Source organism: Pelecanus crispus, chromosome 2, assembly GCF_030463565.1.
Source record: "Pelecanus crispus isolate bPelCri1 chromosome 2, bPelCri1.pri, whole genome shotgun sequence".
Taxonomy (NCBI): Eukaryota; Metazoa; Chordata; class Aves; order Pelecaniformes; family Pelecanidae; genus Pelecanus; species Pelecanus crispus.
In genome coordinates, this window is record NC_134644.1 from 121,832,498 (window position 1) to 121,976,676 (window position 144,179).

Genomic DNA, 144,179 nt, shown 5'->3' on the forward strand with positions numbered 1-144,179 from the left:
AGGTAACAGATTTTTGATAGGTGTTTTATGTTCAATAAACGGTCAAACTTTTTAATAATGTTTTGCAGTTGTCCATGTTTTCTGAGAAAAGGATTAGTCATCCTGATCCAGAAATAGGAAGCTGCGTCTCGGATGGTGGAAAGGTAAAAGGGCGGATGGAGAGTGAAGGCAGCTTTCCGTGCGGACGGCAGCGGGAGGGTTCGGCATCAGCGGAGCTCGGGTGGCTCCTGTTGGGCAAAGCAGCGGGTGCTCGTCTCTCTAACTGCCTGCTGTCTCCCTGCAGTTTCCCAGAGCATGGGTGGGTGTGAAGGAATTCTAAGCCATCGCTTGGGGTGGTGGGGAGCTGTAGAGACCATCAAGAGGTACCTGTTTGCGAGTGATTCGACTTGGACCTCCATCACAACTCTGTTGTTTTCTCCAAGTCGCTGGACTCATCTTCAGTGAAGAAGTGGTGTCCTTGGGGGTGCTGGGGTCAGTCTGCTCTGCTGAAGAACTGGTTCTCTCTGTGCATTGGCAGTCAATAATCGGGGAGGTTTCTATGCTTGTTTTTATTAGTAATTATCAACTTTAGTTGCTGCATGTGTTTGGCTGTGTAGGAACAACCCTGAATTATGATAAACAAGGGAATTTTTTTTTTGTCCCACTTCACTGAGAAATGACAATTGGTTTCCTTTTAAGGCTATGGCTCTCTAGTGATGGGTACAAGCTGTTGCATGGAGCTGGATCTGCTTTCCCTCAAAAAGCAAGAGCCTATGGTGGTGGCGTAGCCACAAAACAAGTGGTAGCTAGCTATTTCTTGCCGAATTTGTGTTGCTCAGTAAAATCTCTAATTGCTGAGTGTTTGGAAAACTACCTATCACAGACCTTTTCTCTGCAGAGTATTGTTTCAGTTATTAAATCATACCTGTGAATTTCCGGAGTGGTTAGCTACCAGCTCAGAGGCGAGTTGCTGCCTGCAGAGCTGTTGATGACAGTGTTGTGCTTGCTCCCCTCCTTTGGATTTAACTGTATTAGGAATTTGATTAGTGGGACATGGCACAGCTGTTGGAAGTAATACAGCCTAAGCCTTGCCTCCAGCTGCAGGTACCATTTGTTAGAAGGTACAAAAGGTGACAATTTCAGCTGGTTACAGGACTTTGAGCATATTGTGAACTGAGGTGCGGGGGGATGAGCGACAGGAGGGGGCGCATTGCTGCTCTCAGAGATGCAGCCTCCTAGGGAGGAGTCGGAGCACTTGCAGCACTGGATTAGCATTTGCAGTTTCTGAGGGAAAGATGGGGGGAAAAAACCAAAAACTCTGTTCTGCAGCTGAAGTAAAATGAATGTGGCCTACCTGCCACCTGGGTGCCCAGAAAGCTGGGGCTGAGGAGGGCCACAGGGGAAGGGGACTGCAGGAAGCTGCGTCCTGTGAGTTACATCCTCGATGCTTCAGGCATGAAGGGCTGTCTCGGTGCTCGTGTTCAAGGCCAGAGATGGGCCCTGAGCTGTGTCCCCCCCACCCCCGATTAGCTTTGATCCCTGTCTCTCTCTGACTCAGCAGCAGCGCAGTGCAGGAGGAATGCAGGGTTTTTTTGGGTTGTTTTTTTTTTTTTTTTTCCCTCCATCATCTGACAAGTGTGACCTCATCAAAATGTGCCAGGCCTGGAATTAGACCCAGCTGGGGAGAGATCCTGGCTGTGAGGATCCCTATCACTGACTCAAGCCGCCAGCCCTAGGGTGTAACTAAAGGCTGTGGTTCAATAGCCCTGGGAAGACTGCCACTGGAAATGGAGGTGGCAGCTTGCAGAGCCATGCAGTAACTGCTGTTTCTCTGTGGGGTTTTCAGTGTTCCAACCGTTAATTAAGTGTATCTTGGCCCAGTGAGACAACATACAGTACAGTTGTCTGATGTGATAAAGGCACAGCTCTCAAAATTAGGAACAAGCACCAGAAAATGGGGCAGAACACCTTCTGGGAAGGAAAAATAGTTACCCTTTTTTCATATCTATCAGGCTGTGACTAGTAATAAAAGATTAATTATTTCATAGGTGTAGGGTCATGCAGCTGTTCAGAGCAGAAGGCTCTTTTTCAACTGCCAACAGCAGCTTTAAAAGAGGAAACATTGATCACAGGACCACACTGGGGGGTGACACAGTGCCACAAAGCAGCAGCCAGGCACAGGCCTGTGCGCTCTCTTCTTAACAAGACCAGAACAGGCCTTTAAAACCAGAGGAGCCTGTACTATTTCTGTGGGGAACAGAGCCAATACTGCGCTGGGGCTTCCTTAATGAGTAGAACTTGCATTTAAGCATCATCCAACCTTTCAAAAATACACCCTTAGGCCTTTGGTGTGCTCCCAGGAAGCTGTGCGGTGAAGGCAGCAGTGCAATAACCCGCAGCATGAGTTCTAAGGCAGAAAAACCACCTGCGATGGTCAGAGCTGAAGCCAGCATCCCCCAGGGAGGGTGAAAGAGGGGGCCTGTCTGAGCAGGCGAGGCACGGTTAAACTCACCACAGGGTCAATGAAGATACAGCTGAAGGAATTTCATTTGTACATGGACTAGTATCAGTACAGCTCTCCCAGAAGGGATGGGGCCACATTAAAAATCAGATCCTCTACACAGAGGCCGAGTTATGTTGATGGCCTAGTGCTTTTGTGGCTGTAGCCAACACTGAAATACTTTTTTACTGCAGCTTCCCACTAGCATACAGCTGCTGCACTCCTGCAGGGAAGGAACAGAATTTACTCTAAGTAAGCAAAGCCCAGTTTTGCGGCCACCATACTAGACTTAGCTACTGATTAAAGAGTAACAGGAGAGGAGAGAAAGCCCTACAGCTTAAAAAAACAAAAAGTGGCTTTATTACATGACTGCTTTGAGACATTCATCAGTGGTGGCCCAAGAAGTGAAAGCAAACACATACTAACTACACTACCGAGACGTGAACTCTTTTTAATGGAGACACATTGTTGATCACAATTTATTTTGAAGTCATGAGATGCCAGCAACGGAACAGACTGAGTCAGCAGGTCAGGCTGGACAAATACTTGATTGTAGCCACGGTTGTTGGCTATGGGCAGCAGCACTGAGTTACGCAACAAGGCAGCGGTTTCTCTTCTACCTTCCTAACAAAACTGCCAGGTAAGGCAAAAGGATGGACAGCTATCAAACTGTGGTATAAACCATGCAAGAGTAACAAATGTGAGAATAGGTGTGTAATAAATACTTGATGACATCGGGGCAGGGAGGGCAGGCTTATTTAAAAAAAATTATCTTCTGCAAGACATTAAAGCTATTTTAAGTATTGTCACCACCACAGTGGGCAGTCCAGTCCAGTAGTGACTAATTGGTACATGGATCGGTTTTGAAACAATACCCCTCTTCACATGAAAAGGTTTGAACAGATTATTTATCCACTTGCTAAAGCTCTGGGGTTAAAGAAGTGATCAGTAATCAACATTTATTTCACACCTAGGCAGAATGACTAAAACTGAAGACTACTGTTCAGCTTCGTCTTCAATTACTTCAATTCTGCGAGGCCCGTAGAGTAGAACATAAGCTATATGCCAGTCTCCACCCCCAGATAACCTCAAAATATCTTCAGGTGTAACAATGCTGACTTTGTCATCATCAAATTTAATCCATTCATCTGCAAGAAAAACAAGATGATTATTTGTAATTTGGGTACATAAAATCTAAGCACACTTGACAGCCCCTTAAATGAAAGAAGCTGCGAAGGGTGGTTAACAGTGCTGTAATTTTTTTTTTTTTTTTTTTTACCTTGTTTCCTTTTAACCCAAGACACATAATGCCCAGAGGAACTTGATCTGCCTTGATGCGTTAGCACTGCCTGCAGGTCGTAATAGCCACAATTGTTAGAACCAATATCTGAAGGAAGAGGGAAAAAAAAGTTACATGAGTCTTAAATGAACAGTTTCACTGTTTTCAACAGCCATACTGCAGCACCGTAGCTGTGTGAAACCCCATTTACAGCACGGTTCTAAGTCATTTTTGAACTACAAGCAGTGGCTTTCAGCCAGGATAGCCCCTCAGGAAATGGGGAATGGTGTCCATTTGCATGACATAAATACGTATCCTGGGTGTAATGCAAATGCAGTAAGCTTAAGGCATTAAAATGATGACCTATGGTCACTAAACCTACTGGACAGGTTTGGCCAATACTTCCTTCAAACAGCAGCTGCTGTCTGCATTCAGGGCGAGCCACGAAACTGCACAGGCTGACGTGCTGGGCACGGGCTGACGTGCTGGGCACGGGCTGTACAGCAACACTGCTGAGAATAGCCAGGTACAGCAGGTCAGCCCGCTCTGCAGTCAAGTTCACTTACGCTATTCAATTCTGCAATGGAAAAAATTGGCTAATTCCAAACGTACCGAGAAGGGTGTTACAGTCCCCAACACACTATAACTGCATTTCTCAGCACTCCGGAATATCCTGTTTTCACTGTGCTCTTGAGCTAGTCAATGCAGTGCATCACACAGAAACCTCAGGAAGCACTGAATGCTAACACTTTGGATAAACAAGACCTCGAAAATAATTTCTGCACAGCGTCCTCAACATGAGAGTAAATGTTTAGGACATTCAAGCTCCAAGGCCCCCCCAAATTAGGCAACACTAGCACTACCACAGCAGTTTGGAAAGACCAATTTAAGTTTTTGTTTTGATTTCAGCTTTCTACCACCCACTGACAAGGAAACGTACAAAACAACTGCACATTACATGCAGATGTCTTTTGATGTGCACGTCTTCTATGTATCATTAACTTGACAAATGGATGACAATTATGTCTCTGACTATCTCAACAGCATTTTGACTCGCCTAATCTTTCCTTTCCTTACATTTCTGTCAGTTTCTGAAGCTTAATTTTCAAAGGCATTAAAAATAACCAGGGTTCTCAAAATATTCCCACCATCAGGTCCACTTAAAAATGAGTAAATGGAAAGTTACTTTAAAATAAATTTACTTCCCTGTACTCACCATCAGGAAAAGAAAATGGCTCATATTTAACTTCTTTCTGTGCACCATCACTTTTACTAGACTGAAGAACAGAATATGCTGAATTAATGGCAAATCGTTTTGAGAAAGCTTAGGCACAATCATATCAAATACCAACTCTCCATTCATTTAAAGATGTTTCTAAGCCTAAATATTTTTGTTCAACTCGAAACAAGTTCCATTACTGTATTTCTAGCTGGACATCCAAAAGCCTCATCTAAACAAGACCACTTCTTAAAGCAAGTATATAAGCATTTTAGCACATATTGCCTAGACTGTTCACCCACCAGATTTACAGGCTTGGAGCACGAAAACAATTCTGCCACTAAAGATTTTATTCCTTGTTAGGGACTTGCTAGCAGCAGAAGTGGCAACAAGAAAATACTGGAGACAGACTTTAAGTGCCAATACATTCTGTTTTAAAATGGCACTCTTTCCTTGCTCATAACTGTGTAAAAAGGGATGCAAGCCTTATTCAAATATTTAAATGAAACTGCCAGGAGTTAGGCCAGGAAAAGACTAGCAAACTTTAAAAAAACTGGCTAAAACACTACAGTTTTAGCTCATTTACTTCCTTTCGTCATTAAAGAAAGGGAAGTCAGTTTTAGAATATATAGACAGGGTAGGAGATTAAACCATTTACCAAGTTTTTAGAGTACAGCCTTTTAGCTCACTAGTATGCATATTCTAGATTTTATCAGTCAGATATGTAGCAGTCCCTTGTCCCTCTTTCCAGTGGTGAGCAGGAAATAGCTGCCTACACTCCACTGAACAAGTGACCTGCCAGCAAGCAATAATGTCTGAAGAGAATAATTTTGCATAATTCACAGAAAACCTTTAGGCGTAACACTGGTAAGCAGGAGCACTACATTTTAATACATTTCTAAATAAAAACATAAGCAATGTGTTTGTCTACAGCATTTAACGTTTCTCTTCAAGCAGTCATACCAAAGCAGATATTGTATTTTCATGAAAATACAAAAAAAAAAAAAAAAAAAAAACCACAACAAAACTAAAGCTCAATACCAAGGAGTTTGAATGCTAAATAAGAAAACAATATATTTAAGGAAGTCAAGTCTTCTCTAGTCCTTATTGGTACCCCAATTTCAGATGTATGACATATTTAATCAAAACATCTATGAAATTGCCAGAAGACTTACATTCTTTGGCTGTTGATTTACTTTTTTGTCTTCTAGATCTTTGAATTTTGATCGATAAGAAACCATTTTTTCCTGAAGGTCTGGTGTACACAGCTCATACACATCCAACATAAGAGGAAATTTAACATCCTAGGAAGTAAAAAGCATAAAGATTATTAGCATAATTTGGTACTCCACATTAAAGTGTTCTGCCATGGGAGGACAGCACTAAGTCCAATTAAATGTGACTCTCATCACATTTATGACAACTTGATCTCCTGAAATGTGGCTGACAGTATTGACATAAAGGGCTACAATACTTTCACAGAAGAAAGTCCGATTCAGTATAAACAATTGATCATAAATTACTACATTCTGTATAAATACTTAGATTCTTTATTATTAGCTGTCATACTTTCATACTACGGAAATACCTATGCAGGCCTAAGGAAAAAAAAATGCACGTAGAATGACTGTACACTTGCAAAACTGTCAACTTGTGTTACCCAAAGAATCTTCTAAAATAGTTAACATGTGCCTTCAATCTTTATTCCCTTGCTTGTCTTGTAAGGAACAGGCATCATTTATCATGATGCTCCCTGGACAGCCTAGGAGGTCTATCAGCCAAGGCCAATAGAAAGCAAAACTGGAACAGCTAGCTGTTTGCAGCTGGTTCTTGCATTTCTCAGTCAGAAAGCCAGACAATTAAAATAACTAATACAGGGAGTGTTTGTTAGCGTAAACATTTCTGATCAACTTTAGAACACTGTCCAGTGACTGAAAGCATGGCCCTCTCCTTAATTAAACACTCTCCTCTGAACCACTGGTGAAAAGAGACCAAAAAACATTTGTGTAATTCACAGAAAATCCACTTGTGTCCCTTACCTCCTTCCCCAGTCTATTTTGGTAGCATAGTTTGCCACACATCATCACAACTGGGAACGAAGCTACTTTGTACTTCAGCAAAGAAAACTGCACTGTTAGTATTTTAAAATGCAATTTAAAAGCAAACAATTCAGTAAACAGGCTTCAAGTATTAGTTGCCTACCTATAATAAAAAGTCATTGAAAAGCATAAAGAGGAATTAAACTTCAATATGCAGAAAACTTCCTCACCTTAAGAACTTTGGCATTCACAGATTCTTTCTCTTTGTAAAAAAATCTAACCATCTGAATGGTCAGGTACGCAGGCAAGCGACTAATTTTAGACTGTAAAAAAAAAATTAGAAAAAGCTATTACTTTAGATATTCACAGATCTTTTATACCTTAAACACTGCTCATCCTAAATTACAGGCTATTCTGGGAACATATTTATACACAAACACATAGGAATACAACAAGGCCTCCTATTTTGAAGCTCTGTATAGTAGCACACAAAGAAATAATTTTCAACTGGTCTTAAATTTCTTGGTAGTGTATATTCAGATGCTTTATAAACACACATCACATGCTGCTGCAGCGATAACTTTGTGTTTGGGGACAGAAAATTGACAACAGTTAAAAGAATCATAGAGAGCGCAATAAAAATACCACTTACAGATTTGATATAGAGTGCATTTCTCTGCAGTGTGGGAGAGAGTTTGGTGATTTCCTCCTGAAGACGCTGTTTAAAAAAAGAAAGGTAATAACACATACGTTCATCATAAAACACGGCTTAAAGAAAAACACAGCATGGATAAACAAGCCATCTACTAAATCTTATTCTGCCAATCTCTTCTGTTGCTATCAGCCATTACAATACACAGAATTTTGAAATTCCTTGGCAGAAAGACCATGCCCATTCATTTGTTCAGCTCCAGGCTCATTCCTGAGCCCTGACAACACTAAGTTTCTCTCTGCAGAAAATTTTATTCCACAAGAGTCGAACTTGCAACTTAAATATCTGGATTTGGTTACGAATGTAAAGGTTGGAACAGAACTAAAAGAAATCTGAAGTTTCTTGTGACAGGAATATTTGCACGTTTCTCAACTCTCAGTCTAAAGCAGAGTCGTATATAAGGAGCCAGCTGGTGATACTCTGCTTCCAGGGACTTTTCCAAATTCAGGGAAAGACTGACCTGGTTGTTAGTGTTGTGACTCTCTTGCTACAGGCAATCCAGCATAACAATTCTAGAAGGCCCTTTCTGGCCTGAAAGTGAGGTTTCTTTTTTCATAATCTTTATAATTTGTGAGCATTAACTATTTTATCTTACTTTCATTCTAAATTCTGTCAAAACAGAAAAAGCAGAAACAAAGATTATCTGAGAACCATGTGACTTGGTCCAGTCCTGTACAAACCAGATCTCTGCTTCTACCCCTGCTCTTATAGAAATACTCTGCAAGAGCAGTTACTACAACAAGGTTTTTCTAGTAGCTCCTCTCCTTGCTCCTTCAGATTCTCCAAAAACCCCTGAAAACTTAGACACATACAGATAAAAAGCACAGACTACTTTAAGAAGTCCTACTTAAATAAACAGTTTAAAGATTATATTGTGTCATGGAAGATGTAACACCCCCTTCAAATCTGCAAAATTAAATGCAGGCTTAATTGTTTGGTTTTTTTTTTTTTTTTCTTTTTCCCTTAGAACACAGCAACCAAAATACCACTCTATTTTAAACCTGACTTTTGGACTTTTTGGGAAACATTTACAGCATGCTTAAATCATGATACTGCTCAGTCTGGACTGTAAGTCAAACAAATAGTTTCAAATTACAAGTAACAAATTGGCTTGCACTTGGTTACCTCCATGGGGAAGACCACGTCAGGGTCAAGAAAACACTCTTGAATTCTGCTTTACATTAACACGCAATTAATTTTCACTTCCATCTTTTCATTGAACACCCCAAAAAAACTTGGAACCTTGTAAAGCTTGGACAGCAGATGTCAATTCCAAGTCACAGATTAAAAACACAGGTCATTTAGAATCTGAATTAAATAAAAGAAAGTTGTAATGGCTTACCAATTTTAGTCCTGTAAACAGATATTTCACTTCTTGATTGATAAAGCAGCTAAGCTGAAGCAGATTCTCCTTTCCTTTAGTTACTTCCTCTTCTTCAGCTTCTGTACATTTCATGCTTCACAAAATTAAGGAAAACCATCATGCACCAAGAGCTGAACTACTGCTCTGGTGAAAAGAACATGCTGAACAGCACGGTAACTTAAGATAATCCTGTGCTTGTGCATCAATAGTACTTTTACTTCTCATAGGATAAAAATGAAGATTTGAAACAGTCCTTCCTTCCAACCAATCTGTTCCTTTGTGTCCAATGACAAGTGGTAGCTGAGGCAGACAGCATACCAAAAAAAAGTAAAATAAGTTTTTAATCACCATTTAAGCCTATGAGGCCTGCTTTGTTCTTTCTTCCCTCCCCACAGGACACAGATGATACCAACTGGCTGCCAATACCAAGTCTTGAAGCCGTCCTGCAACATTATGCTCCGTTATTGTTTAGAATTAATAAAGTTCCATTCCTGCTGCTGGCCGGAATTCCTGTTTCTTTCAGCATGCACAGCCTCCTTGGCCTGCTTTTACCTGTCCTCTTCACTGAAATGAAGTCCATTTCTTCATTATTTTGTACACATTCTTCTAAGCTCTCTGTCCAGCCTCTTTTCGTACTTCTGCCACCAATCCTTTTCTCTCATACACCACTTCCTTCTCACGAGACTTTTCTGACTGCTCTGAATGCATCTATGCTACAAATGCTGCCATAATCACACTTTGAAGGCTTGCAACATGACTTTTCTACCAAGTCTCTTCCTCCTGCCATTAGCCTATGCATCATTCCTGTTAGCTACTCATTCTGCTCCTCCCAATTATTTCAGGGATAACAAAGATCACAGTACAGGGAAAGAGATGCATGACTCTTACCTTAAAAAAAGGCCTTTACTCTTCATTACTACCAAGCTATGAGATACAGTACCTCATCTAAGAGGATGCTTCCTTATTTCAGACAAGCAAAAGGCAGAGTATAATTATTTCTAAAAGTGGTGGCCAGTTTAATGATGCCAGGCTTTTGGGGTGGAGAAGTGGTAAAAAAGTAATACTTGGCATGAGATGTGTGCCCCACATGGTCTTTTTGTTCTTGCTATAAAAAAGCTACTAGAAAGTTGTCAGCTGCTTTAGTTTCTTACTCATCTAACAGCGTGCATCTAATTTATTTCTTAAGAAATCAATCAAGCTATCTTTTGTCCATGTTTAGTATGCCAAGTATATCAGCAACACTCCCTTAACAAGCCAAAAAAAGGCTATTTAGGAAGATAATTACTTTTACTTGGATAAAACATCTCAGCATCCTTGAAGTGGGTAACTGGCAATCTTCTCTGGGAAGGAAACCTGGTATTTAAATTCTGTGGGTTTTTCTGTAAATTTCCATTACCATTCTTCCTCCCCACATCATCCTCCCTCTCAAAGTATATCCAATCTTAATATTTAACTTCTGCATACTCCTGCAATATATCATTCCCTCTCTTTAACACACACCTTTACTTTCTATACTATTCTGAACAATGCTTTTCATCCTCCCTGCACTCAATTGCTAAAGTGTGAAATTATTATCATTCTTTATGTCTTGCCTTAGTCTTTAGGATACGCTGTTTCAAATTCAATGCTGAAGAACTGATCGATTAAACTCTTCTTTTTAGAAGCTGCTGCTGTAGCTCCAGAGTCTGTCTGTAAAACAAATTCTCTCATGTTGCAACTTTAAATAGCACATAAAGACAGTCGTCTTTACAGACAAAATAACCCCATTTATTAAATTCTTTGAAGCTTATTCCTTCACCTTTCTACAGGTACATTTGCTCCTAGTCAGTCAATCTCCTTACACTGTGTAAGTTTCCAAACAAACGCATTTATAGCATGCTGTTAAAGCCACCTCAAAGCGTACCAGCAAGCAAGATTTCAGTCAAAGCGTCACACCTCCCTGCCCCCCAACTTAAATCTGTCTTAAATTTTAGAGTCTATTAATTTTTGTTAAATTAATTAGATTTTATAATCTCAGATCTTTGCCTCTCCAGACTCTCCAGAAAGCAGTTTACAGAGAAAGAAGAGAGTCGGTCTGGTAAAGTCTTGGGAAAAACTTCAAGTAATTTCTTACCAGGTTGACTAAGCTAGTTGTCTGTTTGAAATAGCATTCCTGTAGCCAAGAATGCTGTAGCACACTTTTTTCAGGAAAAAAGTTCTTATATGCTAGATTCACAGGTTATCAGGGCCAGCTGCTGCATACTCACAGTCACCACTGCCCTGGTCCAACACATGCCTTACAAAGCCCAAAGGGAAAAGTATTCCTATAGTACACTCCATAGCACAGCTGACATGACATAGGTAGTGTTATGCTGATCAGACACATCAGAAAGCAATTTCACTTACTGGACTACAGACTCGTGTTCAAGAACTCACGAAACAGATAACCCTTAGCAAAAAAGTATGTGAATCACAAGTACAATATGATAAATCCTAACTCTGGTTAGAGTAAGACTACAATTACCTCCATAACCGTATCACCTTCTATGCCTTCCAGCTTCTGCTGTAGTACCCTCATCATCTGCACCCAGCACTCATTGGCATCCTAGGAAGGGAACAGAACATTAAATCTGACTAGTAGCATTATAATTTAGTAATATTAAACCGATCAATCTTTACACTATAAAACCAAATGTAAGGATTCCTTAAATAAGAATTTCTCCCTATTCCACCATACATTTTCAGAGCTAGCACTTGACATAACATTCAACTTCTCTACACAATACAAAAGCAAACACTTTACTGGGATAAATTATTTTCACAGGAGAAGGAAAGTTTTAAAATATTCTTGTTCTTAACTTCCAACATACTATAGCATTTTCAAACAATAAGCTAATAATCGGTCTTTACCTGTTGAAGGTACTGGCCTTGATCGCCTTTCTCTGCAAACTGTGGGAAGGCCATATGTAAAAACTGCAGGAGAATGATAGGTGGGATACTGGAGGAAGTTTTATCCATGGAATCAAACAAGTCTCTAAGGGCTTGAAGAAAAAGTAAGTGAATGCTTTCAGAAGTGGAAAAACAATTCAAACACGGGAGGAAGTTTAAAAAGAATAGTAAAACAGCAGCAACATTTAAAAACTGATCATTTAACGGTGTCCAACTGGATCTTTCCAAAGCAGGGCCAAATTTTCCAGGTGATATAACAGGTGCACCTAAGATCTCATTTGTGAACATGACTTTGCAAGCACAAAGATGACAATTCTAAGAGTTTGGCACACAGTGCCTTGTCTTTCCTGGTTGCTAACAGGAAAAAAACCAAAACGTTTTTGAGCAGTTAAGATTTCATTTGAAACACATCTGAGGAACAATGTTTTCACAAGAGGACTACACCTAGAGAAACGAGAAGGCATTCACAATCTATCCTCTAGAGCAGTTTAAGTTTCACCAACTACTGGGAAAAAAAACCTTTCATTTTTCCCAACTAAAATATCTAGAAAATACTCATGCTTAATTTAAGACCCAGGAGAACAAGTATGTGTATGCATACATGCAGACAGTTCATAACTATGTGCAATTCAATGAATGTTACTGATTGCATGACAATACACATGGCTTTCTTTTTTGCTCCAGACACACTACAATATATGTCTTATCTACCCAGGTTACAGCATTTTAAATCCACAAATCACTTCAGAGACACCTGTTAATCCTCACAACAACCCTGTGAGGTAGGCAACTGTCTGCATGGTCACTAATTTACAAGTGGAAAGACTAATCAATGATACTCTTGACTAAGTGAATATAGGCAAGATTACACGGAACCAAGGTCAGTTGCTTCCTCTCTTTAAAAAATATCTTCACTGACCTTGATAAGAGGGACAACTGATATGACACAGCAATTAAAAAAAATGCCATAAGTGTCATGCAGGAGTTCTTGACCAGCTCAGCACCAAAGAATTAACTATGAATTACTTAAACTATTAAGATTCCTAAAAAGCAGAGCTGTCACCTTGAAAAGAAAACACGGGACACGAAGTAAAGGCAGTGAAAAGGGGAGGGGCAGGCATGGTTGTACAGAGTAACCATTGAACTTACCACCCCAAAATTCGATCAGCAGGCATACCCACAAACTGGACCTTTCCTTCCTTATATTGTTTTGTTTTTCCTTAAATGGACTGGTAGAAGTCCCAGTGTCCTGGCCCAGCATCTTAGTGGGGCAATGAAATAGAGTAAAAAAAGAAAAAGTGGACAAGTAGTACCCTTGTTCAAGTGTAAGGGGTCTAACTAGAGTTCTAGTTAGAACTTGGAGATAGGGGGCCATCGTGAGCTCCCACATTGTGAGCACCCAGATCACCACAACAAAGAGTAACTTCCCTTTTGAAGGCTCTACTTTCTATTTCAGTTGTGAAATCTGGATCTTTAGGGTAAAGTCTAAGACCACTGGTAAAGCATCAGCTACCACCTTAACAATAATGCTCAGCTAATAGACCATAGGAAAAAATATCAATGAAATACGTATTCTAGGAGCATGGTGTTAGCCTACCATTAAGTGAAACAAAGAACTGTACACCAAAATATTTCTACACAAAATGATCAAATCATGGATGGAGTCTGCTTTAGGAAGTTCCAATTACTTTATGCCTACATGCAAAACAGTTAAGAAATACCAATCATTTCTATCTAAGCCTAGATCACACTTGAATATATTTTTCCTAGCGTGCAGCTAGGTAATATGCAGAGGTATATGCTTTGCAGCCACGGTCAGATATTAATGACAGAGCAAAATGAATCCTCCAGTGCTAGCAGATCTGAAATTCCTAAGGCATACGCGCTAAAGGAAAATTGCAGAGCTCAAACTGCAATTTTCATCTGCAGTTCGCAGGAAATCACGCACTAGCCTGAAACCCTGTGTTCTACTCTAAACACCAACCTGCAGTAATGTATTGAGCAGAGGCCATTTCTCCAGAAGCTCTTAAGGCACCACCATACCTAAAAGAGAAGAAAAATAATCAAGAAGAGCAGTCAGGTTTTTAAACCATAAAGCAGGCAGCAGATAGATATATTTAAATGTATCAAAAGATATCAATCACCTATAACAGAAGTAACTGAAGATAAGATTTACTCACACTCACCTCAAAGTGTCAGTTATTTTGCAAGCACTGCATGGAAGCAAGGAAAACTGGCATCCTTGACACACTAAATAAATGCAGGCTGAGAGGTCTGGATACATCACTGCTGCTTCCCTAATCCGTTTGCCTCAAAGACCCAATCTATTTTTAAAGAAACTGAGAAAAAGTCTGAATAGGAGCTACCCCATTTCTGAAACATTTGCCACAGCTTCTTCAGATACATGGAAAAAACCACCTTCAGGGATAGATGGCAGATAAAATGCACAGAGATGGAGGGCAGGCTTGCTTCCTCCCTCCACAGCAGAAACAAAACAGCAAGAGGTGAGACTTTTTTCTTGGCGAGATATTTCCTACCCTGAAAAAGTATGCGAGTCCACCCGTGTTACTTGAACTTACCACTCCTCTTTGAACAATTTCTTAATTTACCAGCTGCATGAGAAACAGATGGCCTCCTCAAAGCAATAAGCCTTCAAGCAAAAGGAGGGTCTCATGCATTCTTTAATCTCAGACTGAACTTTAAAAATTCTGTCCATTGCTAGATGATGAGCAGGGTACTTCCCCCCCGACATGCTAGAAAACAGGGAGTACCCTTGCAGAGATCAACAGAGCAGCTGGTGAGAAATGAAGCTGTAATTGTAAGCTTTCCTTTCACCTCTCCCCCACTGCCATATACCCTTCCATGTTGTCATCAAGCAGGGAAGGCCAAATAAAGGCTGCCTGTGAATCTGACTTCCCACAGACAATAAGGCCACATCTTGTATTGCAGTCTGCCAGTTTTATAGGGTACATTTTGACATTTGGTATGTTACATTTGTCAAATACTCTGATTCAGTGCAGTAACTCAAGAGTCCTTTACATGGAAATAAACAGACTTTCCCAAAATGACAGCACTGAAAGACAAGAAAAACCTTTAAAACAGAGTTTCTGTATTTCACAAATAGTTTCCAGCACAAAATAATTACGGTTCACCTGCTAACAGAATGAAGAAAAAATTGTACGTACTTAAATAACCAGTGTTTACAGTAATCTAGAATATCCAGTTGTGTACCAAGGTATCAAGAAAGCAGTGCTATTTTAAAGGAATTAACCCTAAGATGGCAATGCTCTACCTAATCCTCACGTATTTTAAATACTGATTATTTTCTCATTGTAATTCATCTGTATTCTTTTTTCCTCTGACCTCCATAATTTTCTAGTTTCTTGTAGATTCCTCACAAAAAAAATGGGCATTTTCACATTTCAGTCCAGAATAACAAATAAAAAAAAGAAAAATTCAGAAAATTTATTCTACAGTCAGAATGAATGAAACGAATTCCATAAGGATACATCTTCTGTTCCCTACACAGCCACATGACAGTAACTTCAGCTTATTCCAGTTTGCCGCCACACTAACACCTATGGTCCTATCTCAGAGCTTCCAAGTACCAAATGTTGGTAACGTCAGAATTGCATAGCTGAAAACACTTTATGCAATAAAACCATTAAAAAAAAAATTCCTCAAAGGAACAGGACTCCCGTACGATTCTTCTGTACAGAACAAGACCATACAAACTAACACAGAAAACAGGGTTAGGAGTTCAACACCTTCTTCAAGCATTTTAAACAAGTCTTGATAGGAACTAATTTTTAGCTAGGCAAAACACATTCTCTCCACTAAAAGCCAGTTCCAACAAATACATAGTCTTACGTTCTTTAAAAAGTACAGACTAACACGGCCATGGGATAAACGTTAATCGATCATCATGCTAATCCTGAATAGATTTAAAGAATAACAGATTGTTATGATAATCCATACCAGTATTAAGATGACCACTGCACAAAACACCTATTTCTTAAGCCAAAGAAAACATTTTAGTCATGGTACTTTTGTACTGAATCCTACCTTTTAAGGGCCTCTTTCACTTCTGGCACTGAGCGGATACACTGAACCGTAGCATTCATGTAGCAAGTGTTGCCAAGGTTTGTCAATCCACATGGTAATTCCATCTACCAAAAAATTTACAAGGGTGCTTGAAGGTCAGAGAGATGTGCAACCATTTTTGTATAAATGCTGTAATTTGACATCAACTTCTAAGAAAAGGAATGACCAGAGATGCGTAAAACCTGGAATATTCCATCAAACTTTATGAGGTTTTCCAGATCCATTTTCTGATTATATTAATCATTTCACCATTCGGTGCTTTTAGAGGACATTCAGGAATGCTTTGGGTTTTTTTTCTGTGCATGTTTGGTTTAATGAACATATTCTTCAAGCAGGCAGTTATTCAGAAAGTCCAATTATAATCTCACTTGAGTTTTGCCCTTAAAATTCTATTTCCAGAAATTTCCACATGAATACATTTGTACAAAACACTGATGTTTTAATTAAAATCAGTTTTCAGTAAAACTCTGAGTGTGATGAAGTTCATAGTTAGAAACAAAAGCATTATTTAAACTCCTCTCCAGAAGTCTGCAACAGATCATTAATTTGATGCTTTCAGACAATTTGTGAATTTCTGAAGTTTTGACAAATGTGAAGGTCAACTAATAATTAAACTAACCAGTTTCAGAAACAACTATAAATCACAATATAATAGCATTTTTTTTTCTTTTAAATCCTGCATATTTGAGTAGTTGTCAGGGAAAAGCACGTATTTTAATGAAACTGAAGTAGTACTGCATACCAATACCACTTAATTATTTTAGAAAGAGAGAATTCATTTAGCTGTGTATTCCATTTTTAATGACTACATGCAGTACAGACAATTGAATTTTGATGTGTAACAAAATTTGAATCAGAGAAATGCCATGTGACCAGCTTTTTCAAAATGTTATCTGACACTGAATTATGTCCTTGTTTGCCTCTCCATTGTCTCAGAGTCTGTGTATAATAGGGTTAGTCTCAAAAATACATAAATATCCTTCACCTGCTGGTGCCCTTGAAAACATTCAATACTGAAGCACAAAACCAGTCCCAAGCTACAGATCCGTTTCATACAGACATGCATAAAAGTATTGCAGTTCTGCATGCAGAGTTGACAACAGTCATGCAACTGTTTTAAGTATGACAGTGAGCTCCTAGTTCAAATGACTGATGAGAAAATTAAGCCTTTCAAATTGTAAAAAAGGAAACAAACAGAAGTGACTTCATTAAAAAAAAAAATTAATTATGCTCTCCCAGACTCTACTCCCATAAAGGAAAACATATAATCTATTCCACTAATGTCAAACTTATTTTCATTTTTCAGAAAGAAGAGTTCACCTAATGCTACTAACAAGGACAAACAAAACCCCAAACACACCCTACCCCAAACAAACCCTAGTCTTCCTTCACAGATATGAAGGAGGCAGGAAGCAATTTTGCACATCTAAGAGCCCTTATTCAGGCAAAGTTCAGGACACCAATACAGCAAGGGCAATACAATTTTGTCTTAAAAAACATCAGCAATGCTGTTTTTAGGAAACTTACTAAGCTGCCTGCTTAAAGAAAAAACAGCACTAGTTATACGACTTTTAAATTAAATTCCAGACTTCTCATCCCTGCTACCAGTTGGGTCATCAACGTAAATTTGCATTTCTTTGAGAAGCTATAAATGCTAAACAGGCATTACAGTTTCAAAATCCACTTTTAAGCAACTGCAAGTATTTAACAACTTGCCATTATTCAAACATTTACAAGAAAACAAAGTTTGAAATATGCTTACAGCTGAAGCCAACTGCTCCTCTGTCATGTCTTCTACAAAGACGGGTCGAGCAATTGGCTCTTCTGGAAGTGCATCTGCAGAACCCATCATTAATAAGGTCATCCCCTTGAAACACAGTAAAAATAGTAATAAATATTTAAGGGCAGTTATTTCTGCTTAAAAAAAAAAATCATTAAGCTCTTGACATATTTCAGCTATTTCCCCCAAAATAAACACAATCTTTCTCTTAGTTTACAGAGCTGATATGGCACTGTTGTTTCTTAAGGGTATACCTCAACTTCCTCATTATATAGAAAGTACTTATTGAGAACAATTCAACAGCATTACCCACGCTAGATGTTTCCACTGAGCCTGGTGAGCTTGCCAGCAGCTGACAACACAAGATGCCAATCAGGACTAAATTTAACATTCATGGAATATCCCAATGTGAAGCGTTCAGAAAAGCCCCCTTCCTGATGGACCACTAGGGATCAAGCATCTTCAACACTTCAGTGTCAATATACCTCTTTCTTAAGTCTTAGAAAACACCTTGGAACCAAGGATAACGAGCAGCTAAATTCCGATCTGAAAGAATGTTTGAGCTTCTCAATCAAAAAAGTCTCAAGTTCTCAAATTCAGAATTCTCTAAACAACAACAAAAACATCCCTCATCTTCAGCCTCGAATCTGGGGAAACACTTCAGACAGATGTGGGTAATAATGAGGACCACAGCTCTGAGTTTGGAATTGGTTTTTTCACCTGAAAAGCAAGCAGGAACGGGAAGTGCCATCCTTTGGTCTGGCAAGTTTTGAGGACATTAAACTAACTGAAAAGTGAAAAATAACCAAAATGACCCCATCAGTTTAGAAATAATGACTAACATACAAAGGGAAAAAAAAAAAAAACCAAACCAAAAAACAATCAAGTTACCATGCTTGCTGACTAGCATAAGGAAAAGGAGTTTTTCAGCATTCAACAGGAGTACATCTACACAGTAAGATCTATCAAAGGGGGAGAAAATGGCTATCTGGGGCCTTGAAAAAACACAGTGCTAAGGAAAAGGATGGACAACAGAATGGAAAGAAACTGCTTTGACAGTGTAAATAAATCCCTAGAACTTGTACATAGCATTATTAAAATTAATAAAGGCAGCTATTAGTGTAACAGTATGCAGAAAAGGAGAAGTCTATTATGTACTGGTTTTTTTGCTGAATGACTTTGCTACAAAAGCTGCAGCTACAGGCTGCTAATAGATACTTGTGAACTAATTACAAGGGTAAGAGTAACACTACCTAATTCAATCTGCTCAGCGAAGAACTGGAGTAAAACCTGTACCAAAGAGATGTTACAAGACACCTACAGAAACGAAATGACCAAAAAAACACAAACAAAAATCTTTGGGATTCCCTGTTACAATATTATATAGGTAAGAAACACAAATACATTCACTTTTTGTTTTCTTGTTGAACTAGTAAAAGGTATGAATAACCATTACTAACAGCTTTGTTTTTAAACAGCAGCTACTTAGTACAGGATAACAAATTTCAGCAGGTTGCTAAAAAAGGAAATAGGCAGAGCTGTAACTTCAGCATTTGTAATGCAACAATTTTCCATGCTGGGGACGTACAAGCACAACGGACTGCAGACAGCACCCAGATTCACAAGCTCTCTCTAAATAACATCACTTATTATTATGGTCACAGATAGACAACACAGAAGGACCACTGGTCTGACCCAGAACATTTCTTGTAAGAAAGAAATCTATATTCCCAAGTACTTCAGGAAGATGGCATAATTTCCCTACTGATGCCAGAAAAGGTTTTTTACAAATCCACGGTGAGAACTTTGTAAGAACACTTAGGTATGACAACTGTAAAATTATTTTTCATCAACAGGAACAGCAAGAACTTTAAATCTTTCTTTAAATGCCAAAATAAAAATCAAACTAGTAAAATTTAGTTTTTCCTCAGAACTTACATTCTTTATTTTTAGGTTCCCCCAGTCATCATCCTGTATTTGAAATGAAGTAAAAGACAAGTTAATTATCTTGCAGCAAAAGACAAGCAAGTATTTTCATTAATATTAATCACATATTTCTAAATACACAACTGAGTTTCATCCAAGAGTCCACAATATTTACTATTTACACATCATCGAGTCTTGTCTGACCAAAATAAAAAGCAGCCAAGTCGTCTTTTCAATAAGGTTCTTCATCTGTTGTTCAACACTGCTTAGATGTAAACAACCACATTAGACCAATAAGTCTCCAGCAAGGAAGTGCCAGAGAAACTTTTCTTAAACAAGCTAAAAGGCAAAAAGTTGTATTCAGATTCTGAACATTAAAAAGGAATAGAAAAAACCCACCAAGCAGAGTAGCATTTGGCATAAAAGAGTAAAGAAGTGTTTTAAAACAGCAGTGTACCTCCCAACCATTTAGCAACAAACTTTTGCCAGTATTTTCTAGTAGTAGCCAATGAATCACACAGAATTATTTCTGGAAAGTGTAGTCAGTTTAATACATACAATGAAAGACCTTCTGGAGGAACACTTGGAAACATGGTCATTGCTCATGATGTTATAATGTAATAAAGTTAGAAACAATATAAAAAAAATCCAGAGACTTCTACCTTCAGAGTTCCTCCTTTAACCATAACCTTCTGCCTAGCTGGCTGAACTCCAGTCAGTGCAAACAACTGGGCTTTGAAGACCATTGGAGGTTCGTCAGTGTTAAGCTCCACGCCATCGAATTTCTCTTTTCCCCATTTCACGTTAACTGCAAACAAAATGTTTTGAAACTAGATTATTTCCTAATATACAAGAATGTAATTACCAAGATTAACCCAGTATTTCAAATTCCAGGCTTTATACCATCTCAAAACATTCAGTTTTTAACTCTAAAACTTGTCAATAGTCAAGCCAAGGGACACCTTTTCTACACGGTGTCTCAGCCATCCGAACATACTATTTCCAACAAGTCTAAAAATATCCTACAAAACAACTGTAAGCTACATATATACTGAGAAACTTTGCAAGCAATAAATGTGTATAACAGCATCAGAAATTCTTTGGGCAAATCTTCACAAAAGCTGCTCGAAAGCAACTCTCCCAATCTCTTGGCGCTCTTCACTGCAAACAAATTTCTGAAGGAAGTTCAGACGTGCAATTCCAGTTCAGTTTTCCATAGCATTTCCATTCTCCTTCAATGGCAATACCATGTTCTTTAAAAGCAAAGCAACTGTTCCACAGCCATAGTTTTGGCTACCAGTATCATTCACGTGGAGCTATGTGAGGAGCTAAGTGTGAGTCAAGACAAGACCCATAAAATAGCACACCTCCCGCTTCCTTTCAATGGAAGGTTAACCTCACAGCGCCATTTACAACACCATTACTGCTCCCCTCCTGAATTTTGACAGTGTTCACAGAAACAATGTACGTGTGTGCAAATACAGACAACAGCCTATCACAGGTTGCAACTCCAGAAGCCCTGACCCCAGTAAAGATGCAGGACTGGAATTAAGAAGCTAAGTGAAATTTGGTCATGCAAAATGTAGCTCTTGATGCTGGAAATGGGATCACCAGCAGAAACATTAGGCAGAACAACACAAAGGCACATTAACTTCACTTTGGTAAAGTTAGTACTAACCAAGAGCAGACAAAAATGCCTGGAATAAACTATGTTTCTAAAGAACGGTTACACATCTTTGATCACTTCCAATCACTATCATAGGTACACAAGGCTACTTTAGCAAGCTGCAGTTTTGCTGAAAATCCGCAAATTATAGCACACAGTAATATCCTATGTGCACAGTCAGTGGCTGAAATACCATACTTTAAGAAAGCTATATCCTTCCTTCTAGCTGTGCTTTGGTTTTAAGTAAATATACTACAGCAACTCAAGGTTTTTTCCAAACACAAAACTCTTAGAAGTTGTGATTTAAAAAAAAACCTTCCAAGAAGGTTCAGATTTCAGATGTGTGCAGTGCTTGTGATGGCTACTAAGGAAGAATAACCAAAACTTAGTCTAAATTAGCCTACAAAGCAACTCAAATGACTGGCTTTTCATTATTTCTAGCAGAAAATACCCCCTGATTTGCCCAACCATCTGATTTTTTTTAAAAACACATTTATTATTTTGCATATTTAAGACCTACCAAGCACAAGTCTTTCCCCATTTTCCAGGAAGACAACCCATTCAGTCACTGAACAAGTCAGCTGCACACAGCCTTTTAAGTTTCGCATTTTTGAACAGTCATGCATCCACTGCTAAATACGCAGAAGAGTTACCAATTATTAATCTGTAGTGTCACCGGTTTTGACAACTCAGCACTCAAAAGGAGGAAACGGAACAGCATGAGCGTCTTTTCTTCAGAGATCACAATTGAAATTTCCACCAAAAATTTCCAAACTAAAGGAGAAAATTGTTAATTTGAAAACAATGGTAAATGAAGAAAAAAGGATGTATTTGCCCCACTGAACAGAATACACAGCTTATACAGATGTGCTAGGGTCAGAAAAAGTCCTGTTACACTGACATCAGGATCCCAGTTTGCCAGCCACAATAAAATAACAGAGAAACAGGGACACAACTGTGTAGTAAGACCTTCTGCAATCTGTTCCTCATGTACTAAAAAAGCCCCAAGAGGCCAGACCTGTGAAACATAAACAAGAGAGTAACTGGTCCTAGAAGCATCACTGGAGGTTTTGCTTTTGCAGTCTTCACTAGAAACTTTCCTTCACAGCAAGGAGGGCAAGAGGGATGCGATGTAATTTAAGAAAATTAACTCCTCTGGTTTTAATTAGGAAACAATGGATTTAAAAGAGCAGAGGCAGATGCACCTAAATGAATTTGGAGGCGCGGATGCAGAATCACGGCTCGCCTGACAGACAGCAGCACTCATCGTAGTACAAACCAAAAATAAACTAAGAAAGGGCAAGGCCGAGGCACGATCGCACGCGATACGCGTACGACACCCGTTCGCACGACCGAGCCTCGCCGAAAGGGCCCTCCCGGCCATCAACGGCGCTCGCCGCTCGCCCCTCGCCCCAGCCGGGCCAGGCCAACACTTCCTCCTCAGGCGGCGAGGCCGCCTCCCGGGCCGGGCCGCTCGTCCCGGGGAGCTGCCGTCGCCGGGCTCGGGGGCAGGACGGCAGGGCCGCCGGAGGAGCCTCCTCCCGTCGCCGCCGCCGCCGCCGCCGCCGCCCCTCGGGAGGCGCCGCCCGCCTCCCCCCGCGCGCCGGCGGGAAGGGCCTGGCTGGGGGCGGCGGGGCCGCCGAGGAGAGTTCGCCGTGAGGCAACGGCACCCGCCGCCGCAGGCGCTGCCCCCGCGCCCCACGCTGCGGAGGGCCGCGGGCCGGGCCGGGCCGGGCGGCGGCGGCGGGGCCGACTCACCTGAGAAGAGCGGCATGGCGGAGGGGGCGGGCGGCGCGCCGTGTCCTGGGAGGGCGCGGTGGCGGCGGGGAGGTGAAAGGGCGGCAGGAAGCGGCGTTGGTGGGGAGCGGCGTTAGCGGGGCGGGAGCGAGCGGGCGGGCGGGCGATGGCGGCAGCGGCGGCTCCGGCGCGTCCCTCCCTCCCTCGGGGTCTCATTCAAACCGGCCCCTCAGGATGACGCTGCAAGCGGGGCCCGCTCTCCGGAAGCGGGGCGGGCTGCGCGCGCAGCGCCGGAAGGGCGGGGCGGGGCGGCGGCAGCCGCGCGCCCGGCGGGCGGTGAGGGGAGGGGGCTCGTGCGTGCGCGGCCGGTAACGGCTGCTCGGTGGAGCAACGGCCGCAGCGGCCGGCTCTGGGGCAGGGCGGGCGGGCAGGCAGGCGCTGCCCTTCGGATCGGAGAAGGGAAACTTGCTGCGGCTGTGGGCTTGTCCGCGGGCACCGGTGGTTTCTCGGGAGGGAGCGGCGCACAGGAAGGCGTGACCGAATAGCGGACTTCTCTCTAACCCGGGGACGTATCACCGACCTGACATTAGGAGCTGGCTAGGCGCCAGGTGTGAACAAACACGCTGTGTGCAAACCGGGCGGGCGGCGGAGCCACCGCCTAAGGTGTCCGGTCTGGAAAGAGCCCGGGCCTCGGGGCGGGCGGGAACCGCTGTGGGTGCGACGGGCAGGGAGTCCCAGCGTAGGGGGCGAGGTGCTGAAGAGCCGAGATGGGTTTGGAGACGTTCTAGGGGTTTGCCCAAAAGCTGTGATTGCAAGAAGATATTGGGGGGGGGGGGGAGGGCAGAACGCAAAAGGCTGTTGTGGATGAAATACGTTTGGGTTATAGGAAAACGTGGACTAAGATACAAAATTGTCAACAGAAGAACTTTATTAAGAGGAGAGGGGATGACTAATCTACCAGCAATTCTTTTAAGACTCGGTGATAGGTAGCAGATAAGGAGTGCTGAGGGATGAGTGTGATGGCAATGGCCAGGAGCCTTCAGGGCAATTTAAAGATACTGAAAACGGTAGATGTGGAGACACGAGTCTCAACTGCTTCTACAAAAGCTGTGGGTATTTGGCTGCGATTAAAGAAACTAAAGCAGTGCTTAAACATATAAAAAGGAAGAGAATGCCAGAAAGAAACATCCCTTCCTCAGACCCCTTCTAGCCACCACCTCTAGAAAACCCGGCACTACTACCTTTACCAGCTCCTCTGGTAGCTGCAGCTGTAAGAGCTTCTGCCACAGCTTCTCCCACCATTTGATTGTCTGCATTTGCACTTCTGGCTCCTCCTTTTGCTATAGAAACGATACCCAAAACCAGAAGGATCTGTCCTTGATAAACATGCTGCTTGCCAAATGTGATTTTTCAGTTCCAAACAGTTGAAGAAGGATATACAAAATGGCTATAAAAATAATCCAGGGGTTGAAAGTAAATTACAAATTTCAGTCTTTTCAGTTCATCATGGAGAAGAACAGAAGTTGATTTTATTGTCCAGTGTCGGCTCCTAGACATGAAAATGAAATTTTGGGGGACAAGGATTACATTTCACAGGGAAGCTCCAATGGGTGGTATGCTGAAACTAAGCTGGATCTTGAATTAAGATGGAGTTTCCAATTACTAAGGCAATTTAAGCATTGTTAAAGTTTACCAGCAAGGGTGGTGAATCTTCTGTTACTTTGACTTGCTTAAAGGAGCTTTCTAGAAAGGCTTTACTCCAGTTCTAGGGTGAGATCCTGCAGACCATCTATTCAAGTGAGCAGATCCCAGCTGTCTGGCTGCGAGTCTAAGCACAGGATATATCCAGTCTAGCTATTTGTTCTTCATACCAACAGTGACCTATATAGAGGCCATTTATTCCTGACTCCTAAATGGAAATTGAATGTTCTACAGTCTGAAGCTGCACTGAATACATTCTCCCTGTTAGAGTAACCCTTAGAGGAAGAGGTCTGGGGCAATCGCAGACCATTGACCATTCATTTCCAGGATTTGGCAAAGGCACTAGAGGTGCTGAGCTGAAAGAGAAGAATCAGGGTTTGTATCGGGGGAGGAAAACTTCCCCGCAAGACCTCCGCAAGGTGAGGAACCGCTACCTCCCTCTTCTGTCCTCTGAGATCGTGTTGGTCTCTTCCTACCGTAACAGCTTTGTGCCTTTTTCTGGATCAATAGATGCTGGTTGCCTTGAATCTTACACAAACTGACATGAGCAATATAGAGACAAAGTGCAACCTGATGTATAAACATGCAGTACAGATTACCTTGACAACATTAAGATTGTAAAAGATCGGTTGAACATTATTAAATGCGTCTTTTTTTTTTTTCTTAGCAAAGATAAGCCCTGAAGGACCCAGGGGCACAGGGACAGCGGAACTGCCTGCCCCGGCTGTGTCTCTGTGGCCTTTTGCAGGGCCAGCCGAGCAGGGTTGCTTCCCATCCTGAGCTGGCCGGATGCAAGCCAGCTTGGATGCGAAAGCTGGGGCCGTGTCATTAGCACGATACTGCTTGCAGGCCAGCAGGTCTGGCAGGGTTCGTTAATGCGGGAAGATGGGTCGGAGCAAGTCCAGATCTGTTTACAAAAGGCTTTTTATTCTATGAGATCTCCCGTGGCTCAGTTCTGAGGAGCACAAGTAGTAAGCATAGCCTCAGACGGTACAGGCAGGTGCTGCGGTACAGCGAAAGGCGCGGGGAAGCAAGGCAAGCCCCTTTGCAAGGCATGCTTTAGGCACCTTTGTGATGCCTACGACAGAACAAAGAAGGTAGTCTTCATTTTATATAATCAGGCTCAGGAATTAAAATACTGCATTTACATTCCTTGTTTCTTTAAAGGGGAGGATGTGTTAACCTCATCCAATGTATTGACAGGTGTGTTCATTAACGTACATTTTATTTTCTGTGAGGAACATAATGTTCTTGGGAACCTTTCTATGTATCTTCAGGCTTTAAACATTTTAATGAGCGTGTATTCACAGCACAGGTAGGATCAAATCACATTATTAACTCCTGTTTTACAGATAATTGCCATGCGTATTAAGCTCAAAGTAATCCTAGTTTTAAGTGCCTTAGGTCTGATTTTCTAGTGTCCTGATACTTTACAGTGCTTTAACGTGTTTAAAGAAAAGTTCTTTTTCACGATAAAGGTAAGCATTCTGGATTCCCGCACTGCCAACCTTGACTGCCTCCAAATGAGCACCCAGAAAACGAGGAACAGAAACAAGATACTTGAACAAAACTCTGGCATGCCCGATCTTCCCACAGTGCGTGGGGCTGAGCGAGGCCCGAGTGGAGGTTGGCGTGGCTGCCCTCTGTGCTAGCAGCTCCTAGGCTGCAGAGCAGCCCGGGGTACGGCACGGCCCGGGCACTCCCAACCCGAAAGCCTCTGCTACATTTGACCCCTCTCTCACAGCAACTATGAACTGAGTGATGCAGTGTCAATAAGGTGTGACTTCTATAGCAGATGATGTAGAAAATGTAATGGCAGGGTAAAGAAAAACATGGCAATCTAGGAGATGTTTAAAGTAACATCCACAGTATTCACCATTTCAGTGTTACCGTGCCATTTCAGCGGTTTTCAAACTTTTTGCATTCTGGGTCACTATGAATGTACATCTGGGAGAAGGAAAAAGAACAAAACTCTATTTGCATTTTTTACATTTGTAACTAGTACATAAATAATTCCCAGCAGAGTTCACCAGCTCCGAGGGAAGCCTGGCACCTGCTGCCCCTCCTCTCACTGCACGATTGCTGACTCGCTTCTGGCTGCAGCCTCAATGGCTGCTGCTAAATCCCACTCATGGGAGAGGCCATATCCTTTTCTTACTACCCAGGCTGTTTTGCTACAGTTAGCTACTCTTATCATTTTCTTTTCCTGTTTCCTTCGGCAGGAATAGGGAGGCTTGAAGAGGGAATGAAAAAGAGCAGATTTTGGCATTCTACTAATGTTAATGAACTTTCAACCTCACACAGTAATAGAAAATGGAAAAAAGGCGAGGCAAATCATCAAAAAATGATCCCATAAGATTCTAGACTTCCCCGTTTCTCATTGTGTAAAACTACAGCTTCACCAATACGAATGAAGCCAGGTTGATTTATGTTAGCTCTTCATAGCTTACACATTCCCCTCTCTCGATGACTCCCTGGCACCGTATTAGATGAGCATAGGCAAAATGTTCCTGTAAGGGGAGTCATTAGTGACAAGGGTAAAAGCTAAGCAAAATAAGGCATCAGGAGCCAGAAAAAGTGGAGCTCTAGTGAACATAGCAGCTCACCGACGATTTTTTTCTGGATGGTAAGGCTGATGCTTGCTAAAAGTTTAATAACATTTTTTTTTTCCCTGAAATATCTGTTTGCACAGTTAAGATCATAGGCATTACTTTTTCTAGCACTAGAAACCTTTGGCTGAATTTGTTATTCAAAGTCTAGCTATTCCTGTAGTAGGCACCTTGCTTACAGTAAACAAATGCCAACATCAGTATACCAGAACACACAAACTCTAATTTGCATGTCTAGACTTTATTATTACAGCATCTTGGTTGCAACTTATCCCAGACATACAAGTCAATGTAATTTTACACCTCATTACATCTGCTGCTTCTTTCCCAAGCAAAATCAACATTTAAAAAGAATTGCAGAGTTTCAGCATCGCTAAAAAGCTATAGAAATGATAGTATGTGCCAATCTGTAGAGCAAACCCATTTTTTCCACACTCCTTCCCTCTTCCCACTAGTCATTATCTATTCGTATCAGTTTTTATGCTATTTTCCAGATTCATAAAACATGGAACTACAAGATACAACTTTTTTTTTTGATTAAGAAATTATTCGAGCAAGAGTTTTTGAGCCTGTAGAGGTAGCCAGTTAAACATAAAGCAAAGCAGAAAAGCAATCCAAAACCTAATCTGTGTCTGGAGAATGACCTGACCATAGGCCTTTTCTATTGCTCTAGATTTCCTATAATTATGTATTTAAGTAAGGTATGTTTAATCATCTTACTATATTATTTCCCCTCTCAGGATGTGATAGATTAAAGCAGATTGTAATTATCCCTTGTATTGCTTTGCACGCTAGCAGTCCATGTGACTGGCGATCTGGAAGATAGTCTTTAGTGTGCTCCATCCATTGCTGACATTTCTGATACAGCAAGCTCAACATAGAGGAACTTCCTGAAATTACCACATCACATACTTCTGTTTATCTGTACTTCCCAGCTCCTTCAAAGGACATACAATCATTCGCATGTAATTTGTCCCTACTACTCCATTGTTCTACAGGCCTCGGCATATTACCCAGGGAGATTTATGGACAGCTAGCTTCATGGGATACACAGGCTGTTCAAAAGAACAAAAAAAAAAAAAACCCCAACCCCAAACAAAAAACAACCCCAAAAGACAAAACACTCCACCAACAAAAACCACCTCACAGTTTTTTGTCTTTTGAACAGGGTTCCCTCCCCCCAAATAAGTGGAATTTCTGAAGCCCCAAACCTTCATCATGAAGGATGAAGCAATCACAAGGCAAGCTCAGGGTGGTGGTTGAATAATAAATACAAATTAGGCTACTACAGCAGGCCATGAGAATAAGAGAATGAAAAAAAGTATTTACTATGGTATTTACTTATTCACGCAAAATAGTAAAAAAATGTTTCAGAGTCCTCTAAGTGTTATGTTGCACATGCACCTTGTACTGGAAGCTGCTGTGATGTCTGAATGCTTAGGAAGATGTGTAAGCTGCAGTCAGGAGAAAACACCATGCCAGTCGTTTTCAAAAGGGTCTTTCCATAAATTACTTTATTTCTCATTAAATGAGCACAGAGTCATTACCATATTAATAACAGATATGTTTATTATTACATATCCATCAGTGCGGCTTTCAATACCACTTGAAACATGCAAATCGTCCTAAGGACGAATCAGTTTTCCAGTGCTTCTTATTTAATACACAACTGCAAAGCCATTATAAATTACTGAGGAGGTATTTGGTTAAGAAATAAAATAAAATAAAACCATACTGCCCATACCATGAATGTATTCCTGCTACAAAGCAAGAGTCTGGCGGCATTTACTGAAATTCCTGAATTACCCAGAGCTTTTGTGTTATATGCTTATATGCTCCCACTCCCCCCCACCCCCCCACCCCCCCCCCCCGCATTGCCTACACATCTCTTGGCTTATGAAACAGAATCAGTCTTTCTTTGTAAGAGGAATTCTCATTCAAAGACTGTACTTAATTTAGAAAATGCATCTACAATACTTCAACCAATTAAAATTCAGTAAAAACCACTTATACGCGATAGTTTTTTAGAGGTTTCCTTTGTTTAGTTTTAGATTTCTACATTTATTTGACATGGCAATAATACAATTATCTCAAATTAAGGCACTAAAAGGACAATGTAAAACCCAGTAAAAGTGTTCTAAGAATAATTTACATTTCAAACAGTGCATATATTTCTTAAATGTTTGTTAACTTAATGTATGTTATCACTTAAAATTGTAAGGCAATACATTATACTGTTAGAGAAATGATGTACCCCAAAATATGCTTCCAAACTTGGTGGTTTCTTTTACTGTTAGTTTCTAATGCCTCTAATAGTAAAATAATTCAGTATGGCTTGGCAAAAATGCATAGATTAAAGGCAATTACTTGTTTTCCCCTCTTTACAGTAAAAACCTGCTGAATCAGTATTTCATAAAGCATAACACAAAATATTTAACACTTTGATCCGTTCCATAGTGGGTGGTTAGCATTAAGGCTGTTAAGAACTCTGCAGTGAAGGCACTGAAGTTCAAGTGATAAGGCTTCATTTTTAAGCTAGTTCTGCAGTCTTCAAGAGCACAACAACTTTGAGTCTTGAAAGCAATTGCAGTCCTTCTCACTGAGAAACCTTCCTCCTCTGCTCCGTTTCATATGCTCATCTTGACATAAATATCCCCTTCACAGGGTAAAGTCCTTTTCTTTCACTGATAGAAGAAAGTTGGCTGCATTTCATCACGATTGACAGGCTTTTTTAAAAAAATCCAAAAAGGCAGCACCTGTTTTTATACACCTAGCTAAGCTTTATTTGCTTTAACTTGCATTACATAGTAATAATTAATCTAATCTACCTTTAGGCAAACCCGCAATTAAACACCCTCAGCGTGCTTTTGTGCCAAAGCAAGGAGGAGACAGTAATAGCAATCTTAACCCTGAAGCCTGTGATAGTTATGTTGAAAGGAACAACAGCCCGTCTGCACTGCTCTGTGTGGTTAAAAAAAGCCCTGTTTCTCAGACCGCATCCCATGAGATTCCATTAAGCACTGCACGTGTGGTTAGCTGGAACAAAGAAGAAAACAGACAATTAATAACAAATATAAAAATTAGCTTCATAACACTATTGCATGTTTGCCAAGAGCTTCAGTGAAGAAAAGCCTTAATTTTACGTTAACAAAATAAGTCTTCAATTGACATTGTACAATACTAAGATCACACCTACACAATCTTCCACAAATTGTTCTTAATTTCAAATAACCTTAAATGAACACAGAAATGAGACAGATGATAATATTACTGCAGCTTTACAAGTAAACGATTAAATCATGGGTGTATTCACAGCAAATGCAAGGTGACTCTCTTTCACTTGCGGGACAAGAAAAGGCTCTCTATAGGGCTAAGAGCACGCACATGCAGTTGCCCGCGCTCATCTGATGCACAGGAGTTTTGTTTGTTCGGTTTTTTTAAACATGCATTAACTTGATCAGGTGCCCATGTCCAAATATATTAAAACAAAACACCCCAGCTGTGCTGATACAATGTGTATAAATTAGCGTACTATAAACTTGGAAGTGTAGTTTCAGATCTAGAAGCAGTATTGCAAATGCTAGCAAGTTCATCATAAAGTTCTGATTCATATTTGCTAGTGATAAGTTATTAAAATGAGGAACAGAACTTAAGATGAACTTACACGTGAAGCTCCTTTTAATGGGTCTGATACACCTCGCCATGAAGTCAATGAAGTGCTGCCTACCAGCTGCAAAGAAAGGTGGATCAGACCCTACATGAAATGTACTAAAATGTCTTAAAGCATGTGTTAAAGGCTGTATCCATTTGACAAAATAGCTAATGCCTGCTTACATGGTAGGACTCCATCACCGAGATCAAGTTCTGCTATACTGTCTGACAAGAGAACAATTTTCAGGTACTTAGTAAGAGCTAAACACATGTAGCCCATAAAAATCATCACTGCTTCTCTAACTCCCATGTCTAGGCAGAGGTCAGGATGAGAACTGCAGGGTGCAGTGTCCTGAGCTGGGAGAAACTGATCTAACAACTCACTGCCTCCTGAAAGGAAAAGGGTCCGCTGTTCCTCCACTTCATCACCTTCCTGACCCCAGGGGAGCACCCTCCTACTTACCTGTCCTCAGATTGGGCAATCACCGCACTTCTCAGCGGGCTGATTCCACTCACTGGCTCAGCAAAATAAGCCTACATTTTTTTGATAGTCAGGAAACTGAACTGTGGACCTTCATGGAAGGGTCCAAAATGGATCATTTCAAGCACTTACCCAGGATGCAATGACAGAAGAGCAAGGAAGGAAGACAGAGAGGGAAAACCCTCCCCTTAAGTAGCAACACGCTGTCAGATTAGCTCAGCTACTGTGCAATCACCAGTTAAGTGTCCAGTATATAAGATCCACTGTAGATTTATTTAATAATTAAATTGAAACATCTGGTACATCAGAAGTGAATTTTCCTAAAATAAATCCAATGCCTCTTCTTTCTAAACATACAGGATGGAATATGCAGTGGTATCAGGGCACAGGTTGGCCATACTACATCACAGCGAGCCCCACTATGTTCCAGTCAACCCAGCGGCAGCTGTGTGATGGGGACAGAGCGCGCCACAAAGCCGCCCGAGCAGCTCCTCAAGCATCAGCGAGGTGCGGGGGTTCCCTGCCTGCCTCCTGCACACATCTCCATGCAGCACAACAGGCCGGCAGCACACACATACCTAGCGCTCTTGCTGGTCAAGTACTGTGCCTCTCTAAATTGCTTATGCTCAATATGCTTCTTCCTCCATACTCAGTGCCTACAATATGCAGCGTTAAAACAGAGTTTGCTGTAAATTAATTGTATGTTCTAAGACGCTATGTCAGCACTAAACATCATTAGGAAGCAAGATTTCTAAGGTCAAACATCAATTATATCATCAAACTTGGTGATGGATTTGGGCTCAGTCTAGACAAGCAATATAAATGTTAACTGTTTGATTCACATCACAGTCTGTTAGAAAGATTCAAAAAGTTAAAGAGATAAGATACCACGCAGGTATTAACTTCTCAGTTGCCAGAAAACTTAAGAGCTTTATTTCTTCCGAAGAACCTGGAAAATCTCGTTGGGTGGAGTAAGGTGTGAACAGAGGCTGTACACTAGGGCAGATGGAGAAAATGCAAGGCTGGGGTATCCTGAACAGCTGATCCAACCTGAAACTTCACTAGTGCAAGATGACCATCTTCACCTTTCCTCCTTCCATTCTTGAGACAGATCTGGTGCTTTCTGGACTCTTCCATGAACCATTGCAACTTCCTAACCCAAGAGAAACCCACGTGCTTTTCTTTTGTGGGGTTAGGGTTGGGGGTTTTTTGTTGTTATGCTTTGGGTTTTTTGGCTTTTCTTTAGTGAAAACCTTCCTGGATTAATGCTCTGCTGGAAAATAGATCAGTTTACTGTGGTAATCTGTGAAGCATGAGCTGACACAAGATAAAGCACAGGAATGTGCAGCTTTCCTCCTTCTGGTACTGGTGAGATACTAGGCTCACTGTATCTCTTAAGATCTTAAAAAAAGAGCTTTAAAGATGGTGTTTCTGTTTTTTAAAAAAAAGTTCCCATTCACTACTTGCATATTTCTATGATTCTCTAACATTCTCACATGACAAATGCCAATAGCATTAATAACAAAAGTTGTCTCAATAACTAATCTCCCCAAACAGACCCATTCCTTTAAGAGCTACTGTAAATTTTCAAATATGTAAATCTGTTTATTCTATAAGAGATCAGCTGCAAACTTGTTCTTGCTAAGGGCAACCCCAAACTAGCATTTCTGATAAGACAGAGTGAAAAAGAATCAATGAATTGATTTAAGAAAATGGATTTGCTCCCATATAAAAGAGTATCGATAAAAGCTTCTGTGCTTTTCCAATTAGCTCTAAAACGCCCGGAAAGAAGTTAATATCTTGAAATGAAAACCCTGAGAAATTGCATGGTTATGCTGGGGGAAAAACCAAAAATCTCTATTGAAAAGCTAACAGCTATGAGACATCTGAATACCAGAGCTGTTTTGCCTATAGTAGGTTTTTGACACCCCCCCCCCCCCTTTTTTTTCCTCTGTGTGCATGCACATGGAAATTCCCCCTTCACAGCCTAGCACAAGGTATATTACAGTAACTGCAGTATAACTCATCTGAACACCCTCCCAAAAATTGGAATCAAACATTGCAACAGAACTTAAAAAAACCTGGTTATTACAGCTACCAGAGGACCTCACAAAAACAAACAGAAAGGAAAGCATACTCAGAATACAATTCAAACAGTCTTTTGGAAAAGAAAGTCTACAACTCTAAATACCTAAATGTGACAAAGAAGTATGCACTATTATGCATTGGCAGGCCAGGCACTGCCATCTCTACAGTACCTTTCCAAATCCAAAGAACTGATAAATTTACCACAATAGCAGCAAAATTCTGTCTGTTCCTTCCTTCAGGATTTGAGCAAAGATTTAGATCAGAAGTTCAATAGTCATAACTATGGAATTATTTCACAATTCCACATTGAATAAGATTTATAAACAGAGATTTCTTTTTTACTTAAAAAGATTCGTAGCGTTTTTAGTTTCTCACCTAGTTTTTCCAGAAGTATTTTTAACAACTTTTCGGAATGACTGATTTGCTGAGGATCTTGTAGACATAGTTCTAGGAGAAGCACGAACAAAAGTAGACGGTGGTGTCTTAGGGATCTTCTTTACTAAATGAGTTACCCACTTCTTCTGTTCATCTTGACAGGAGGCCAATAACAACATATCTCTTGCTAAAGTTACATCGTAACTCACTATAAGTAAACGGAGAAGGACAATTCAGTGAAAACTAGGACTTGTTATCAAAATAAGAATTATGACATACCAGGTGTGCCACTGGAAAGAACAATGGCACCTATACACATACTTGCATTGGAATTGTTTATATACTTTTGGAAGACAACAAGCAGCAGGGGAAATTACAAATACAGTTTCTTTCAATATTTGTTGCTCTGCATTAAGATTCTCAATTCTAACATTAATATTCAAGAAATGAGAAAACTTACACTAATTGCAGTCTTAAGCTGGGAAGTTGCATGGGTGCCTTATGGCTGATTTCCAGAGTACGTACGCCAAATACTCCACAGGGACACTGAGAGGAAACTTTTACTCCGATCCGTGCAGTGGCTGAACAACCACTTTTCAAGCTCTTAGCACAGCTTGGTGATGCGGCCACTGCATTGTCCCTGATGTGGGCCGTGTATAAGAGAGAACGGTCCGGGAACCAAGGAGCTGCCCAGTACTTGGGCACAAACCTCTAGGGACCCTTGTGCTCTCAGGGCCCTCAGCAGAGCCACATCAGTTGCACCACCAAAGGCCTCCCCACAGAGGCTTGCCACAGCTGCCTGCTCATAAGCAGCGTTAACAGCCTATTATTTTAATAACACCTTTCACATCTAAAATCATAAAACTAAAGAGTAGACAACTTTTAAACTAAAGCGCTTTTATTTGTCTTCAGTAGTTTAGCAGCTCTGGCTAAACATGCAGAGAACACAGAATGCAAAAAAAACATGTATACCTTTGCACGGTGCAATTAATTCCTCCTTTTTATCCAAGTGGTCTCTGTGGCACTTCACATGGCATCTTCGACATTCTAGGGCAGCAGGGGGTTTAAAGACATGCCAAAGAGGTTTGGCACAGGCCTCACAGTTGGCTGGAAAGTGGTACAACGTCGGAATAAATTCATGGCCTTTATGATTTAGAAAATTTGTCTTCTCTGCTGGCTGTACTGGTTCTACCTCCAAATCCTTCCTGCATTCCCCCTCATTAGCATAGAGAATCTGAAAAAGAATACTGCTGTGTTATTGTTGAAGCACTATGTATTTTTATATACTTTTCAAAGAAACGGCCAAACTTTTTCAACAGAGTTCCATAGAAATAAGAATACACTTCTTTTTACCTGGAATATTTTAGGAATTTCTTCAGTTTCAGCTCTATATACATCTCCTTGAGTTACAGGCCGGACATGGAACAGCTTACTGGATTAGAAGAAACATGAATCAGAAAATGCTGAAAGGCTATGCATATTTTTAAAACAGTTATCAAAGTGCGTTGACGATCTTATAAATCTTGTTTATGCAAGCAATACGATATACTTCAAGGCTGCAACATGATTTTAGGAATTAATTCATAAACCATATAGATCTTGTCTACCCAAGTAAGACCAAAACATTTCATAGCATGGAAAGAGGTTATCTTACAACGGGTTCAAGGTCCATCATAGCAAATTTACCTGTGAAAAAGGCTTTCAAATTCTTCCTCAGAACACTGGAAAGTCTAAATGATTATTGCTAGAAAAGCTTATTGATAACCATGGATGGAAGTAAACATATGAAGTATAGTACTACTCACTGATTTTTTACTAAATCATGTTACCCATTGATAAACACTCAATGCCAGAACATCACAAAAAGCAGTCTGGGGCACCAGCTGTTGAAAACGCCATTAAAACTGGAACAAACATCATCTTATACTGGGACAAGACTGTAAGTCCATCTATCCCAACATCCTGTTTTCAACAGTTGCCGTAACAGATGTTTATGAAAAGAGAATAAGGAATAGCTCAAAGAGAAAATAACTCTTTTCCTGGTTATGAGCAATTGGCAGCTTAAGCACTTCCTGAGTTTGAGATTCCTTCCAGACCACTGTATTTGTTAGTCACTGATAGATCTATTAATGAATTTTAAAACCTTTTCCCAATTAGTACTTTATAAGGTCCCATAATGTTGATCAGCTGTTCAAACATCACACTCAATCATGTATCAGTGATGGGCTTCAGTGATATTTGACACAATTTTCCTCACGTGTAACAAATGTAAAGGGATCACAACTCATTTATTTTGCCACTCTGAACAGAAACCATCTGGAGAAGTTAGAAATGCTTTGGGCTAGATTAATTAACACTGATCCTTTCTCTGACAGTAACAAAAAGGTACGAAGCAAGGGGATGAGGCCTAAAATCAGACAGCAAGTTCCATATCTATCCCACAACTATCATGCCCTGCTTTAGAAAGCAGCTGTTGAAGCAACTGGAAAAAACAGTCATTACACTGAATCATAAAAAGAGATAGCATAATGTGGAGGTTCCACTGTCTCTGACCCTCCTCTGTCATAATGAGACGAGGCTCTTCATTTCTGTAAATTCAGACCAGTGACTGCAGACAGTGCCACACTATTGCGTATTTAACTTTTTCTCTAACTTTTAGCAATAGTAGGAATGGTAGTATAAAAAGTAGCATCTTCTGTTAACAGCACCCTGAAATACAGATGAACAGACATTTTCCAACTAGTACGGGAAATTAAAAATTATTTATGGAATTTTGATTCCAAGCTTCTAGATTTGTGATCAGTTATCTCGCACACAATACTCTTTTGCCAATTTGTATCCAAAACTAACAGTAACTTTACTTACTCTATATCTAGTACCATGGATGGATTAGACTGGTCCTTGTCCTTTTCATCATTGTAGAACAGTATCTTTTTACTGCTCACCACAACATACTGGAGAAAGAAAGGGTAAAACCAAGTTAAAATTGCATTTTAGAAAGACGCATTTATCCTACTGTACTCCCATAGGCTCACAAAAAGACTGAGTAAATTAAGGTTTTTAAATGAATATCATGAGATATTTAAGTCATCATGCAGGCAGCTATACTACTGACAGCTGCGCAATGCTACAAGCTGCAGTGACTGTGTATTGTCACTGGAGCACCCTAAAATGCTTGTGATGACTCTGGAAGTCTATCTGTACACGAACTCACAAATTTAAGTTGCTACTGGCGTGTAACTATGAAAATTACCACTGAGAAACTCCTGGAGTACAGAATCTATCACTTGCTGATAAAGTTGTAAACAGCTTCTCTAGAACTAGACACCTGCAGGACTCACTGGTACTTCACACCAAACTACTGGTAGGCTAAAAGAGATTCTCACAGCTCCAGCTAACTATTTCCCACACTTTCAGTTTAATGGACTGGTAAAATAAAGAGCCAAAATGAATCAGCAGAAACAGAGGTCTGGTTTACATTCCAAATCTAGGAATACACTGAGACAGTAAAGGAAAGGTTTGCAGAGGAGGAGAAAAGAAATGGACATTCTTTTGCTGCGTGTCACTTTAAAGGTCAAATGACACGTTTTTTTTTTTTTCCAGAGTGGTAAAGATATTAAATAACAGAAACATTTGGTAATGTGTCGATTAGTTTTTTCCCCGAGTGTTTAAAAGTTCTTGGTTGAAATCTGCATATTAATATATTATACCTATCCCATGCCACTGAAAAATTGGAGTACTCCAGAATGCATGGAATTGTAGGGAATAAGCAAGAGCTACTGGGAAGGCACTGTGAGTTTTAGAGCAGGAGTGGACTGCAAGCCCCATTTCCAAGAGAATTCCCAAGCGATGAATATGCCTGCAATGTCCACCCCCCCACCCCAAAAGCCCAAGGATGTTGTCCTCAACCTAAAGTACACAGACACCCTTCTAGTGTTGCTCACAATCACACAGAATTATAAACATTTGTTCATATGACAGGAAAAACAAAGCAAGCTGCTCAGAAAAAAAAGTTTTGTAACCCACAGGCCAGTTAAGATCAAACACCTCTAACCTAAGCACTTTCCAGTGGGATCAAGCCTGTAATATTCACTGCCTGTTGCTCTTCACTGGGAGCTGCCAGACCAATCTCTTTGCTAAAACGGTCCATAAGCATAAGCTCAGTGACAAGTGTGGCAGTTCCCTCCCCTGCAGTTTCAAGTATTTTAGAAACAACGTATTAAAAGGTATGAGGGGCTAAAGAGGATTAAACAGAGGTAGACTAACTGCTCTGTCTATATTGAGCTCCAGATTCAGGTATAATACGACCCAGAAGCAGGGGAAAGGACAGAAAAGCAAGAGAGTGAATACACGAACAGTTCATCTTGAACTCCAGTTACTGGTAGGTAACTGAATGGGTTTCTGCACGATACAGATACTGGCAATTTAAGTAAATGGTGTTTACTTCTCCTACAAGAGGAAGTTGAACCTCCTCATTACACAGGACTTTAAGTCTGACCTCAAAACCCAAATATGAAAGTTACCTTAACAAGCTTAGAGAATAGTGTTTTAAAAATGTGTTGCGCAAGCTGCATGCTACAGTTATACATCTCAATTACTGAAATGCATCTAAAAAAGCCACAAATGGTGTTTTCCCCCCTAAAAGAGCTTTCAGCCCCTCAGTCACAATTCTTTGATAGAAAGCCTGATCAACTTCAATAGGTACTAAGTTGTAATGGTGTGAGCCTCTTGTGATCTTCCCCACTGAAGAAAAAGAGTCTGTGCTTGAATTCCTTTGATCTACTTCAACAGAAAGCTAATGCCTTTTCTGCCTTTGAAGTATGCACCTCTGCCTTTCACAGACAAGAGCAAGGCTTTAAGATGACTACTATAACAAATGCAAATTCTGACTGCAATGGAATTCAGTTATCACACTGTATCACACCAAAAGTCTTGGTGAAAGAATTATTTAACCTCACAAAAGAGAAGTTACGTACAAAAGCCTCAATATCCTGTTGTGAACATACAAAAAAAGTCTTCTGACAGTAGTTCTGTTCTACAATGGCTTTTGAAGGATATCTTTATCACCTCCACTTGGGATGAAATGAAGTTCCGGATAAAAGTACGGCTAACCCATTTTAGTGTTAGCTGGAGGTATAACTCAACTGTTTCTTCTCAAATGAGTTTTCCACATTCACCCCTTTCAAACTTAAGCTAAATGACTCGGAGGGCATGGGGCAAAACCATCAGTTTCATGAGACACCTGAGAACATTCAAACACTATCGGTGTTTGACTCAAATATGGCACCAAGAACGTTCTTGACCGTGCCCTGTAGATTTCCTGCAGTTCTGCTAAGAGGGAGACAAAGTGGAATGCAGAGAGACCAGAAACCAACTGAAAAGCATTTGAGGTATCTGTAGCAAACCCCAGGTTCTGAACTGTGGTAAGCAAGCATTTTCAATATGGCACTTGTTCACATTGCCTCTCATCTGAGGGTCTGGGAGAATACTCTAAGCAGCCATTAGTTAAATGGGCAGAGCTTAACACTCACTCTCTGCAAGCTAGAATAGATAGCAGTTTTAACTTACAGACACATCACCAAGAAGGTCTGATATTTATGTAAGAATAGGCAGGTCTGGAACTCAAAACACTTTGATCGTATAACGAAGGTGATGTTAGCCAACCAAAAAACAGAGTACTTCACAGAAGGAGTTCAGCAGCTAAAGGCCCCATCCAAACACTTTGTTGCTTCTTTGACAGGAATTAAATCCTTCTCCTTTAAATTTTGTAGGAACCGCTTCTAAAACTTGTAGAATGTGAACATAAACAGGAGCATCTCAGAAGGATCTTTCAGCAGCAATCAGGAAGTTATGCTGAAAGTGTCATGAACAACCTGAATAATTTCCAATACTGGTCTTTGGATGTAAGTAAGAAAGATGCAGGGAAACTATTTCATACAAATTGCTTGCAAAATTTACAAGATTCTAGCGACCATGTTCACTTTTGCAATTCCTTATTCTAAAGTATGTTCAAGGAGGGGAACTGGAAAGCCATAAAACATAATCAGAAACTGGTTCTAAGCTTCTAGGCATCCCAATTTAAACAATAGAAGTTTGAAAGAACCAGACCATAACCTCCGCAGGGGCAAAACAATACTGCTTTGTTTAGCGTGGGAATTCCAGCACAGAGGTCCAGTTTCTGAGAGTAAACCAGTTCTTTTCAACAGAGACTGACCATTGTAAAAGTAAGGGAGACGGAAATGTCCTTGGAAATCATGTGTGGCAAGTTACAGTGTGGTGCGCTCTTCCATAGCCTTCAGAACATGTGTGGCATTCCCTACTCTCTGCTGTCAAGTTGCACAAAGAGGTTATTTTTCAGTAACAGCATTATAAAGAAGCTTACTCAAAGGAGAAATGGGATTTTTAATGGTTCCAAGATGCCCATTGTAAAGCATTTCCTCACCCACCTGTCATAAATTTGCTCAATGTTGCTACTACAGATTTCATACTGAACTTGAATTTTCTTATTGGATTTCTCTTCAATAAAGTAATGTATACATACTAAACTACTCTAATTATTTTGCTTGTTTCTTAAATGTGAGCTGTAAAACCAATTCACCGTATGCCTAAAAAACTTTCCAGGGGAGTTGAGGAAGAAAAAAAATCCATTTGTACCTGTTTCTTCCAGCCATGCCGCTTTATATTTCCTTTGTTTGGTATTGAAAGCCAACCTTCAAGTCTTGATTCTGGTTTAAAAAAAAACATATTAAATAATTTTATGTTGATAATAATAAAGCAGAGTAGCACAAAAGGAAACTATTACTAGAAAGGAAGATGTACTACATGCAGTAATAAGCAATTACCTATTCAGCAAAGCAGAATAAAAAGCACAGCTAAATAAAACGAAGATATAAGCATTTACTTCATGCTTCATCACAAGCTAACTAACACTTGATGATACAGTTACTGCAAAATAAAGTGAAGCTGTTTTCCTTGATGCCAACATCTAACACTGTATGTAAATAGTTTGCAAAGAGCCAGGCAGGAAAGACTTTGCTTTGAAAATGCGTTACAGCTTAAACAGAGGATTAAGAGATTTTCAATATAAACATAATTTAACATTCAGAGGGGCTATATGAAAATACTCAACAGGAAGATGCAGCAAGTAAAACAAACCAGATCCACATTTTTCAAGGGAAACAAAAAAAGGAGCGCGCACAAGAGCAAGCAAAGCTACACGGGTGTCCCATTACTCACAGAAGATAAGCATAGGAGATAAATAAATAAGGAATGCAGGAAGACTCAACTAGATATAAAGAATAAGAGACAAGCATTTTACTCAAATTTTCAGTGGACAGTTTTCCAAAGAGTAGTGTAGTAATGTGTTTTCCTACCACGAAACTACTGAAATAATTCAACAATGATACAAAGAAGTGTCACAAGAACATTAGCATTCTGCCTAATGTGAATCATAGATTTAAAAAAACGCCTCCAGCTAACTGATACTGGTTTTCGATAGATTTTTTTTTTAATTACGAAGCCAGGTAATAGCAGTGAGAAGATACCATAATTCCATTAATCTGAAATAACACAATAAAAAGTCTCACAATTTTGTAAATGTGAGAATGAAGTAATCAAAATTTCACTCCATAATCATAAATTTATTTCACAATTGAGAAAGATTTTGTAATTTTTTTTAAATTATTGTAAAAATGTGATTTGTAAAAAAAAGTGTCAGAGTATGGACATACAGCCAATAGCTAAAGTATGAATTCTTTACAAGAAACTTAACTGGCAGCACAGAAAACTTCAAAAACATTAAGTTAAAATTTGCTGAAACATTCTCCATAAATATTTATTTAAGAAGGAACTATTGGTCCCTTTTATCCTTCAGGGATGACTCTGTGAGGTGTAGCCCAGCAAGCTCTGAAAATACATCCAAATATATAAAAGATACTGTCCGTACACTGTTATGTAAAATTACAATGAGACTGACAGCCTAGCCTTCTACAAGGCATTAAAAAAAACCCCTTCCCACGTCAGCCTTACAGCATACAATATTTAGAAGTGGACTACGCTTAAAAATACAGAATCATTTCCTAACATTTCTCCATACAGAGTAACTTCAAAATACTGGGGGACCAGTGAATTACTGAAATTCTAATTGGAAGAAAGGCATGTTAGCAGAACTCATTCCAGTAAGAAACATTCCTGTAAAAAAGAAGGAAATTTGTATTTCCCTGCCTCTCGTATCTGCCTAAGAATTGCAAGGTGTGGGGGTTGCCCCTCCCAGACCCTTCCCCAATTCTTGATACTGAGTAACTTTGGAAAAGGAAACCTATTTCCTTCATGTCTGCAGACATCACAGATAACGCTTACCCTATTTTGAATACTTTGATTAATTCTTACATCAAGAGAAGGTTCTTCCATTTTTAGAAATTCTAGAAATATCCTAAAACTCAAGTCCTCTGTTGCAAAATAAAGTGATTAATTGCTAATAAAGAACATAGAATCATCATAGAATCATAGAATGCTTTGGGTTGGAAGGGACCTTGAGAGATCATCGAGCCCAACCCCCCTGCAGTGAGCAGGGATTGAACCTGTGAACTTGGCGTTATTAGCACCGTGTTCTAACCAACTGAGCTAACCCCGCTGGTCAACATAGTATGGACAACTGCGATTCAAAAGAAAGATAGCATCGATGACTGTGATTCAAAAGAAGTAAGTACGCATCTGTGGAAATTGCAGCATATGAAAATCTGGAAAGATCCAATAATGATAAATTTTAAAAGATGCACCAGGTACTATGCTGCTTATAGGGACAGTGCGAATAGGAGTTTTTCTAAGTTCGCTTCTCTTTCAGCACGTTCTGAGAGAAATTTCAAAGGAAGCAGAAAGTGGATGAGCTATTACAAATGAATCAGTTGACATTCTTTTCTGTCTACTACAAATCTATTTTAGTGAGCAAATTCTATTTGCATGAGAGATGATTTCTGAGCTGTGAATAACATCTTGCAGTTGAAAACAACAGTTTCTGAATGTACTCCTTTTCAACAAACCTGACATTCGTCTGGAACCAAATGTACTCTTGAAAGGGTAGATGAGCACTTTCATTCCAACCTTGCCACAAAGGTTTGTCTCAAGTAATATTTATAGTGCATTTTAATTTCCCTTGACAGAGTTAGCTAGCACAACTGCAAATGCTCATCTGGCCATTTCACAAATATTTGATCCAAAAGAGTAATATTTATGAGTGTTCTGATTAAGTAATTAAGAAAATATGGGCTATCTAGACTATGAAAAAGAATCTTCCATTCCTGTCTTGAAAGACACGCTCAAAACTACTGCCTGACAACTTCCCTGTATTTTGGAAAGAATCCCAGGATTGATACCTCATATTTCTAATCCAGAAAATCCAAGATAGGCCTCAAAAATATCTGACAGCTAGCTGGACCCGAGTAGAATATAAAGAAAGAAGGCTACCCATCTTATAATTATCTCCGAATATATATTAAAATGTAGATTGCATTCTAAACATCTTCGTGGTTAGTATTCATATTGCCAGGATTCGTTGTGATTCAGTATGATAAAAGTGAGTTCTAACATTAAGTCTTCAATAAAATCACACAAGACAACCATGACTGTACTAATTTATGAGACTTTTTGTTGTTTTGGAGTTAAGTAATACAGGCGCCTTCACAAGCAGTAGAGCAGCTCTTTCCAATGTTCAAGAATTCCTACTCCTTAGATTCTTCCATAGTAACCAAAAACCTGGAGATACTACATTGCTAATTCTTTCCAGTTCACCCTTCACATTTGATTCTTTTCCTCCTCAGACTGTCTTACTCTAATTTCATGTGGATCTCACCATGGATTGCTAGCTGGATCTTGCTTTGAGATCTATTCAGGTGACGGCTACTTACAGGTTTTTCAAAAAGTCCTATGTGTCCCCATATTCCAAAAAAACTGTTGGCTTAAATGGTCCACGTTTATTATTCCATCCTATCTTTGTGTAAAGCATGATTTATAATATATGCTGTAAAATGTTATGTGCTGCAGTTAAACCTGTACAGCGGAAAATGCCTGAGAGCCAGGGGTCTCTCTGGAATTCCACCAACATTACTATCACACTGTTTCATACCAACTGTCTTCTCAATTAAACCAGAGACTGCCCATCGCCAAAGTTGAGATCATGGAATCATTCTTTCATACTTGCTTACATTATTTTATGTTTTCATTTTTTCCCTGGTGATGTTTTTACTGTGACAGGAAACTGAATAAATCATACTATAATTACTTATTTAGTAATTCTACCGCTTATTTGCCTTAAATATTTTTAAGGAATGTCTTTGCCTTACAAACAGATGCATCAGCTGGAGAATCCTACTGACCACTCATCAGATCTACCTGATCTTAAGATGGTATTCAAGGTGCTGTGAAGGAATGTCTATGGGCTATAGAAGTGATGGGAACTTAGCATGCAGTTGAAGACAAACAACTTCATACAACTAAATGGTAGCAAATGAACTGCTGTGGTATGCCACCTTCTGTTTTGAAGACTAATTACTTGGTTTGCAGAAAAATAACTATGCGCTGGATAATTTCCTCCTTCTGTGGCATGGGGTATTTCTACTTTGAAGACTGGCTTTTTTTTCCCTTTTTATAATGCTAGTGCACTCCTCTGCCCTGTACTTGGCTTTCTGACAAATGTGTGAAATCTGACTAAACTAACGTCACTTAATCTCTTTTAATTACCTAAATTGCTTCTTATTCAGATCCTGATCAACTCAGAGCATCCCTCAAAAAAAAAAAAAAAAAAAAAAAAGCAGCACATAGGGACACAATTTAAATCTAGAGAAGTCCTAATAATAGTAAGTATTAGAGGTCCTACCTGTATGACACAGTAACACCAGCAGCACAACTGCAGTAAAATTCAGAGGCATGTGTAGAGAAAAGGGCAAAAAAGATGAGAAATGAAAGGCTAGTAAAAAAGAAACAGTTAGAGGGATCATGAGTACAGAAGAGGAAGACCACAAGAACTTCCAGTAATTCTGATGTTCTAATAAACAATGGAAGAGTTACAGCTGACTTGAGAAGATCTTGCACATACCAAAATTTCTGCCCCAAAATTGAAGTGGCAGGGCAGTCATACAGCCAGAAGCCTGACTACACACATTTCCAGAGGTAAAACTAAAAATAATGTACCTTGATGAGGCAGAAAAAGAGCGAGCTTACTCCTACAGTCGTTCCAAGATCTAAGAGACAACAGGGTCATATTGACATACTATTGCCCTTAAGAAGAAAACAGGGAAGGTGCCTATGCCCAGATGGAGGCATTGGGTATTTTCAGTGCAATACACAACAGCCATTATGCTGAAAATGGCCAAGAAGGAAAGTGAGGAAGTACAAAACTACCCTTTTCTGTAGAATAAATCTAGTCCATTTTCTTGTAGAAAAATTTAAGCTCTCAGTTTACAGGAGTTCAGAAACTTTCAATAAAAAATTATGAACTACAGTGTTCTTCATTTAGGAGACACTATCAAACATAAGGCTTGATTCCAAATAGTAATTTGAGGGCAGGGGAAAAAAAACCAAACCAAACCAAAAAACCCCCACCACTTCAGTAAGTAAAACCCCTCCAATTTCTTTTTTACCCCAGTTAAATGGAACACATTAAGAATTAGTATCTAAGAGAAAAACTCCTGAGAAGTACTGACAGTTCAGAAATACCAGAGGGAGTTCCTAGCTAAGAAAAAAAAATGTTCCTTCACCAATCTAATAGCTCTAAGAATTCCCAGTACTGAGTTTCAGTGGAGGTTTGGCCCAGAAGATGTTTTCGAAAGAAGCAAACCAGACATTTACTTTACAAGATGGCAATTGCCTGAGGGTTTTACAGATCAAACTTCAGAGTGCAAAAGGCTTCTTGGACAGAATGGAAGCTGTGAAGAAAAGACTATATCATTATCTGAATGAAAATCTATTCTAGAACAGAATTCATTTAAATATTAACTAAAAAGAATATTAACTAGAAAGGAATAACTACATAAAAACATATACTGAGTCTTGTAACCTACCTGAAATTTTAATCACTATTAAGACCCCTAGAAAACTCTAGAATGTGGCAGTCTGAGCAGCATGAAGTGCATTAACAGGAGAAGAGACACCTAAAATGATTCAATTTACTTTTATCTGATTACTCATCCACTGAGGTCTTAAAAAACCCAAAATAGTATTCCATTTTTGTATGTCTCAATATATTTTTCTAATATAAAAATCAGACTGTAAATCTTTAAGACAAGCATGTAAGACAACCTTCTTAATAAAGAATTTCAAGATGAATTATAAAAATTACTTAACTATACAAAAAAATAAACCTAGCGCCAACATATGGAAATTGTTATGCACAGCTTATTACCACTAAACGTTTTTCCCCTGTATCTAGAGATACAGAAGTGGATCATGTGAAAGTACTAACTGATTACACTTTTCAAACATGTGGGAGGGGGAATCACTAACCAGTGTAACAGTGGGTCTCCAAATATAGTGCCTGGAATTGACACTACATGGAAATGGCTAACTACACTGTATTATCTATTCTTATTTGAATCTGCTAAATCAAAGTACCATACAGCCCATAAATGCGTTATGGAAATTCCTACAATTGTTTTTCACATTGGCAATTATTGCCACTTGTCACAAAGGTGCTACATGACTGTAAGAACAGACAAGATCAAGGCAATTTTGCATTCAAGATATAAAATACAATCGTGAAGTTGTAGAAGTGCTGGCCCTGTACTCTATTCAATGGACACTGCACATTGTATTCACTATATTCAAACAGCAGCAGATGTAAAGATACTCTTTCCACGAAAGTAGGTAAAAATTATGCTAATGCCAAGCCATATAGTGGGAGGAGTGATATGAGAAGAAATTAAGACTTAAGTATAAGCAGCTAAGCTATGAAATAAAAACAAGCAAACAAAAAATGAAGTGTGATAAAGAGACAGAAGATTTTGAAAGGTAGTAACTTGTCTGAAACAATACCTTCCAAAACTATGCGTATGCACAAAATCAAGTAGCTCAAATATGCTTTTCTCTTACCTGAAAGATTTCCATCTGTTTCATCTGGCTGGAGACTAGCAACACTGGTAGAATCCATTCCTTGCTGGAGGTCCAAAATTTTCCTTCGTAGTTGTTCTATGTCACTCTCTTTACTATCTAGCTGCATCTGGAGCTCATTCCTGTACGTAGATTCTTCTGCTAGTTGCTGTATTTATATACACATGCATAGTTACTGTGATACCAAAAATATGGCAGCAAAGTATTCTGAAAACAAAACTCATTACTTTTTTTTTTTTAATACCTCTAGATACTTTTGATAGCTTTAGTATAAATTATTATAGAAGAAGTGTTTGTTCAGCCTTGGAAAAAAGTTAAATATCAAAGATCCAGCAATGCATACAAGTACCAAATAGTCTGATTAATCTATTAAATTACCATTTGTTTTAAAAAGGAGACCACCCACCAGTGAAATAAACCACATAAATAGTATGCTACACCGTATTCAGTTTTTTAATCTTCATAATATATCAGTAACTTCCACAGTTAAGAATTTAGAAAGGGGAAATGAATGAGAACAAACACAGCTGCACACTTGTCAAGTTCTCTGCCTCACTAAAATTCTGTAGCCTATAACATCTGAAACAGAACTTGCTATTTTTTCAAGTATTTTTTCAACTACGAGCTACACGTTTCCTGTGGAGAGAATTCCACAATGTGACAAAAAAATTAAGATTATTTTACCGCTTGCATTTCATTGAGCTCCTTTTGGTATTTCACTACCATCTGATTGAATTTCTCTTTTTCTTGATTAAGCTCTAATTGGAGCTTTCGGTTTTCCTTCTCTTTCTTCCTCAAATCTTGCATGTTAGCTTTCTTTCTGTCTATTTTAAAATCTTTCCGATTCATTATCTCAGCCAGCTTGTTGACAGCCTGTTAAGTTAAAAAAAAAAAAAAAAAGCAAGCATGTTTCATACAAAACTTCTAAGTTCCTCTAGTTATAGGATTCAAACAATAAACTGAAAATATATGATATGCAAAATAATAATTATTAAATTGCATAAAAAGTCATACCTGTGTCTTCAGAGTTCTTTCATTGTTAATGCTCTTCTCATAATGCATTTTAATATTATTGATTTCCTCCTCTTTTTTCATTTTGTACTCTGTTAAAATAATATTCAACTTTGAAATATTTTAGAAGGTAAATATTTCTAAGCTTAATCACTTCTACAGTTGCATTTTTTTTCCCTTCCATTTTCCTGTTGTGTCATTTAATGTGCAAAATAGAGTTTGCAGCGATAAAAGGTTACCAGTTTAATGCTACTGTAATGACAGAAAACTACCAGAAGGATATATCAGAAAGGCACCAAGATGAAATGTTTTTGTTTCCTGGTGATGACCAAGTTTATTGCCCCACTTCTTTTGTGTTTGCACTACCAAAAGTGTTTCTGTAGGACCAAAAATTAAGTCAAGGCCCACACAGAATAAGACTGATATGACTGGACTCACATTCAGTACAGATTCGCAAATCAGGCATAAAGAGAACATGGGGGAAAAAGGATTTCTTTAAACAAGATATTACTCTGTTACATTCCCCCCACCACACCAGTTACTCAATTCCACCGATATCACACTTCCAGTCTGCTGATCTGTTCCCAACGTTTCTAGAAGTATGCATTTCACTGATAAGGATTTCTCCACCAAAACAACAAACAAACAGTTAAAAGAACAATTTTCAAGTACTTAAAAGTAACAAACTCCATAAACTAAAAAATACTGCAAACTGCTTGCTCACCCAACCCCTGCTATTACGGAAATGCAGAAGTAAGGGAAAATATTTTTGTATGCCTTCCTGCCTACATAGCGTCTGCAACAACACTGGCGACATGAGTGATAAGGCCTTTACTCTCATAGCCAACAGATATTAAAGCATGCATTCCAATTTTACAATGCTTGCTCAAATGCAAAACCACGGCAGTAAACTGAATAATAAAGTAACTTCCCATATAGTCAGAATGCATGTAAATAGAATGCCAATCCACTGATATGCTGAGATCACAACTTATATTCTGAATCTAAGTGAGATCTTAAGGAAGTTGAAATACTGATACTGCTTTACTATAAATACTGGAGATAGAAACAAGAACTTTAATAAATACATTGTGTGCAATATGAAATGAGTAAAATACTTCTCCTTAATAACTTTCATGCACACAAGGGCATGGCTGGCAGAAGGGGGTTAGACAACATTTGGATGAGCTGTACTGGACAAGCATTCCTGACTATGCCTGCAGGAACTTGGTGCTAACTTGTTTTAAGAAGTGAGGATGGACTGTGAACAGAAACTCACTTTTTCCTACCTCCTACAGCAGAGGTTTTAATCATTTTCAACAATAAAGGCAGTGTGTGGAAATGGAAGCAATACAGCAGAAAGAGTGGCAATTTACATGGAAAATGTATTTTCAAGATTAAAACAATGACTTATATAATTTTTCATCAAGCGCAAACTAATGGGAGATAAACAATGTCTTTTCCCATTTTCATTTTACCACATATGCTTCGAATTCAATTCTGCTTCTTAACAGGTGAATTAAAACTCCAAACATGACATACCTTCCTCCTGTTTCTTGATTTTTTCACTGATCTCTGAATTTTCCTTTGTTATTAAATCAACATCTTTGGTTAATGTGTTATTAGTTTCTTCCAGCTAAATGAGAACAAACACATTTTAAAATAAAGAACTTGCCATGAATTCTAAAAATATACTACTATGATTTTAAATACCCTTAAATCTGTAACAGCCATTTACTTGGAATTCCTTCCTCAGATTATATACAAAAAGATCTGCTTACCTTTCAAACCTGAATTTTAAAAAAATGGTACTTTTCTTCTAAGCTGTCTTGATTTACCAGAAGGCTCAAAATACACCTGTCCCAGAAAGAATTCTTTTTTTTTTTTTAAATTATCTTTGCAGAACTGACAACACTGTAGTATATAATTAAACACTCAACTTTAGCAAAATTAAGTTGTCAGCTATTGAACGTGGTAACTTTAATTTAATTTGTGGTACTTTGGAAGAAGCAGTGCCCAGAGGCCTGATCCCCTGAATCCAGACAGAAAAGCAGCTGATAGATGATACAACTCCAGTATTCAAGGCTAGAGTAGATTCATGGCATCTGCTGCTAAATAGTTGTCATATATCATGAAAACCAGGTATAAATCAGCATAAAAATAAAAACAAATTTGGTCTAAGTCAAAGCATACATAAGTAAATATGTACATAGGTTTGCAAAAAAAAAAAAAAAAAAAAAGACCACCTCCAAAACCCAACCAAACAACAACAACAAAAACAAACCCACAAAAAAAAAGGGGGCGGGGGGGGGGGAAGGAAAACCATTACACTTTGAATCTGTTAGCTGCCAGAAGACACAGTCAGGATCACTTTGCTAACCACTTAGGAAATACATATTAAAAACCAGACATAATTGCATTCCTGAAAAAAGGTTTTGTTTGAAGCCTATAGAAATGATTGTGTATCAAGCTGTGTGACAAAATTATCAGAATATTTGAAACCAACAAACATACTGACAAGAAGGTATTCCTTCAGTGCCACAGACAGAGTCTTCTAAACTCTTCTTAAGAAATGGCGGCATTCTTGAGATTTCAAGGTTATAAAAGAAAACGTGTAACAAACACTACTTCTGCTATCTTTACACAGAGATGTAATATCTATGGTAGCGCTAACAGAAAGCTTCGAGCAACTGATCCAAGTTCAGTTACGCCTAGAGTTTTACTGAAGTTTTACAGCCCCAGAATTCTTAAGAAAATCTGCATAGCTGATGCTAAATGGGAAAAACAATAATGACAAAATAACTACGGTATATATGGCTTGCTATTTGAAACTCCTCAGTTAAGACATTTACCAACCTGATACTAATACTCAAGAGCTACGCTATAAAGTATCTTCAAAAATTACAGTTTGGGTTTGGGTGGTTTTTTTTTTTTTAAAAAACTAGTTTACCAGTGGGAAGAAACTCAAGACTTCCAAGTTTTGGGGTTTTTTTAAGATTAAGTAATTTTGCAATAAGAGTCTCTAATACACAGCTCCACAAATTCACAAGATTTTAAAAATATATTGGGCAATGTCACGAAGTAATTACAAAAGGCTTAATAACTGAATTATAGACATTTGCTGGATTTCAATCTGGCTTCACCTCAGATTCATCAAGTCTACATTTCTTTGGGAGTTCACATGATGGGATTTAAATGTTTAAGGTTCCAACTGAGTCCAAAACTCAGATACTTAAATAATTATCACTTATGACCATAACAAGACCTTATAAGTTAAAAGAGAAAGATAAATTTCTGTTTCCAGCTGGAGGATATATAGAGGTATTAATTACAGTGGAATAATTTACCCTTCTTATGATGCTGTCCTTATCAGTCATTTCTTGCCTGTGTCTTGATGCTGCTTTTTTGCTTTCCTGACTCAGTTCAAAATACTGTTCTTCAAGGATTGCTCGTGCCAACCGTTCTGACTCAGCTTTGGTTTCAGCTAAATCCAACTGGGTAGTGAGTGTTTCTCTGTAAAAAGGACATTAAGATTTTGTTCTCCTATGTGAAACGTTCCAAATTTTCAGGAAGACTAACAAATCCAACTTACACCACTCAGCTAATTATCATTATCTTAGTTTCTTAAGAAAAACAAGATTTACAAAACCACAGTCTGTACATTTATATCTTTTGATGGTCCACACAAGCTACAGCAACAAGCTTACTGTAATTCAATTAAAATTTCGATCATTCATGAAACACCAACCCTTAGGAAACCAAGTGTCAAATTCTCCCACCTTTGAGGAATAAAAATATGAAATTAAATTGCATGTACAGTGTGGTCCATCAAAAGATACTTAACCCTATCAGTATTAGCTACTTTTTCACACCAGATTACTGCTCATGAAGATGTGTGCTCCAGACTGTTTGAACGGTAAGGAAAATTGCATAAAGTTTCTGAAAACATAAAGCAGTTCTATGCCTATACAACCTTTTGCAGAAAGGCTTGCAAATTCTATTTACAGCTTGAGAGGCAGGGGGCAGTAACTTAGGTGCAGTATCTCATTAATGTATATACAACTTCTAATCAGTTCAGCATACAAAGCAAACTTTCTTGCTCTTGCTTGGAGTACAGGCAGAGCTCCTATATATTTGCCTGCAAAGAAACCTACACAAAGCACGGTGGCCAGTCTAGCACCCATGAATCAGATGTACCCAGCAACATGTAACACAGCCCACAGCATGCTGAGATAGAAGTGGCAGTACATTACTGCAGGATGGGGTCATGACAGATGCCCTTCCTGCACCACAAAACAAGAAGAGATTTATACAATGAAATATGTATTGCTATGGAGTCCACTGATTTGATACATCTGTAGTAGATACGGGCCTCTACTGTAAAAAGGTAACTGTTGAAGTATACTCAGATTTTGTTCCAATTCCCATAGTTGTATACAGGTGAAAAATGTTTATGATGAACACAAGACTGTGGAGAACAGTGAGGGAACAGAATAAAAGGAATCTATAAAAGTAAGTAAGAAAGAAAAAACAACACAAGAGGACTAAAGGAAGTCTCTCCTCCCTTCCCCTCCCTCTCCTCCCTTTTTTCTTTTTAAGTTGGATACTACTCCTGAACAACTTTGCATAGACAGTTATTTTCCTCCTACATAGTATTTATTAACACAACATCTTTTCTTTCTCCCTTTCTTAGCCCACCAAAATGCATCATGAACACTGTAAATAACCTCCTCCCTTTGGATTCTTTTGCAATGCTGATGCTCAAGTAGAACAGGAGACCAACACTTCAGAAGAGAGAAACTCTGCTTCATGCGTAAGGCTACAGTCTCCTTCAGAATGAATATATATTAAATAAATTAATAAATAGGAAAAACAAGCTTAAAAAGCTTCTTTCCTTATTTGCTAACTTAGAAAACAGGACATCACAGTTAATCATTGTTGGATTAACTGGTTTTGCTGTAATCAAAAGTATACTAAACTTAGAATTCAAAGTATTTTCATTATCTTTTTCTCAAATTATTTTATTTGCTATAGAAATATACCAAGTAATTATCAGGATAATATAACCAAATAAAGAAAGTTGTTACACAAGCAAGATGATTACCACAAAGTGTAATGTTTTTTAAAATTTTGCATCTTCCTAAATTCTCAGAAGTCATCATTCTTCTTCCAGACATTACAAATAGAGTCCAAAGCGAATACGAATAACCATATTCGGCTTTGTGAGTCAGCATAGGTAACACCCTATGTATTTGCCATCTTACAAGGTGTTATAGAACACTTTTGAAACCTGTCTTTTTCTGAAGGAATTAAACATTTTAAATCTGATTCAAAATCTTCATGAGTGAGACCATACTATATGGAAAAAACTTATGTCTATTTGAGAAACACAATGGGCATACTTTTCATTTTGCAATTCCTGCATTTTTCTTTGAGTTTCTTTATTCTTTTCATCAATTTCCTCTTTCAGTTCCTTAACCTGAGTTTTGTAAAGTGTCTGTAAAAGAAAGCATAAAAAAAGAATCATTATTCAAATTCCATAGTGAAATTCTTCATTGTTTTGGTACTGGTTGGTTTGAATCTGTCAAACCCCAACATATGCTAGTACTGCTTTAATGGAATTTCCTCCTTCCCGCCTGTCCAAGATGCTCCTTTCCAGTTTCCCTTGTGTAGGGAACTGATGTGACCAGGTTAGTTTTCAATTTTCTAGTCTGGTTTCCTACATTGTTGTACAAACACACCTGCTGACAAAAGGGAAGGAAGGCACTAGGACACAGCTGAGCAGGTCTCTTGGAGACAACACGACAAAACCGCGTCCCCTTGTAGCACTGCTGTCTCAAAAATGTTAGTCAAACAAGCCTAATACTGTCCTGTGCTTCCACCTGTTGTATTCTGTTTGTATCCATGTATCTTTTCTCTTAGACTGTAAGTTTTTTTGCGTACAGACTGACTTAACTGATCCAACAGAGGTCTGATTTACGTGAATGACTTCTGTTCTTAATTACTATATTGTTATTAACACCACCAGTAATTCTGAAAGTTAAAATTTGATCTTCTACAGCAAAGTACTTTTGCTAAATATTCAGACTGAATTATGAATGCCTCATTTAAACTACATGCTAGTGAAAAAAGAGAAAACTGAGAATGAAACAAAATACTCTGGATCTTCTTATTAGCAGTATGTTATGGAGAAATCCACAAAAACCTGTAGCACATAATGAAATTACAATCATATGAAGTTCAGAAAACACATAAATTTTTATTGCCACTCCAAGGAAGAACTGAATTTTAAAAGTACTTCCCAAAGTGAGATGTCCATATCACAAATGTATTTGAAGTGCAGGCATTATAGAGCATCTCATGTTATTGTTTCTTTTCACAGAAATGAAACAGATCTAACTAAATCTACGAAATACACATTTTGGCTACCCAGAGTACCAAATAAGGCTCTTCAGGGACTCAGGTGCAGAGAAGGTATCTTTTTAGAAGGATGAGGAATACACATAGAATGCTACTGGATCTATGGTTCTTAAATATACTTATTGTAGATCAATAGCATAGAATATATTCCACTAAGTATGGAGATTTTGAACTCTACAAAGTTTGCAATTATGTCAGAAATATACCTCAAGATAGGAACTACTCTGATGAATAATTCAGATAAGAGTTACTCAATGTAATATATAAGATTTGACAAATAACTACAAAGCACTGTATTAGACAGACTATCTAATGTTCTCTATTTTTTTGTTCATTGTATTTCAAGCAGGATTTTGTGAATTGCTGATTTATGCCAGGTTGTTATTTACATTTAAAAAATTCTAATATGTCAAACTATTCACTGTTCAATGATTTCACATCAAAACGTACCACTCACAATTCTTTGCAAGTCTTACCGAAAAATACTGCTCAGCTTCAAGCTGATCCTGAAGCTCACGCATTTGACCTTCATTTCCTCTGTACTGTCTTTGACGGAATAAAAAAGGAAAACATGTAAAAAGTTAGCTACTAACAAATGACAGACTATTTCTAACCAGAACAGCATCCTACGAATCTCTCACATTTGCACACATACTGTTTCACAAAGACCAACAGTTTGCTGTATCCTAGAATTCTAATTTAATTACATTCCTTATTCTATGCTGATGATCATTTCAGTATGTAATTTAGAAGACAAGTAGTACTCCAAATGGAGAAATGTTAAGTCAGCTGAAGGAAGATATGACAAAAGTCTAATTAATGAAATATGTCTTCAGTCAGCTTAAGAAATCTTAAGAAAAAGAATCAGGTAGTTAAAGGGGAAAAAAAAGCTATTGACTCCCATGTAGTAAAACTAAAAGTCCCGTATTTAATAATTAGTATCACAGTCAATCCGTAAAGAAGTCACTCAAATAAAAGTGACATATATATATATATGCCTTGACATAGAATGATGAGCCAAGAATTGTTCTGCGTCATAGCTCATAACAAAAATATTCCAACACTGAAGGCTACCTGTAGAAATCATAACATGCAGCTAAAAATATTCTTTTAGTTTAGGAAAAAATGCCTGTGCACCAGAGACTTTTCTTCACTAATAGAAACAGGCCAAACAGTACATGTATAATTAAGCAACTTTTTCCATTTTACTTCAGATTTTCACTTACTTAGCAAGTTGAGCCAACTCGAATTCCAGTAATCTCTTTGCTTCCAATAATGTATTGATTTCCTGTTTCAGCTGCTTCTCAGAACCCTTCAAGTTATCTGCTTCAAAAGCTTGCGCCTTTAATTCACTCTGTGCCACTATTCGCTTATTCGTTTCTTGTTCTAGCTGAAGTGTTAGATTCTTTACCTAAATGAGAAATACTTCATTTAGGAGTGTTTGCTGCATAAACAATTGCATGTGGTTGGAAGTGTTTCATATATGGATCATTTTACGTCAAACGCCATTGCCTAGATGCTACACATTGTACAATACATAAAAAGATTCCTAAGTCTCCACAAACACTTCAGTGCAATAATCTTAGAGAAAGCTGCTGCCCTTACAGAACATACAGATATGACGCGGGATGATGATAAAGCTTCCCCATCCTTAGCTTATTTCAAAGTCCCAAATGTGTTTTATCTTATCTTAAAGGCAACAATGGAAGAAGCCCAAATTGTCTGCTGAAAGGTCCTGCAAACCCCTCTGTGGATTTCAGACCTTAAAAACTTCTCACCCTAGAAAAAACTGCAGCCTACCAGCTATATAAAAATTAATTTACACAAGTTGTGAGCCCTAAGAAAGGCGTTACAACCTTCATTGCCAGTGTCCTGTAAAGAAAAAGTAAGGAGGAAACTATTATTCTTAGTACCTAGTTTTCACACTCAATATTCTAATTGCATTTCCTTGAACAAATGCTTTTCTGGAGAATGCAAACTCAGAAACTGCAAACCATCCAAACCAATCAGACTACAGAGTCAAATTCACAGGCAAGTTTTTCCCTTTAAAAAAAGAAAAAGGAAACACAAAAATTTGCATTATATTGAGGGCTCAAATATGTAAGACATCCAAGAGCTAAGAAACAAGTGGAAATTACCTAACACTATTTAGGCCAACAACTGTCTTCAGTTCTACTGAGAGGTGTATTATACAAGGAGGTCAGTGTAAGCTAATTTAATGCAGCTATAATTTCTTATTTATATAGAAAATTGTTAGTGATTAACATTTTACTTACTTCATCTTCCAGTCTTTCCTTTTGCTCAAGAAGGTGTTCCAGTTTCTGCTGAGATTGCTTCAGGTCGAAGTCCAGCATGGAACACTGTTTTTCAGCTTGAACTATTCGATTTTCTGCCTTTTCTCTTGCTGCCCTTTCTTCCTTTACTTTTTTTTCCATTTCTAAACAAGATTAAGGAAAGAAAAACAAGAAAAATGAATATGCAGCATCTGCAAGAATGCTTTTGTAAACACAGTCTTAAACATCCCAATATTTTTCAGACCCTTTTGTTCAGCTATTTAAGCTCTTCTGCTGTTAGATAGGGACTGATTAATGAGTAAAAACTTCCTGGCATTACTACAAGAAACACTAAAAAAAGAAATATATTTCCAATTTTCATTCAAAGCACTGGAATATTATAATGACAACTGAAAGATAAATAGCAAAAGAAATAAAAAATACAGATTCTTGAAGTAATCATTATGAAATAAAGGCAAAGTTTCATTTCCATGAAATGAAATGGATAGTAGAGGGAAAGAAAAGAAATGCTATCATTCGTGTTAGCTTTCTGAAAAGTTTCAAACTACACATGTAGATACCCATGACCTTCACAAAGAAAACCTGATGGATTCAGTTCAGATATCAAGCCACATCTTTGATTCATGGATATGTATCTATAAAAGAAACTTCATTGCTTCAGACAAGCCTAATACAACACTGATATTTTTAATGCAGTTACACAGGAATGAATGCTCCAAGACATCTGTCTTGATAATGCATTCTTTCAATTCTGTTTAGCATTAGCCAGAATTTCAAGATGCAATAGCATTTTAGAAGCCAAGGAAGGCTTTGAATTGCAGATGCAGGAAGATACTTAAAACATCAAGAAACAATGCAATTTTTACAGTACAAGTACCATGTTAGAGAAAATTATTTAAAACCTGTAGTTTTCATCATGTATGTTTTAAGATTTTGATATTCATTCTTTTTAAACAAGGGATTAAACACTTGTATAAGAGTACTACATTATAAGAAGATGTGTTTTAAGATATCATAATCAAAATACCTTTTATTATGTATTTACCTGAAACTTGCAAGAAACACTTACCACACATTGCAACTGATCTTGCCTCCTCTATTGACTGATGTTTGTCAGTTAACCGAGCTTTAGTCACTTTGTGTTCATTTACTTCCTGTTCTAACCGGTCTTGTAATGATTTGAGTTTGTAGTTCAAATCTATCTCTAAATTATTCTTTTCCTAAAGATAAGGGAAAAAAGTTACCAGATTGCTATAATATTTCTATAATATCCACATTTCCTTTCATCCCCTTTTTAGTGTTAACTTTTTGTTATGAAGAAATTATCAATTTTATTTTCCATGCTTAGTAAAGAATGGTAACAAAAAAAACCTGTATTCAGTGCTCTGGAGAAAACTTCATTAACCTTTTTCAGTAGTCCATAAATTCGTAAGATAACGGAAACTTCTCAGTTTGAATAATTAGTAGTCACATAAATTGGAAACATACAACTAAGCCACCGACAACACCAGAGTACAGAGGAATTTGAATTATTGCTACCTGGATGCAATTCTGTTATTTCATTGTTGGGATTGCCAGACATTAACAGTCACTCATGAAGCAAGCACTGGAGATGAGCTTTGAGAGACAGGGACTTGCCTTTGCATCACCGCTTCACATAACACCGAATGAGAACGGTAACTGCTTGCACCCTCCCTTGTAGGTAGTCATTATCTCTCTGGTTTATTTGGATAGACCACACAGCACAGCAAGTCTTTACCTGACCTCAAAACCTAGAGTTAACTATATGGCCTATCTGGAAAAAGGGTGCAGGATTTCCTTTTACTCTTCTTTACTTGTTTCTCCATCTTGGGGTGGGGATCAGAGATGTTAGGGGAACATGCTGTTACCATTCGAAGGGAAGGGAAGGGGAAGTTAAGAATTTAAACAGTTCAGCTCCAAAGTTGATCAAAAGGTCTGGCACTGATCCAGCCAAATTAAAATCCAGTAAAAGCAGAAATTTAAATTTCAGGTCTTTAAAAAGTTCAATTAACAGATTTTCAGGAGGCAAGTCTCTGCAGTGATAGTTAGGCAGGCAGAACAAAAATTACTTGCTACTGGCAGAAGGGCTGGATCCTTGAATCAGTGATAGTGAATGACAAACATGAATTTTATGCCCAAAGCTACAAGTAAGAACTACCTGAGGACTTGTGAGACTTACCATGCCGATGAGATTGTAAATTAGCACTAGTCAATCATTTTAACACAAGACTAATTTAGAGCAAGAACACAGGACTTAGCAACATCAATAAATACTATTTGAAAATACAGTCAAAAGCTGACACAGAACATTAGCCTCAGCATCATTTTACCACACCTTTTCTGAATGATTAAGCATATCCTGTGCTTGTTTTCTTTCTGCTTCCACTCTTTCGAGATTGTTTTTAACGTTTTTTACTTCTTCTTGTAAAGTTGTAATCCGAACTGCCATAAGAAATGAAATATCATTCAATATTAGTTACTCAACCTAGATCAATAGGCTTTTCAACCTTTATTGATTTCTCGGCCCCTAAAATATTTACATCTTCAAATTTTCCAGATATGCAAAGGCTGTACATTGTAAAGGAAGCTGATCTTCTCAGCCACTCCTTATGCATGCCATTAGTAACAATTCATAAAAAACAATCACATGCAAAATTTGGTACCTGCCTTCCATCAATCCCAATATCTAATATGCAGAATTTCTTCCACTAATCTAAGTTCTGCTGTGCAGAACCTTTTCTGATGTTAACTCCACTAATATATAGATAAGGCACATTACACAGAAAGTCAGTCTCAAATGGATCTACAGGTACTAATACAATACGTATTCGCCGAACTGTGACTCAAGTGCTCTGCCATGGATAGAGGAACTATTCCCTGTCCCCCACAGCATCTACCACAAGACCCTATGTAGCATCAGAAGTAGATGCCTGAATGTAGTAGATGACTAAATACTAAGTAGAATCACAGAATGGTTTGGGTTGGAATAGACCTTCAAAGACCATCTAGTCCAACCCCCTGCCATGGGCAGGGACATCTTTCACTAGACCAGGTTGCTCAAAGCCCCATCCAACCTGACTTTGAACACTTCCAGGGATGGGGCAACCACAACTTCTCTGAGCAACCTGTCCCAGTGTCTCACCACCCTCATCGTAAAAAATTTCTTCTTTATATCTAATATAAATCTACCCTCTTTCAGTTTAAAACTATTGCCCCTTGTCCAGTCACTACAGGTCCTGGCAAAAAGTCTCTCTCCATCTTTCTTATAAGCCCCCTTTAAGTACTGGAAAGCCGCAATAAGGTCTCCCCCAAAGCCTTAGTAGTAGTACTCTGCATGTGTTTCTGTGTATATACATGCACATGCTAAAGTAGTAGTGTGTGTATATATATAAGCTGAGAGTAGTATATATTTCTAGACTGAAGAATTTGCATTAGCTCCTTTAAAATAAATACATTAAAAAATATTTTACTCTATATTACACTTAATACCTTAAATACAGTATACAAAAATATACTTATCCATTCAAATACATCTATCTACAGTACAGTCCACTTCACTTAATTTTGAAGTATAAAGAGACATCCTGGCAATATGTAAGAAACTACAAGGTGGAAGAAGAGAAAGTCTTACTACATCTTATCATTTTCTCATTAATTTTAAATATGCTTTTAAAACCGGCTGTATGAGTATTTGAATTACATAAAGCTATTTGGGTATATACCAGCAAAGCACCTTAACCCTACACCCTTCAGAAAAAGATCCTTTTCCTGCAGGCTGCCGAGTTGGATGTGGTCAAAAAACCATTTTGAACTGCACAGAATAGTCTTCTCATGCCATTTGTATCCCCTGCTTGCAATGAACAAGAGACTGGATCAAACTCCACTCAGTCATTTCAGAGGAACTTTACAATCACTCAACTGAAATTGATTTACTATATTTGAAGCACAGTAAATAGGCAACTTGATTCTTGATAGTTCTTTCTTTGTGCTAGCTATGTTTACCTTAAAAAAAAAAACCAAAACAAAAAAAAAAACCCAAACAAACCAACCAAAACACCACAACCCAAAAGTCCTCAACAAAAGATTGTGCCTCATGGAAAATTATTTTCAATACTGCAGACAGATGGTTTAAAATGACAAGTTAAGATGCAGGATCCATTAGCATAGGCACAGTCATGAACTAATGTATATGAATAGTTTCTAGTATGAAGAATCAGAAGTAATCAGAAGAATCATTACAAATGGTAAAAAGTTCCAAGCATCCTGAAAAAAGGGATTCCATATCTGCACCCCTTACTATGCTTTCCATCTTGCTTATAAAGTAATGTAGAAGCATCATAAAAGAAAAGAAATACAATTTAACAACAAAATAGCTTTCTCCACAAATGAAAGAAGAGAAAGCGTAGGGTATATCAACTTGGCTACTGCACCAAGGCAGTAAGACAGTGTTGTGTCTTCTCTAGCACTGTATCAGTTTTTCGTATTTTTGTCCCACTGCACTCAGACTTTTAGTCAGGGCAGCCCCACAGACTTACAATCAGTGGCTTCCCACTCTTTGATTTTGATACTCTCCTTCCCAAGAGCTGCTCAGACATGATCAGGAAGCAAGATCCAATCTTCAGAAATTGTTCTATTAAGTCACCCTCAGTTGGCAGGTTGGCTTTCCTCCCTTTATTTAACTGTACTTTATTTAATAATGTAGGGTTATCACAACTTTTTTGATGAAGTATAAATACAGAAGAGTTACCCTGTAGTTCTCCAATCATTTCAGATCCATGACTTCTGTCCCTTCGTTCCGACTCCAGAGCTGCTTGCAGTTGGTAATAATCTTTCTCCACCTGCAGTTTTGTGCTTTCTAGAACTCTGCACCTTTCCTGCAGTTCTCTATTCAGTGATTCTACCTGACTCAATGACTTGCTCATTTCTGTGTTACCCTTTCTCAGTCTTGCTGCTGTATCCGATTCTGTCCTCAACAAATCATTTGCTTCTTCTAGCTGTTAAAATAAAAGACAAGATTCTCAAATATAAAAATTAATAGGACCAGTTTTATTATATCTGAATGCTCAATACTGCTTCTCAAATCTAAGAAATAACGAAGACAACGAACAGAAGCAACATACTTGTTTTTGTAATTGTGTTATCTTCTCATTTGTAATTTGTGAATGTTGGCTGAGTTTTTTCAAGTCTTCCATCTGATCTTTTAGTGTGGACACTGAAAAGAAATTACATCATTAATACATCAGATTAAAAAAATCCTTAGTGGTTTGTTCTGGAGTTTGTTTTGTTTTGTTTGTTTGGGGTTTTTTTACACAAACATGCTCAAATAAATTCTTGGCATGTAATAGAACTTTCATTGACTTTTTGCCTTCTAAATACATTTTTAGATCAAATTCTGTGCTTGCAGAACAACACATGCTGTAGAGAACAGAATTTGAAAATAAGAAAAAAATGTGTTCTCATTAAAACTCAAATAAAAATACACTCAAAATTTGTGTTCATTATTTGAAAAGATCCCTTTAAAGTTGCATAGCACTTAAGGTGCTAAGGTAGCAAATTATTCCCCAAAACACATCATATACCTCATCAGCGTCAATGTTTGAACAACATGGCATACCTTCATTTTCCACATTCCGTCTTTTTTCATTCTCTTGTTCAAGTCGTCTTTGGTACTCATTTATCTTATGTTGTAATACCATCTTTTCCTTCTCAGTCTGAGACACTGTTAATTCCAAGTTCTTTCTTTGATTTCCCTAAAATTAGAAGCACTGGTATTTTCTATTTACATTTTAAGGAATGATTCCTAAACCAGTATCTCTGCAACCAATTCATCAAGGAAGCTGATCGTTTCCAATGAATGAGTTTCTGGCTTCCTTGAAAAGGTTTTCAGAAAAGATGGCTTTTTAAACTTCTACATGACAAATCTATGAAATTACTAGAAAAGTTATCGCTAACGTAATTATAGGTAAGTAGCTATTAAGATTAAGAAACAACATAAGGACTCAATAGAAAATAATCTGTACATTAATTTTTAGAGCAACTGATTTTGATAAACTCCAGAGAAATTGCAATGAGCAAGACTAAACAAAACATTTAGCAGAGGAAGCAATTCAGCGTGACTTGCAGAAAGAGAAGGGTTTTGAAAATGTTTACAAATAAAAATGTGCCTCTCAATGCTACGTATTGAAATGTGATGGTTTGGTCTCAAATTTAAACTTTGAACAATTTTTTTTAGTCACAGAAGAAATATCTTAAATCATGAAAGTACTATCCACATATCCACTATCCAACTAAGAAGGCTTCAGTGAGGAAAAAAATTACCTCTTCATCCAGCTCTTTCATTATCTTGTCTAGCATTATGTTTGAAGATCTAAAAATAAAAAAATCATTTAAGTAATATTTGAGAAGGATACATTATACCTAGTGGTTTTCCAGTGAAATAATTTGGGACCATTACTCAAACGAACATTTACATTTTGGCTAATGCTATTTTGTAATAAACATTTGAAATTGAAGAAAACAATCAATCACTGGCAATAATTTGTAAAATAGACTATTAAGTATTTATCAACTTTGCTGCAGATTACATATGCAAAACTTCAGATGCCACATTTTCTCCCTTATTCTGCAAATGTAAAAACAGCGTATGTACACAACAAGCTATCATTAAAATTAGAACACCCTTGGTGAACTGCTAAAACTTCCTCTAGTTGTGAACTTTCCAAATATCTAAAATGGTTCATTAATTCAACAGTAAACAGCTCCCTACTATGGATAAAGATTTGTATATTATTATTTAAAAGTCTCTCCGCTGAAGCAATGTATTAGAACATAATACTACAGAGAGAGTGAGGTAAAGTGCATAGTAAAACCTCAGTTAACTGGCAGTAACACTGACACATCCATTGCATTTTTGTAGCTAGCTATCCCTTTCAAAGAGATGACAAAACGGACCCAGACAATGTTACCTGGCAGGTACAATAAGGAGCAGTTACAGCAACATATTGTATCTACTAACTCTGCAGTAAACAGTATGACATATCAGAAGACACACAGTTGTGCTCTGACAACTTCAGTAGCACTGCAGGAAGACAGTTAGTGAATATCTTTCAAGCAACGTACGTCCTGCTTGTGGAAAGCAATCAGAACGTGTGAACAGTGAAGTTGTGCTTAAATAAGCGGCAGTGTCACACAGTCTAAATTCCCACTGGACCATGTTGACTACCAGTTCCCTCATTAAGTAGCTTGTACAGCTACACACTATGGTCCTAATTCACAAACCTAAATTCTTCCTATACCTAGTGTTGCCTCCTGGCTTTATTTAGGCCTTCAGGACAAGACTTCAAAAGGAGAAGCTAACTGAATGGGAATTTAGTTTGCATGAATCCGAGTAAAAATTTCTGATTATCAGAAAAGAAGAATCCCAACTGTCTGTTCATAAGTGTAGCTGCAAGAAACAGGCAAATTCTCACGTAGCTACTTCAACATGGTAGAAACAAAACTTTAGAAAGCAAATAGTTCTTCTTACCTATCAGTCACAGGAAAAAAAGGAATGTGGTTTTCCAAGTGCCATGTATTTAGAAACCAGACAGTTAATTTTAATCATCCAATATATGTCATATTTTACATTTTTTTAAAAAATCAGCATGATCATTGTGAACCAATAAACCATATGAATTCAGAGATATCAGGTAAACTCAAACATTCATGTGTTCAGAAGGAGTATGTCTTACAGACTCTCATCCTGCTGGGGGACTTCAACCACCCTGACATTTGCTGGAAAAGCAACACGGCAAGCTGTAGGGAATCCAGGAGATTCCTGGAATGCATTGAGGATAACTTCCTAAGCCAGGTAATAGACACCCCTACCCAAGGGGATGCAATACTGGACCTGATGGTCACCAATGCAAGTGAGCTCACTGGCGACATCAAGACTGGAGGCAGCCTGGGCTGCAGTGATCACTCATTGGTGGAGTTCACACTCCTGAGGGACATGGGAAAATTGAGGAGTACAGTCAGGACCCTAAATTTTAGAAAAGCAAACTTCCAGCTCTTCAAGGAGTTAGTCAGAAGGACCCACTGGGAAACGGTCCTCAGGGACAGGGGAACGGAACAGAGCTGGCAGATCTTTAAGGACACCTTCTATAGAGCACAAGAGCTCTTGGTCCTCAGGTGTAAGAAATCAGGCAAGGAAGGGAAGAGACCAGCATGGCTGAGTCGAGACCTGCTGGTCAAACTAAAGATCAAGAGGGAACTGCACAGGCAGTGGAAGCAGGGACAGGTATCCTGGGAAGAGTACAGGGAAGCTGCCCGGTTGTGTAGGGAGGGGGTCAGGAAGGCCAAGGCACAGCTGGAACTGATTTTGGCAAGGGATGCAAAGAATAACAAGAAGGGCTTCTACAGGTATGTCAACCAGAAAAGGAAGGTTAAAGAAAGCATATCCCCCCCAATGAACAAGACTGGCGACCTAGTATCAACAGACGAGGAGAAAGCAGAGGTACTCAACAACTTCTTTGCCTCGGTCTTCACTGGCAACCTCTCTCCTCACCCCTCATGAGTCAATGGATCACAAGATGGGGAGCAGGGGAGTAAATCCCCTCCCACTGTAAGGGAAGATCAGGTTCAAGACCACCTGAAGAACCTCAATGTACACAAGTCTATGGGACCTGATGAGATGCACCCCAGAGTCCTGAGGGAATTGGCTGATGTAGTTGCCAAGCCACTCTCCATGATATTTGAAAAGTCATGGCAGTCAGGCGAAGTCCCTGCTGACTGGCAGAAGGGGAATGTTATGCCCATTTTTAAACAGGGAAGAAAGGAAGACTCTGGGAACTACCGACCTGTCAGCCTCACCTCTGTGCCTGGGAAGATCGTGGAGCAGATCCTCCTAGAAGCTATGCTCAAGCACATGGAAGACAGGGAGGTGATTCGAGACAGCCAGCATGGCTTCACCAAGGGCAAGTCATGCCTGACCAGCCTAGTGGCTTTCTATGAAGGAGTGACTGCATCACTGGACAAGGGAAAAGCAATGGATGTCATCTATCTGGACTTCTGTAAAGCCTTCGACACAGTCCCCTACGACATCCTTCTCTCTAAATTGGGGAGATATGGGTTTGATGGGTGGACTGTTCGGTGGATAAGGAATTGGCTGGATGGTCACATCCAGAGGGTCGTGGTCAATGGCTCGATGTCCACATGGAGACCGGTGACAAGTGGAGTCCCTCAGGGGTCTGTACTGGGACTGGTGCTGTTTAACATCTTCATCAATGACATAAACAGTGGGATCAAGTGCACCCTCAGCAAGTTTGCAGATGACACCAAGCTGAGTGGTGCGGTTGACATGCCAGAAGGACGAGATGTCATCCAAAGGGACCTGGACAAGCTGGAGAGGTGGGCCTGTGGGAACCTCCTGAGGTTCAACAAGGCCAAGTGCAAGGTCCTGCACCTGGGACAGGGCAACCCCCAGTATCAATACAGGCTGCAGGATGAAGGGATTGAGAGCAGCCCTGCCAAGAAGGACTTGAGGGTACTGGTAGATGAAAAGCTGGACATGAGCCAACAATGTGTGCTTGCAGCCCAGAAAGCCAACCGAATCCTGGGCTGCATCAAAAGAAGCGTGGCCAGCAGGTTGAGGGAGGTGATTCTGCCCCTCTACTCTGCTCTCGTGAGACCTCACCTGGAGCACTGCGTCCAGCTCTGGGGCCCTCAGCATAAGAAGGACATGGACCTGTTGGAGTGGGTCCAGAGGAGGGCCACAAAAATGATCTGTGGGCTGGAGCACCTCTCCTATGAGGACAGGCTGAGAGAGTCAGGGTTGTTCAGCCTGGAGAAGAGAAGGCTGCGGGGAGACCTTATTGCGGCCTTTCAGTACTTAAAGGGGGCCTATAGGAAGGATGGGGGCAATCTTTTTAGCAAAGCCTGTTGTGACAGGACAAGGAATAATGGATTTAAACTAAGGAAGAATAGACTTAGACTAGACATAAGGAAGAAATTTTTTTTACATGGGTGCCAATGACAACAAAACATTTTCTTCATACTATATTCAAGAAAACTATTTAAATATTGTTTTAGAATGACTTAAACCTATGCCTGGAACTCCCTTGGAGAACTACAGTACCTTTCTTAGAGTTATTCTGGTAATCCCTAAAGCAGTAATACAGAACTGAAGTGTTAGATGTATTTAAATTATGTAAACAATTAAAGTTCAAAGTCTCACCTGCACTTTTGCTCCATTTCATCTTTCAACTGCATTTCATTATGTAGTTGTTCTTCCAACTCATAGATCATCTTCTGCATATTTTCAAGCTTTAAATATATATTTGTACATGAAAGGACATGCATTAAATTCAAAAACCTCAAAAAAGTATTTCAGAGTATTTAGAGCTGCTTATGTTGTATCACAGCTTACTCACTTCTATCTAAACTCTAGATTTTTATCTTATTAAAATGTGATCCCCCCAAAAAAAAATTATAAAAAAGTTAATTACAAGAAACAACTTTAATATTATGCAGTTTTATCATCTGAACGCATATAAAATTTTAGGGTTCTGAATGGTTCTGTCAAAATTCACGCGGCTAAGCTAAGTCAAATCCTCCTTGTTTTAAGTATCTTCAGAATCGGACTAAAGATATTACTGCAAAGATATAAGAAAGCATTTTAATTAGTCTCAAAATTTCTTTTTCTAGCATGAACCACACGTATTTTGGAACGCATCTTCAAGCTCTCAACAAGTTCAGGAAACAGAACCAGGCCTGTCAGTTATTAGCAATAGGGGGGAAAATGCTCTTAACATCTATTTAGTCAGAGATAATTTTTACAGCTAGTGCTGTACTAAGGTTTGAAAATAGTAACACACTTCAGATATTAATACAGACCATTACTGTACAGCATGTACTGTTTGCCAGCAAGATAAATTCTGAAATTCATTCTTTCCACGTAGTCTCAAAATATCTACATTTTGCTGCATCTCTGGGCACAAAAGTCCAACTCCAGTATCAGCAAAAATCCTCAATGGACAGGATGGTGTCAACTTTGAGGAAGCTCATTAAGCCAAGCCCATGATGATTCACTCTTTTAAACCTTCTTGCTGATCTTGTCAGGATTTCAGCCTTATTTAGCCTTCCCACATTTCCCTCAACACTCTTGGAACTGCACAGAGAAGAAATACAGTGCTAACTGACTCTCTTCAAAGCAACATTTGGTTCTGACCCCTTGCTTTCTTGTTCCTTGTTCTAACTTCAAAAACTCTGACAATTGCCTGACCCCTTTTGCACAATCATCCCACAAAAAGGAGCAACAGGACAGTTCCTCCTACCTCTGCCTCTTCTTTTTTTCCTTTTCCCACAAAATATGCTTAGAGAAACTAGAAATGCTCACCGAGATCATGAAAAGGAGACACATTACGCTTGCCTCCATTCTTTCTTGATAGCAACAGTAAGTGTTCTCAACAAGGACTGCCCTCTGTACAGTCCTAAACAAAGATCTCAGTTTGGAGACATATTATAGCACGCTTTATCCATATTAAATAAGAAAGTTATAGGTGAGATTATTTTTGCCTACTTCCAGGCAGGCGTTTTTCTTACTTCCTACTTTCAATCTGTTCTCCTTCCCATTGTAGTAGGAACTAAAGCATGGAACACTCAGGTGCTCTCAAGAACTGGAGATCCCTTCTCATTTCCTCCTTTATTTTTCTTCCACATCCTTAAGCTGCTCTGAAGTTTTCAGAGGAAGAACACAGACATGGTGACTGGAGACTAAGCAGAAACTACATATTTTATATATTCACCACTCTATTCTGTATATTTACCACTACCTATCACAAAGCCTTGAGAGAGCAAGGAAATACTGGAAGAAATAGACTTCTCAGCACTTACAGAACAGCTCTGGAAAACCAATTACTGGTGTGACATAACACCATGTGGATGAGACAATGGTTGTAGCCAAAAACCACAGAGATGGCCTCTAAATCTAAACTTTGAGGAAAAGGGAAGGAGGACCAATACACAACACATTTATCTCCTTGGTATGAACTACTGAGAGATCAAGAGGCTAGCTCTCACTTTAGTAAAAAGGGACCACAGCTAATGCACAAAAATAAAGGATGAAGACGTTTCAACATAATTGCTCTTCCATTTCTTGGTTACTCATTTTATAGCCCTTCCAGACAGGCTGCATAAAGGAACTACATGGGATGGATGAGGAACAAGTCCAAAAACACATCTGGCAACTGAGGCATTTCTGTACTGACTCCTACTAGTTTGGACCTCCACTGCCTCCTCTTGCTTCTTTCTGTCTCTGGACACTTTATAGTGCTGTACCCCAAGGGGCCTATCTAAGCTTGCCGAGCAGTTTAATTACATTAGTAAGACAACGGGCTTCCAGAGAAGTTTTGCACAATCTGATATCAATAGACTAAATAATACCTTAAGAAAATCCTGAGTTGCAGTTAACTCAGTATAAAAGCATTCCTTTTTGTTTTAGTTTGTTCTGAGTTTCCATTTTGAGTAGGCGGTGGCAGAGGAAAGGAATATGGAAAAGCCTGCCTACAGCAGAGAAGCCAAGAAAAATCCCTCTGGAACTGCCATACTACTTTTTTCTTTTTAAATCACCACAGCATAGTGTGTCTGGTTCTGCACCCTGAACCATGAAGAAAACCAAAGACCCTGTGCAAAAGAACCTGTTAATCTCCTCTTTCTGAATATCTGAACTGTTTACAGGTGGTTATGGTAGCACTAAACCAAAGTAAATAATCAGATCTTCAAAGAAGTTTGAAATTCAGTAAAGGGACATTGAATTCCATTTTCCTCCAACTTCATGGCCTAATTCTGTGAAGTTTTACACACTTGCAAAACACAATTAATTTCTCGGACATTGCTGGCACTCAGTGCCTCCCAGAAGACACTCAGTACCATGCCAAAATGCAGACAGACCAGGTAATATCTTGTGTTCTATTACCAGAACTAATACATTTGCTAACCATTTGTCAACGTTACCATTTTCATTGCAGCATGTAATGAAAGAAAAACAGCTGAGAAACAACGTGGGGCAAAAATACCTTGTAGTAAAGACTTAACATTTATTTAAACCTCTCTGTGTCACTGATATCCTTCCAGAGCTTCACCTCCCAAAACTGTTAAAATCACAATACATTCAAATACACCTGACAATATGGACAGGACTCTTGAGGGATCTCTAACTACATGCAAGTGCCTGTATCCCACTAATTATGCCAAGTCCATTCAGTAACTCTCTTCAAAGTCAACCAAAGGCCAGCACACAGCTTTAAGTATCCGGAAATATTTGAAAGTCTGGCTCTATTTTTAATTTTACCATATCAACAGCCAAATGCTTATGAGCAAAAAAAATTATTGAACACATCAACATACATAAAGAAATCAAGACACTTCAATGCCTAATAAATTCATATAGCCCATTAAAGTACATAATCAGTTCCCCTACCCTTTACAAATTTTCTCTGGGTAATACCATATATCATTAAAGCCTTTATATTGCAAGTTTAAGAGAAAATGGAACATGCATCGATATCTGCTTCTCTTCTACTTGAAATGGAAAACATAACAGAACAAAATACTAACGAAGTAAATCACAGTCAAAGCCAAGCAGATTTCTTTCAGAGTTAATTATCTTTTTTTTTTGACAGTGTTTTCTTCTGGAAAGAATGTAATTTGTGAGATATCAGACCATTCTAAGGCCATAGCTTGATTTACACCAGAACTTACACAGAATCCAAGCCGGCCTTGTTTCCAACACCTCAGTGTACCTTCCTGGAAACTTGACTGCCAAAAAGCTTGGGAGGCAGTGACTGAAAGAATTCCTTAACATTTCTTGCTAGGTGAACTACTCTATAAATGCAGATTCTCAGTGTCCCAATTCCCAATAACTTGTGGGGCACTCTTGGGAAGGAGCAGAATACCCAAGCTTGGTACGTTATCTGCCACTTCCCACTTAGTTAACCAGAAGTCCAGTTAAACTGGCAGGTTGCTGGAAAGCCCAAGCCTCCCATCACACTCATGTCCAGCCTCCATGACTGCCACAAAGCCAGTGTACACCTGGGATGAATAAGGCACTCTAAAAATACTGCACAAACACCTTGATATTCCTGAAGATAAAAACTGTGAATCTAGTTCCACAAAAAAAGTATGCCGTTTCAGCTATTTTATCCCAATTCAGGAAAACTAATGTTATATGAAGAACTGAAATTCCTCTTTTCCAATAACTTTAACAGGCAGACTGTACTAAACAGTTAAAATGTATGTGTTGATTTCCCATATTCCAAGCACTAAAATAATTTGAAACGTTTAGAACTCAAAACAGTTTATTCCCATATATCCAACAGATTCTTTGCTAGGATCCAACAAAGCTGAAAATCAGTGAGACGTACCACACTTTTTTCCACACTGGAGCCTGTTCTGTTATCATTGGAATTTTCTGCAGAGACAGCTAAATACCTGTAACAACATTTTAAAAGTTTTATTTTAAGAGTTGTTTAAAAGCAGGTTATGAAAAATCAGAATACAATCATCCTAAAACATAACCCCCAGATTTTTTGCTCCCAAGTGTGGATAAACAAATACTAACATAATCAGATTTTTTCATTTCTGTATTTATTATACTTTAAGATTTAAGCACATTTAATTGAAAACCTCACAAAATTTAATGTAAAGGGTAAAGCAGAAAACTGCAGTAGAAGACCTCCAGAAAAAAGGATTTCTGCCAAATACTAATACAATCACTTTTCTTTTTTTTAATAACCATTAAAAAAAAAAAATCTTTGCTTTCCATGGTTACAACACACTCACTGGCTTCCATCCCATAAATATTTACTCAGGCGCTTACACAGCAAGTAGCAGCAATGAAGCAAACTCTGCAGAGATTGTGTAACTTCCAACAAAGTTACTAAGAGATACACAAAAAGCTTGCCCTGAAGCCAGGGTTCTTATTTTATGTGTTTTCTAAAAATACCACAGATTTCTATTTGTCATGATTCTGAAAAGTCAGGTAAATAAATACAAATCATTATTTTGAAATTCCTTTGGTATTTGATGTGATATTCTTGGCCTGATAACTGATCTAGAGAGACGTAAAGCATCTCTAAATGAATCAGATTATGCGAGGAAAAACTCTCCAACACACAAACGGAGAAAGATGGACAGATTATCTTTTTTGTTTCACATGCATATTTTCACATATATAAAAACCCCTCCAAAAGATCAAGGAGGGTAAAATCAAAGACATCTCCAAAGCCAAGGTCAAATGAAGCATCAAGACTGGTTTCAGACAAATCAAATGACAAAGAGGAAATGGAACAGTTCCCTACAGAAAGGGGCTTGCTGTCTTGAGTACGAGAAGCCACCATATTTTGCACATCAGGGTTGTTGAGCAGTGAGAATGCAATATTTAAACAGGCACAGCACCAGCTCCATCAGAATCCAGAAGAGAACACACAAGCCAGACAGGGCTGCTAAGTGTTCTCAGCTAGTATGCCAAAATCTGTGTTATAGGTGAAGTTCAATAATAAATAATCGTATTTCCTAGTTTACAATCAATAAGATTACAGCTGCAGAAAGCATTCTACAGTAAAAGCTTGTACTACTTCCTTTAAGGACAGAAGTCACATCGTTTTCCTAGATTTTCGTTTCTTTAAACTCTCCAGCGTACATGAATAAGATGAAATTGAAGGAAGGTGGACATAAATGTATGCAATTTTTTTAATGTTTCAACTATTTTCAATACACAAAGGGAATAAAAATTAGGATTATAGGTTTAGCAAATATGAACGGTTGCTTCAGACTTTTCAAGACTATCACACCAGCAGAGTATTATGGGACAAAACCCAATTCTAGGATAGCATTTTAGTTCTAGTAAGCCTACAAAGTTATGATGGTATTTAGTAGCAGAGTTCTTCAATGACAGCAAAACACAGCCACTTAGTTGTCTAAATTCCTGATACTGTCCCCCAAGAAGAAAGAGGGGGAGAGAAGAAATTTTGTTATTAACAAGCTTCTGTATGCTACTTCACCTTCTTGATAATATATTCCAAAATCTTCCTGCAAGGCAAAAATTAAGACTTTTTAAATTATAGAGTAAAATCAGAACAGTAGGTGAAATTCCTGAATTTCTGAACTCACACAGACTGTATGCAAAGTTTGCAAGTCCTTCTAAGCCTTACTATGCAGAAAGCAACAACAAATCCAGCTCTTTGCAGAGATGGAAAGAATTTCACCACAGGCTTGGAAAAGTGGTGGTTCTTCTATCCAAGGATGAAAACCAGATTTATTTCCTTTAAGGCTTTGCTCTCCAGAAATGCTATTAAAACTAATAGTCTCTATCTGACATGATCTACTAGAAGTTTTAGCCCATTTTAAGCCTGATACCCACTACAATTAAAAGCAGCTTTCAAAGTAAGAAAAAGTTATCGAGATTTTCGAATGTAGATATAGCAATCCATAGTGCCTACAATAATAATGACTGCTGAACGTATGAATTAATATAATTTTAACTGATATAATTTAAAGTCTTCTAAGCAACAGTGAAAACTGTAAGGCATCACAGTCTCACTCTGCAGTGGATGAGTACTTTGGGAAAAAAAAAAAGAAAAATTATGAAGCAGATAACAGGAAAGTAGAAGATTATTTTATTTCTAGTAAGCCAGGGTTTAATTTATCACATGCTAAAACACTGATGTAAAGTACGGAATCTTCATATACAGCTCAGGAACAGTAGTTCACAGTAAAACAAAGCAACATTCATATCCCTGATTCATGACTCTACATATATAATTCAGTGCTCTGCCAGCAGCTCTGCCTAGTAGCAGCAATAGTGGATTTTTCTTGCTTAGCTTTTTCTTGCTTGCTAGCTTAGCAGCACCATTATATAATATTCTTAATGCAGAATAAGACATTCACAAATTCAGTGTGATATTTTAAGGTACTGATGACTAGCAGTACTGGTTATCATTACCGAAGTGTCAAAGAGTACAATTTATTAGGATTCTGAATCATTAATAAGAATCTGAAAAGGCTCGTATCTAAAATCTGGTTGGTAAGAGTCAGAAACAATGTTGACAAAAGAATACCCCATTAGCTTGCTTTCTGCATACATACCGACGGTTGCTGTAGTATGTAAATCCTACAAAAGGAAGTTGGTTGCCCACAAATGCTTTTGGTATGGGAAATGTTTCTTCCTCTCCTTTGTCTTCTTCCAGATCATCAAAATTACTAGTGTCAATGTCACTACTTAAGTCAGGCACAACTGGTGCTACAGCTATGAAAAAAGCAGAATAGTATGATAACAATCATCGTATTACTCAAGTGACACAATCAAGAATTTTGGGGGGAAATTTCTCTTTGGTGTCTAAGAAATCTCTTTCCTTGGTACACAGTAAATAAAACTTTAAATTCCATTAGAAAGAAATATGGCAGTCCTTTTGCTAACATGATACATAAGTAAGCCAGATCACTGTCTCTGAGAAAAGCATTATACTTACTGTCTCTGAGAGTTTCCCAAGCCCACTGATCATTTTTGAAGAAAAGGTGCCGTTTAATTTCTTCTACACCATTTCGTCCTAGCCTCACTTCCCTGTTAAGGAATGTTTTGGTTAAGCATGGAAGATTACATAAATTATTCTGAAGGAAAGACACATTCTAAGGCATAATCTAACAAGAAAGACAAAAAATTTCCTCTCAAACTACGGTAAGAAATAGAAGTATCTCAAAGTTTTCATATGCAGATATCTATAGGAGCACAGCAGCTACATTTCAGAAGACAATCTGGTTTAAGTCTGTTCCATAAGAAGTCCTGCTGCTACTGTTTCCACCATCACAGACTGGGGCTAGGCAGCTGCCAAGCAGCAGCTAGGTTCCACTTTTCCTAGGAGTTCACGCTGCTGTTTGAATCCCATTGCAGCGCAGCGAATGCAGCAGCCCCCCTCCTTCGTAGTACCAGTTCTCAAACAAAGGTTATGCTTATATTAATAAGCAGCATGGGTACAACAGGAGCGTAACTCACAAAGTGAACCAGACCTAACAGCCACATTTCAGACAGGCTTCCTTTGGGCTGACTCCACCCTGATCCTGAATGCCCACTAAGAGCTAGGGGCACTCCTGAAATGCACCTTCTGCTTTAGCTTCATCCAAAAGGAATCTGTTTTGCATGCCCCTCAACACTGTGCAACACAGACCAAGGTAACGGTAGCTGTTACTAAGGAGTAGCTTAATCATATTCAAACTAAAGCACTTCCCTTCCCCCAGTATACATCCTACTACCGTAAAGAGCAGCAGCAACCATTAGTGACTCCTCTCCCAAATGTTTACTTCTGTTGAGCAGTTTAGAAACCCACACAAAACAAATGTACATATATGTTTTTTCAACATGAGAAGAAATTAACTAAATGAAGGCTTACTTTTATTTTGAGTGAAGTTTAAATCTTACCTATCAGTTAGAAAGGCACAAATAAGGTTTTTTGCCTCTTTAGAAATCTCATTGTCATCAGGGAAAGTAAGGGAGTTCTTATGGTTCATAATCTTACTGTATGTTCCAACCAAAGAATCTGCATAAAAAGGTGTGTCACCTGAAAAAATAATGAAACAATTAAAAAACAGATCGAAAGTATTGTCGATTTGATTTATAATATTTGAACTATGCAATACTGCAAGCAACTAAGTGAACAAGAGGCAAGGACAAGCATTTGAGAATGGTGCCAGAATATTTCTAAAACATACTCTGCAAACAGCATGATCAGCAAACCACAGCTTATGTCAGAAGAGTAACAAATTAAACAGTTAAAAACAACAGCGATTTTAACATGGAATCTAGTTAAGTAGTGTAGTCACTTCTGATTATCCTACTACTCACCTACAAGCATCTCATACAAAAAGACTCCAACTGACCACCAGTCGCACTCTCGCCCGTAGTAACCATCACCCCCCTGGGACTTCAATACTTCAGGAGAGATATAGTCTGGTGTTCCCACAGCTGTATCACATCGTACCATACCTTCCTACAAGGAGGAAAACAGCCAGGACCAAATATAAGATCCAAAATTGCAAGCTATTTCCAAGAGTTTATGCAGTCTAAGCAACATCAACAGATCAACATCAACTTTCATCAACAAACGTTTTTTGAATGGCTATTTTAACATTTTTAAATTCTAAGCTGCTAAATCCAGAACAAAGCACCAGATTTGTCAAACAGTGAAAGTTACTTTAAAAACCTCAGTTAATATTCAAGACATAATCAGAATTTCATCTAGGCCCTGTAAACACTGCATAACCTCTCCTGGTCATGCCGGTATAAATGTGTCATATACTGATAGAATGTACCATAAACAGGGAAAGCTCCTCTGTTAGCATAAATGGGTCAACATCAGGGATTTTGTTGACAGGATCAGCTAAAGTACAAGTTTTTCACCTTGGACCCAACATACTTAATGCCAGAAAGACTAAATGCAGACAGGGCCTTGAAACTCTAAGCAGACAGACTTCGAAACAGGTAACAGGCGAGAAGAACGTTTGACGTTCCTCATGCCCCTGAGAAAGGGCTGGCAGAACAGAGATCAGTCACACTGGAGTTGGCATCCAGAATGATGAAGCTGCAACCACGTGCCCCTTCCCAGTGCCATTCAGGCATTTCTGAAATAATCCTGTGCCATTGCTAGAAATGGATCAGTAGAAAAACTTGCATAAAAATATATTACTAAGTAAATACAACAAATACAAATCCAGTGTTGTGTATGCAGCAAATCCAGAATGCACCTAAATTAAGCTCCTATACTGAGCAGTTTCTCCCTCACAGAGTAACCTTTCTCTTTCAAAAGACCAGAGGAACCCAAGACTAGGCTCAAGACTACTCAGCTACCTTTGTTTAGATCAGCGCAAATGTAACGTGTTGTTGACACAAGTTTACTTCTGTAATGCTAATATACAGCAAAGTTTTGTAATATTTTTTCTTTTCTTTTTTGACACTTACAGCTTAAACGCTAGGATAATGTTTTTCTGTATTTCAGAATTCCTCATTGTTAAGAACACAACCAGTCAAGGATAAATCTTTATTAAGTCAAAATAAAGCCAAATTTTGTGTCAGCTGTTCCACTGAAATAGACTATTTGTGACTTGAGGCAACTCCTTGAATTTGTACACATAACCTGCACTTGGTTTTCACTGGTGCCTTTTATTTATGGCAAAGCAACTAAATGCAGTGATTTAGTCAAAACTCTGGGAATATGTTGAGAACACCATGTACATATTACACAGACTCTATTGAAGTACCACGTATGTCAGATTGTTTACCTCATAATATGTGCAGGCTGACACAAACCAATCAGTTTTGTGTAGGGGACAACAGTGCTTCACAGTATGTGAAATACTGTTGTAAAATATTTTTTTAGTGACCTCAGGATACATTTTAAAAAAATAAATAATTCTAGGACATTCTTTAACCTGTTTCATTCAGATTTGCCCTTTTGCTACATCAGCATATGGCTAATAAGTACAACTGGGATTCAGCAATTGGCACATCAGTTTTGATTCTTTCATTACTGACACACTACATAAAAATAATCTCACTTCTTTGCATTAACTTTTGATAACCAAAGACTTAAATAATCTGGAGGACCTAGAGACAATCAAAGGCTTGACTTCAGAACATTTCTCTAGGAAACAGTACAGAAGTTGACACAGTCCCTACTTCAAGAATCATTTCTGCATTCTACATTGTCATTGAATAGGATGCATAAAGAATAATAATGGGAACAGAGTGGAACTTTTGACTCTTCTCATCTAGCCAAAAAGTTTTCAGTATATTTTCTTTCACTTTTAAGTATGTTTTCCTTTCACAAACAGAAAAGTGACATTAAAAACATGTTTACCTTGTTCATCTTCATACAAGTACCAAAATCTGCTAGTTTTAAATGACCAGCTTTATCTAGCAGCATATTATCAGGCTTCACATCTCTGAAAGGAGAAAAATATATTTGTTTAAAAGCAAATAAATCAATTTAACTTAGGCAAACAGTAATGGTTAACTATTTTTCAGACACTAGGTTGCAAGGAAAAACACGAACGTGGGAGGACCACTGTTTCCTCCATTTTTTTCTGCTTTTGCAAAGTATCATGTCCAACACATAGACTGTTAAACTACAATACTTAAAAAAATTATTATGGATGTGGGAATACAGTCTTAAGTCACCAAATTTAACAAATCTGGACATTAATGTTGAACCTCAAGTTCCTAAAAACACTCAGTGGTTGAAATACTGCTCCGCTAGGATCCAGCTACAGAAAAAAATCCGTTCTGGTTCTGAGTTAGCTATGTCAAACAGACCTTGAAAACGTAGCTTTTTCTCTGTACCACTTCTATTTTAAGAGAACAAATGGATGTAATTTTCAGAATAATATTGATGTGAACAAATTATTTTTCCGTGGCTCAAAAGGAGTATTGCCTTATGCCCTTCTCCACAAAGTACTTCCATCACAGAAAAGAAGTTTTCATAAAGTAACTGGTAATCATTATTAAATACACTGAAGCAGAATAATAGTAGGAAACATTATCAAGAAAGCATAATGTGACTTCAGGAGAAAGTGTATTTCTGGGACCTCAAAGGAGAACTCTTGCCATAACTGTGAAATGAAGTGCAGTGAAAATGTATCAGTATAATCACAGAATACTTTTGGTTGGGAGGGATTTTTATAAGACCCCTGGTTCAACTGCCTGATCAAAGTACAGCTAACACAGTTAAGATTCAACTTCAAAGTTATATTAGGTTCCTCAGGGTCAAATCCAGTCAAATTTTGAATTTCTTTCAAGGAGATTCCATAACCTCTCCAGGACTCTCTGCTGCTGTTTAACCACCCTCATAGTGAAAAAATATTTCCTAATGAATAGGTAGATATTCCCTTGCTGCAACTTGTGTCATCCATTGCCTTTCATCTTTTCAGTGTGCAACTTCAAGTCTGGCTCCATCTTTTCCATAAAGTCCTGCTGGGCAGCTGATGACTGATCCTTTCTGTCTCACCTGAACACTGTTCATTTTGTGAATGAAAACATACTACTGACCTCAGTATCAATCTCCTGAGGAGTCGCTGGTAGCTGACTGTTGGCTGGACATCGCATTACTGAACACAACCCGCTGTTCTACCTATTCAAACCACATCTTTCCAATCTGGCTACATCAAAAGCCTTGCTAAATTCAAGACAAACAACACACACTGCTCTCCCCTCATCAGTGGAACCCATCATCTCATCAGAGAAGGCAACTGGGTTGGTAAGGCATGCCTTACCCTTGGTAAATTCATGCAGGCTGTTCCCAATCACCTTCCCATCCATGTGCTTGGAAATGGTTTCCTGAGAATTTACTCCGTAAGATTCCGAAAGACTGCCCTTAGGCTGATCAGCCTGCAGTTACCCTGACTGTCCCCTCCTTGCCCTTCTTGGGACAAGATGGGTGTGCCATTTGCTTCTTTCCAGTCATCAGGAATCTCCCAATTGCCACAACCTTTCAAAGGTGACAGAGCGCAGTCTGTCAGGATACTGGCCAGCTCCCTCACGATCCTTGGTACATCCCACCTGGTGTCTTGGACATGTGTATGTCCACTTTGCACAACTGGGACTCAGCTTGATCGTCCTCTGCCACAGTAATGCTTCACTCTTCCAAGCTCTGCCACTAGGCATAGGGACCTGAGAGACTTGAAAGCAGACCTTATCTATGAAGGCCGAGGCAAAGGTGGCAGCCTCAGACGTTTCCATGTCCTTTGCCACCAGGTCCCTGATCCATTAAGCAGTGGGCCCACATTTTCATCAGTTTCCTTTCATTCCTCAGATTTGAACAGACTCATTCCAGTGGAAAACAAATTCCAAAAAATCCACTTGTGTCAAAATAATCTAAATTTTCAAGAAAAAAAACTTGCTGTGCTGCTGGCAACTTCCAATGCCTGCTTTCTAAAGCTTGCAATACACATGTACTAATGGTTCATCCAGCCAGACAATTTATCCATTAGATGCAGCATAGCTACATAATTAATGATGCTCTAGATCCTACTCAAGCAACGGATTAGTAGTTTGTTTTTCTTTTGCTTTTTTGCAAAAACTTATGCATTAACACTGATCCTCTGGCCAAATTACAAATTGAGAATTTATATATTATGTCTTCCTCAAACTCTTCCTGTATTTTCTGTTGAAAAAAAATATTCTTCCGCTTCTAGTTAATACAACTAAAAGCTAACAACAGATGAAAGTTCAAATATCAAAAAGAAAACTTCTCAACCTATCCAAGAAGTGACTACATTTCACTTTAGGGCAAGTACATAATATGAAACTATGCCAAGTCCCTTTGCTCTGCACCTCAATTTTCCATCTTGCCCCTTACAAGAAAACACATGGCTGGGAGATTTTCCTCACGTTGTTCACAGATTCTTGTTTAATGGGTCACTGATGCCAGCTGAGCCTTCAAATGCACAGCAGAGAATTAATAATTCCTAACAGTGGATACTATGGCTATCAAATTGCCAAAACAGATTTTTCTAATCAAAAGAACGAACCATTTGGGGACCAACATGTTCATACCGTATTAGTTCTTGTATCTCTTGGTAAAGTGGGACAATTTTATTACTCCCCAAACTGAGGAACATCAACCTGCTGAAAACATTTACTTTTACCATATCACCTTAGACTTGTGGTTTCTGAGGGCAAGAACCTTTGAAGCTGTAAGATGGAATAATTATAAAATACTAATAAAGAAGTAACATCATAAATTTTAAAACTGCCTAAACAATTACTGAAGTAATTCTGGCAGCATCAGGAATAAAACAACACTATGTAACAACAATTCTTTTCTTTTTCACCTGTGTATGAAGCCCATTGAGTGAATTGCATCTAATGCAAGTACAACTTCAGCAGTATAAAATCTTGCCCACTTCTCCGGAACATCGTAGTTGCTCATTAAATTCACAAGGTCCCCACCAGGCATGTATTCCATCACCATGTAAAGGTAACGGTCATCTTGGAATGCATAAAATAACTGTAAAAAGCAAATAAACAAAAACCAAGTCACTGAATGTTCCAGTTACCTTTAATCTGCTGTTGTTGGAAATCAAAGGAATTTCTGTGCTAACTGATCTACAGAGTAACAGAATTGCTACAACTTTGCATCATCCAACAGACCACCTAAAAAAGAATTAATCTCTAGAGTAAATTTCAGGCAGATCTTCCATCCCTTTATATTGCAATGGAAGGAGTAGAGTCCTGGTTACAAGTTAAGATTAGTGAATTTGGTGCAATAAATTTTGAGATAATTTCAAAGAATGCTCATTGCATGAGGGCAAAATGCTTCCTTATTCACTGGGATGCTAGTTGATAAATATGTAAACATGAAACTACTATATTGCAAACATCTGCCTGATTCCCTTTGTGTTATCACTAAATATTTATTATTCCATTGTTGATGTATTTATTGTTTAGAAGTGAGCCTAAATTTTAAACAGTTAAGTAAAAATATTTCCCTTACAGTTGTCAATGCTCTGTTCAACATGAGTAGTGCAAGTAGATTTAAATTTCCTAACTTAAAATTTTTTGAAAATCATGGAAGTACTATTCTGGATAATCACCCCCAGACAGAGAGTAATGTAGTTACCTATTTGATCTAGGTAAATCTTGAATGATTTTGCTGAATTCTAACCTAACAGAAGAATTCACATGCTTAAGTGTAAGAACAGTTTAAATTAACAAGTTAACATGTGCACACACAATGCATGATGATTGCTTCAGGCGTGCTCCTTATAAACTTCAAAGGCAGCAATGCCTTCCAAAAAAATTGTCAGTGATAATGCTGAAATGAGGAAGAAATAACCAGAGCAGGCATAATTTGCCATCAAATATACACACAGAAATTAGAATATACAGAAGCTGTGTCTGAAGAATATATTTCTGGTATGCTTAAGTATGCTCTGGATGCTGGAAAGAATTACTACAGAGCAGGCTCACCAATATATATCTGGCAAAGATTTTTAATAATCAACAGAATAGCTTATCTTGTAAATGTTATGACAAAATCCAGTTTTGAAGCAAGTGCAGTATCCGCTATCCTAATGTTAATAAGATATTCCCCTAACAGACCAATACAACCAAAAAGGGACTTTGAAAAGCTAAAAATGAAAACATGTAATTCCAAGTCATGCAGCGTTGTAACGGAACTATTCTATAATGACAGTATTTTAAAAAGAATATCACTATACCTGAACAACCCAGGGACTGTTAGCAAAAGCCATAATATCCCTTTCTTCCCAGAAGAATGCAGAATCTGATCTTTTTATCATCTCAAATTTGCTCAGAAGCTTCATAGCATACACTCTCCTTGAGGATTTATGCCTTACCTATGAAGACAAATGTGACATACAGAACACATTAGTTTGTCACGCTAACATATGAAGAACACTACTGAATATATTACTTTTCCTGCTTCACTGTTTAACAAGTTTTATAAGACTCTTCACATTTTTATAAAGAGTTATTACTGTAGGTCTACAGAATAATTACATTCCATTATCTGACAATATATACATTGCTCTTAAAACGCTTGCTAGAACTATTCAACACAGAAGTCCATAGGCATAACAGTTGCCTTGTAATTTGTAGGTATGTGTCTTTAAAAGGACAAATCTTGGCACCTATTAAATACTATAAAGTTAAAACTATAAGCATTTTCCAGAGTTCATTAGCAGAAATGTATACTTGCTGCCATATTTGCAGTTTCTCCCACCAGTTCTCAATTCAGTAAAGCAGGATGAACAAGCCTGGTTGCTAGTCTATCACAAACAACACACATCATCTCTCAGCTGTGAGAACTATGTTTACAAAAATCTGGTGTAGTCCCCGAACTTGCAGAAATTCTTCTAGTCCTGAAGGTTTGTTCAAGTGTCCATGTATACAGTGGCAAAGGCTAATTTTCTTGATTATGAGGAATACACATTCCATTTTATTTTAATAGAGAAGCATGACTACAATGCAAAACAAGTACTTGTGCACTTTCAGAGTACTGAAATATGAGATTCTTAAAAACATTTCCATGGGATAAAAAGAAATAAAATTTCACTGAGCTAAAGGCTATAATATTATAAGACTGCATCTTCTGAACACTGTATTCAGCAACAGACACATGAGCAAATACTACAGAACACATTCAAATGTATAAATAGAAACATAACTTACCAACTGAACCTCCCCAAATGCCCCTCTACCGATCACCTTCACCACCTCATAATCTTCAGCTTTCATGCGCAGATCTCTCATCTTATTTACTGTGTCTTTATCTACATAAAAGAAAATTCACATTTCATATATAATCAATTTAATTAATCCCATTCATCTAATTTCAGTTTTTCATAGTTATTAGAAGATGTGCTGGTTAAAGAGGGGACTTCCTTTTGAACCTACCTTCCCACTGGAATCCTCTCTGCAGAATTCATGACCTCATTCTCATTACCATAGTAACCAAAACCTGACATAAACATAATGCAATGACTCTACTGTCCAATCAAATTACCAGAGATCTTAATTTGGGAATTTCTTTTAAAATAATTACCTGCAAAAACAAAAGCTATGCAAAAATTTCATATCCAGCACGATCTTGCTTGTAAGCTGGTTAGTATAAAAAGATTATTTCTGAATAAATATACAACACATTTGAGAAAAATATCGTAAAGTACACATACAAGACACTTGAAGAAACTATTTTAAAAAAATAAGCTTTCATTTTTCTGCACTTTTATTATTTCAAATACTCAAAAAAGTAGATTTTAATTTAAAACATGCAGTGGGAATCATTGCAATTACTTATATAAACCTGTCATTCTATAAACTACGATAAGTTACAAACTCCCAGTGGGCAGATATTCTAATTCCAAATTTGGTCAAAGATTAAAACAGTCTATTTTAATCCATGTGGGTCAACACTGGCATGAGATTACATGGAAAAGCTTCATGCTTTAGTATGTCTAAAAGCAAGGAAAATCTACTAAAACAGATACACTTCTAATAAAATAAATCATGCAACAGTATTTTATTTTCAAAAATAATATTCTAGACCTAAAAGCCAAGTTTAGAAAGAAGTAAGGACAGGGGAAGAGAAAGGAAGAGAAATGTCATTTTTTTAAGTCTGTATTTTAAAGAAATGATTAGGCAGACAACAGAAAATTACCATTAGATTTCTACCTACACTGGCCATTATCTAAAACAAAAGCAGTATACGTACAATTAAAATTCAGTAAGATTTTATTACCGCAACAGGAACAAACATAGCTCTGTTTGAATAAATACTCTGTGGGATTACTGTCTAATGTAAAGCCATCCCTTTACAACGTGGCATACCACTAGCTGATTTCAATAAATTATATTAAAATTGTAAATTCTGACAAATTATTTCGCACAAGGATCAAAATATTCAGTAATTTAAAAAAATAATGCATTGCCTTATTTGCCCTGGTGAAAACTGACCTATAGTGGAGGATAGCAAGACTGCATGGAAGTAAAATGCAGCAACTCTCATGACAACAATCTTCTAGTTATTGTTAACTTTCTGCCTAGTTATCTCACAACAGGAAATCTCACAAAAGAAAGCCAGGCACAATATGAATGCTTTAAATGGTTTTCAATCACAAGCCTCGCCTATGGCCAAAACAGAATTAAGGAAAAGACATCTGAAGTGCAATCTAAACTAAAGATTTTTAAATAATGTAAACCGGGCTTGTGAGCAGTTGCAAACAGCAATTTACTGCTAGAGAGACATACTAACACTCAATTATATTCAGACAATATGTTACAGTAACAACAGTGTTGGAAATTTGACCTCCATATGCTAAGATCTGTTAAACAAGGTTTATCAGGCTGCAACATAATTCAATAGGCAGTTCCTTATCTCTCACTACCAGTGGAGGACCCGGCCAGCTTACACTGTATGAACAGGTGGGGTAGCTCCCATAGCAAAAGACCGCATTCACCAACTTGCCCCAAGGTTTGATTATAAGCTTAGATGCTGTCTTGAAATAAACTGAGTCCCTGCTGCAAAGTGGGGCTCTCAACCATCTTGAATATTGATTTCTTTATTCTTTTAATTTCATATGGTAGACAATTAATAAGCTTCTACATTTGCAAAAATAACCCTCATAACCTTAGGCGGTAGAAGCAGGTTTTGGAGGCTCCGCAGACATACAATGTAAACCAGAGAAAAATAAGAGGGGAGGAGGAGGACTGGCTCATAGGGCAATCCCTCTATAAAATAAATGAAGGAAACTCCCATTTTATTTGCAATCTAGAAATTTATTTTAAAGTTCTAGAATAATGGTGCAAACTGTTTGGACAGCTAATACTGCAAAAAACTATTTTAAACAGTTTGCTGTTAGAACTAAAATAAGCATGAAAATGTGCCTATATGTCTTTTTTTTTTTTTTAAAAATAGAAATTAGAGACAAACTAGACTTCAGTTCCCTCTAAGGCTACTACTCACACATCCACAGCTTGCTTTCATATTTCAGCAAACACAGCAAGATTACTGTTCTAAAGGAAGTCTGAAGTGAAATAATATGATCTATTCTCTACCTTCATATTACTTCAGGTCACATCTTACACAGTATATAATTTATACCTACAAGATATTCATTATCAGACCGTAAGTTTTCTTTTCCTTCACTCAGCCCCAATTGCAAAAGTGAAGCTCTTTGAGACTCACTAATGATTTCACTATTCATAAAAATTACATTCAAATTATCTGTTGCAATGAGTATTTCCTTTGCCTAACACAACTTCTCTTTTCTCCAAGAGTTTCACCACACCTTCTCTGTAAATAACTAAGTATACAAAATGTGCATGTAACACAGTGTACGGAATCAAATATAGTTTGAACTGTGAAAAGTTAAACAGAACATTTGAACTTAGGTCTTTCAGCAACCAGCTTACATGCAAGTGAGCCATCAACTAGATCTAGTGGATTCATATATTCCCACAAATGGGGAATAATATAAAATAAAACCCACAAATTCACTATCATTGCTTACAGATGCACCAAATAAACTATTTGGGAACACCTTAGAAACAAAACCATAAATTTCAATGAAGCAAAGGCAAAAATTATTTTAGTCAAATTACTTTATATTTGCCACAAAAGCTATTTATTACAACATTGAATTGAGATCCTTAAGCCTGTAAAAATCTAATAGCATTAGTTTAATTTCAAGGCTTGCCCATTCAGTCCACAGGCAGAAGCAAGCCTCGAATGAGCAAACGTCTTCGCCATGATTCCCAGAATTTGTCAGTTTGGCAGCCTTTAGAAAAAACTTAACTCTTAAATGCCTTTTTGGTTTGTTTGTTTGTTTTAATTATGAAAATTATGGAACTATGACTTCTATCAAAAAAAACAACTTTATTAATTTAAAATGTTATTACAGAGTATAACATGCAGGAAATCTGCTAATGGAAAAATATAGTGTAAATACACAGAAGAATTCTGCAGACACATCAGCTGCATGCAGTAAATACAGTAGCTGTGCAGAATAAGAATTTCATGGGATAATGAAAAGATGTGCAGAATAAGAATTTCATGGGATAATGAAAAGAGGCATTTTATACTAAAACAAAAAAGTCTACAAAACGCATGCTCCAGTCCCTCAGCGAACAAATTTTTAATATGATTTCTTGAGACTGTATATGTGTTATGTCATTTTATTGTTCATTGTTTATGATATATTAGTACACGAAATTACAAAGCAAGTTATGGGAATCCAGAGGGTTGCCAAGAGCAAAGATAACAGGCCTTTCTCTTAAAAGGCTTTGTGCCACTGAAAACAATTCCATTAACAGTGGCAACAAGCTTGGACATTCAATTGCTGGGGATTAGATTTGTATAGGGGAAACAAATAAATAATCAGACTTTTAACACAACTTGCACCCAAAAACTTAATGCACCCCAAATCCCTAGTTACCTTTCAAAGAGCTAGAACTGCTTTTATTTTTTATTTTTGCTGGTATTTAGTCTTTTGTTATTTAGGAACTGAAACATTAAATACTTACACCTGTTTAAGAAGTTATCAATGTTTTTGTTTTTTCTTAAGGCAGGAAAATCCAAGTCATATACCAAAGCATCTAATCCATCCTGGGGGGGCAAAAAAAAAAGAAAAAAAAAACACCAAGCAAAATTAAGTGTTTGGAAAAATAATTACACATGCTGCTAATTGAAGAGACAAGATAAAACAGTTGTCCCTATGAATTTTCCATACAAATGAAATCATTCACATTTATTTAATGATTCAGATAGCAGTTACATGAAATAGCTGTTACACCTCCACTTGCATTGGACTCTTCAAAACTTAATTTCCATCCATCCCCAAAAAAATATACTTCTATGAATTATTAATTACCTTATTAGCTCCACATTTACATGGAAAAATATTTTTTCCAAATATGAAAAGAACAAATAGCGGTTCTAATGAAGTTCAATTATGTTAAAAAGTCACAATGTATCACACAGTAGGCACTCGAACATTTAAGTGGCAACTGACAAATAGGACAATGATGGTAATTTAATTCCAAGAATCAACCCCCACATTTTATTCATTGAATTCAGAGGGAATTTTCATGAACAAGATATTGGCTTTATACATTCTAACTCAAATCTAGGAATGAACAGCCACAAGCCCATCTCGCATTACTACCACGGAATACATACCTATGAACAAAACCAAAACAGAACAAAACCAGAACAAAACCAAAACAAAACAAAAACCGCCAAAAAAACCAACAGAAAAATACAACAACAAAGATGATGATAGTTTTAAGGTCTCGTTAAGTGCCATAAACTACCCAACTTGAAGTTTAAGTCTAAATTTTATAACAGGTATACATGATTCTTCAGTGGATTGCATCTTCTCAGAGAAAAACTAAACCAGATATTTTGGTTGAAAACCACAGACTAATGAAAAATGATCAAGTATTCTAGGGAATTATATCACAAAGAATCAAATAGCATTAGGGAGTCTTCTTTCTCAACTAGGTAATGTTTAAGTGACAACTGCAAAAATAGAGAGGAAGGTCATAAAATACAAATTGATGGATGTTAACAAAGCGTGTCGGGAAGTACTGCTATTTACTTGTCTAGTTCATACCTACATGTCTATGCTGTTATTGACCTATTGGGAGTGAGACATTAGACCAGATATATCTTTGATCTGATCAGTTCAGATCTGATTAGACCTAATTTGACTGTTTTCAGCTTTTATAAATTTATGCAATACAGGATTGAAAGCTGATCCATTAGTCTTTGACTGCTACATCCATCAAGTAACTATACCTGAAGAAAAGCTAGAGTATAAGCTTTTTGAAAGCTTATTTTCCAGGAATATATTTGAAGACAGGGGTAAGGAAGTAAAACTACAAGGATAATCAGAATTACTTTAAAGGCTGGATATTATCAAATTTGTTAATTTCATAAAACTATTCCTGTTTTAAGTCACCTCTCCATACAGTGGCTTGAACTAAGAAACATTACAATGAAAATTATAAGAATCAAGAAAAGCACCACAGTATTTTCACAGCACTTAAATAAAGTCAGGTTTTGCATCTTGAGTATATTAAAGGATCACCTTTTTTGGACTTAACAGAGATGATGAAAAAGGAAAGCAAATGGCAATGAAAAAACATAATGGACTACCTACTTAATGGGTCAATAATATAAATAAGAGAGTAAGGGGCCAACAACTTGGACTCGAGACAGAAGTAGAAATAAAAGTTATGCAGGGTAAGTGCAACTCAGTGAGAAAGTTTGTAACCTACTAAAAGACAGCTTTTCCAAAGATACATAGTAAATATCCAGAAAATCCACTAAAGAATTTCAATTCTTTGGTAAATTCGACAGAGAAACCATGATAACTGCTTGTACAGCAGTACAAAGTGCACTGGTAGCTCTATGCATTGAGCCCCATGCTATGAGAAGCAGTAGGCAAAGAACATCTACGAGGCTGCTAAGTCACGTCCAGAGATTTTTAAAAACAGATGAGTGATGGTGATGAATTGTCAAAGTCTGGGGTCCACTCTGCCCTTAAGCCTTCAAATCTGTTGAGTCCATCAATTTGTCCAGGGTCACAGCTAACACAGAAAACTTTTCCACACATCAAGCAGAAGCGCAACAAAATTCTCAAAATCCTGGTTTGCTCTGGGGCAGTACAATTATCTGCTTCTTTTCAGGATTTGCTTCAAAAGCCAAAATCCAGTCATCGTCTTCAGGGGGGGAAGATTTTAAACACTGAATACAACAATATAGGACAAATGGGAATATTTAAAAATGTTTAATATCAATCTTACTTCTGTATCATATTTTTTCTTTCAAAATATTAAAATATAAGCCTATGCAGAAAAAAGCAAGAAGTACAGAAAGTGTCATGGTTTCACTGGTCTGTCAGGCATGTTGGGTATTTTGTTGTGTTTCTTTTTAAAAGCTCCAAAATAAAGATGAAAAATAGTACACAAATTCACTTTTAACAGGCAAAAGCAAATTTCAATACTGTTTAATTCAGAATTCACCATAAAAACATTGCCTTTCTGATCTTAGATATGAACTCTTTCAAGTAAAACACTTAACAAGAAAAAACTTCAAAATACAGATTCAAGCTACTGATCTCACATTAATTTCAAATCACACTTCAACATCATGTAAACAACATCTAAGGAAGCAGCATGCCAAGAGTGGCTTACTTAAAAGGCTCTTCAATAATCAGCTCCCCTTTGCTACAGCATCCAGAGAAGAAACTACCTGGTTCAAAACTTTCATTAAAAAAAAAGGTAGGGGTGGGGTGGTGTCCCTATAATAATTAAGAGACTTGCAAATCCTTAACTCTCAAAATCATTAATTTCTTCAACTGAAGTATGTTTCTGAAGAAAAACCAGCATGTTATTGTTTTAATGGCAGTTTTAATGGTGGTTTTAATGGTGGTCTTGCAAATACAAGACTAAGCTTAAGGTAATTTTAAAGAATTATGAATGATGTCAGTAAAATATTTGGGATACCTTGTGTATAACATAAAACATGGAATACCCTTTTTATTTCACTTACATTAGCTAAACCAGAAGAACTTGCAAACACTACAAGCTGTCCCAGTACAAAGGGAAACACAGAAGCACGGCTATTTTAAGTAGTATCACTGGTGAACAAACAGGGAGGAGGAGCACACAAGCTCAACAGTGAGAAGGCAATGCCGGTTGAAAGTGGTGCAGGTCACAGAGATGGGAATATACTACAGAGTTTTAGCAATAATGGTGAAAAAGGGTAAAGGCCAGATGAAGGGAGACACAGTCATCATTGATGATTACTACAGAGATATCTCATCTCTCAGCTTTCTAGTTACCATCTTGCTCAATCTTTCAATATGCCATTTGACTTTTTTCCTAATACAGAAAGGAACATCTTTCCTTCAAGACCTACAGTAGCCATACCCTCCCTCTTCTTAAAGGATACTAAAACGCCATTATAATAGGCAGCCACGCATCCAGTAGTTTAATATGCTTTATTAAAATAAGGAGGCCTCATTTTTATGATGGATTTTTTCCCCACTTGGATGGGTTCAATATATTTTTAGTATGTATCTTTTTTAAATACAGCACATCTCAGACTTCTTAGAAGCACGTATTGTAGCTTAGAGGTATTTTCAGCTAATGCTAAGTTCTACCTCATTCTGTCATCGCAGAGCAATTTTCCTGTTTAGCTTTGAGGTCTACACAGACATTTTCCTTTTATGTTAATATTTTAGTAATCTAATTTAACTAAATTGGTTTATAAAAGGAAACTTATGACTTCCACTTACATCTTACATGGTAACAATATTTCAGAGGTGATTAAAAAAAGAACAGGGGAAAAAACTTCCTTTCTAACATCCTTCACTCAAACAGTTTCATGGTCTGATAGAGTGTTTTCTATACAACAGTCATTTAATGAAATCATCAATAGTTTCATAATCTGTTTAAAATACCTCATTTTATCCTGAAATTAAGAAGAGGCATACTGGGGAGCCATTACAATGTGCAGAGTTCTTCCATATGAAACCAATGTTTCCACATATTCTGTTGGTTTCATTTTGTTCACTACTACACCACGCTTACAAGTTTCAAAAGAATAGATATATGGAGTAAAATCAAAGGTCAACCTGGACGCATGTACTGCCTCCGGAGATGATGATAAGGGTGTCTAGGAAAGAGGATATGAAGAAGTCCAGCACGTGGTAGTACTGCTCTGGTATATCTGTGAACCAGAAATGGTACTGTCACAGTTAACAGCTCTAGCCAGAATTTTCTTCAGTGACTTTGTCTAAACATTTTCTGTATCTGTTTTAGTCTCTTGCATTTACAGCATCATACAGATATGAATTCCACCGCCTACAGGCTGTGTGAAGTGTGCCTCATTGTGAGCTTGCCATTCCTCAGTCACAGAAGGGGCAATGACTCTCTACCCACCTGCCCCAAGACACAACTTGACGCACTTCCATCATTTCTCCCTTGGTCATGTCTCTTCCAATGATCCTTGTATGAAAGCTATTCCAATTCCCAACACCACCACCCTCCAGTGCTTTTTTATTTCTACTATATACTTTTTGAATCGGGGGGCAGGGACTGCAAATAGTATTTAAGTTGTGAGCACACCATAAGTACACAATGCAGTACAGTGCCTCCTGTTCTGTTCTTCATTAAAGTTAGTAACTGAAATATCTGGTTAATTTTTATAGTCACTGTGTACTAAATTGACTCTTTCACAAAACTAGGTACTATAAATCAAAGCTAGTTCAACATTGAACAACACAAGTATGTAAAGATGAGAGGTTTTTCTGCCATGCACTCACTCAACATTCATCAATGCTGAATTTCACCTACCACTTTTAATCACCCAGGCACCAATGAGTATTAATTTCTTCTGTGATTTGCTATAGCTTTAGTTTTTACTACTCTGTCATCATTAATTAATCATTATTCACCATTTTAGATCACTTTTGACTGTGAAACAGCACAGACCTGTTAGATTCCATTACTGATCTCTCTGTTTTGAATTAACTGATCACCAGCTCTCACTTCATTCATCCATCCATCCACAAAACAAGCCTAGCCCAAAGCAGTTTAGTTCTGATAAAAAGCTTAAATGAAGAGCCTCATGAAAAGCTTTTTGTTATCCTAATACTTGGCAGTTACTTCAAGTAGCTCCACTAGGTTTGCAAAGCATGACCTTCTTCCCCAATACATGCATTAGCTCTTCTCCATCATAACACCTGTGGGCTCACTTGTTCTGCTGCTGGGCTGGGGGCTCCTGCATTATCTACAAGATCTTTTTCTTCTATAGAAAAAAATAATAAAAAAGCTATATGTTTACCATCTTCCTTACCACTGCTGTCAAAACAGTTTTAAGCACTAGATAACCACTAAGGTTATACGCACGTACATGCCTTAATGAGACACAATCAGGTACAAAAAAGATGGATAAATATCAAGCAGTCTCAGCATCTCAGCAATCTTACTGTTTATGTTGTTTTGTCCAAAAAACTTTTGTAGTACCAGTTTAGCTTAAGAGAGATCCTCCAGCATTAACACTGTAAAAAAGGATTCTAGTATGGAAACTCCTCTCTAAGCTTCTTCATGAAGAAATGTGCAGAAAGATTTCTGTAACAGCCTTTTTCTTTACTTTCCCTTCAGTTTTTCTAGAAATATAGAATACAAGAACATAAAAGCTATCATTAACATACACATTAACTACACAATCTATTAGTATTGAATTTCTCAGGCTGTTATGCTAACTTCTTTTTATTAGATTCCTCTAAAATGTATTTGTTTTCTTCAGTTTGACTTACGCAGTCCCATATTAATTGGATATTTTCCTACATTTTGGTCCAAGGTTTTAATGCATGAAACTGGCAGTCCTACCATGACTATACTGGACTGCCTCACTCTGTAACTATGTTCCTTAGTCTCAAAACTCACTACAATTATGTAATGCTGGTTTTCTTCAGATGTATGAATATTACTGCAATTTTATAGCAAAATTTACTGTTAGGATATTTCAAAATATACTCCTTCAAGCAAGCACAAAATATTATCTCAGGATTCGCAAGTGATATAAAGTAAAAAACATAGTATATAATCTACATTATCAGGGTACAGTTACAGCATCTTTATATTTTGAAATTTTTACTTCATATACATTTCATTATGACATAGTATGATCTAGTGGAAGCATACGATAAGCAAAAATGTATTAAATTCAGTCAAAACTCTGTTATTGAGACACTTGTTTATTTTACTATTTATCTAGCATTCAAAGAACTAAAAAAAACCTTAATGGGTATTACCAGCATGCAAAATTTGCATTCCATGGACTGACTGGCAGTTACCCAAGTTTAAAGTCTTTGCTACTTTTCCTTTTTTGGAGAGACCAAAGTAAGACTTAAGATCTACAGCTCCAACTATCCATATTTTAGTTCCTTTTATTTTAGCCATTTTCCTAATTATTTCTGTAGTACTAAAGCTTCCCCCCATACTTTAAATCAACAAACCTGACTGATCTTGATTTTCATGTGTTCATCATAATTTGTCATAACACCCTGTCATATGTAAGTGATCTCTGTGGTCAACTATCGACACCGAGAGAGCCTATTTAAGTGCTGTGAGAAGCTAGTTTTTATATCCTATTTTCCAACATGCATGAAAAGTAATAGCTCAACTCAATCATAAAAAAAAAATTAGAAGTTTCTTTTAATTGTTCGAATGATCAGATCTTTGAATTGTCAGAGGGACCTGGAATGGCTGGAGAAACTGGCAGCAAAGAATCTCATGAAGTTCAACAAAAGGAAATACCAATTCCCACGCCTGGGGAGGAACAGCCCCAAGCACCAGTACATGCTGGGCAGGGAGCTGACCAGCTGGAAAGCAGCTCTGCCAAGAAGGACCTTGGGTCCTGGTAGACAACAAAGTGACCATGAGCCAGCAAGATGCCCTCACAGCAAAGGCAGCCAATACCATCTTGGGCTGCATTAGGCAGAGTACTGCCAGCAGACTGAGGGAGGTGATCCTTCTCCTCTTCTCAGCACTGGTGAGGCCACACCTGCAGTGCTATATCCAGTTCTGGGCTCTCCAGTACAAGACAGACATGGGCACACTGGAGTGAGTTCAGCAAAGGGCCATAAAGATGATTAAGGGACTGAAGCATCTGTCATACTATGAGGCTGAGGGAGCTGGGACTGTTCAGCCTGGGGAAGAGAAGGCTCGAAGCGGGGAATCTTACCCATGTGTATAAAATGGGAGGGAACAAAGAAGATGGAGACAGACTCTTCTCAATGGTGTCTACTGACAGGACAAGAGGTAACGGGCACAAATTAGAAACATGAGATTCCATCTGAACACAAGAAAACACTTCTTTTTACTGTGAAGGTGGTCAAATACAGGTCGCCCACAGAGGTTGCGGAGTCTCCATCTGTGGAGGTATTCAAAACCTGACTGGACATGGTCCTGGGCAACCTGCTCTAGCTGAGCCTGCTTGAGCAAAGGTCTTGCACTAGATGATCTTAAGAGGTCCCTTCCAGTCTAAACAATTCCATTTTGTCTCCAACAGCAAGCTATGCTTTTTGCTTGTGTAAAGGTAGTTCCTGCAATGAGTTATCCTATCAAAAATATCTTTTAACTCCCTATCAGTGGGGCAAGTGATAAACAAGCAGACCTCGTTACAAGGCTTAGCTTTGCATGATTCACATTTTTCAGCCCTCCAAGTAAGTCCACAGCCACCACTACTCCTTTGTGACAAGGACAGACTTCTGACGCTGACTGAATCAAGAGAAAACCTTGAACCCCTCTTCGATACTTACTGTTTTGGGGAATACCATACTGCCACTTCATTGGTAAGGAAAAACACACACACAGGACTTTCCTCTGGTACCCAACAGTAATACTATTTTTAATTTTTTTAATTAAATGAGCAAGTTTAAGTTTACCTGAGAAACAAGCACTAAATAGATCTGTATGACTCACTAGTCTCAGGGAAGAACACTGTTTGAAAGCCAACTTCCAGGCCAATAGTGCTACATTTATCTATCTCTAATTAAGTACACAAAAGATCCCTCCACCTAGTTCTAAGTTAATCACATTCATTTATTTTGCTGTCCAGAGAACAGAAAACTGCGATTTAGTACTTCATCTTTAAAGCAGACAAGTCAATGTAGACAGAGTTAAGACACTTCACTGAAGAATTTTCATTACATTGTTAGACTAGGCAAAGCATACAAACTGACATATGAGCCTAAGTACAAGGCACTTGATTCATCGCCCATTCTTGCTGCCAGCATGATACAATTCTACAGAGCTCATTACTTCTTAGTATCTTACAATACTCATAAAGAGCTCTTGCAAATTTAGGTTAAATACATAGCCTTTCCCAAATAAATATTTTTTAACTCGGTAAAGAGCTAAGAGTTGAACCCAGTAAAGATTTAAAATCTCAATAAGGAGATATTGAAACCTCAAGACAGGATTACTCAAAGCAGTACACATTATTGCTTTCATTTCAGCCTTTTTAAAGAGTTATTCCATGTGTAGCTGCAAATTTCAGCCTTATCACATTCTGTGTAGTGACACATATAAAGTACATGTACTTACATTCTGTTCAAACATCAATTGTTCAACATTTTTACTGGCAAATTCCTAGAGTATACACTTACTACATGACTCAGTAAATTATGAATTAATATTGATATCTCAATATATATTGAAACACACACAAATATATATCAAAATGCACACTGTCACTAACACCAGAGTCCGCAGCCCTCTCAATATTATTAACACTCAAATTAGCACTGAAGGAAACCTCAGGTGCAAGTCTACAGACAGCTATACACACAAGTAGTAATGTTCTTTCACAAGCACATAGTTTTTCCAGGTGTTGCTGTTTTTCCACTGCAGCAATGAATCCTACCACCTGAAACATCTCCTAAAACAAACTAAAACAAAATGCAGTGCAAATGTGTGAAACCAACTCATATACTGTAAGCACGCAAGAGTACTGTCAGTATCCAGTACACATATAATTCAGAGAACCTACAAGCCTCAGGCTTCTGCTAAAACTGAGGGCAAGTCATAGTTCCTTCACACCAGGGCCCCTCTCTGTCCATTGACTAAATGCAGGAACCTTGGATCCATAGATCTGTTCTGAATGACACCTATTCAAGGCACTGTTTTATGCCTAAAATTATGGAAAGTTCACATTGTCTGAAGATGCATTCCAGACAATGTATTTCAGTGAGGTTTTTCTTTGCCTCCAAACTCAAACTTCTAACACTAATTACAATTACACAATTACAACGCTAATTTCACTACAGTAGGATATTTTATTGTGGTTAATAGTCTTTACATCCAAACTTCAATTTATTGTATTAGTGTTTTATTACTTCAATTTAGCATCAGAATTAATTTCATTTAATATTACATCTTTAAGAACAACTATCATATGAGAGAGCAGTGTCTTCAAGGAAGATGAAGAATATAGACCAAAATATCACCAAGAATATATTTCAGGAAAATTTATGCAGAAACAGGTAGAATAGATATTGTTTTGAAATAGTTCAGGGAGATGTGTAATAGCAATCAGCTTTTGTTGCTGTTAAGTCAAATTATATTATTTCATTCTGCAGCAAGTGAGATCTCTGGATACTTGCAGCCTATTTTCATTGAAAAAGGTTCACTTGCATGGGTTGATATGCTCTGTGGGCAAGTTTTACAAACTACAAAGCTTCTATACCAAATGTGGCACATTCTGCCGTCAACAGAATACCTTACATAAAAAGACTAAAACTGTTGTGTAACTATTGGAGGACTACACAGATTCTTGATATTTTAATGTGTAGAAAATAAGAAAATAGATGGCATACTTTAGGGTTTAAATGATTTATCAAGCCATATTTGTCTTACGCTAGGATTAAATAAAGCGTAAGTACAGCTTCTTAAAACTGCCCTTTTCAATAAAGCTGTATTAAATGTGTTGAACGCAAGTACGTTTAAGGCATATATATTTAAATAGTGTTAAAAAAAGAGGGAGTACTGGTAGTTAAAGAACTGACTGATGTTTTTCACCATGGACGCAGCATTCCACAGCGACTTCAGCACTTGGTATTAGGAAGCGCCTCATAGGTCTAGAGTTTCCAGCTACTGTAACAGCTGCAACCGGAGATGAGGAGCCAACCTGACATACAGCAGTGTAACACCATCCACAGAAATACCTTGTGGGGGAAAAAAGTGACCTCACACCCTTTTGAGTTCTCAAAGTTATCATATTCACCAAAAATATAAAGGCAAGCCCTGTTCCCCTACCTAAAATGTAAATTAACTACTTAAGAAAATTAAAAAAAAAAAAAAAAGGCGCCCAATCTCACTTGTAAATTACATCACCAAAACTCCCTTGAGGTCCCCACAGCTTTCTGGTTACCCTGGGAGGACAGATTCTTCCCCAGGTAGCACATATAGATCTACCGCTTCTCACTGAGAGGTCCTAACACTTTCATTTTAAACACACACACTTATAGTAACTGATTTAGACCAACGGGAGTCAACACTCTAAGGAACACTCACTAGAATGCAAAAGTAAGATGGATAAAAATTAACATTATGGATGCACATACTGATACATAACTTCCCTTCAATAAAGTGCTATAGAAGACAGAGAGATGAGAGATATGAAAGACTAAAGAGAAACTTCCAGTCCCACCTCAAAAGTCTTAGATTAGGCTTCTTTGGTCAGCAGCCTGCAAGGAATCAGGTAAAGACTTCAATGAAAGGAAAGGAAAGCCATTAAGAAATAGTGGTATTTAGCAAAGGAAACAGAACCCCCTCCACATCTGTTGCTTGGGAAATTGCTGTCTGCCTCTCAGATTTTTTTCCAGGCAGGTATCCATGAAGCCAGATTTCAAGAAGTAAGCCTTTGTCAGTTGGACAAGATGGGAATTAGCAAGATACCAGTGTGTTCATAAGAAGAAACATAATACCTTACTGCAAACAATGTAACTAAAAACTGCCTTAGTTCTTGTAAAAGCTGTTTAATATACAAAGCAACTTTAGATCTCTTAGCTTAATACATTATGGTAAAAGTAGAGTAAGTTCTCCCATCAATAGCTTAATTGCTGCCTCTAGCTGCCCCACTGTACCTTTGTCTGAAAAGTGTTCTCTCTGCTGTGGGAAAAAAAACCAACCCAAAAAAACCCCCACACAAACCAAAAAACATTACCAGCAAAGTTTGCAACATCGTAAGTCAGTGGAAAGGTAACTAACTAATTGTTCTATAAAGCAACAATACTTCATCAGCCATATAGTATTCGTTGTCACCTGACATGGATTACATTTGCTGCAAACAAAACTGTGTGTTAACTACAGATATAAACAATAAGCTATAAAACAATAAAAAGGCAAGTTCTATCTTTAGCCTCAACACCACAGTCTCTGGAGATTATATGAGTTCAATAACTATGCTTTAGAAAAGCCTCTCCAAAAAGCTGTATCAAAGAAAAAAAAACAACAAAAAACAACCTAAAAACCACCTCCATTACTAGTAATACCATCTAGCCCACAAGAAAGAACACGGTGACTGGAGACAGAGGCTAGACAAATGGAGAGAAAGAAAAAAAAGTACTTAATTTTTTAAACAGAGGGCAGACAATTAATTGAATAACTTTCCAAGAAAGAGTGAGAACATAATTTTTCCAGCAGTCTGGAAAAACTGCACAAAATCTCCCCTACCCCCTCATCAAAAGGGAAATTCTTCCCTAAAACTCTAGAACAAGTCAAAACACTTTTTCAATTAGAGGTGAATAGCCATGACAGAAGTCCAAAAATGAAGGTTATGAAAGAATTATACTAAAAACACTTTGTAGAAACTGAAATAGTAATTTGTAAAGCTATATGCCTTTCTTCAGTGTCACATGCAACCCACAGTCCACAAAAAGAAAATATGGGAAGTTGAGCACAACTCAAGTACAGTATCAACTCTGAGAAGCTTCTCTGATTGTGCAATCTCCTGTCAGAGCTTTAGCTGCATTTCTGCAATAAACATTCCATCACAAGCAATCACACGTCAAACAGATATTTGAAATATGCAACTAAACAAGAACTTAACACTACTTAAGAATTTGTACATCATTATGCAGTTTCATAATGCAAACCCTACCAAAGCCCATGGACTTCTTTTTCATGTGTTGATTAAAAGAAAAACTCTCAATAAAACAGAAGATTTATGTGTATACAAAACCAATATTTTTTCTATATTTATTCTTTTTTTCTCATAATTAACATAGCCACAAGAATGGTTTTAAAGAAACTTTTTTTTTTTAAAAAAAAGGTAATAAAAATTACCTGAAAATTACTTTAGATACAGACAAGTTACTCCTACCACCAAGTACTAAGATTCTTCAGAACTGACAGGATTTTGTTACTAACAGGAAGAAAACAGCAAGTTTTTTCATATTTTTCGGGGATTTGCACTGCTAATATAAAGCAAAGCACTTCTGCTAAAGAATTGTTTCCAGATTCCAATGCATTAAATTTATAGATTGACCTAGAACAACATGCTTTCCAATGTATATTTATAAACGAACCTACAATAACATGATTTTACCCACTACCTTTAAGCAATTAAAAAAAGGTGTGATAGAGACATGCTCTTTTTCAAAATCCACCTGAAGAAAAAATATAACATGTACAGACAATGCCATTAGTAACACAATTTTTAATTAATACTGGATGTAAGCGTATTTTCAAGCCACTAATAGTGACTACTTTCAGGTCAAGAAATACTTCAACGGTATTTAAAACCAATCTCTTCTAAGCACTCTTTTTAACCTTTCGACACCATAGTATTGCCATGACTAAAATCTTGAATACTTTGGACTGCATGTAAAAAAAGAGAGGTGTAACTACAAAACCAAAAACCTACACGAAAACATGGTTCCATATTTAAGTACTGAAATGACAGAAGAGAACCAAAGCTGTCCATGGAAGCTTAGGGTGGCTTTTTCCAATTGCAAGTTTCTCACACGATAATCAGTATGGATTTTATCCTATGTAACACTGCAACAATACAAGTCAGTTTACCCGGGCTTTACAAGTACAGTATTTCAAGACTAGAGGAAGAAAGGAAGTATTATAAAATCATTAGTAGGATCCAACACTTTTAATTTCAAAAGGGCCCAGCAATGTTGTGATTGATTAGGTTTGCAAGTTCGTTTAGGGACACGCAAGTAAGTTTGTCTATGTTCTTTTCAAGCCTTGAGACTCAAGCCTGTGGAAAACTAGAGCCATTGACTTCATATATCAAGAAATGAAGTATGTCCCAACATTTCCAATACAGTTGCTCAAGCATGAGACACAGACAGCAGAAGTTCGTAAAACAGTGGTATTCAACTTTTAGAACACTGGGTATTTTCACCAAGCTTATATACTGCTATTGCAGGGATGAAAAATACTAAAATGCTAAGAAATAGCTGAAAAACAACTCTTCCAGCTACAGTGATATGAAAGAGTAAGTCGACTCTTCCCTAATACTATTCTTCTTACATAACATTTCAGAACTTGGGAAAAACGTCCCCCTATCCCCCACCCAAAGAGGATGCAGTAGATTGATATATGTCCTCCAAAGGCATTATTTTCTTTTGGATTTAGAAGAGGGGAAAAAACAAATCTTAGCCCAAGAGGAGAGAGAGCCAGGGCTGTCTGGACCATTGCCACTGTCATGGAATCTTGTCAAAGTCTCTCCTGCCTGTCCTTACAAGGGAGCAAGGCTGAGCTTGGGCTGATTAACTTAATCTCTACAGGAGATGAGGGCGAACAATATTTTTGTCACGCCATAAAAGCCTGCCATGAAACAAATCAGAGCACACTAACATTACATTTTCTGTTCCTCCATCCCACAGAACATTTTGAGTAGCTGTCATTTAGTTTCTCATTAAGCAGAGAGCAAAACTGATGAAAACATGTTTTCTAAAAAACAAAATAAAAGCTAATGAAAGGCTATGTTTGACTTGCATCCAACTTCTATATGATTTTTTTTTCCCAGCATTTGTTTTATGAAAGCATTTTTCCAGCATCAATTTTTTTTCAAAAAAGCCATTAAAAAGCACTACTTTCTTGGAAATCTACATGAACCAAGGGACTAGTGATACCTACTGTATTTATATATATTCATATATAACCAGTGGTTCAAAAGCCATGTCCAGTCAGGTCAGGTAGCATTTGCTACCTCCCATTCATATAAACTCTATGTTTGTAAAACACCTAGTAAAGCAGGTTCCTAATTTCTAAATACTACAAAATAGCAACAAGTGATATTTCAGAACATAATTAAAGAGCAGTAGTATCGTCTCAAGAATTCAGAGTTATACTTTTGTCAGACATCCTGCACTTCACTTTCCAGAAGCCCCTGCTGGACCACAAAATCCATTTCTGAAGAATTACATAAATACGTGCATGTAAACAGTCATTTTGGAAACAGATGCTTGTTACCAACCATGGTCATTCTATAACTGAACATACTTACCTAGTCTCAGAGACTTAAGAGGAAATTAAGAAAACAGTTACATCTTTTGTGGTATTCAAACAAAACGCACTGGCATTGAAGTAAACTTTGTTATTAAAGTTAACTAGACTCTGAATTACAGATAAGCAATTTGATTTAGAAAAGGAGAAAACCAACCACTTGGCATTAGGGAAGGTCTAACAGCGGGAAGTATACGTATATGTATGCATACATTTACACATCCCAACCAACCAACCCTTAAAAATAATTTAAAAAACCTGACCTATCACTTTCATTTCGATTTGCATTTTAGAAATTGTTTGCTTGACAGGAGAAATAAGAAGGACCAAAAACTGCAACAGAGACACACTCTCTTTTGCACTTGAAAAATTACAAGTAGTTCATGATGCAAAGCTCTATGCTTAAGACAAAGTCTTCAGAGAAGACAAGCAATGCAGCATTTCGTCTAATACTATCATGTAAAACACACTCAAACCCCCCCTTACTTGCTTCAATCAAGATACCACTTGGAGAAAATAAAAAAAAAGAACTGAATTTCCTCTCTTTTTTGAATCACTGTACATCAACTTTAAGATCATCTCACATTCAAATGTTTAGAGTTTTCTTTCTTGCTCCTTCCAATTTGGATTTAAGGGACAAGCATGTGAACTGGTCCTTTCTTAATAATTTTGTCCCTTTACCTATCAAACTATGACATGGCAAATCTCAACTCTTACATAATCTTACCTCACCGAAAAACCTCTTAATCCATTTATTCTCTGGAAGATAAGATGACACTTAGTCCAGTTTAACAGATTCATTTAAAAGCCAATTTTTATAAATGAGAATGCAAATTGAAAGATGACTACATCACTTATGATACCATTGACTATACCTCTTTTTTGTACATATTGCCGTAAGGAAATAAAAACACAGCAGACGATTAACATCGAGTCAAACCAAACCTATCTATGAACAGACAAGTTATTCCTTCTGAACACCAATACGAAAGTTCATGGCTGTCCAGAAGACAAGAGGAAGAAAATGCGGAAAAAGAGCAGAGTGGAATAGTTCTCAATTCTGACATGCTGTTTCTACATAAAAGTTAAGATTAACAACTGAAAATCTTCTGAAGATCCTACAACCTGACTCACTCTGGTTCCAAACACTGTTCAATATCGTGAGCATGTCAAAAACATATTTTGATTTTTAATTACCAAAATGCCAGAGCCATCAATAAGTATGGAAGAGCCAGCAGTAAGATCTTAAGAATAGCAAAGCCAATAATAAGATATCACAGCTTATATTTTTTATCCAATCCTCAGAATAAATCTGCTACTTTCTGTAAAAAGGGAAAGGCATACCTTTAAGTGTCTTAAAAGATAAACGTGGCTTACATCTTCAGTTCTGTCAGGAGTCAACTACCAACACACGGCATTCTGAACTAGTTGAAATACAAACAGAGCACAGACAGTAAAATGATGACTAACAGATATCCTGATTTAACCTCTTTTCCTTGCCACACCACAGTAACAGTGCTTGAATTTGCCTGTTTGGCACAGCAGATATTGGAGCAGCTACTTTCTTCAAAAGTGAATGGAGGACGCCAGTAGCCTTACATAACTGCAACTGAGAAAAGACCAAAAGCACTAGCTGCAATTTGATTTGCTCTTTCCACTGAGTTTTCCTGATGCATTTTTATTTCATCTAATGCATCTCTTGCCATTAATCATGGCAGCTGACCCTCTGCCCTGAAAAACCCAAAACATAAAAGGAAGGTAGATTTTAAAAGGCATATATCTAGGTGCTACTGCATGTAGCACAAGGGCAGTAGCTGTGTTAGATGCTGATTTACAAAACAGAGACAAGATGCTGTTGCAGCAAGACTGCGGCCTCACTCTTGACGGACACTGACCTGGGGATTGTTGCTATAGATCACCCTAACACCTGTCTGATTGTAAAAGTAAAATTCTAAAATGTATCTCTAGCACTTCTAAGTTTTATTACAGAATAATAATCTGTTGAGAAAAAAATACACTTGAAATTAGAGCATAGTCTAGACTTTTTTTTTTTGTAATTCTTAGGGCTCCATCAGAAAGACACCAGACTCAACCAACTACTTCAGTTATCTTTTGAAAGCATATTGATATGCATATTGAAGTCACGATTTTATGCCCAAATAAACAGCTTATCTTCATGCAGTAAAACTTAACTGTTGCGTGGCTACAGTTGACTATATCGTAACAATCTTTCATAATCCAAATTATCTGTATTACTGCCATACTCATGAAAAAGAGTTACATCCCATTTACTGAAAACTTTATTCTATGCTAATTCTTAATTTGGAGAGTTATATGCTAATTGAGCAACTTCTCACCTGAAGCCATCATGAGACCTACTGTGTAAGAATTCCTTCTAGCTCCTGACCATTTTGCAAGTTTCTCTTAGCTTAGTAGAGATCTTTTCCCAACCTAAATTTGAACTTGCTGGTTTAAATCTTGGGAATATTTTTTTTCCTCCTTCCAGAGTTCATCTTCACTTGAAAGGTATGAAATGCAGCTGCTTTTCCTACTGTTTTTCTTTTTTAAATTCAGATACAATTGCAATTTATAGTTGCCATTCAAGATGAAAAATATTTAAGAAAATATCTTAACAGCAGTTTATCTTTTTGTCCATTTAGAGACTAGATTTGTTGTGTATGCATTCTGTGGTTGAGTTTCCTCCATCTCTTCACACCACCAGATTTAAAGATTTTTTTTCTCCTTCAGCCTGTTTCTTTTTTTTTCATTCCGACCGGATCTGACACTGCGAGACAAATGACACTAACACTGTGCTGCTCAGCATAGCTACCATATCCTGTACAGTAGTGTCACCTCAGAAAATGCGACCTTGATAGCTATGGCTGAGAAAGCAATTTGTGCATTTATGTAATTACAATGTGCTTAACCAGCACTGCTGCAAACACATTGTTGCACTGATTCAAGAACTTCCCTGATGCTTTGAAACCAAAGCTAGAAAAAGATAAAGGGAAAACCAACCACTGAAACACTGTACACTTATGTTCTCAAAAACTTGAGAATCACACAACCATAGAACAGCTCAGATTGGAAGGGACCTCAAAAGGTCATCTGCTCCAACCTTTTATGGGAAAGGGAGCCCAGATGAGACTATCTAGCACCCCATCCAGTCGCATCTTGAAAACCTCCAATGACAGGGACTCTACCACATCCCTGGGGAGGTTATCCAGTGATTGATTGGTCTCACTGTAAAAAATTTCTTCCTTATGTAGATATGAAACCTCTCTCAGTGCAACTTGTACTCGTTGCCCCTTATGAAAAGATAGCCTCCATCCTCCTTGTAGCTGCCCTTCAAGTACTGAATTCTGTGATCAGGTCCCCCTGAGCCTTCTCTTCTCTAGAGAGACTCCTTCAGTCTTCCCTCAAAAGGCAGGTTCTCCAGCCCTTTGATCATCTTTGCAACCCTTCTTTGGACCCTCTCCAGTTCGTCTGTGTCTTTTTTGAATTGTGGGAACCAGAACTGGACACAGCATTCTAGACATGGCCTGACCAGCACTGGGTGGGACAATCACATCTCCATCTCTGCTAGTAACACCCCTGGGGATGCAGCCCAGGATCCAATTTGCCTTTGTTGCTGCAGCAGTGCTCTGCTGACTCGTACTGAGCCTGTTGTCCACTAGGACCCCCAGGTCAGCAAGGCTGCTCCCCAGCCACACAGACCCAAGCCTGTAGTGGGCTCTTTGGTTATGCTGTCCCAGGTGCAAGACTTCACACTTGGCTTTTTTAAACTTCATACTGTTCTTACTTGCCCACTCTTCCAGCCTGTCCAGGTCTCCCTGTAAGATGGCTCTCCCTTCTGAAGTGTCCACCTCACCACCCAGTTTAGTGTCATCAGCAAACTTGGTGACGGTGCTTTCAGTCCCATCATCCAGATCATTTATGAAGATGTTGAACAGCATGAGGCCCAGTATCCATCCCTGGAAGACCCCACTTGTGATGGGCTGCCAGCCTGAGTAAAAACCATTGACTACCAAGAAACCTTTTGAGATCTTTTTAAAATTAACTCTAATTCAACTATGTATTAGCTAACTTTATGAAGGTAATTCCTTGTGCCATTTTGGTGACATCACACAGCATATAAAAATATTCTCATCATAGTTCCTTCTAGCAAAACCTAGAGTAGGAAACTGTAATTTCACAGTATTGAAAACAAAAACTCCTATCAATTATTCTGAAGCTTAGAGTACGTCAACTGAATTTGGGTTTTTATTTCAACAGAAAATGCATGCCAGGACTTCGTATTCTTCATCATATGTATGTGTGTGCATTTTTTAAATATACATATATATATATAAAAATAAAAGAGTACCATGAATATGCTGAACATACATCTTTTCTTTCTAGCCAGCTCATTTATTTAGTGATGGTCTCAAGTGATTAATGAAGCTTTTCACAGAAAGGCTTTCCTGAAAACTTGTGAAGCACACCTTCAGAAGTAAAAGGCAAGCAATAGTTGCACGTGAATTTGTTAAGGCAGAAAAACTCTACCTACTCAATACGTAAGGCTAACAAGAAGGAGAATTATTTCAGACAACTAACGAACTTTATTTATTACAACCCTTAAACTATTTAGGTCAATGGAACATTTCAGTGATCTTTCCCCTTTTCCTCCAGTGATTACACTACTGGAAACTATGGCAAACAGGAACAGCCTCCTGTTATACAGCTGAGCCTTATCATCTGAGCATTGGACACTTAGTAGTTCGTAAGTTTAACTGCAGTTTAAAATGCATACATCTTCATTTTAGCAGCTTTGTATACATGCACAACAGAGCTCACAGGCAGTACTGAACTTTTTCCATAAAAAGCATCGAATTACATGAAGGTCTTAATTTGTCTCCAGTTTTTGCCCTAGAAAATACAATAAATCCCTACCACATGGTTTACACAAAGTTTGAGACTAATGAATGTTATGAACATTAAAGTTTCCATGCTACTAAAAAAGTTAAGGTATTATAAAAATTTACTTATTACATTGAAGCAATTTTTGGGCTTATATACTAATATACACTAATACACAGAGAAAGTAATTTTCTTTACTTAAAAACAGTATCTTGCAGTCAATAAGTCTATGTTCAGACAAATTAGTTTGCCCTATTAATCTGTGGGAACACCTGTAACTAAAGAAAATACAACTCTAACTCAAAATACTTAAGAGTCTGAAAACAATGGCTTATATTAAAATAGCACAGTTTAACACCACATCTTCATCGGTATGTTATAAACAGACTCACACCTTCCTTTTGACTTAAGTTTAAAACGTCTTCTTGTGGAGTTGTTTTGGTCATTGATATTTGCCATATGTGTGCTTGAAGCTTGATGTCTAGTTTTCAAATACACCATGGTATTACCAGTGAAACTTCCCTGTCTCTTAAAGAGAGTAGCTTGCCTCCACACTATCAAACCCACAAATCAGTAGGGTTAAAAAAAAAAAAAAAAAAAGTACTTCCTTATTTTAGATGCAGGAAATAGAAATTCAAAACAGTCTCAGAAAAAGCCTGAAGAAATCAGGAAGCCCTGACTTAAGTCACCACAGGCCAAACAAACAATTCCAACCCCAAAATCATCTTTAATTATAATCTTCCTAATTTCTCTGCTCAGTTTCTAAACCTTGTACTTACATCTTATGGACAGACAAGAATTCCTTCTACAAAAAGAGGGGTTTTTTTTAGGTTCTTGTCCCCTACCATCACCCTATAAGTGAAATCTGTTTTGTGTTCTATAGTTACGAATATTCAAAAGTACAAAAGGACAATATCACAGTCTGATATTGCACTGATGCCCCCTACTTGTTTATATTCCGTTTACTAAGTAGGAGAAAAGAGGATAAAATGGCACACCAACTTTGATTTCAACTTCTCTGCCTTTTGAGGCGAGATTTGATTGGTCCTTAAACAAGTATTTAAATGGAATGAGATTGTGGAAAGTCAAAGTCAAATGGATAAACATTTATTTTTTAAAGACTACTAAGAATGAAGTAATTTATGGTAGGCAAATATCCATGGCACAAGTTTAAGAATTAACTCGAGAGCCTATGAATAGACAGGACTGGCATTACTGACAAAATTATTTTGTCATATGCCCAATTAGTTGCTCCTCCTCTTTCTGTCAGAACTTGATTACTTCTTTACTTCTTCTGCAGTAGAAGAGAAACAGAAACTAACTGATCTGAACAGTGAAGAACATGAGATTTTGATAATAGACATGCCCCTTCTGTATTAAAATATCAAGTGATTCTTGTGTTTTGCAGAGCTGAGGACACAGGTATCTTGCCGAACTTAAGCATGAGCTCTTTTGGTTAACACTGCTTCCACTTTCTTCTAGATGAAGAAAGTAGGCTTAACTAATAAAACAGCTCATTTCTACAGCTCTAGGATGGATAAGATGCACTTCATTATACTTGAAACCCATTTGTTTATCATGATGCAATTCCAAGGCAAGCAAGATCTACAGGAGACTGTCTAATCTTTGAGCTTTAGCTCAAAGTTGCAAGTTACTTGTTAAAAAAAAGATTCTTTTTCCATTGTTATGAAAAAGATTGTTGATTCCAACTCCTCTGAGAAAGTAAATATATTGTGAAAACATGAGATTACTTCTGCAAGTCATTCTTCAAAAACTCAAAAAAAGACTTATTTCATTTTCTGCCACTTTTGCTAACCCATCACTTCATAAGGCAATTTTTTTAAATTAAATTTAAAGACTTGACTGATAACTCCTCTTGCAGAAGAAAGCTCACCATTTCATCAAAATGTTTCTGAAATACACCTTTGTTGAATACTGTTACTTCCTCCCACAAAATATGAGTAACGCAACACCACTGGAAGGTAAGCTTGCTGATGTTGAAACACACGAGACACACAAAATTAAAGATGCCCTGTTTCAGTACAGTTAGTCAACCTCTCACAAGACAGCCTGATTTGAAGGAGAATCTTCAGCTGCCTATTCTGGTTGAATCTTAAATTGAAAAATTAAGTTTCTACTCCCAGTGCACCAGAAACTTGGGAAGAAACTTCCCAACCTGCAACTACATGGTTTTAAGCAATCTTTTCTTTTATGCCTGACCATGTCTATCAGTTTGTCAAACTGCAATGAAAAAGGGCATATGAAAAAATTCCTTTTTTCTTTCCCCTAAAATTCATGGTTCTCAGACCCTTCTTTCCCGTGAACTTACCAAGAACTATGATAGAAACTATTCTTTATATGAAGATGAAAACAATTTGACACCCCTCTTTGCTGGGAGCTCAAAGAGGAGGTTGTCATGACCAAAAGAAAAGGTAAGGTCAAGAACAATGCAGTCATCCTGACTCTTCCCTGCTGCCAGCCAAAATCAATTGCACTGTACAGAAGGCAGAAAGTTACACAGGAGTCATTTGCAGTTGCAGTCCCAGAACCAAAGCAGCTCCAGCAGCACCAGCATCGTAACACTCCAATTTTTGCTCTAAATGGCATCTTTGATTACATCTCAAGTCCAAACTACTGATTAAAATAGTGTTATGTATACATCGCATCAAGACAGATAGAAGTTTGTTATGAGAGCCTGAACGCATTTCAGGACTGAAAAGAAACAAAAGGAGAAAACTAGTCAAAGACTTCTCTGACCTTACACTCATCAAGAATTAAAAGCAAGAGAGACTTTTAGTCCTTTCCTTACTCCAATCCAATCTGCCAAGTGGAATCAGTGAACAGCTCTGAGCGTGCAAGTTACTTAATGCAAGACCTTCTTTGTGTTACAACTTTATTCTTTAGATAAGTAACCCAGAATTCTCCTGAATATGGTCTTCCTAACAAGAGTCTTCACAGCTTGTTTCAGAACCACAGTGTGACTAGTTCTGAAGATTTCTCCAACCATCTGATTTTACAAGCCAAAAGTATCTCCGAACACCTTAAGGTATGCTTTGTCCAGAAACCGTATGCACAAAACAGTTTGTGGGGTATGAGAAAGGCTAAAATAGCCACACGCATTTTAGTAAAAGACAGAAGACAAAAACTCTTCCAGGAAGCACACTAATCTGTTCTGTACAGACAGAGCCTAGCTTCTTAATGACATCTCCAATTCCAAATTCAGTGTACTTTAAAAAAAAAAAAAACCCACAACCAAAAAAACAACCCAACAAAACACACAATCACATCAATAGTTCAGCGTTCACTCTGTAGCCCTTAATGGGGGGCATTTTGGTATTTCCGTCACCATCTTCGCTCTGCTAGTGTTGGCAACAATAGCTCCCATTTCAAAAGCCATGACAATTGTTGCCAGTGCTAGCAGAGCAAAAACTTCAAGTCCTAGTAAGTCTACCATTTGGCTGGCACTATTTTTGACCTTGAATTCCTGCAGAAGAGGATATATAGCACATAATAGCAGGTTTGAATGGTCCCAAGACCACCACAAACCGTATCATTGGTACACTGCAATTGTTTAATTGCCAAAGAACTTAGCAGTAACTGGAGGAGGACAGCAGCTCACAGAAGATATATTAGAGCAATAAATGAACTATCAGGTAGATTGAAGTGGCAGAAGAACCCTTCTTCTTTGCAAGGGGAGAGTAAATTCTCTCAGCTTAATAGTGACAGGATTCTTCTTTCCATGCCTACAATGGCAACTACTTTCTAAGAAGAGGTTAGTATACTAATAGACTGGTATAATAAGATTTCATAAAAAAGAAGGGCCCATGAGGAAATTCTCACCTCTAACACTGATTCCACCTCTAACACTGACGCCAGCACGTAATATCAAGACAAAGTTGTGAAGCACCAGTATTACCTCTGTTTTCAACTACAGCTTCATGCTATGCCTGGTACCGTTCTGCGCAACCTGGCATCTGTGAAAAGGCATGGGGCAAGTGTAATCAGCACAAACTCACTGTCCTACTTTCAGTCTCACTCCTCCCTGAAGAATCTTTCCCATCTGCTCCTACTCTTACCATCTCCTGGCTGGAGAGGCTTCCTCCCCTCCTAAGTACCTTAACATAGAGTCATTCCACACTTGTAGTCAAAGGTCTCCTAGATCTCAGTGGTGGAATTAATGTGCTGGACTCTGTCATCCATACTCCAGGAAGATGCTGCTTGTTGTACTGACACCTTGCACTTCAGCTACTACCACAGGCAGAAGCCTCCTCCCTCTTCACCTATCTCCCAGGGACAGGTTCCTGCCCCATCACTATCAAAAAGTCTTCCACATTGCCAGTAAATCCTACCCAGCCTCCCTCATTGCTTGTTAGAAGGAGAACGATGTACACGCACAGGTATAGAAAACAGAGTGCTACCAAAGTTCAAAATCATGAAAAACTGAAGTGGCACTCCTGGAGTGTAAATTGGACATCAGAGCAAGGCATTAACTCTTTCTTTTTTCCTCCAACAGAAAAATTCTACATCTAATCTGTTTCAACTGCAGTCACAAACTAAATTTAACGAGCTTGCCAATACACAGCAACTCTCCCCTCAGATATGAACCCTTATGCTTAAATCTCCAAATCTACAATTGCCTCCATGCAGAAAGTTCCTTCCGGTCTTCTGTGGTAGATGACTTTAGAAGAAAAATTATTTGGGCTACAAAGAGGTTTACTGACTTAGATAAAAAAGCCACTTAGAGAACTCTGCAAATAAATGCAAAATTGAGTACTGATGAATTTTCTGTTTACTTCAGGTGAATTTTATTCTCTGCTATGAAGCACCAACCAAGTGAACATACTGCTGAGAAGCAGAAAATTACAGGTTGCCTGGAGAGGTTGTGGAGTCTACCTCCTTTGAGATATTCAAAAGCCATCCTGGGCAACCTGCTCTAGGTGTTCCTGCCAGAGCAGGGGGGTTAGACAAGATGACCTCCAGAGGTCCCCTCCGGCCTCAATCATTCTGTGAAATAACGATCACTTCTACTCAACAAAACACTTACTTTCACTGTGCGCATGGTATTAAATATCAAAAAGGCAGACTTGTAAATCATCTTCCAAAGTAACTGATTTAGAGAGAAGAAACAAATTTTTGAGTTTTCTTTAGGAGCTTCTAACCAAAATATGGATGTAAAATAACCTGTGTTTATCTCAAGATCGCCATTTTCTTGGAATAGTAAGCATAGCATCATTTATCAGTGGCTAGTATGAGATGAATGCCCTGACCATCCTTCCTTCACATTTTCCCATTTGAAATAACCATTACAGCTATAATGCAAGACCTACTAACCATCTTCTGAAAAATATAACCTCCCCAACCACAAACAGGGAAAAATTTCCTAGCTGAAATCTCCAGATGTCAGGAGAAGCTTCTGGCCTCTTCTTTGGGAATTGCATTCCAGATGACATACTTAATTTTGTGTAGTCAGCACTTTTTTTTTTTTTTTTTTTTGCTAAAAAAGAAGCTCAGCCTCCATAGAAACAATATTTTCATAGCAGTCAGGGCCTACATGGGAAAACAGCCATCTTGTATTAATGCATTTTATATGTGGATATCTACCATCAATAGACTTTATCAAGAAGTACCAGTTTTCCTCTGAAAAAATTCATACCTGAAAATTTAATACATGTGAATACAATGCAACACTATGTGAATACTCCACAGCTTTTAAGAGAAAAAAAGACAAAGACATAATTACTCAATATTTGCATATCTATTAGAATTCAAGGATTTCTTAGTTATATTCTTTTTAAAGTGAATATTATGACTCATGAAGTCTGTAGGAAAAAACAAGTATGTATTCCACTTGTATTTTGAGATCAATTTTAAGTTCTGTTAGCCCAGAAACACACAAGCTAGAAGCACATTTAGGTAGTTCCAACCTACAGCCCAGAATAAAGCCTTAGTCTGTGTAGTGTTTTCTACAGAGGTTTCCAAGCATCAGGTCTTTGCATCATCTCAGACCATGCAACTGAAGAAACCAAGAAAACTTCCACATATTTCTCAACCCTATAAAAGAAACAGAAAAATGAATACTTATAAGAAATTTAAGAGGGAAAGCTGAAATACGGATATCAGTAGTTGGATTTAAATTAGGACTTATTAATGAAGAGATCTTACTGTCCCCATGACAGTTTGTATTGTATAAATATTGACAGGGAGTGGCAATCTTTCAGTTAAAGCCAATCCTTTACAAGATTTTGAGTATCAGAATAGACTTTGACCTGTGCTCCAGTTAGAAACTGGTACTGATCCTGTGCCTGCTCTCCCCTAGCAACATGGGTAGCTAACCGGACCAAGCCACTGCCACTTGTCTAGACAGTCTCTAGACCTCTCTAAGTAAAGATGCACCACAGCATGTTATACTCTGATGATGTTGTTGTTTGGGTATACATCAATACTGAAAAGCCCAAGAAGAAACCTGACTACAGATTACACTACAGGAGAGCCAATCATCTCAGCAAAGCAAAACACTATGGACAAGAAGAGCTCCAAATCTCTTTTCTTCTTCACAAAGATGAAGTTTCAGCTCTTGTTCAACTACTATTAATCAGGGTGTTTATTTCAGCAGACTACCGAGAAAGCTAAACGATGGTATTATTTGCATTTGTTTTAAATGAGCTATAACTGGGTGTTGTCTGCATAGTGCTTGCAGTTTTAACAATATTGTCTCATCATCCTCCTGGCTTTATTGCTGCTTGAACAACTACACAAATTAAGGCAGAGACAGAAAAGTTTTCAACCATTCTCTAATTTTGTTCTCAAAGACGGAAGTTCAGTTTTTCAGTATCTCTATTTGGAACTGCAATTTCTTGATGACAAAGGAGTTTCAATAAATAGCATCAAGCAACATCCACAAAAAAAAAAAAAGAAGTTTTTAATTACATGTTTTGGGACCTCTCAATTTCAAGATAAACATCCTGTATCGAAACAAACATCTCAGTATTCCATGGTAAGAGACCTAAAAGAGCTTTTTACTCTTATTTAGTACTAAAGTATGTCCTAGGGAATTCTGCTAACAGCAACTGTGAGGCTACCAATATCATCTGCTCACTGTGCTTCTAAATATTTATTAAGTTCTCAATGAGTGGCTCCTGAAGCTATCATTGTCCTCAAAGCCAAAGATTTACAGACCAACAGGTTGATTTTCAATTTGTCCAAACAACAAATTCCAGGTGTTTCCCTCTTCCTTCCCACCACCAACAAAAAACTAAAACACTCTGCAGCTGCCAGGGAAAATGACATTGTTTACAAATATTTTTACTTGAAAAGAGCATTTATAACCTACTACAGGGGTTTGGATGTTTTTTTTAATTCCTCTTGTTGAAATGTGTCTTACCATCAACTTTCTATTATCCTTCTTGATTAAAACTTTTCATAGGAAAAATAAGTAATTACGTTCCTACAGCCTCTAGTTTTATGAGCAGAAGAATTGGCTAAGTTAACTCTTATTCCTGTATAAAACCTACCACACACTGTGAATCAAATGCTAACATTCTGACAGTCCCAACCATCTCTACTGTTAACTTTCTAGAGGCTTACAGAATATTAGAAAAAGTCTTCTAAGAGGTGCAACCTGAAATGAGAATCCACCAAGTTACTGCATTTCCAAAGCCAACTTGCAGTTGCATTTTACCTTTGATTAACATACCAAGTTATGTATTTTATCAGTAAATTCACATTAACCTACGTATTTCATAATTCTTAGTGATGAGCAGGTAATATTAACCTGCAATTATATTTTTACACATAAAGCTTGGCTATGGTAACTTGAATACACAGAATTACATTTCTAGGTCAGCCAGAAGTCTTATTTTAGATGTAACTACAGAATCAGAATTGTTTGGGTAGGAAGGGACATTTAAGATCATCTAGTTCCAACCCCCATGGCCATGGGCAAGGATGTCTTTCACTAGATCAGGTTGCTAAAAGCCCCACCCAACATGACCTTGAACACTTCCAGGGATGGGGCATCCACCACCTCTCTGGGCAACCTCTTCCAGTCTCTCACCGCCCTCATAGTACAAAACTTCCTCTTTATGTCCAATCTAAATCTACTCTCAGTTTAAAACCATTGCCCCTTGTCCCATCACTACAGGCCCTGGTAAAAACTCTCTTTCTGACAGAATAGAGATTGATTTAGATATTCTCTCCGAATATCTCCAAGTCCTCCTCCATAGGCTGCTCTCAATCCATTCAACATCCAGTCTGCACTGATACTGGTGATCACCCCAACGCAAGTACAGTACAGGACCTTGCACTTGGATCTAAAGAACGGTAGAAACGTGTCCAAAGAGATTCAGTCAGTCATGACATTTCCCCTTACTCTGAGCTACCTCCAGACAATTTACAGCATTCTGAAGCTGACAAATCTGCAAGTGTTCAAACTCTGCTTTTTCTATGCATAAGGTCCATTAGCAAATGAGTGAGCTTCTCAGACACCAAGGTCCTCTAGCATTTTATCACTCAGATTCTAAAAGCATAGTTAATGTGGTTTCAGTGAAGGTGATTTTAGACAGTTATTTTGATAAATAAGAACTTCTGAAGTAAAGGTACTTTGAGTTATATTCTTTACTTTTTCTTTGGTTTATTTATTTATTTATTTACCAGATCCCTAACCACAAGGTCTTCAGAAGTGTTTTCTAACAAGCTAAGCAGAAGGGGGAAAAAGGTCTAGTGACGACAGAGATTAGAACTCCAAATCCCAAAGATGAGGAGATCACCTCACCTTTTCCTACGCAAGACAGATGAACATGAATTCATCCAGCTGAATATGAAATAGACCTAGGAAAAACAGGTGAATCATGCTCTGTACCTGTGTATTTTTGGTGCAACAAAAAAGGAAACCTCTTGAGACCAGATAAAACAAGTTTGTCATATGCAGTGTTTACTGTTGTCAGTTAACTTGAAGCCAAACTGCTGAACAAGTGAAACATTTGACATCTTTGCAGATTAAGACTGTCAAAAGTCTGAAGTTTTAAAAATCAACTACTCAAGTAATTGACTAAGTACTTGAATAATTGAGTTACTCAAGTGTCTACCTAAAACATGAAAAGACTCTTTGTGAGTTAGTATCAGAGCAGAGAGAGCACCAAAAAGCATTTTCATGAAAATTTACTAGTTACTTTTTAATCAAAAGCATAGGCAGCTTCAGGTCAAGAAGTCCCCCATCCATTCACCCATTACACCCCTCCCTCCCCACTCTCCAAAAAACTGGAAGCCCATAAACCCCAAGGATTTAGTAAGAAACACAGAGGAATAAGAAATCTGTTTTTATTCCAAAATTGTTGAAGTGCACTCACTAAATACTGCTTTCCACTGCTTAATATCATTAATGAGACACTAAGCTCAAGTTAATAGCTAGTTACTTATATTGCCTTTGGCTCTACTTAGCACACCTATGGTATTCACCAGTATCTGATCATTGCACACCCTAGAGTGCGACTACCTATCTAACGCAGCCTTTACAGTCTTATTAGATCTTTTCAGGACTGTAGGGCTCCTAGTACCTGATACTTTGAGAAACAGCACCACATTATGCTGTGGCACATGCTTTACACAGAACTTCGGCTTTGGCCTTCTCACAGCTCATCAGAAAAGATGGTCTAGCTATGATTTAGTACTAGGCTGGGAAATCAAGGGCACAGAAGCCCCAAAGAAACTAACAAATTTAGAGTCAGTTGCAACTTCGTCAGTTTTCTGGGTTTTTCTTCTGGTTTTATTCCAGTTGCATAAGAGAAAACAGGAAAAATAAACACACCTCCCTCCTGCACCTCAACTTTACGAATTTCCTTCCTGCAACATGTAAATTGAAGTTACATAGTCCTCAGTGTATCTTTTCCGCCTGCTCTGTTGTCAGCACTCTTCTCCCACACCTTCCTGAAACGGTAACATGCCTTCCTTTGTAACAGCCCCCCCGTCTTGTTTTCTTAGTGTTCTCATACTACTTCACATATAAACTTAGAATCTTTCTAGCATACAGAACCTAGCTTATGACATTTACAAAACCCAGAATGGTTACAAAATTGATTTAAAAGTTATTCCATGCCTGCCTCTTAGTCTACCGGGGCTACAAACTGATGGGGAAGAAGAGAAGCAAAACAAATTAAAGCTAAAGAGAGTAAAAACATAATAAAAGAAGCTAAAGGCACTGCCGAGACTTTTCTTCACACAGCCAAAAAAGCGTGTTTTGGGAATCTAAAGGAACTCCAACATTTTAAGCCTACATGTATAGAATATCAGATGCCTAATTTGAAGTGTTTATGCATCAGTTATTCACCTATTACTACTCAGAGACACACAGTTAGCTAACACCTTTGCTCAGGAAAAGTGAAAACAATTATAAACATCAAAGCAAAAAAAGGTTTTAGATTTAAAAAGCTTCTTAAAAAAGGATTTTTTTTTTATGGAGTCTGATCACAAAAAACATTTTATTTTCTTTTTACGTGTACCAGTCCTAAAGACTGACAAGTTTCCCTCTTTAACCTGGGGCTGGGGGAGGGGAATGGGGTGTTCATCTTGGAAGACATTTTAAGCGCAGATCAATTACACCTACACCTAAGCCCTCCTTCCTTAAAAACACATCCACACAGATTACGAAGGATTTCATATATCAATAGTACCTTGGCCAAGAATGATGCTTGTAGTGTGAATCATCACACTAAGAACTGGTGTAAAATATTTAAACTCTTTAGAAAGGATACTTAAATGCTTCTACAGAAAAGAGCCCAAGAACCAACTCAGGATGAAAGATATGAAACAAAGCAAAAGTCCAGCCAGCAGACACATTGATATAGTGACCAAACATGTAAGAAGTTAACCTACCAGCTGATGTCTTCAGAAAAAGCACTTTCTTTTTTAATTGGTATTAAAGAACAGTATCTGTAACTAGGGCTATCAAGAAAAAAGACAACGTAATTCTGATTAATATACCGTAAGAAGCTGCCTTTAAAAGAATACACAAAGTTATGCCCCAAAATCTTAGAAGACTCTTAAAAAATTCTCACTTTAAAAGACATCCTTAAGATCTGAGATGCAAACACATGTTCTAAAACTTTACACAAGCATGACAGGAAGGATCCCAACAAGTTCATTCCCGAACTGACTACTGCTTAGCTCCAAATCACGATTACAATAACTGAATCCTTAAACTGATTAAAAGGTGAAGGGATACAGCTAAGGATACTATCAGCTGCGTGTTTGATACGTGCGACCTCCTTACTATCACTGCAGGAAGTCCATCCCCATAGTACGGCCAGCATTAAAGCACATACTAGCAAACTGAGTCATGGTTAATCTAAAACTCTGGACTCTTAATTGGATCTATGCTCTTGACATCTATCAATAGAAGCAGGGTATAAAAATGTCGGATTTGACAGCAGTCTTGAGTTGCCAAAATTGACACAGTATATCCTAAGCATCAGAGCTCTTCTCATTAGCTGTGGTTCTAAGATGACAGATACGTGAACTAGATCAAAAGAAGCAAGTTAACTGGAAGATGCAGTGCTATTTTCCCTTGTGGCAACAATATCCACAAGGCTCTGCTTTGATCCAGGGATGCAAGTTTGACCTGTCAACGCTTCAGAAGCTCACAAATCAGTAATAAGCTAAACACAGCACACAATATTGTGAACTTGTACAGATTCTTTCATTAGATTCTTTTCACCTCTCCACCGCCTTATGTTCAAGCAAGCTTTCTGTAAGAGCCATACAACAGAAGATGAAGAATGACTATTAAGAGCTATCTCCGCCCCCACGCCTCCCTTCCCCCCCCCAGCCCCAAATGTCAGAGTTCATACTAGGAACAAATTCAATTTACTTGTTCTCCTCTCTGACAACATAAAGCCAGAAAAAAAAATACACTAAAGAACTTTTATCACTTGCTACAAAGCAAAGAAATTCTCTACTTCAGCATAAAAGCACAAATTACAATTTGCTACTATTTAAGGGCATCTCTAGACATATCTAAGTACCCAGCTACATCCCAAACAAATTCGTTGGATTTGGCATACACGCTGTTGAGGTACTTCCTATAAGCAGAACTAAAATATCATCCACTTTTGTCAAGCAACTACCAAATGGTGTTGGTTTTATGTCAGGAAGTGTTATTGTTTGCTTTCTTATGCAATTTTAACAGTGACAGCACTGGAGAAATCCATTGAACCATCAGGTATGATCAAGTAGGGAAACAATAAGCAAGCAGCCCTCTATCCCAGGCCTAGCACACCAACTAGTTTAAAATGCATTTAAACCCCTGCCATGACTACCTCCCCACCTGTAAGGGCATATTAATCTGAACGGCTGTGTTTTACACATCATTAGTTAGCATTTGCAAACATCTAGGCTAAACAGGCTGAAGTCAGTCCTGCAGTGCTTAACTACAAAATAAGAGGACCTCACTCTTTAAAAAAAAAAAAAAAAAGTTGAAGATGGAATTGGTCTATCAAAGCTATTTACAGTCTCCTGCTTACACACAGGACCGGCACTCACGAATTACGCCTTTGTACGAAGTATCCACCCCCACTTATGACAGTCGGTGAAAAAAAGAAAGGTGCATGAAGCGAGAGAGATGACAAGTCCGAGGCGTGAAAGCTGCTCTCCCTGCACAGGGACATTCACGCACCCTCAGCTCAACGCTGAGTAAATAAAACAGGAGTGCGGAGTTAAGCAGGGCGGTGACTCAGCCCCGAGTGCGAGATTCGGTCCCACAGGGTAAGAAATTCGGGGAGACGGGACCGGGGGCCCATCGGCGCTCCCTACTCACCAGCAAACAGTCCACGTTCACTTCGGATTTGGGGGTCCTTTAAAGTCACGTCGATTTTTTCAAACCGAGACTCAAAACTTTCTCCCGTCGACATGTTTCCAGAGATAAAAAGTTTCCCTTATTCCAGAGCAAAGTAAGGTTAAAAATAATGAAAAAGTAAAAAACAGGAACAAGCGAGCACAAAAGAGAAACCACACAGCCTACACCAGGCTGAGGAGCGCTTCCTGCAAAATCCCTTCAATCATAGAAGTCTCTGAGGCAAGTCCTGCACGCTGCCCCGCCAAGGGGAGAGAAAACCGACGGAGATTGCCTTGGAGTCCGCGGCGGGGGGGACGAGGCTGCTTCTCCCCCCTCCTCCACGCACGCACGCACTTTCCTGGGCTGCTCACAACTCTGCAGCAGCAGGTTTCCTCTCCCTCCCTCCTCTACTCGGGCCCCAGCGTCTCAGCAACCTCATTTTCCCAGCCGGGGAAGCCGCCCTGGGAGCCAGCGTAGCGGTTCCTCCTCCTCGCTCGGCAGGAGCGGCGGCGGGTCGGTGCCAGGTTCCGAAGTGCAGCTTTCTTGCCGGAAAACCAGAAGAAAAAAGCAACAAGAACAGAAACGCAACAACGACGACAAAAAAAAAAAAAAAAAAAAAAAAAAAAAAAAAGCAAAAGCCTACCGGCACACCAACAAGGCAAAAATGAGAGGGGAAAAAAAAAAGAAAAAATCCGTTGGAAAATCCTCTCGGCGGCGTGTCTCAGCGCCGTGGGGTTGGTCCTTCCATGAGCACAGAGCGAGGGAGCCCGGGACGGGCCGGGGGGAGAGGCTGCCCCTCTCCTCGGCTGTGCCCTGCCTGCTCCGGGCGGGCGGGCAGCGGCAGGGCTGCCAGCTGCGCGCACAGGCCGCCCCGGCCCCCGCTGCGAGGGCCCCCCCGGGCAGGGGACGGGTCACTTCAACGGCGGCGCAACGGCAACAGCATCTTTCTTCCTCTCTCCTCCTCCTCCTCGCTACCTCCCGCCGCTGCCAACGCCGGCTCGGCTCGGCTCCTCTCCCCCCCCACCCCGCCCCACTCCTCCCGCCTCACGTACGGGACAGCAGCCCGGACCACTTCAGGAGACCGACCCGAGGTTGCAAGCGTGAGAGGGAGGAGGGAAGGAGGTGGCTTAAGGGGAGGGGAGAGCGCAAGGTCCGGCCGCGGCGGCTGTGAGGAAACCTGCGAAAGACACCAACATGTCCGCCTTCCTGTTTGAACATGGGGGGGGGGGGGGGGGGGGGGGGCGGCGGGCGGCTGGGACGGAGGCGGAGGGCGCATGCGCGGAGGGAACGGCTGCGGCGCGGGCTGGGAGGGGAAGGAGGCAGGAGGTACGCGCGCGAGGCGGGGGCGCGCGCGCCCGCCCGCCCGCCGCTCAACGGTCGGAGGAGGGGGGGGGAGGGGGCGCGCGCGCGACCCGGGAAGGAAAGAGCGGGGAGGGGCTGCCGCGAGCGGGCGGTGCGCGCCGAGCGGCCGCGGCGGGACACGGGGGGGGAGGGGGGCGCGTTCAGAACGGCCGCGGCTCCGGTGGGGGCGGGACGGGCCGGGTCTGACAGCCCGCCGGCGGCGGCGGGGGCGGCAGCGGCGGCGCTCGGCCCTTCCGGGGCGGGGGCGAAGCGCGGCCCTCGTACCCGTCGTCTCCGTACTTCCCATCTGCCCCGCGCGCCATGGCGGTTCCGGCGGGCGTTGCGCGCGGGCGGAGGTGCGCGCGGAGCCAGCGGGCCAGCGCCCCGCCGGGGAAGGCCGCCGATCCAGTCAGGGGCCGGGCAGCGCCGGCGTGCCGGGGGAGGGCAGTGCCCGCCCTACGCCTGCCCCGGCTCCCTGAAGGCGCCTGGGAGCTGCTCGCTCTCTCCTCTGCGGGAAACTTGGCGGACGGGCCCCCGCCAGCGCCGCGGGCCGCGGCTCCGCCGTCAGGCGGGCGAGCGTTGCCCAGCCCGGGCCTGCGCTCGCCGCTGGGAGGGCACGGGTGCCCGCAGGCCTGTGAGGGTCACCCGGCTCAGGGCGCCCGGGGGGCTTCGGGGGTCTCCATGCTCGGGGATCTTGAAAAGCCTGGGCAGCCGGCCCTAGGTGGCCCTGCTTGAGCCGGGGGGGGAGGGGCTGGAGAAGTTGACCTCCAGAGGTCCCTTGCAGCAGCAGCTACTCTGCGATTCTGTGTGCCTGGGGAAGGAGAGGCCGCCTTCCCCAACACCAGAAGTCCAGAGCATTCCAGTTTATGTCCTGACAAGAGCCGCGTGCAAGGTAGCACACCTAACTCGGCAAGAATAGAGAGATACAGCATTGAACATGTAACCCATGAACATGCCTTGGTGTTTCTGGTTTAACCCTTACCCTCAGACTCCAGCAGGGACCATTTCTTCAAGTAAGGCAACTCCAGTAAAGTAGTGATTAAAAATAATACCAGGCAGAGGCCGTTGTACTGGTTCAGTTCTTTGACTTCCAGAAATGGCAATGGCATTTTTACAAAGATCACTAAAAATTATGTAGAGAATGCAAAGTCATTAATCTCTGGTCACTGAACAGTTGCCAGTGGCAAACCTGAATCACTAGCACTATGAGTTGTTTTCAAAGTCATGGTTAAGAAACAAATGATCTATAGTAGGGGGGTTGGGCTCGATGATCTCTCAAGGTCCCTTCCAACCCAAAGCATTCTATGATTCTATGATAGTCAACTGCTAGGGCATTTGAGCTATTTGATCGTGGATATTCACTACTTGCTGTCTTGCTTTATTCAGAGAAAAAAAGATGGCGTTCTGCATTTTGCTTTTTCTTGTCCGTAGCTGCCTGCATCTTTGTTTTTGTTTTCTAATGAGAAGTATGTACGGTTAAAGCAAAAATACGTGCTACAACAACATTACATGTTTACTTTCACTCATTTTGTGCTGGCTATTACCACAGCCCTTTGATTCGGAGGGTTTGGTCGCTCTTGGAAATGCAGATGTTCCATTTCAACCACCACAGTCCAAAGAGAACATCTCGTGTACTCTGCAAGCTACAGGGTGTAGGCTTGGGATCATTTCTTATGTGATGCAGCAAGTAATTCCTAAAATACAAAGAAAATGTTTCTTGCAGACCTCATATTAAACGAGATCAAAATGATCGTGGGAGATACAGAGCCTAATTCACAGTGCTCTTGGGCACCTGGTTTAGCCATTAAAACGTATACAGGGATGACGCCAGCCCTCGGCAGGGTGATTTGAGGCACCTAGCTGTACAGAATGCAAAATTCCTGAGACCTGTAATAGAGTAAGGAAGAGGAAACCTAAAGTGACACAGTCCTGAGCTGTGCTCCAGATGCTGCCTACATGTTTTAGCCAATGTTTATGGGAAAGCGTATAGGTAGTCTTGGAAATGCAAAACTTCTTCCATCCTCTCCAGGCCTCCCTGCAACAAAGCTACGTGGGTCTTACGCTCACTTCCCCTTTGCATCGTTGCATTACTTCTTTTACAGCGGCCCAGCTTCAACACAGTAGGTGGAGAGAAGCACCATCCCATTGGCTTGGCGACTTGAAGAATTCAGAGAGATACGAGAGCTGGGCATCGGACAGGCCCAGGCTCAACGTGTATTTGCTAGTGAAGGTTCTTGCCGCTAGAACAGTACACCCGAGTACCTCTTCCAGTGTTTGCGGTGAGGGAAGCTGCTGTGTTTGTGTTCAGCGGCGTGCCAATTCGGTGCGTTTCAAACATGGCTGTGAGACTGGGCTTTTCTCATGACTATGGTGGAGTGAAAGTGCTTGCCTGTCTGTCTCGAGTAGAACAGAATTTGTGTGGGAGGCACTTTACCCAGCTGTCTAGGAAACTCTGAGCACTGCTTTGAAAATGTAAAAGGGAGGCTTTGGCTACAAAGAGCAAAAAGAAAAATAAATTCTAATTTTAAAAGCAGGTGTGGGTTAAGTGTCTGGTGTGATAGAGTGCTCACGTTTTAACTCGAGAGTGTAATGTAACAGCTTCTAATCCAGTGAACGCTCATTCATGTGCTGATCTTGAAGCACATTTTCATGAACTTCAGTCAGATTATTGTATCTATGTGATTAGGAACTTGCTTATCTCTAGCATTGGCCACTTAAATCATATGAAGTTCCACCCTATGTAACCAATCATAATGCATTGCACACAGCATTTTAGTTTGTTTTTTCCTTCCTGATAACAAATAAACTAAAAATGGGTAATTTCTTCCTCCCGCATTTGTGTCGCATATTTTGGAACTTAGCTAGCTTTTGTTGAGTGAAATGGAAATTAATCAACATATGTATGACCTGATAACATTGAGCTGATGAAGCATGCAAGCCTGAAAGGTAATTTTTTCTCTCTTCAAAAGCATGTAGTGTCTAATTCTTTCAAGTGTTTCTATGTAAGCTCATGTGCATGCATCGTAAACAAGCGAACTGATAATCCTTAATAAAACAGCAATCATAGTCCTCATATCCGTGTTGTCTTGCTTATTTTATAAGATATTTAAATGCTTTTAGTGTGATACAAATACAACAAATTGCCACTGACGAGAGCTGATTGTCAGAGATTGTGATTTCCTATTAAATACAGAAAATCAGTAAACTGTAGAATTACTGCACGGGCTTCCTCTAAAACATTATACCATACTTACAAAAAGTCCATGTAATAGCATTTATTATGTAGATAGTATTCTTGTACACTAGAGTAGTAAGACTGTGCATCGTGAGAGGTTTCAGTAGTGCCCATTGCAGGAGATAAGCAAACAGCAAGAACGCGAGAGCAGTGGAATACTTGGCAAGTATTAGCTAGGCCCTCCCTGGGCAGGTACTGTTGCCCCCATCCTGTCATGAAAAAGCTAAGAGAGGTTAAGTGAAAGAGCTTTTAATAAAATCAAGGACCATCCAGGTTATTTAGGTCACTGAGTGTGCATCCTTAAAAGGCATACACTCTCAGAATGAGAGAAAAGGCTAGGAGATGTGAGTTTCTGATGTAACTACTGACTTCAGAAGAGTTACACAAGGCAGAAATGAGACTATATCCTGTTCACCATATTAGGCCAAGTTAGTAATGCGTGATCTACCCTCACATTCAACTTCCTATTTAGTCAACATGAAACCTACAGCAGTTAAATCACGTTACGTTAAGCCTGCCCTCTCCCCTTGTTTGCCGTACAAAACTGGCTGAGGTTCGCCTCAGCTCTAGCCCTGCAGACACTTAAGAGCACAGGCCAGTATTGCTCGAAGCTCTGAGATGAAGACTGCGGTCAACAAATGCAGTGCTCGGGCGGAACGTTTTCCCGTTGCTAAAGCTCATCTGTGCAACTGAGAGGCCTCTTGCAGGAGCTACCCTACTTCAGGCAAGGCATGATGGCTGCTCATGCAGACATATCTGAACTGACTTGAGGTAATGATAAAGTCACACCAGCACCGATCTCGGTGTGCTTGCAAAATCTGAAAAAAAAAAAACCAACCTGAAGGGCTGCGTTAGGTGGTGAGTGCTGGTGGCTGTAGGTGGCTGATTTAAAGCCACAGTCACGCTGTTGGCTGCAGTGCAGCCCCCTCGCCTCCCTTTGGGGCTCAGCTAGGCACCGAAAAAACTCCTCAAGGAATTACAGACTATAAGCTTGAGGTGCAAGGTGCTCTGAGCAGTGAACACATTAAAATGCTCTACCAATAGGAGAAAGAAAGCAAAGCAATGTGGCAGATATTAGTCGTATCATTTAGTACACTGAGAAAAGGCATGTTGATTCTTCCAGGGTGAGGAAAAACGTAGGAACTATAATAGACCAGAAATAGAACAGAATAGAATACAACAGAACAGAATAGAATAGAAAAGAAATTACCTAGGGAATCAATTGCTACCAAGAGAAGACAAATTTGGATATAATTGACCAAAAAAGAATTTGGCATGGATATACTCAACAAAAGTAGTATCTTTCAAATGTCTGTAGATACTGAAACAGTGCAACAGATATATATACATACATAAATATGTATGTTTTTCCTGCTCGTCACTAGCTTTAATAAAGATGTGAGGCTCCTGGCATATGACCTTGCATATTCCAGTGTTTCCCAGCTTCTTGACAAAGGGCAGTGCTGGAACCCTGGGGTGAAACTGCTCCCACTGCCTGTGCGTGGTGGGTGATGAATAAGAAATGAGGCACCCAGATCTTTGTTTCATTTTCTTGAAGGAGCTAGAAATAGGCAAAAAAAAATTACCACCTTTTGGAACTTTTGCAATGGCCTGGTTTGATGGAGAGGGTTGGGTCTGAAAACAAACTTGCAAGGGAGGAAGTAAATGGGACAGGATTGTCTGCTCCAGTGCAAACAGAGCTAGATGCATTTGCTGCCAGCAGACAAGGGCATAGTTGTATAAACAGCGCGGTGTAGGCACTCCCAAAGTAACTTTTGCTGTATCTGGAAAGGGGGGGAGCTGTGAGCACAGAGATATATAGCAATCCACAGGATAAATATCTGGTCACCATATGGCTCAGGCCAATACCAACCACGATTGCGTATCCACTGCAGGCTCCCTTTGCTTTTATGCTTTAAAAGTGCAGAAAAAGAGCCTGTGACCAATGTATGGCAAAAGCTCACAAAGTGATTTTAAATCAAATCAAAACAAAATTCCACTGGAATGCTGAAAGCTTCATACCTCAGTAAGGACAACTTCCGTGGCAAATACTGTTTTCCCACTGAAGCCACTTGGTGGGTACAGAAAACGTTAAGATGCCAGAAATTCTTCTTTTACCCTGGGAAAAAGCTTTTTATTTTCACTATCCCAGAGCTTAAAAATGGTCCAAGTACTTCTCGCTTGAAATCTTCAAAAACCCAAACAAACTCAACTCTGAGTCAAAGAAAAACCATGGAAAAATTTAGCCTGAAAAAATGAAGGTTGCAGAAGGTTTGGAGTATGTTAAAGCAGAAGCTAAAAATTAATCTCCTGATGGTATCATCTATCAGGTTATAAAACAGCAGGGAATTATTTGTGTCCTTTTATTTCCATTATAAGTAGAGTGATTACCATCATTATAGACCTCTTTGTAGATTAAGCTATCATGAATCTAACTTTCTGCTCTGCTATTAATTTATTAGCTATGAATCACCTGCAAGAGTAAGAATTTTTCTTCTTATTTCTCCAGTTCTTAACCCTAAGCGCTCTCTCCCAGAACAAATTTCTCCCATCCCACCTTACTCCTACTTCCCCCACATACACATATCACATTTCCTTTGGCTGGATTAGTTTTGCAGCCCTTGCTCAAATAGTTGTTCTTCTGAAGACAAAAGTTGAAAGTAAACTGGGCTGACTTTAAGAGTAAACTAGCTTTGATTCTCCTGGCTTTGGTTTTATGTATGTTGTCCTAAATATCTACACTCCCTGTAAATGCTTTGCTGTGCTGAAGACTACGTCAAACCCATAAAAAGCCATGTTTTTATCCTGGGCCTGGAAAATATTTAACAGTTTCAGGCTTTGACAGATAATTAACTTCTAAATGACACATTTCATAACTCTTCTGGAATAAACAGAGCGGGCTTCATATGATCCTTCTCTGGGCAGAACGGCGGAAGTTGCAGTTCTTGACACTCACAGCGTAAAGTTTTGCAACACAAGTTATAGACAACTTCTTTTATATCTTGAAGCTTCATGAGATTCTATATAGCTTGTGTCTTAAATTTAAGGCACTCAAATGGCACTAAATATGCAGTTTTTAAAAACCCATGTCTTTCATGTGACTATCTTCCAGATATTAAAAAAAATACTTTAAAATGTTTAGTCACCAACAAAGAACTCAAATTTATTGCAACCGCAGGAATTATAAATGAGTCAACTTAGTAATTTTTGGTGGCTTTTAGTAACTAAATCACAGAAGCTGAATTACTGATTTTGTTCACACTCAGGATATTTTCAAATTCTTCTATTAATCTCATGCCACTAGACAATTGACTAACAGTTATTTTGCACCAACACTACCACTGTTGTTATGTTTGTAGAACTCTACTACTCTTAGAGCACAGCTGTAAGCTTTGAGAGAGTCTAGGTTTAGAGGACAGAGAGGATTCAAATTTGATTTTTATTATAATTCTGCTTTCATTTGGCCGTAGCAACCCAAAACCCACAAGTGGAAATTTTATAGGTGTGTTCACAGACAGAAAGCTACGTGTATGAAAGGGTGAGCAAGCTCCTTCTCAGGTCTAGAATCAAGTGTTAATCTCTTTCTTCTTCTCTCCCTCCCCTCCTGAAAGATAAAAGATACTGAACTTCCTACTTCTTGTTGCAAAATGCCATGCGGGTCTGTTGGGTAATTCAACTCTTAATACTTGGAAGGTGGCAATTTTATATCAGTTTTACCCCATTATTATGCTGATTATTTCAAGTCAGCGGTACTGCCTTGAACTGGTTCGAAATGGAGATGCAGGCCTATAGACTCCTAATTTGATGACAGCAAAAATAACCCGACAAAGGGACAAACTAAAGGCCAGGAACGGGCCTCTTGCCGAGATCCATTTCAAAAGTGTGTTAGACACAAAGTCATAGCTTCTCGATGGCGAGTTTTTAGGCAGAGGGAAAAAAAAGCAACTCCAGCCTAGTTGCCCACAGAGTCAAATATAGCCCATCCGCCAGGACCAGAGAACGGCAGGATCATCCTAAACTGGCTCTGAGCAAGCACCAGTGCCTGGCACAGGTTAGGAGAGCTTCCAGCGTAGCTGACGGTGTGAGAAACTCTTTCTACAGCATGGAGAAGGATTTCAGCCCAGCAGAGAATCCGGCCCTGCAAACCCAGGGCGGTCTGCGCGTAATGCAAAACCCACAGCAAACTCTGTTAGGGGTGTTACTAGACCTGATGATGAATTGTGGTATTTCTCTCTCAACGTAACTGTGCGTTGAGTATGTGAGATGGATGTGTGTGTGGGTAAAAGGCATTATTATGAGCTTGGAAATACGGAGGAAGCAAGTAGAAAGAAAAAAAATTGCTTGGAAACACTCTAAAATATTTATATGAGCTTGTTTTTGTGTGTCTTATAGTTCATCTGCAATCTTTTCTCCTTTCTGGAGTGGCTGTGTCAGAATATTTTCTAAAGGGCAGAATTACATTTAAAATCCTCTGTCCAAACCTTGTGCTGCAATCTCCTGAAAATTCATGTTTGCCCTTTTCTTCGCAGTAGATTTGTAATGACGCTCCTAACATCTCATAGTGCGCCATAAGAATAGACGAGGCTGCTCTGTAAAGTACTGGATTAAAAGAAGTACAACGTGATTGACTCATTCATGGCTCGTGGCCATACGAATGCTTGCAAAATTGCTTCTGGCTGATGTTCTAGCACCTTTACCATAGAAACAACAGGTAGCATGGCAAGCAGAGCTGTCCCTCAAGAGTGTCATAAAATGAAAGCATAGCTGTGAAAATACATATGCAAAAGCAGTGTTTGTAAAGAGTTACATTATTACACCTCTGCAATCACTCCTTTTTGTGTGCCAAACTTTGTTGAAGCTACGGAATAAGAATAATTCAGAACTAGAGCAAGTGCTTTTAAACAAATGATTGAAACTACAAGTACTATGTCCAAATTATTATGGGGTTTTGGTTTGCTTTAATGAAAATGTCTTTTGTTTACTTAATTTTATGTCATTCCCAGCACTCCTTTGCGGTGGCTGTGCCATCATTTTGTAGTCCTATGAAGGCAGCAACGTTATACTGCAACTCAGACCATGTCCGCACCGCGCTGGCAGACGTGATGGTGTAATCCAGCTGGCTGAAGTCGCAGCGGTTGCATCCTCTTACCCCAAGCCTGAGCTGCCCGCTAGCCCCAGGTCGTAAGAGCAGAAGGTTGTCCTTTTGCCTGCAAATGTGCCTGCAGAAAAGGGACATACAGCTCCACACCTCCAGACGTACCCGAGCTTGTTTCTAGCCAGCTAGCTGAGGTACCCACAGCGGTGAAATCGGCCTCCACTAACCATCGTGTTACTTGCCCAGGCCCCGAAGCCCGTGTTGCCGCGGCTTCGTGCAGCTGTTCTTCAGCCAGCTGGATTACGCCATCACATCTGCCGAGCGCGGCGCGGACGTGGTCTGAATTGCTGTGGGCATTTTACGGCACAGGCAGCATAGTGTTGCTACCTTCCTATGTGTATAAAATGATGGCATGGCCACCACAAAGGAGTGCTGGGAACTACTTCAGATTGGATAAACGCAAGACTTTTATCACTGAAACAAACCCAGACTCTGTAATAGTTTGGATGTGGTACTTGTAGTTTCAGTAGTTTGAATATAGGAATTGCAAATAGAAATCCATTCAATTATAAAAAATCATGCAATTATAACAGACAGTGGTCACTGATGTTATCTGCACTGCGGGTAAATATGGCAAGAATGTCTTGTGGCCAATATTTCTACTATTTGATGACCACATGATTATTTTTGGTTAGCTGTTACTATTTCCTTCTTGACTCATTCCTAAAAGGCACTGGAACATCACAGTCTTATCACTCAGTTACTGCAATCATCTTTAAACCAGTTTTGCAAACCTGCATCCAGAGCATCTGCTACCGGAAGGGTTGTGCGCTCCGCGTCTTGCCAACTTGAAATCCCCCTCTCTTCGTGTGACGTGAGCCATGTGATCCAGCCTTTCATTCGGGCTCGTTGGGAGCGCACCGAGTCCGAGGGAGAGCCGTCTGCACTGGAGGTATCGCCACACCACGGGAAAATGAGGAAAGGAACATCAGTCTTGGGCAGTGGGGGAGATGATCAGCTATTAGCTGCTGTTCTTCTCAGCTGGGTGGAGGTTTTAATCCCCCCACCCCCGGCAGCCAGCAGATCATTTCACAGCAGTCATCTTTATAGCGTCTGCGTGAACGTGGTGGGGTGCCTTGTACTTCTGAGCACGCGCTTTGTTACTGTCTTTGTTATGTCCTGATCAGGCTATTGCAAAAGCCTGTACGCAGACTCTCCAAAATGAGTCAGGTCTGCCGGCATGGATGCCTGCAAGCCGCCTCTCTTCTGCACAGGGGTGTGGAGCTGTGTGGGAAGCGTGGGAGAAGACCACCCTGGCACAGCACAACAATGTATTTATTAAAGAGAGCGCCTTAGTGGAACAGAGAAGTGCTAGTAGGTTGTTGATTAGCTTCCAGGTAAAATTTAATGGGTTCATTGTGACCCCCAAAGCCCTACATGCCAGCCTGGCTGCCACATGGGCTGCCCCCCTCTGAAATACATCCCCCCTTGCGTCTGCAGAGGGTCTGAAGCTGTGCTTTGGAAGGGTAATCCCCCAAAGGGACTTGGGGCACTGGCGCGTGATCTGCTCTGCACCTCCAGGTCCCCAACCTTTCTTTGCCTGTGGCACAGTCTGATTTGTCTGGTTCTAGACCCCGTTGTCTGCGAGACTTTTCCTGTACATTGAGTCCTACACCAGAAGAAGGAGCTGCATTACTCACACATCGTTTCAAAACTGTGGGTAAACTGGATGGTTTCTTGCTGCTACAGATGTATGACTTCATCCTCTCTATCTTCCCAACTTCATGCACTAGCAGGGCTAGATTTATAAGATGATCCTCTTTGCTTCAGAGGCAGATCCACGCTGCCTTATCACCAGCTGAACAAGAATTCCTTCCTTATCACCTGTTAAGTGGAAGGATCAGTGTGTTGAAGTGGAGCAGCTATGTGGTGTCTCTTGGTTTCTTACCTGTCAGTAAATTAACTGCATTCAGTTTCAATAACTTGCCTTTTCTTAATATGTTATTTCATTTCTTGTTATTTAGACAAGAAAAAAATTGATTGGTGTGGCAAAATTGAAACTCTCTAAAGCATAGTAGGCTAATACAACAATGTCTCAATATTGAACAAGTGAAAAATATTTTCCACTGAATGACTCCTGAGCCTTCCACAGCACAGGTAACTGGCCAATTTACTCAGGTTATTCGTGAGGAAGTTGTGATTAGCAGTGTGCTATTAATTATTGAAACCCTCTGGTTTGTTGCTCTTGTCCATAAAGGATAAAAAATCTTAGGCAGCCCAGTCCATTTCAAGCCTCACAATTCACACTCACTAAATTACTAGGACCAAATCTATATTCAGAAATTGTTCATCCTACTCTGTGTGCTTCCTCACTCTGTTTCCTAGCATCTCTGACAATTACCTTACATGCAGAAAAAACATCTGTAAGACTTGTCTTGATTTTTTAAATGTTTATTCTCCTGTCATTGCTCAAAAAAACCCAAATTACAAAGCTATGTACAAACTGATACTGAGAAACGCTAATGCAAATTTATACATCTTTCACACTCAATAGCTGTTTCTAGTACTCTGTCCTTAGGATTTAATTAAATCTCTCACAGAAAACAGAATTTTCTAGTACTTGACCTTTGTTTTCAGAGCCCCAAAACACAAAAGGCGTTTAGAATCAGTGACAATGCACAAAACACAACACACTCCACTTAGTGCTCAGGGCAACACAATACTCATCCTTTATATGGAGAGACCCTGGGTTAAAAAAGGATTAAAATTAAGCCACCATATTATTTTCTCGGTCGTCTCCTGAAGAATCATGACCGCTGCTTCAAGCTGATTATACATTATGCAGTCCACCAGCATGTGATGCCCAACGCTACCACTCAAGTAATCTCTTTTTCCCACTACATAAACTGTATCGCTCTCCACTCTTTATTTGCCTTCACTAGCTTCCTTCCTGTCTCCGAACTTCAAGCTCCTCGTCCATTGCCTAAAGACCAAACATCATCTCCCTGCTCCCATTTCTGCTCCGGCTTCCCCTTCCTCTTAGCCTGGCCGCCCACAGCCCGCTTTGCTCCAGCAGCCTCACCGCTTTTGTTTCCCAGCTGCTCTCTTCTGCATCCTTTTAGCTTGTCTTTACACCACTTATATCCCTTTCCTATCCGGCTTTTCGCAGAGATACTTTGCACTTTTTCTTTCTCTTCTCACGCTGACTTCTTGCTGGTTCTTTTTATTCTTCACTTTGGTGTTAATGGCAGAGATTAGGTGGATTTGTGATGAATAGTCACTAAAGAAAAAGACAGTAAAATTTTAATTCTTGCAAAACTCATTGAAACACATCTGAAAACTAACACTCTCAGCTAAAATGAAAACTGGTGGAAAGCTAATTAAGGGGAAGCATGGTGTTCAGCGGCCTTGAACTGTGTAGAAAAAGGTCACTGAGTGAGAAGTTGCAGAGAATAGTTTTGCTTCTGGTCATGTCAACAAGGTACAGTAAGCCACACATTAAATACCCTCCTTGAATTAGGAGCAGTTTCAAGTCTGCAACTCTTCTGAGCCCTTGCAAGGAGGCCAGCGGTAGGAGGAAGGTGTGCTCTTCCTATCGCACCAGCCAGCCAGGCCCGTAACATCTCCTCCTGTTACTCTCTTAGTCATTTACCATCCCACGAGCCGCAAGGAAGCCCAGTCACAGCTTCTTTCCCATCCAGCGGCAGGCTACACCTCTCCCGGCTATTCCTGCAGCTGGGGAAAGCGCGTCTGCTTCGCTGACCAAAAAAGTGTCTTTCCTGTGTCTTCTAGAGCAGTGTCGCTTGGCGTAGCTCACAGCCCCAGGGTTCACAGCCTGGCTTTTAGCTTAACTAGAACTTGGGCATTGGTTTTTGGGGGTTTTTTTTGTTTTTAATTTGCTATGGGAGTGGAAGAAGCAACAAATACAAGCTAATATATTTGAGGGAAATACTTGAAATCATTTACATTCTATTGTAACTGATGTTTTTGTCACCAGTATCCTGCAGAAGGATCGTCAGGTTTGCTTTGGGATGTTCAGAACCCCTGTAATATTGCTCACAATTTACACTGCCGAGGGGCCTCCTACATTTATGCCTTCTGGGATCCCTGGTTCTGGCCCACACGGTACAAATCGTATATTTTGAAGCCTTCTGTAGGAAAAGCAGGTGTCCACAGCTGGTGAGAGTGAGGAAGACTGGGGGAGATGCACTCCACAGACAGGGTGGCACTGGTCCCATTTCCATCCTCCCTGCTGGTTAAACTGGAAGAGGCAATTTTTTTTCAGAACTTGTAGGTCATTTACACAAATTCCCATAATGTCTTCACTAAATCTAAGGACTCGCTGTGGCCTTATGTAGAGATATATATATATATAGGGTGGAATCCACCTCTACCTCTGCTGGGGCCTCTCCAGCGGCTCCGCTGGCAGGAGCTGCTGCGAGGATGTGTGAATCACTAAGGTGTTCCCGATTTCTGCGGGCTGTTTTACCAGCTGCCAGGCAAGTTGCAGTGCTACAACCCCCTGCCTCGGGGACTCTCTCTTGCTCGTGGCCTTCTGCCGGGCTCTGCACAAGCAGGGGCCTGATTCCACAGACAGATGAAGGAGGGAAAGGCAGATGTTCTCCCGAAGGAAAAAAGAAAAAAAAAAAAAAAAGCGCAAACTCGAGACACATCCTGTACCGTGACTGCACATGCCTACAGAAAATGCTCCAAGTTACTCTGCTACAGAAGCTGCCTCTCCAGGGCTTGCTTTTCCTCTGATTTTCCTATGACTAGAAATAGCAAATAACAAACTGGGAATCAAAACCCGTGCCCATCCCTGAAGCCCTCTGCATTCAACAGAAACCAGTAAAAGGCTGTTTTTCTCCAGCATTTTTATGGTAATCTATCAAGCTACTCCCAGATAGTTTAAACCAAGAATAGCCAGAGAATGTCAAGTCCTCAAGTACATGGCCGTACCCTTCATTTCTCTGGAAGATACATTTCCAGGCAAGCATACAGGCCTCAACAACTACATCAAATGTGCAGATCAAGAATTGTTATGTCCAAGAGGTAGATAATTTCCCCCCCCACCGTGTCCAGAAACAAGCAATATTCTACAACCCAGCTCCTCTGCTTCTTCCCATCACATACGCCAGTCACCCTTGTTTTCATTATTCTTTGTCCAGAGTTTTGACCTCTGATTGACTTTGAAGTTTACATACAAGGAAAAACAGTCAGGCAGCTGCTAAAACAAGGGAGGAGAGATCAAACAGTTCCGAAAGAATTAAAAACAAACAACTTTTATCTTTTTCTTTTGTGTTTACCAATACATTAACAGATCCAGATCGACAGAGATACACAAACGTGCATACATATATTTAAATGATAACATAAAAAAATTACATTAAAAGAATATTGTTTGGATTGGCGCAGCCGAACATTGAAGGATAAGGAAATTAGGAAAATTAGGAAATGCCAGATTAAGATTGCTATGCTAATTTATTTCTGCCACTGGGTGTGATTATCCTGTGTTGTACAGAATGAGGCATGCATCCTGTGGGAAAGTCTAAAATATGACTCTGTCGTGGAAGGGTTTGTAAGAAAACATATGCGCATGGGGAGGGACAAAAAAAGATTACCCAAAGAGTCTTAAATCTGCCGTTTTCTAATGTATCAGGAACTGAGGCTGTAGCTTAAATGACACTATTTTAATGACTGGGGCGTAGGGAATCGGATGTCCTAGCTTGTTTTCTAGGGAGAAAAAAGCTAGAGGAGGGCAGCCCCCTGCAACATGGATGGAGAAGCACAGATTCTCGCCATTTATTTGGTAACACAAGCTGTCATTGCAGGTGTTTATTTTGTCAACTTTGGAGTGGAGGTATGACATCAGGCATAAGTAGGGGTTATTTGGTCCAGATCCTGGAGCTGGAAGACTTATTAGTAGAAATCAGGTTTTGTTTCCTCTACCTTACTAAATCTTCCTAACCCTCTTCTCTATTAAATCTGGTCCAGAAATTTCATCCTGCTTTTGCTGTACAGTTTCTTTTAATGCTTCATAGCCTACTACTGGTTCAGTGTCAGTGAGAACTCGGGTCTTTAAAAGGGTGATGTTGTCCAGTTACTATATTGGCAGACTGCCTTGACCTTTCCTGGAGAAACCAACAAGAGAAATGCAGTGTAGCTCCCAACAGTTGCCATTTCAATGAATCTCACATAGAAATTCACAGAACACAGGAAAAATTTTGTCTCTGAGATGAATGACTTTGACTACCACAGGCCTGCTGAAAGCCATAAAGACGTTAAGCTTCGCAAAAGATGTCAATTTTCCCAAATACCTAAAAAAAAAAAAAATTCTACAGATATCATACAAGTATGAATAATAATCTAAGCCAGAATGCTTTTATTGAAAATAAAACTCTACTTGCTTCCTTAGAAGTTTGCTTTTTTTGGATTTAATAAGATTACCCTGGCCTGTATAATCTGAACTCTAAAGTACTCTGTAACTTGGGACAGAGGCAAACCAGTCTGTGCGCTCTCCTGCCCCTTGATATTGCTTATACAGTTAAGATAATTTCCACAGTCAGCTAATTCAAATCTGCTTTCTTAAATGCTTAAGTAGTGCTAAATTATAGGACACAAATCCTACTAAATGACAACTCTCTGCGTGACATTTTGCCTTTCTGCCATAAATAAGCTGTTGTCTCTCATATAGACCATAATAAACTATGAAAAGAGCCGGTTTGGATAAATGAAAATACATTTGCCTGTGGGTTTTTTTGATGCTGAATTTCACAGATTGTTAAGACAGGCTTTGCAGAGCAGAGTATCACTATAAACAGAAGTAGAATTACCTTTTCGGTATTAGCTTCACAGCTGAAGCAGTTTGTGTACAGCTATCTTCTCCATCTATCCCTTGGGCATAAAAGGCAGTGAAAGAATTCCTAAAGAAGGGAAGGAAATTGCGCTGGTCAAGATCAAATTGCAAACGTGCATAATTTGATGCACTAGTGACCGTCCACCAGATATCACTGCAGGAGACTCGCCAAGAGTTAATTGTCCCAAGGACTGGAGTTTGATGCTTAACAAACGTCTCCTCAGTTTTGTTGTGGAATGAAAGTTATGACAGCTGCAAAGACTGCTTGTCTTATTTGAATGCGCAACAGTGAGTAGCATTGAGAAAAATCCTGTTTTTAAATTAAAATATCCTCTGCTTGCAAGTAGTAGCTATTGCTAGGGTTGCTGCAGAGATAGGAAGTGTCACTCTGTAGCTTCAGTATGTGGAGTCAGTACAAGGTTCCAAGGTTAACTTTGCAGCTTGAAATTAACTCAGAGTTTAGAGGAGCATGTAATTTTGTGTAGCTTTTTCCACTTTTGAAAATGTCAGGTTGTATCATAGATACAGTCTCAGGTAGCACAGTGAAGCCCTCCTTGTGTAAAACAGCTCAAAGCTGTATTTCACAGTCTTTGCATGGAAGTCCGCAGGTTGCAAACCTTGCGTCTTGCAAGTTGCAAGATGTCGTTTGTCACCTCTCATCTCCAGACATAAGAGCCAACAAATGGAGAGGCTACTTTGTTTACTTTTTTCTGAAGCAAAGAGCTCAGTCAACAGTCCATTAAAAAGACTTACGGTGAATAAAATATTCCTAAACGCAGAAAGCTCTTCTAATCAGACCTCTGCTAAGCAAGCCTGCTATTCATCACACCAGTCCTGAGCAGCGTACATAATGGGAAGAAATATTTCCCCATATACGACAGAAAATGTTCTCACTTTGATAGCTAGGATTTCACCTCAGATATTAAGAAAACTCTGACCACCCTGCTATCTGCATAGATCTGCTGCTCGTCAAGGGAGCAATAGCCTCATACCAGCCGAGTAATTTTTGTCCATTTGGTGAATGATATGGCCTTTCTCTCTGATACCTCTCCTTTCCACCAGACTGAGAAGAATCCTTCTAAACATATGCTAAAACAACTGATTTGATGTAGTTGCTCCTGTGGAAATTGTACACGTGGGCTTGCATTCAACTTTTGGCTGAAGAAGGTTAGACTGCAGAGGGAATACTCAAAACTACCCAACAGCTATCACACATATGCTGGATTACTGAAGCATGTAGGTGATCAGCATTTCCCATGGGCACCACTGAAAGGTCAAGTCCTTTTCCTGTGATAATCTTAATTTACTACCAATATTCTTCGGAAATAAGATTTGGTAGGTAATGTTCATCCACAGCCTGTATCCATGATTGTTTCAGTTCCCTCTCTGTATAAAATTACACAGACAAAAAAGATTCAGGATGAGTACATGAATTACTTTCTTTGCTGAAGATACTGTTATCTTTTCTACAATATTCCTAGACAGAGTTCTTGGAAACAAATGTAAGATCAAATAACAATAAATAATGTTGCGAAAAAATAAAGATATCAAAACAGAAGAATTACTGAACTGCAGTGGTCAAAAGCTGAATCTTCATGAGGAATACATCCAGGTGCCTAAAAAGAGTGTGCACTTCAAAGCTCTGTACATCTGTATCGATGATGAGAAGTAACAGTCATGTCACAGCCATTCCGTAATTGCTACTCGTTCCTGAAATCCTTGTGTATCTCCAAAGGATGCTGGCCAGTGCTCGCAGTTGATCAAACTGTTAAACATTTTCCTCCAAAGCCAGAGGACCTGGCAGCAGCCTGGAGCTCAGCCTGGAGTAGGCTGGAGGAGTTGTGAGGTGGGGAGAGCAGCTGCTGATCCTGTTTTTGTTTCGACTGCTGCTTGCAAGGAGGTATTTATCCTGCTACACTTCACAGGCTGCTCCAACTTGCCATAAGGCTTTTCTTTCTGCAGCATTCAAAAGAGGCAGGACTGTTAATTGTCGTCTCTGATTACTCTGAATCACGTTAGCACGCTGTATTTTGTGTAAGCGTACCCCATAGTGACCAAGGAGCTCGGGGTGCCTTTGTCAGGCAGGCGAGGTTCTGCGCCCACCCGTCCCCCTGTGCATGCACGCTCCTGCGTGCAGCACCCTTGGGGAGCACGCACCAGGGAGCAGCTTTATCCCCAGCATCAGGGCAACTCTCGGGGCTCCCCTGCCACAAAAGCAGGGGAGAAAAACCCCGCTCACCTGCCCCCCCGGGGGACGCACAGCCAGCGGGAAGGGCGACTGGTGAGGAACCTACACAGCGGGGAGGCCACCCTCTAAGAGAAAAATCTCCCTGGACACTTGGAAACATTTTGTTTCAAACTGCCAGGGAAAATACTGACATTTATCTTTGGTACTGGTGCCAAGTTACATTTTGGCTTGCTCATGCTGAGGAACTTTCTGGCTTGGAGAGAGAAGAAAAAGCAAGCAGGTAGGCCACAAGGCTCCTCGCTGCCTTTTATTTTGCGCACCTCTGGGCTGCTGCCTTTCCCCTTACTCTGCAGCAATTCACGTGGGAGGGGGAAGAAGCGACTGCGGCAGCAAAGCACGGCAATGCACAACAGAAACTGGAAACAATAACCTGCATATTGGGGCATGGTGACCAGCAACTCTGCCGGGAGCCAGGGATAATAGCGAGGGCACGGTAACCCACACTAACAGCTGGGAAAACTACTTGATGTGCTTCCAGGTTTGCTGGCCTGTCCTCCTCTTACACCTTCTCGGGGAAAGGTGTGGAGCTGCTGCTTGCTGTCAGCCCCGCCATGCACCTCGAAAGAGTTTCTCCGTGCGCTGAATACTTGCCTCTGGGAGGTGAAGAATTTTGGTTTGCATAAATAGTTCATATTTTACTATTGTAACTTACCCAATCATGAATTGCATTCACTATTTATTTTATTATTATAAGGTGTTATGTAGTTTATGTAAATATATTTGATTCTCTAACTCCAATTTGGACTGCTGGCTTTACTTTCTTAGGGAGGAAGAATCCTTGTTTTGAGAAAGTATATATCCACCCTCAGACGAATCGCCAAAGGCTTGAGACTCAAATGCTGTCGTCCTGCACTGTACAAAGTGAGGAAAATGCCATTGGTGATTATTCCCTTGGGCTGAACTGAGGATGAGCAAAAAAATTTGAGGAACACAGCCTGAAAAGAGGTGAATTTGCCTGCTCTCCCATCCTGGTGTCCTCTTTGCACGCTCTTACAGAAGATGTTGGCTTGGGTCAGTTTCTGCGTAGACAAGTTTCTTCTGAAGGGAGCTTAGCCTGGGACACTGGGGTGGCTGAGAACAACTGCTGAGCAAGAACATTCACCACTTCAGTTTGAGCAAAATACTGTTTACCCCTTTCTCACTCATTTGCCTCTCCCATTTCCCTGTTTCTCACAGGAGGCGATGGCTGCCTGAGGCATGGGAGTACCAGCAGATCCCGCAGCTGCTACGGCTGTCGGACCGGGAAGGGCATGCCGAGCCCCGCAGAGCGGCCACTGCACACCCAGGACCCTTGGAAATCTGCTCTCTTTGCTACATTGTCCTGTTACCATGCCCAAAGTACCCCTGCCCAAAGCCCCTTACACACAGGGGGATGCCACTGCATGGTCTGACCTTCTTCATACACATACCCCACCCTGACTAGGGCACTCTGTCATTTACTTCCAGGTGCTGCTGCACAGCATGCTTATGCATAGCCGGAGCTGATCACCTTCTCACCACCATCATGTCACTGCTTTGAGATACGAGCAGAAGACCCCGATGGATACCTGCAGCAGTCTCTAATTGTGGTTTCTGGTCCTAGCTGTGCTGGTGCCAGCACAAGCGTCTTTCATTCACGGGAAAGCAGAGAACGAAGAGGCTCAGTAACGAGACCTGTATCTGCGGGTGCTCAGAAAGTCTTGGGGCTCAGCTTTGGCACTCAGACTTGCCTCTCTCCGGGTGTCTGGCCCCCTCCTGCTTGCCCGCAGCTCTTTTTCAGTCTTGCCCGTCTTCTTTGCAGGGGAGACTGGGAGGCTTGGGCCAACTAGTCCCGCTTACACTGGGTGAAGTGGCTTGGGCTCTGGCTCATCAGGACTGGTTTCTGCATATCTGCAAGGTTTCTCACTCATCACAGACACCACCACCCATGGTGAAACCCTAGGTCCTCACAGTGGACCATGAGGGAAACCACAGCGTGCCACCGGCCAGGCCAGATTCCTCAGCGAGACACTTGATGCCAGCAAGGGCAGGAGGGCTCAGAAAGGGGAGCCCAGCTAAGCAGCCCTGGGCACAGCACACACGTGTGAAGGTAACTGTGACCTGCATGCGCAAAGGATCCTGACTCTCCATGCTTGCTTTTCTTGAGCCCTCCCAGTTTTAAATCTGACATATAAGATTTCCTGGACCTGTCTATGCCAGCTTCATAGGGTACACACAGTGCATCCAACCCACCTAGCTTGTCATGCGTTGGCAGCTGCTGTTGGGGCCTGCCTTTCCAATTGGGAGCCGGATGCTTTTGTCTGTGGACTTGTGCCTTAACGTGGCATTGGAGCCAATGTGCTGAGGGTTGTTTCTACTGCAAAAAGAAATTTGCGGTGGAGCCACTTTTCCTGAGTGAGTTACAAGACTGTTTCCTTGGATGCAGCAGAAGCCAAACAGCCAAACAGCTATTCCTTTGCTTGTCCCCACCAGCTCCCGCCACCCAGAGCTCAGCTGAAGAGGCTCTTAATTTCAGTTTTCCTCAGAGACAAGTTCCCTGGTTTCCTCCCAGACCACAGGATCGAATATTCCCTTGTCGCTTCGTCTCACAGATTCTCCCGTCTTTTCTGCTTTTCTTTCCTGTATTTCCACATGCACTGAACATTGGCCATAGTCGCTTCTTCTCTCACACGTGTCTTGTATGTCTGCTGTGCTATGGGCGTTGACTTGCTCTTGTGTTTGGGATGGAGATTGCTACCGTTTGTATGGTCTAGCTACGTGGAGACCCCTTTTCATGGAACTACCTGAAATGAGGGACAGCAGTTAGTCAAATAAATAGCTATGTAAAGTATAAAATAGCCAAGTTCTTTGAAAAAGTCCGCTCCTAACTGTCCCAGACTGGTCACCCAAAGTTAAAAGAAACTTTTTGCTTTGATCCCTATGTTCTGTTTCACATGTAGGGATGCCAGTCCCTCATTTTACTAGTATGTTAGAAAGTTAAAGAAATATATGTGTATGTGAAGCTCCCAGATATTACAATAGTCAGAAGCATAGAAGAGCCTAGGACGAAGCTAGTATTTTGTCCTTTGAAAATGGGGCTTGGGTCAGGGGAAAATCTGATGCAGAAAAACTCAGTTCTACCACAACCTTTGCTTTCTTTTCCTGCCAAACATTCAGCCCACCTCCTGATATTGTGGAACATGGGGGAATAACTAGGGTAAAAGTGATCGCACCACCTCCACCAGATTACAGCAGCAGAGATTCCCTATTCACTGGGGAGAATCTACTGTGGGAATCTCCAGCCGGTTTAATTCACGCTCTGCTTATGCGTGCATAAGCAGAGCAAACTTGGCAGGCTGAACGGTCCGTCCCTTAGGAATATTGACAGATGAATGTAAACTCAATTACCTTGCTTTTTCATTCCAGTTGGTTTACTTGCGCTGTGTACTGAGTACATCAGCATCTGGAGTCACTTTGAACAACAGGAGAAAGCATTTTCCGGTGTCAGAAGTAGAATTTTGCACAGTATTTATAACTTGCAAAAAGTCAGGAGTTTGGCTGCGCTTTGTTTCCCACCATCATGAAACAAACAACCCAAAGCGTATGTAGAAGGTTCATCATCTCCAAGGGCTGGGGTTTTTTTGGGGGTATAGCTAAATGGCTGATAGCCATTTTGCCTATGAGCCTGTAAAACTGAAAGATGTAAAACCAGCTCCTGAATTTTCCTTACCATTCTCCCCACCACCACCATCTTCACTATCCATTAACCCGGCTCATTACTGAAAGCTGAAAACACAGAAGAAGTAAACATTAGTTAATGAGGTTTGCCCCTGGGGGTGGTAAACAAAGCTGCTCTCCATGCCTGTGAGCTCTTGAGGGGAAACTCACTGCTGTATGAAAGCAAATCTCAGCACAGAAAGGACAGGTCTGCCTGGGGTAGGGTGTGTGTACAGAGAATGGGAAGGATATTTTCATTTTTCTGATCTCATAATTAGACAGGGAATGATGAGGAACAAAATCTTTCCTAAATTTGTCCCTCCAATTAGAAAATACCTATTTGCCTTATCTTTGTTTTCATTGTAGCTAGAAGCAGAAAGTGATGCTAATCCAATTCCTTACTCCTCTGTAGTATGGGACATTTCAAATCCATATTTTTCATCCTGGGGTTTTTTCTCAAAGGGAGAGAATTGAGACTTTGTCTTGGACTTAAAGAATCAAGACTTTGTCTGAAATGCAATAATATGGTGCGTGCTAAACAAAACAAGTCTTTGTGTACCATTGTTATCAAAACATTGTAGCACCAGGAAATAGCTAGACATGGACTTTCCTTTGCTAGTTAACTGGTACTATAGATCTGTTAAAGTTCAACTCATTTTACTTTTAAATCCCACTGCAGTAGCTGAATGCTTAGGCAGAGAAAGAAACAGCCTATAAGACAGTTCTTTACAGAATAGTAACGCACATATTCAATGAGCATGTTTGCACCTTACCGTTTCCTGCATTCAATCCACGCTGCTCTGAATGTGACTTTCACTCCTGCGCCCAGGCGTGACCTCCCTCCCGCCTGCCCGGTGGAGCATCACCAGCGAGCAGGCAGGGGCCCCCCGGGGCAAACCGGCCCCTTTGGGATACCCTGCAGCCACGCCAGGGCCAGGCTCGACCCTTCGGGCACCGGTCAGGCACCGGCCAGGCTCAGTCCCCATCTTGAAGATGCTGCTGCGAGTTGTTCAGTGGAAGAAACGTGCTGCATGGTTTAATTTCCATGGCAGAGTTCTGCTCTCTCTTCCGGTGCTTTCCCCTGCGCAGGGCTACGGTCTGAAAGAAAAGCAAGCGCTATAAAAGCGGACCTCCCTAGGCATACATGCATGGCTAGATGGCTTTTCTTCTTCTCTTCTTCTGGTGCTCAAATCGGGGTGAGGATTAACTCCACTGAAGACAATGGAGCCAAACCAACACAAGTCAAAGGAGAATCAGACTGTAGCTCTAAGAAACATCTATTCCCATTACTTCCCAGACTTTTATTGCTGCAAATATATAAATCTTTGTATTAACCGACTTCAAAGATCATAAAGCCCTAATTGTGTATGCAGCCTACTAGTAACGCAGTGTGCTGCTGATGCATAAAACACGCATAGATAGTACACAAATACACTCAGCCTGGGCTTAAATTTAGCTTCAACCACACAAAAGATATCTTTATAACTAAGAATGATGGGAAGAAAGATCTCATTCCAGACCAGATGAACAACTCATTTTTTCACTGATCCTGGATTTGGCTGACATGACTTAAATGTGACCTAAGACATTTCTTAGTGCTTTGGAAATTGCATCAACATACTTGGGTTGGAGATGCCACAGTCAGAAAAAAAATGGGGATTCTATTTTTAAAATTCTGCTGTTCCTTTTTAAAATAGATCAGTGAAGGATAACTTTTCCTATAGCTGTAATTTTTCAGGCTAAGCAAACTCCAGTAATTTCAAAGGCAGTGGGAACAAGGGGTCACTTGGGGCCAGCCAGAGAAAAATTAACCCTTTGTTCTTTTCCAGTAAAAGCTTTCATCATGTTATTATTGTTGAAAAGAGCTTATCAATGAAAAGGTAAGCTTTTCCTTGCAAGAAAGAACAAGCTGAAAAAATATGTGGCAGTAGCGGTCTCAGAGGTGTACGAGAATATTAATGAGGGAAGAGAAACACCAGAAATTCAGCTCTGTGTTTGCTCAGTACCTATCACTAGTGCAGGACTAGATTTTGCTAAATGACTACTGTCACTAGATAGCTGGTGCCAACAGCAGACTGCCAGGAGCTACAAACACCTTTCAGCAGCAGGAGGCTATAAGCCAAACAGCGTAGGAGCTTTTCCTGACATTACCATCGGTGCTGAGAACTCCAAAGCCTATCCCTAATAACATATAGCTGAAAATCTTTAGATTCAGGGGGGAAAAAAGCCACTTTCCAGCAGCATCACCCCGTTGAACACGAGTAGAACAGATCCTTGTTTCATGGTTGTTTTGTATCGGACAGCTAGACCTGCTTCATATAACAAAAGTTTTATGAGCTAGCGTGTTAGGTGATTTTTAGATCATACATTTTATTCCAATGTTCAAATAACGCCAAAACACTGAAAAACCCAAGCATAGGTAGGTAGGCTGTCTTTGCC

The 144,179-nt window shown here is 39.4% G+C and overlaps 3 protein-coding genes across 13 annotated transcripts in view; 1 reads left to right on the plus strand and 2 right to left on the minus strand.

Moving 5' to 3' along the window:
- THOC1 (THO complex subunit 1) overlaps positions 1-1,183 on the plus strand; it is a 24,633-nt gene extending 23,450 nt beyond the window's left edge. For 4 of the 5 annotated variants that reach the window (XM_075706478.1, XM_075706474.1, XM_075706476.1 and 1 more), the window contains one exon: positions 1-207. This exon is cut by the window's left edge and continues 445 nt beyond it. The gene's annotated coding sequence lies outside the window, so the exon portion shown is untranslated. Of the gene's footprint in view, positions 208-678 lie in introns of those variants that run through there. The other variant, XR_012830871.1, reaches the window with a different exon arrangement.
- A 1,727-nt stretch (positions 1,184-2,910) lies between these two features.
- USP14 (ubiquitin specific peptidase 14) lies at positions 2,911-23,290 on the minus strand. 7 transcript variants are annotated; one of them, XM_075706483.1, is made up of 16 exons: positions 23,254-23,290; positions 20,492-20,637; positions 19,842-19,874; positions 17,886-17,990; positions 16,085-16,188; positions 14,004-14,062; positions 11,981-12,111; positions 11,595-11,675; positions 10,701-10,780; positions 9,071-9,185; positions 7,669-7,734; positions 7,247-7,339; positions 6,153-6,281; positions 4,975-5,035; positions 3,759-3,866; positions 2,911-3,627 (listed from the first exon to the last, which is right to left on the minus strand). In XM_075706483.1, exons 1-16 carry the CDS (start codon positions 23,267-23,269, stop codon positions 3,476-3,478), a joined length of 1,479 nt encoding a protein of 492 aa, XP_075562598.1. In that variant the 5' UTR covers positions 23,270-23,290; the 3' UTR covers positions 2,911-3,475. The 7 variants fall into 7 exon arrangements, with proteins under 7 accessions (XP_075562598.1, XP_075562597.1, XP_075562599.1 ...); XM_075706482.1 differs by having other exon boundaries at positions 11,589-11,675; XM_075706484.1 differs by lacking the exon at positions 23,254-23,290 and adding an exon at positions 22,149-22,229 and having other exon boundaries at positions 11,589-11,675.
- Positions 23,291-29,416: 6,126 nt separating this feature from the next.
- On the minus strand, positions 29,417-119,912 carry ROCK1 (Rho associated coiled-coil containing protein kinase 1). The gene is given in 34 exon segments (XM_075706473.1): positions 29,417-30,578; positions 34,138-34,345; positions 35,110-35,371; positions 35,491-35,569; positions 37,003-37,091; positions 40,792-40,862; positions 47,218-47,383; positions 47,920-48,108; positions 48,250-48,338; positions 49,789-49,882; positions 51,594-51,759; positions 53,649-53,743; positions 55,143-55,212; positions 55,893-56,077; positions 56,943-57,103; positions 58,030-58,180; positions 59,317-59,423; positions 61,729-61,975; positions 62,102-62,193; positions 62,596-62,731; positions 63,300-63,348; positions 67,195-67,283; positions 71,381-71,447; positions 74,103-74,262; positions 74,486-74,577; positions 75,430-75,568; positions 75,853-75,997; positions 77,864-77,948; positions 80,835-81,010; positions 82,224-82,361; positions 83,197-83,297; positions 87,049-87,130; positions 119,273-119,305; positions 119,307-119,912. Coding segments are annotated over 34 exon segments (4,077 nt in total). The 5' UTR covers positions 119,367-119,912; the 3' UTR covers positions 29,417-30,574.
- Between the last annotated feature and the right edge of the window lie 24,267 nt (positions 119,913-144,179).

What these genes read in the sequence shown, in the direction of transcription:
- USP14 (XM_075706479.1), bottom strand. Translation starts at nt 22,121, where the DNA reads ATGCATGACTGTTCAAAAATGCGAAACTTAAAAGGCTGTGTGCAGCTG. An exon ending in GGAACCTAAAAATAAAGAAT is followed by an intron (nt 17,991 to 19,841) that starts GTAAGTTCTGAG and finishes CTGTGTTTCAAG; the next exon opens with GGGATGACCTTATTAATGAT. An exon ending in TGTTTACAGGACTAAAATTG is followed by an intron (nt 7,735 to 9,070) that starts GTAAGCCATTAC and finishes TTTTTTAAACAG; the next exon opens with CGTCTTCAGGAGGAAATCAC.